This window comes from Pithys albifrons, chromosome 5 (genome assembly GCF_047495875.1).
Source record: "Pithys albifrons albifrons isolate INPA30051 chromosome 5, PitAlb_v1, whole genome shotgun sequence".
Classification (NCBI taxonomy): Eukaryota; Metazoa; Chordata; class Aves; order Passeriformes; family Thamnophilidae; genus Pithys; species Pithys albifrons.
In genome coordinates this window covers 47,358,755-47,502,933 of record NC_092462.1, presented here as the reverse complement: position 1 = coordinate 47,502,933, position 144,179 = coordinate 47,358,755, and the positions used below count along the sequence as shown (strand labels likewise).

The 144,179-nt window shown below is 40.0% G+C and overlaps 4 protein-coding genes across 12 annotated transcripts; 2 read left to right on the top strand and 2 right to left on the bottom strand.

Annotated features, from left to right (window-relative positions):
• Positions 1-29,135: 29,135 nt before the first annotated feature.
• SRD5A3 (steroid 5 alpha-reductase 3) lies at positions 29,136-36,219 on the top strand. The gene is made up of 5 exons (XM_071556474.1): positions 29,136-29,388; positions 32,239-32,390; positions 32,790-32,984; positions 34,223-34,345; positions 34,858-36,219. The coding sequence occupies exons 1-5, from the start codon at positions 29,183-29,185 to the stop codon at positions 35,115-35,117; spliced, it is 936 nt and encodes a 311-aa protein (XP_071412575.1). The 5' UTR covers positions 29,136-29,182; the 3' UTR covers positions 35,118-36,219.
• Positions 36,220-37,371: 1,152 nt separating this feature from the next.
• On the top strand, positions 37,372-48,281 carry TMEM165 (transmembrane protein 165). The gene is made up of 6 exons (XM_071556473.1): positions 37,372-37,656; positions 39,195-39,420; positions 42,262-42,437; positions 43,033-43,215; positions 46,035-46,140; positions 47,367-48,281. Exons 1-6 carry the CDS (start codon positions 37,456-37,458, stop codon positions 47,441-47,443), a joined length of 969 nt encoding a protein of 322 aa, XP_071412574.1. The 5' UTR covers positions 37,372-37,455; the 3' UTR covers positions 47,444-48,281.
• Positions 48,282-51,862: 3,581 nt separating this feature from the next.
• On the bottom strand, positions 51,863-119,684 carry CLOCK (clock circadian regulator). Of its 9 annotated transcripts, XM_071556467.1 has the most exons (26): positions 119,486-119,684; positions 108,873-108,974; positions 105,527-105,613; positions 91,187-91,264; positions 90,196-90,266; positions 87,016-87,126; positions 84,617-84,707; positions 82,849-82,908; positions 82,297-82,445; positions 77,320-77,411; positions 76,118-76,207; positions 74,021-74,141; positions 72,846-72,959; positions 71,798-71,916; positions 68,175-68,257; positions 67,836-67,942; positions 67,091-67,238; positions 66,796-66,871; positions 65,763-65,904; positions 65,311-65,411; positions 64,409-64,498; positions 63,535-63,693; positions 61,989-62,195; positions 60,870-61,078; positions 60,311-60,575; positions 51,864-58,254 (listed from the first exon to the last, which is right to left on the bottom strand). In XM_071556467.1, exons 7-26 carry the CDS (start codon positions 84,661-84,663, stop codon positions 58,078-58,080), a joined length of 2,556 nt encoding a protein of 851 aa, XP_071412568.1. In that variant the 5' UTR covers positions 84,664-84,707; positions 87,016-87,126; positions 90,196-90,266; positions 91,187-91,264; positions 105,527-105,613; positions 108,873-108,974; positions 119,486-119,684; the 3' UTR covers positions 51,864-58,077. The 9 variants fall into 9 exon arrangements, with proteins under 9 accessions (XP_071412573.1, XP_071412568.1, XP_071412564.1 ...); XM_071556472.1 differs by lacking the exons at positions 90,196-90,266; positions 91,187-91,264 and having other exon boundaries at positions 51,863-58,254; positions 63,535-63,681; XM_071556463.1 differs by lacking the exons at positions 90,196-90,266; positions 91,187-91,264.
• Positions 119,685-130,443: 10,759 nt separating this feature from the next.
• Positions 130,444-143,855, bottom strand: NMU (neuromedin U). The gene is made up of 10 exons (XM_071555192.1): positions 143,714-143,855; positions 140,490-140,548; positions 136,787-136,834; positions 136,634-136,693; positions 136,073-136,102; positions 135,916-135,966; positions 133,904-133,978; positions 131,722-131,775; positions 131,063-131,102; positions 130,444-130,498 (listed from the first exon to the last, which is right to left on the bottom strand). The coding sequence occupies exons 1-9, from the start codon at positions 143,853-143,855 to the stop codon at positions 131,067-131,069; spliced, it is 555 nt and encodes a 184-aa protein (XP_071411293.1). The 3' UTR covers positions 130,444-130,498; positions 131,063-131,066.
• Positions 143,856-144,179: the final 324 nt, after the last annotated feature.

Below are 144,179 nucleotides of genomic sequence, written 5' to 3'. Positions count from 1 at the left end.
ATGAGGTCACATCCACTTCAAAGTGACCTCACTAGGAGGTTAAAGATCATCTTTCACACCATGTTGTAGTTTAAACAGTGCTTTATCACCCTTTTGGAGCTATTTTTACTTGCATGACTCTAGCACTCTGCTTTTCATATACCAAAATATAAGTTAGACCTCCAAGCTGCTTACAAGTTTTGGAGTTTTCTAGGAGAGAATTAGGTCTTTCCTTCCTAAGATGTGGAGCATGGTACAGCTGAACAGGATCAGAGAATCTTATCTCCATTGTTATGACAAAATAAACAGTCATTACTAGCTGCATAGAAAATAAGCTCTTCAGTAAGCAGAAAAGATCCTTAGTCTACCAATTCACAAATATAAAAATGATGCTTTAGGAAGGTAAAGTGTCATGAAAACCAATTGATTAGTAATTATTAATTTCTAAGGAAAGAAAAATTCTTGCCTAGCAGAGACAGGTTAAAGACTGCTGATGGACCAGTACCACTGTTCACACAAGGTCAGTTTTAATTTATTTCTAAAGTTCAGTATTGCAGAAGCAAATCCCTGATTGGCACACAAATGTCCGTGGTGTAGGGGACACTGGAGCAATAGGCAATGGCACACTGCCTGCAGCTGTCAGCAGAGAACACTCAGCCCCATGCTTTGTGCTCAGCACGGTGTACACTGCTGGGTGGAGAAGCAGTTGACCTTGGCATTGCCATACTTTGTCAGAAAGTACACATGCTAATTAAATACAGACTTAATAGATGTAGTTAATAATACTGAACAATGTCTGACAATTTGCACAGATAAGAACAAGTTCAGGCTGAGTAAGCAATTGAACTACTACTTCTAATGTGCATAAAGGAGGTCCAAGCAGGGATTAAATCCTCCTTCAGCTAGGTACTGTACAAACAAATAGCAGAAAGAGAATCCCTCTGCTGAGTTCACCACATTGAGCAGTGCATTGCCAAGAGTAGTATCATTTACAGCTGAAACTTGGCCACATTGTCTGGGTTAATAAGTGGGGAAGCAGTAATTGGTATTAGACAAATTCTGAAAGAAATCTGGAAGCTGGCACTTAAGACAGAAGTACTGGCAAGCAAAACGTAAAGGAACAGCTCATAATTTAGAATCCAGACATCACTTAAAGAGGACCAAAAAATCATGACTTAGATTATAGTATGACCAACCAATAGACCCAAGGGAACAAATATTGCAATACAAATACTAATACTAATACTAATACTAATAATAAAACCCCACAAACTGCCACACAGTACCACTTAAAAGTACAAAAAAAGAGACTGGAGACAGTGTAGGGGTTTTTTTCCGAATAAAGAAAGTACAATTAAGTTTTTTCTTCCATTAAACCCTTAGATATTACTGCAGAAAGGTGTGAGGAGAAGGACTGAAACAGAAGTCTCTTTCAGGAGACACCTGCCTGAAAAGGGAGAAGAAGGAAGGAACCCAGTATCACCCAGCCCCCTCCCAGCATGACAGGGGCCTTGCTCCTTGCTCACTCCTTGCTCATTTCTGCTCACTCCTCACCCCTCTGACTCCATAGGCCCTGCAGGCCTTTCCCTTCTTTTCAGGACATGCTCCCATCTGGCATGTCCCTTTGCCTGAACTAGAGCTGCTGGGGCCTCTCCCAGAGAAAAGTCACTGCAACTATGGCCTGTGTTGCAAGCGATGCCACATCTTGAGTGAAAAGCTGTAGTGGAGCTAAAATGAAACTAGAGGATTAAAATTTTAGTAAATGGCAATACATTTGCTTTGTTTTCCTTGCATCCTGTTACCCTTGTCCAGATCTTGTGCTCCATTGACTTTTCTCTGTCTCATTTTAATGAGGCACCACACAGATCCCAAAGTCAATACTGTTGACCCCTAAAGTAGCTTTTCCGTTGGACCCACACAACTCATGTTGGTTGGATCCCCAGCTCTCTTGCCACAGAGAGCTGTCCTAGCCATTGAACACCCAGCTCCATGCTCCATATTCAGTATGGTATTTGCTGCTAAATGGAGGCAGTTTGTCTTAGCATTACTGCTATCAAGTCATACAGCAGATTCCAATAGAGGCAAGCTAGGGTATTGGTGTTTAAGTTCAATCAGAAAAAGCACATGAGGGATCTCTCTCTTAATCATGGTAAAAAATATAAGTAAAGCCCCAAGAAATTAAGGCATTTTAAATGCATCTTTATCCTAAACAGCAGATTTGCTCTTTCTTTATTCACATTCAGTGTTCTAGCTCTCATCATTTAATATTTTTAGAAAATATCTTCTGGAATGCAAGCACACAAGTATGGTTAGGCAGAGCATTACCCTCCAGCACCCACAAATTCCTTCAGCTGACATAGAGCCACAGAGGTTCATCAGGCAGAGACTCTGCCTTGTAGCCCAGACATACAGGTTGCGTTTCCAGGGAGGTTATATGGGGAAGATTATATTACAAAAGTACCATGTGAAAACAGTTAAGTGTCACAGGTTGTTTGGAGAGTGATTTTTACACTTATCAGCTTAAAGGCAAACAAAGACCATTAGATGGACTCTAAAAATTCCTCCCCGCTATTTGCAGGTCCCCACAGCGTGCTGTAGACACGCGCCAAAGACTCACCACGTCGTGAAATCCTGACATTCTCAGAAGGTGGAATCAATTAGCATGTAAGATGTATGCTTAGAGAGAATGAGCCTTGTTGCAAACACTCGACAAGAGGTATCAGCTGGGCTGTTTGCTCACATGGAGCCTGTTAGTTACACAAACACAAGGAAAGAAGATAGTATTACAGGTGAAATCCTGCAGTTCTCCTAATGAAAGTGAATTTGTTTCCCTTCCTGTTTTTCCTACTTACCCCTACTATTTGACCGTTGTTAGACTGGCTTGTATGCTGGTTGAATGCCAGTTTTTTTCCTCCCATTTGGCGTTTTTATTCTCTCTCACTGATTTTAACTTAAAGAAATCACAAAAGAAATACTTTGACTTTTTGGGGGGAGCAACACCAAGGAAACCATCTCTGATACAGAAGAAGGCTTGTTTCAAAATACAGCTGGGAAAAGGAAACCCTGAGAAATAGATCAAAAGTGGTAACTTCAGATAGAAAAGCATGTTTTTCAATTTTCATGTTCCAACAATCTTGGAACTTCCCCTTTATATTTATCTTCTTGAGTTCAAGAAGGAAGTTGTGTTACCAATACGAAAACGTAAAGCCCCAGGAACAGTAACATCTGGGAAGGGAAGACTTGGTTTATCAGAAATAGCATTGCCTGCACAATGAACACTCATCCTAATGCAAAGCTGAGGAATGAAATTCTCTTTTCTATCAGAGGATATTGGGATGAATAAATGTTAATTCCTGCTCTCTGATCTGCTGACACCCCTAACCACTACTTAATCCATATGAATAGTGAGACATCAAGTCAGTGTTAAATTCCTTTTCTTATTCTGAAAGATGGAGTCCATAGGCAAGGAGACATAATCTCAGCCTTAATGGGGAACAGCAGTTTTTCACTTCCTCCAGCTGTTGTCTTACTCCCTAAAACTTGGGGACTGACAGTCAGAACACTGGGTGCAACCTGCCCTGGCTTCCATTATCAGGTAACACAGGTGCTTCATGGAGGTGGTGTATGGCAAGAGCTGAAGCAGAGGAGGTTCAGCGAGCAAAGACTCTTCTGAGATCTTGGCAATAAATTTTAGATCAAATTTTAGACCATGGCTACTTTTCAAATGTTTCATAATTTGGGGGGAAACAAAGCAAAACAAAACAAAACCAAACAAACAAAACCCTCAAAACCACAAACAAACAAAAAACAAAAAGCAAAAGCAGATTCTTTTCAGGACCACTGCACATCTTACATTTAATTCTTTTAGAAGTCATAGTATTCCAAACAAATCCCATCATTTTAATATTGGAAAGTAGATTATGATGATGATCATTGTTGTTGTTATTATTATTATTCAAAACAACTAAGCTGTTTATAGCCATGCCATTTTTTTAAATGTACCCTGAAGCAGATCACCATCATGAGCAATATTAATTCAAAGGTCTGATATCTGCAACAAGTAATAACATGTAACTTTAGTAATAGCTAATACTACCAAGCAAATAAAACTGCATTGCTCTAACTTGTAAAAGTCTAAGAGCGAGTATGGTGGAGAATCCTGAAATGCTTCTCTGACCACAGAAATACAAAACCCAGTGCTTTTCTTGCATTTTTTCCTGAAGAACTTTGCGAAGCCTGTCATAATTTGAAAAATCCTTGGGAATTTTCTCTCTGACTTATCAGCATAAGTGACGTTGACCTTAATATCACTGTGTTTAAGCTTCAGCCTCTCAGGCAGCAAGAGGAAAGAATGGAGTCTCTTGAACAGAAAGGAATAATTGAAAATTTCAATGCAAAATACAAATACATTAAAGAATACATTAAACTGGGAATTTATAACACAAGGTCTTTTTATCCCTTTAGCTCTGTAACACACAGATATGCTGAGACTTGGGTGAAACAATCTGAAGATTGGGGGCATAGAATCCACTGTCATTCATGCAGGGTAAAGGCATAAAATATTGAAGAAATAGGATAGGTTAGAAATAGAAAACAGCTCTTAAAATATGAGTTACCTGTTAGGACTGGGCTTGAGCGGGTTGTTTACAAGACCTGACTGAGAGCTGAAAATTAAGCAGTAAATGCTGAGATTTTTTTTGTTCCATTTTGTTTGGGACAGTGGGAACAAGCTGCTTACATTTAAAAAAGTGACAGAAAGGAGGCACTGACCAAAAGCACAACACACACCAACAATTGACTCAGAGGAGGTCATTGTATATGCTTGTTTTCCCTGCAATGAACAGCATCATCTGTGTCTGAAACCTCTTATCGCTCTGCAAGGTAGAAGAAACTACCTGCAAGCAACCAAATGTGCATGTCTCTTCAGTAAATAAAATTTCAATTTCTCTACTATAATCATATTTGCTTTTAGTGACAGATCACAGGTTTGGAGGAGTTTGGAAGAAAGCCTTCCCCTTTCTCCCAGACCTTTGAATTTGTATTGTCCATTTGATGAAAATATGAAGTCATGTTCTGCATATGACAATGCAGGAGGAAAGAAAAGGGAAATGAAAAAAATAATATCAACTCAGCACCATCATTTCAGAACATTTTGGCATATTTTATTGTTTCCTCTTAACTGCCCCCTCCTTCTTATCTCATGTACAGGCCCATCTACAGCAATGTTTTAAATGAAAAGCCTTTCAGTGAGCCAACTGCACCTTTCTCCAGGGAGTTCCCACAGAAATTCCTGATAACACCAAACAATGGAACTTTTTTGAAAAAGTTACAAAGTGTAATGAAAGTGACATAAATTATAATTTAGAAATTTCATCCTTTTGGACACATTTTTCTGTCATTATTCAAAGTGTTTTTTCTAGAAAAACAAGCCATGATATACCTTTCCACAGAATAACTTAATTGAGCCAGAATAGCACAAGGAGAAGTGGGGTCCTTCCATTATTACCATTCTGTATTTCTATTTTAAATGGCTTTTTATAAAACAAGTAGTTAGAGAGCTAGAGGACTCAGGAGCTGAAGCTTTCCAAGTATTTAGAGTTACCAATCAAAACCATAGCAGAGGGGAGACAGATTAATATGGTGCAGGCTTGACTCAGTTGTGCATATAGACATTGCATATAGTACCTCTGAAGATGTTCTGGGTATGCAACTTACTAGTTTCCTCCAGGAAGGGGTAAGTCTTTTGAAGACCATTTGCCGTAGCTGTGCACCCATGGAGATGATCTGGGTACACCAGGGCATTTCAAATGGCACCTTATATCTGAACATTCCAGATATATATTCCTTATGTATAGGAAACACAGTCAAGCCTCTAGTGTTCACTTCAAGAGCATTATATTATGCAGACAAAGTCAAAGAGAAGGAATATGTTTTACTCTGGAGCCTAATTTTTAAGACCTGAAAAATGTTAGACTTTATCATTATAAATATGGAAGACTAAACTGAGATGGAAACTGGTGCTGAAGAATGATAGTGATACTCCTGCTCTATGCAGGTGTGGATTTCTGGATACATGGAAATGTATATGAATAACAAACTGACTGCCAAAACAAAAATCCTGAGCCCATCCATGCAGGTAAATCAATGTGTTGAACAAACTCATGCTACTTTTCCATATAGATAGATACGAGATGGAGGGGTTCCTAATCTTCTCTTAAAGCCATGTAGAAGGGGTGTAGGGAAAAATTTGAACTTAGAGGCTTGTATGCCCAACCCAGTCTATGCAGAAAGTAGCAAAGCCTGTGTCTTTGAGATAAAAGAGAACAGACTTGCAATAACAGCAGCAGGCAAAACCCAATCAGGTCGTGTTGTAAGGCATGGACACTATCTATTAGCCAATAATGTGCTTGTATTATTCACATGCTTTTAGAAGTATGAGGTATAAGGTTGTGTGTAATAAACAATAAATAAGAGCATTGATCATTACTTCTGTGAAGAGAAATCTTTGACTCTGCGCTGTAACCTTGGTAGCTCCTTACTTTAAAGGGGCTCCTTCAGACTAGGGCAAACATGGACTTCATTTTTGAGGATGTCTGTAGGAGTTTGATTATTGCCTATATGTGGGTGTGGGTTGCTAGCACTATGCTTATAATTTCTGGCTTCAGTACAGAGAGTATCCAGGCCAAGAAAGTAGGGTCAGTGTGGGGTTTAGGCAGACCAAATCCTATTCCAGGTTTTATGCTAGTTTGGTTTCTTTAGTCTCCTGCCAGACCAATACACAGACCTGCAGGAATCCCTCTTCTTTCAGCTTCATGCAGGCTTACAAATGCCAAAATTAACAAATCAAGATTGTGTTTAATTCCAGATAAGCACGTCTGAATTTCTCCATCTTACGATAATATTTTGCATCTTATCCAGAAGAAATCCTTGAATACATAAATAACTAAGAAAACATTTTAAAATCAGCTTCTAGCTCACATCTCTCTTCCTGAAACCCAGACTGTGTATGAGAGCTCCCACTCTGCCCAGTCAGTGTTGTCTGGTGCAAGAGGGAATTAAGGAATTGGGCTCTAGCAGTGTCAGGCAATGGAAGACAGTGACAGCAGACCACTTATGGGTGTCACACAGGCATGGTGGTGCCACCAAGACTGCCAGGACTGGGACCTTTTGTGACAGTTTTGGCTTTAGGCCTCAATTCAGCAGGCCCAAAGGATGTGACATAGTTCAGAAGGGGCAAGCATCACCTGACTTAAGCAACTAAACTTGTATTTCATATCATCTGACATCATCAAGGAGTGCCAAGACGAATAAAAAGAGAAAGAGAAGGAGCTGCTGTCTCTTTTGGTTTTTTCCTCAGCCCCATGAGGACACAGTGCCCTGCTCTGCTGAGATCAGACCTTTCCACCATCCCCGCTGTGTTATCTAGGGAGGTGAACATTTTCTTGTTAATTTCTCTCCTCTCTTGCTGGAAGTTTTCTTTGGAAGAGTTGGGAGGTTTTGTGGGGTTTGGGTGGTTGGAATCTGTATTATATGGTTGGGTGACTCGGTAGTTATTGTTGTTGGTCTGGTTTTCTTTTCTCACATTTGTATATATATGTATTATATCATATTCTGTTTTTAATTGTCTTTCTTTTGTATAAGAAGCTTGCTACTTCAGGTTTTGGTTTGGGTTTTTTTTTTCTCTCCATCCTTTTCCCTTGTTTGGGGGCAGGGGGGACCTTTTCTCTTTGTGTTGAGCAGTTGGCATTTTGCCAGCTCAAAACAAGATACCCTTTCAAACACTTCCACCTGTAGGAGCCAGTTTCCAGCTGTAGGAGCCAGTTTCCAGCTGTGGGAACTGGTGGAAGTGCAGTGGTGAAAGCTGGGGTACTAGGGGATGCTCAACATCTCACTCCTGAGTGTTAGGGCTGGTGATCCCATTAAGTCATAGGGTGTCCTGTCGTTTATGGACTGCAGTCCCAGGGGCCCAGCCACAGCTGCACAGGAAGATGCAGCAGAGAAGGTTATTGCGCAAGCCGAGGCTGTGCTCAAGGGTCATTTCCTAACCATCGCAAGTTCCTTCTTTGCTTTCGATGAGTCTTCACCATGCAGATCTTCTATTTGCAAAGGCAGGTGCAGCATTGTAGGGTCTCCCTAGGGCTAACACAGGACAACTCGTGCTGAAGCTCAGACCTGATCCATACCAGCTCTAAACCATTTCAGATGGATCTAAGAGGAGGACCTGGCAGTAATTCAAGAAGTTTGAGTTCTGGGTTGTGAAGTCCACTGAGTCTATAAAACCACCCCTGAACATTTTCTTTACACTGCAGAGTTTCTTAAAAACAGCTCCTTTGTATGGGGAACTATGAGAAATACTGGGCAAATCACCAAGCGATGAAGACCTAAATCCCTAAGAGCTTATACATATGCATTAAAAAGAGTGGTTTGAATGTCAAAATAAATAAATATAAAGCTGATTTTACACTACAGGATTATGCTTCGGAGAGAAGGTTTTCTTTTCATCTTACACAACCAAACTTCAAAAGAAAACTCCCCATGAAACACTACTGGGTTTCTGCAGTACTGTGGATGACTTAGTTGGGTAGGACAAAGCTTTTTTCTCTTTGAGGGAAAAGCTTCATTTGGAAGGTTTGGAAGCAATTTCTGTTCTCAGTTTGCAAAGTGCAAATCAGGACAGTTTGTAACAACACAGAGCTATTGAGATGCAGGGAACTATTTACATAAGTAAGGTAAGCAGGATTTGACCCAGCTCCGTGAGCTCTGCAGATAGCATTGTCCTGTCAATTTTCACTCCCTACAGCAATGAAGCCAGATAAATGGCTTCCTGCCATATGGCATCACCTTTTTGCAAGAGATCATGTGGACATTGCCACTAACCTCTAGGTGCTTTGGACAGAAGATCCCACTTTGCTTCACAAAATAAATTCCAGAATATTTTCCAAATCTGCCATGGACTATGAGTTCTCTGTTGAAATATATAAAGATTTCCCAGGTAGAGGCACCAGGAGAAATAATACTCGGGTGTGCTAGCTGTGAGGTTCAGTCTGCAGCCCTCATCACTTGGCAGGTTGGAGGTCTGCGTGTGATTTATTTGATCACTCAGGGTCACCACTGTCCCTTTTCGCTGGGCATGATTTTGTATTTTGAGTCATTTGTGATGCCTTCAGTGAGAGCAGATACCAGCCTGAGCTTTGAACAGCACCTTTCATCAGAAGGCTTAGACTGTCACATGAACAAAGTTTAACAGCAGAGTTCAGGCTGTTAGTTGGAGAAGATCTTCCTCAGTATTTCCAGGCTATGCTTTATCCATAGATGCTTCCTATCATCCTCTACTGCCCATCAACTATAGACTAGCTAGTTGTGATATGTTTCATGATCAGGTTACACCAAAGAAGGTCAGAGAAAAAAAACAACGTTATTCAAACTTGACTCCAGAAAAGAGCAAATGTCTTAGGAAAGCACTCCTCCCATTTTATTTATGATATAAAACTCTAGAGTCTCATGCCTGAGGGAAGGGTTGCTTTATACTCTCACCATGTAAAATGTACCCTGCCAAGAAGCAGTTGATAAACTCAAATCTCTCCTCACAGCATGAGTTTCTTAATGCCTCTGCCTCATTTGTTCATCAGCACTTTATGAGAAAATAAACAAAAACATTGTCTGTTTGCCCATTGTCATCAAGGGCATCCAAACACTTCCTGCTGGGAGAGGTGGTTGTACCACCCTTGGAGCAGAGGGGTTCACATCTTTCTTCTGCCTCTGCATTTACAATGGCCAATCTACAAAGCTGGAATCTCAGGGAGCTTAATCAAAAGCCAGAAGACACCCCAGGGTACGTGTTATTGTCTAATAAGAATAAGCAGTACACACTGTTAGCACCAGCATCAGGCTAGCGTCAGCATCTTTGCATACTTGGGCATCCCTTGGAGGAATCCTACTGATCTTGTGGAGCAGAAATTGTTACAGATGTAAAAATCAATCATACAATGGCAGTCATACAACGATTTTTAACAAGGTAAAAAATAAAAATAAGTCCTCAGTGTTCCCCTCTGGAAACAGTTTTCTCTCTCACATCAGTTTGGAAAGGACATAGTCTTTTTTTTTTAAGTTCAGCCTATCAGCTACCATGGCAAACCAGTGCATAATTGCCCCAAAATATCCCAGGATCACAGGTTTGGGTTAAAACCCACAGATTTCATCATAAACCCACTAGCCAACATTTTAATATATTTTTAAGCACAGCTCTGTGAAAGGCTAAATGCAGCTCCTACCATCCATCCTCAAACTAAGCAGCAGCCACTGTACAATTGCTAAATGATTAGCACAGTGGATTTTTCTCGAAGAGACTTCTTTTCTTCTTTTTTTCTATTTTGTGGCCTTGCTTTTTTTTTTTTTTTTGCAGCCATTCCCCCTCACATTAGTACTTCTCTCCCCCACAATCCTATCTAATAATACTTTTCTTCCTTGTTTTTAGCTTATCTGGCTAGTTGTGGATTATTTGACCCCACTTCCGAGCCCACATGCACACGTGTCTGAGAAGTGACATGCAGTTGGGAGGCACATCGTGCGTGCATGCTTTGCCCATCCAGTGTCTCTCTGAAGACATGAAGGGAACTGATTTATAAGGAAGACAGCTAATAGCACTCATCTTCCTTCAACCTTCATGTGAGGTGCAGCATAGAAAAGGTACTGGGGAGGGGATTTACAGTCCACAGAGGGGCTCCTGTGCCCAGAGACAGAGACAAAGCAAGGACCTTCTTCCAGCCCTGCTCACTGTACCCTGAAAGTGAGAGAAGGTACATGTGCTATAACCAGGAGAGATACTCTGTTAAGTTCTATTTATACTATTCATAGACAAAGAGATACTTAAAGATCTTTGCATCTTCTGTTTTCATCAATTAAAGGGTTAACATGGGGAAGAGAGGCCAAAGCAGAGGTGCCCTGGACAGAGCTATAGCAATGCTGCCATTGGCAAGAGCAGAGTGCCAAGATCTTTGTTCAGTTAACTGTGTCATCCCAGGACACTGACACCACACTGCTCCATCTCCTCCACAGCCATAGCCTGGGAGGGTGTATCTGCAGCCTATGCACTGGCCTGCACCACCATGCCTATATACTGTATATGTGTGCAGCGAGCAGGCTAAGGTGTGACAGCCTCTCAGAACTGGTTGAAAACCTGAACCAGAGAGCACTCTTCCCAGTAGAAGTACCTCCTGTAGACAAGGTCTTTTTGTTTCAAGTCAGTTCTAAAGTGATTTTTTCAAGGGTTTTGCAGTCTGCTTCAGTGGGGAAATGAGACTCCTAGACAGGTTTCAAATCTCCCTCTTTTAAAGTATTTATAATCTGGTTCCAAGTGTTTTTCACATGAGATTTTTGCATTTTAACATTAAAAATTTGCATAAATATACCCAGACACAGAAGGATACATAAAATAAAATAGAGCACTAAGAAAACTAACAAAAGCCAGGAATATCTCGGCAATTCTTGCTGACTTGGTTTCTTGTACTCCAGAGACGATTTTAAAAGGCAAATTCTCATCAGATACTGGGGAGGGAGGGAAGGGAAGGAAATTCGTGACAGATTGTGCTGTGAATTCCTAAGCCTGGAGTTTTGTTTGTGATTTATCATTGCTAAGCCTTATCAACCCCTGATTGAGTCTTTCCTCTCTCAGCCCTTGAGGGTGCAGTCTCTGGTCTCCCGTGGTTCCCTCCCAGATGACCAGCTTTTCTAAATGCTAATCAGATGATACGGACCCTTCTGTGATCTTGTGAAGGGCTCTATCAGCAGTTTGGTAGAAACACCGTTATGTAAAAATGATACTCCCTTGTCATCTCTGAGAGGTGTCTGCCAGGAAACAGGGTAGAAACACAACATCAGGTGGCTTGTATATTGTCAGCTCCTCTGTGATGTGTCGAAGCGTGGACAAATACTTCCCTGACATGACTTGTTACAGAACTCGGGCTTTTGCAAAGAAAATACTTATTTTGTAACTCATTAATTTTGTTTCTTTATTTGCTAAACTGAATTAACTCAGACAAGAAAACTACATTGTTTCCAAATAGGATAAACTTGGGGCCTAGGTCCCATCACCTTTAGTTTTCTCCTGGAATATATTGTAAACATCTACAGGCAACAGGGCCAGCAATCACCTAGCACATAAGAAAGCAAGGAAGTAGTGTCTCCCAACATATAAGCAAGACAGCCACATAACCAAACAGCTATTCCTCATTTCAAACTGCCACGCTAAGGGCAGAGGAGGAATTTTGCTTTCCTCCTGAGGGCGAAGCTCCTTGTGATAGATATCTGGCTGGTACAAAAGGTATAAATGTCATTATTCTATCACCAGCTGCTGGTTGAGCGGTCCATGGATCAGAGGGTGGCCAAAGGCTCTGTGCCTGCCCAGCACTTCCAGTGTATCACATCCTCTGTAGTGTGCCATGGATAGACTTGTTTAGGTATTACCTGGCATGCAAACTCTCCATGGACTTCTACAGAACCTGTGGGGCACTTCTCAGGTGCTCCCTCAAGCTCAGAGGGTTGTAGCTTCCAGTCATGGGCAAGTGCTCTGATGATATGAATGTAACCCCTAATAACCAAAATGTAATATAATATAGTATATAAGGTAATACAAATGCTGGGCACTGCCTGCCCTTCGTGTTCTGTTGGTCTTCCCTATTCCACAAGGTGCCCAGCCTCAGCAGAGGGGTCAATGATCTACTCCTCTCCACCTCAGAGGAGGGTCTGGATTGCCCTCTGGGGGCAATTAGGTTCCTGGGACAGTTCAGGAAGAGAGGAAGGCACCTTTTCAGGACTGGATCTCCCTTCAAAAACATGTAGAGGTACCTACATACAATTTGCCTGAGGGGTCTCCAGCTATGCAACATTATTCTATTATCCAAATACAAAAACAATGCAAAATTTAATTAATTTTCCCTTTGCTACTACCATTCAGATTAAAGCTAGCTTGGCTTGTGTTATTGAATACGTCTGAAAGTTTCAACCTGGGATCAGTCAAAAATCATTTATTGGTTTCAGTTTGCTCAGTTAGCAAACAAAAATTATTGCACCCTGCACCAAAAGCACCATGATGGCCTTTGAGGAAAAAGCCAACTTCCTGTGGGACAATGTGCCAGAAATACCTATCAACCAAGTCTACTGAATTTAAGCAATCCAAAGAGACACTGTCTTCTATTAAAATGTGTCTTAGGAACACAGAGGCAGCCTCCAACCACAGGCCATGAGGAACCCATTCTGCAGCCCAAGAATTGCTCATGTGACAATTTTTGGAGCAGATCTGCTGCCCGGCTCTCAGCATACACTGCCCACCTGAAGACCTCAAGCATATCCACAGTTCATTTCTTCTCTTTCAGCTGTCTGCCCCAAAGCATCTCTCCAGCAGACTGATGGACCTACAGTCTCTAGGTGAGAAAAATGCCCAGGGGCTTCAGGGCCAGCACAGTTACCCCAAGCTACCCATGATCACCAACATTACTGGAATGGGGGGTTAAACTCACTGTTTTGCTTCCTTAGGGGCAAAGCATTTTCAGATATTAATTACTGCTGGCACTGCAGGGCCAAGTTCAGTTCCCCAAGCTTTATCCAGAAGTGTAGGAGACTATGGAGATACAACCTGATATGTTTATCTTTGCGAAGCACGCTCTCTGCCTCAGTCGTGTGCCAGATGTATCCACAGCTGCAGGAAGTTGTTTATCTGCCCTCATGACCTTGCAGAAGTGTTGGGTGATGGTAAAATCATGTTTCTATTAAGCATCTCTTCAATTGGGAATGCTTCATCAGTTAAAATGTATTTTAAATTCTATAAGGAAGCCAAGTACTGATAGCCCAGAGCTCTGTAAACCAAATATATCCTTCGCTGTGTGCTCACTGAAAGAATTCACTTTGGTGAGGCAGCTTGAAAATGTTCACTTTAGTGAAAAAAAATTGACTGTTTGAACACCTGTGGTAGCTACTGTTACTAGCACACTTTCTAAATCTCATAAGTCTGTATATTTATTGCTTTTTACATCTCCATATTTTATAGAACTTAATCTTTCATATTAGCTGCACTGTGACATTATTCTGGAGCATAAGAAATATCCTATGAGAACTACTGGAGCACACAGGCACTTGGTGCCCCTAGGATTGCACTAAGGGATGGACACCAAATTGTACAAGGTCCCTCTAAAAATTTCAGTCTTTACAGTTCTTCAAAGGAAAGAAAGGATACCATGTGTCAGATAATTCTGTCAAAATAAATTTACAGCTGCAAATGACAGAGCAAGAGCATTTGTCAGCAGAGCTAGATACTAATATACATTGATTGATCAACACTACGGTGTAAGTGATAGTCCTGAGCATGAGAGAAAAAGGATTAAGCAAAATACAAATGGTATGTATCCATCAACCTTATCACTCAGGAGAAAAAATAACAGTGTCATTAGCTAAGTTTCCAAAATAGCCCAGTTTCCTGCTTGAAAGTCAATCCTTCAGAAACAGGTTAAGCCTTCACTTTGTTATGACATGCTGGTAAAGTCACAAGGGTGCCTTTGGTCTTTCTCTGTCAACATTAACGTGCTAAGTGAAAATAATTGTTGCAATGGAAAATACTCACTTGGCTCATAATACATTACAATTATCAATATTTCTTTTCAGTTGAACAAAAAGATCTTGTTTACCAAAATAAGTGAGTAAAAGGATTTGGTAATGCTTTGTTTTCATTTTTCATCCTACTTTTAATCACTTCATTTGAGACAAATTAACATACAAATTTTAGTAATGGTTTATCTTTTGCATTTTTAGAAGAAGCAAAGCAATTAATACTAATGTAATCACTTGAATATTAAATCTTCCACATAACATTAAAATCAAGGCACATTTATTATGCCTTCTGGTGCTGTATTCAATTAGCTGCTTCTGCCTTAGCTGGTAACTTCCAGACATTCACAGTAGCTATGTTTAGACACATTTACTATGTGCTCATGACAAAACCACAGAGCCATAGCTGCTTTAAAGCTTGGAGTAGATCCCCATAAAGATGATGTTGCTCTTGAAGGTTTGCATTGACTGAAGGTCAAACTTGAGAATTACATAATTCTTCACTGCAATCTCATTTGTTAGGGTCCAGAGATCATCTGTTTACATTTGGATACAGACATGACTTTTTTAAAAGTTAGTTTAGTGTTCTTGGAAGAGTTGAGAGAAAATACCTTATTTAGCCACAGGGAAACGACAACTCAGGCAGGAGCAGCATAAATACCCAACCTGTTCCTATTGAGGTGCCTCATTTCTTTTTCTGAGAGGCATCCTGATGAGACTGAATGGGTAGGTTTGACTCTACAGTCATTTTGGCATTTTAACACCGACCTAGTCTTTGGAAAATATGCTTGCTAAGAACAGCCATGGTGGCAGTATCATGGTGTGGCTGCTTATGGTTATAAGACTCAATAATTCCTTTCACATTGGACACCCAGTGACCATTAAAGGTCAGTAACTCTCACCAGTGATATGAGGACAGACTAAACCTACAATTATGTTCCTCATCCAAGATCTTCTAATTTACCAGTGGAAAATAAATCTTTTTTTGTTTATTATGACTGAAATAAATACAGCACCCATTTTTAAAAAAATGTTATCTTGAGTCTATGCCTTATATAAATTTTTACTTCCTGAAATTCCCTTTTCCAAAGGCAAAGAGCCCCACTCTAGGCAAAATCACCCTCAAGAAACCCCTACAATATAATAGTTATTTGTGAACACAGTACAAACCCACTGATTTCAGAAAGTTCTCACACATTTTCAGTGCTATATGATGTCAACATGCAAAATCTTTGAGGTTTCAAAACAGACAATTAGGTGGACCAAATGAACACACTGTCTTATTCCAACTAAACTCTATTTCAGGTATTATTAAAGTATACTGGTTGATAATCATTTAAATGTTAACTCCTATTACAATGGGATGGCTTGTGGTCATATAATACAAACTGAGTAGGAAGGTTAGATATCTTGTTTTATGTGGCATGGATGAAATTGCTGCCAGAGCAGTGGGATTCACTCCGCTGCTTGCAATCAAAGAGTGACTCTGCTTGATGGAAGGAGGTTCAAAGAACAGCCACAAAGGACATATGTATTTCATGGATAGACACCAGAGATGGTCTTCATCTAAATTCAGAACACAGATGATTTGGTCATAGGTGCATGCACTTGTGTTGAGTCTACATGCTGGTTATTTTAATCTATAGAAGACCAAGGTATAATAAGCCCATAGAGTGAGAAGGTAAAGCTACACAATTTCAGATTAGAAATAAAGTGCGAGCTCTTTGGCTGTGAGGATAACTAATCACTGGAACAATTTACCAAAGGTTGTAAGAATACTCCACCACTGAAAATTTGTAAGTTCAGAGTAAAGGTCCTTTTTTTTCCCTAAAAGATATTCTAGGTCAAACTTTCATGGAGGTCTTATATCTTTGCTAGGGAGAAAGGGGGACAATGTCCACAGAGGCTTCAGGGTATATGGCACTCTTAAAACTGAAGTCACAAAGACTAATTTTTATTAGAATTATTTACACTATCATATCAAGAAAAATAGAAACAGAAATTATATATTTATACTTTTCTCAATTAAATATCATAGTAATATAGACATTTTCAGAAAACATTCCATCTGAAATTAATCAAAAAAAAAGGGCTCCTAAATACACCATTGGAGAATTTTGGCCAGCTCTGGTTTCAAAATACAGCAGGAGTTCTCTGTGCTTGATGGTCCTTTTTCTGTACAAACCTCCATTTGAGAGTAATGCAAACTGTGATGCTACAAGAAACTCAGAGCTATATTCTATAGGCAATTTCAACTCAGGCATAAAACAATTGAGGTGATATTTTATATGCAGCATCACTAATGTTCAACAGCTTCTTTAAACATGAACATTTTAAGAGATGAGTGTTCTGATCTTTTTTGTTATTCTGATACATTAAGAAACAGTTTAAAAGTTGAATGAACCCTTTCATGTCTCCTCCTGAGATTTATCTTTTCATGTCTCTATGGTCTATATTTCTTTTGTTTACATCATAAATCTAGGTTCCAAGCCAGATATTTGTAATAAGTCTATAAAGAAAACAGAAAGAGGTGTGGTAAGTTTATCAGCTTGAACCACACATTTAAGTTTCTGGTGTACATAAAAATTCCAGACTTAAGTCTCTTGACTCTCCCTTCCAAAACATTTCCTGAAGAGTTTGACCAAAAAAAAAAAACCAAAGAAAAACCAAAAAAACCCCAAACCAACAAAAAAAAACAGACAAAAAAAAAAAAGACAGAAGATTTTTGCACAGGGAGGACACAAAATACAGAGTTGGTGTTTTTTTTTTTTTAATAAGCTATGATAGCAGAATTATTGAACTCAGCAGTGGCATGTTCAGGCAATACCCACTGTCCTCCCATGTAGGCCAGGCTGGCTGCTGGACCCACCAACCACATTTGATTACCAAAGCAGAGAATGGAGGTAAGTAAGAATCAGTGGTATTTTTCCCTGAGGTTTATGTCTGTTCTTTGTTTCCAATGACAAATGAAGAAAGAATCCTCCTATGTTTTTCTGGGAGCATACAGGGATTTTGGTACAGACGAGACTGGAGCTGCTGCAAGGTAAGAGCCAGCCTCCTCCATGTGCAAGGGCTCCAGGCTGTTGGGGGGCAGCAGTGGGATAGCTCCATGTCAGCCCCACAAACAGGAATCCAGAACTCCAGGGTGGAAAACTTAATGCTACATAGAAACTCCTTTGTTTTTTCCTTCTCTGGCATCTCAAAAATCCTGTATCATAACAGTTTAGTTCTAGTCACAGAAAAACTCAAGGAAGCAACAGAGGGCTGCAAAGAATTACTTTCATTTCCTCCTAATAAGTCTCTTTTAATTAATCAGATCGATTTCATGTCTCTTTAGATGTAAGTAAAAACAATTGCTGCATGCAGATAAAAGCAAGAACTGTCCTGAGAAAAACATCCACTGTCATTGCATTTTGAGGTGTTACGAACCCTGGAGCTGCCTCCCCAGCACATCACTCCAGCACGGGTTGCCAGAAGTTAATCTGCACTTTTCTTGAAGTCCTCAAACAAGATGGAAGCTGTTAATTCCATTAGGAGGTGAACTAGGAAATTCAGAAGGCTAAAACTGTCTGGATCGGGGTGAAATGAAAAACTACATGTTAGATACATGATTCTTCAGCCAGGATTTTCAGCAGAACTCATGAGCAGGTCAGGAGTTGAATTTAACCAAAGAGGTGACCTTGGCAGTAAATGCTTAATCCAAGTTTCCAACTGACCCTCTGATCACTTAGAACTGGGAAACAGATGAGATACTGCTAAAACTGATTCTGCAGAAGGGAGGAGGAAGCAAATGCTGTTGTCCCCCAGACAACACTAGGCCAGGCAGGGGCTGAGGGCAAGCAGAGGGACTCTGCATGATTGTTGCACTGAGGGTCCTGAGAAAATACAGGAGTGATGGGAGCAGGTTGGGCATTCAGTGAATGTTCACAGTTCTTACATACACTATACATGACAGTCAGACCTCTGACATCATGTAATAAATATGAGGAAGGCCCTGAGCTTAACTCTATCCCTGTTCATCAAAGCCACTGAAATTTTGGTTTAATCCCTTAATGAATAGGGAGGGGATCCTGAAATGAGACCTAAATCAGCTGCAAGATAACTGAATTTAAAGGACTATGGAGAATCCCTCTGGCCCAGTCAGAGGTGTGACATGCCACAGTCTGTCCTCTTGGCCAGCAACATTCATGCACCTTGCCTGGCCAGCCCATCAAGCACAGATCCATCATGCAGGATGCCCACTGCTTCCAATCCTATGTCCCTGTCAATGACAGCAGGAGACATGTCCAGTTACACCCCTCTGACATGGTGTAAATGACTGGCAGTGAAGGAGATGTCTTTATCACTTATTGCCCTGTGCCCTGTCTTCCCTGAGCACTGGCTCAGACAAGCCAGCGTAGAAGGTTTAGTGATCCTACATTGGCTGTATTACTCCCACCTACGGGCTGCTTGGTTGGAAAGACAAACCTAAATTGTATACATACTGGTCCAAATTGCTGTGGTTTTCACCTTGCTCTCTTTTCTTCAGATTGCTTCAGGACTGGGAGTGATTTCAGTAGGAATAGTATTCTGCATGTAAAGCACAGCAGAGCTATGGGCGTTCCTGGCACAAAGAGCAACGGCACATGCAAATAATACATCCCTATTGCTCTGACAGTCTTCTTGTTGCTCTCATTCCATGGGTTTTGAAGCCTGTCAGGGTAAGATTTCATTAAAACAGCCAAGAAAACAGCAATCTGGAGAGCACAGTGCCAGCTCCATGTGACCTTAACCCATGTGACTTATCACCAGAGACCCCATGTGCCTCAGTCATATCTATCTGCTCATAACTGTTTATTTTGCTAGCCCTAGTTCAGAGAGCAAAGGAGCAGCATATGTCAATGCAAATCTTTAGGTAAGGCACTACAAGTATTTAACTTGTGGATGACCTTTTATTTGTTTTTACCACTTACAGGCTTCTTTTTTAAATTATTTTGCCCAGCCATACACACAGATGTGAATGAAGCAGACACCAGCATGCTCATCTACCTGTATCACAAGAAGCCCCTCTGGCTTCTCATGTCTAGCAAACCTAGAAGACTATTTCCACTGGGAGAAGATGCAGCATATCTTCAAAAGTGCTTTAAACCCAGTGTCAGTCCCACAGCTCCCCTGGTCTGGCTGCTGCCATTTTAAAAGTTTTGTCTCTTAATTCTGTGCCCCCAATTCAGGAGCTAATCCTGTGCCATCATGTGTCTGACAGACCTGATAAGGAAAGCTCAGCTCTTCTACCTAAAAATCACCAGAGATTTATCACTGATTAGCTGCATCTGAATGTGCTTGCAGCATGCAGTGCTCTTCAGGCAGTGTTTCTTTCCTGGCTGAAGCCAGTATTTATCACAATTCTGCTGGCATTTGTAATGCTAAGTCTCTAACAAATATTTATTGAGAAAATTACTAATATAAGAGTTTCTTGATGAATATTTACTAGAGACTTTCAGTCAGGAAGCACACCTGCCAAAAAAAAATTCCTTCAAAAATCTGTTACTAGAAAAATGAATTTGAAAAGCAAGACAAGACAAAAATTAATCAAACATCTGGGAAAAAGGAGTACAAAAAAATTAAGTGCATGCCAGCAAGGGAAGAAGTACGTAGCAAAGTGTTTGACAAAAAGAAGATGAGTGAGCTAAAGTGTAGCTGATTCTCACTCCGGGGTTCATTCACGACTAGACTGGGATTTGTAACCAAAAGCCATGGACAAAATTAATTTTCTTTGAAAAAAATCATATTCTCTTGTACCTTCACTTGGAAATACTGCAAAGACAAGTTTGTCTCATTTACATCAGACTGAAAGCTTGAGCTCAGATGTATTTAGGATCAAGTCCTGCTTAGATAATTTAGCAATTTGAAGTACAAACCATATAGTATTAGCACAGACCTTACACCTTTTTTGCCCTTTGTTGCAATCTTGTATTAATAAGAAAGCAAAACTGTTAAATTGTCTTTCCAATATTACACCGAGTTTGTTAATCAAGAAGAGTTAATTTGCCCAAATTATGTTTATACAATAACGATAAATGAAAAAAATGAATATTCATAAACAGCTTTCATTTCCCTTGTGACATGTTTAAGTTTAGCAACACAAATTATTTTCTACAGTTGTTTTTACAGCTGTTAACTGTACTTAGTAGTTGAAGACCTGAATTTCTTTCTAGTCACAAGTTATAGACAATAAGGGTTCACTGAGTCACTGCATCTTTTCCAAGGCAGGATCACTGGTAAGTATTAGCAGATATATGAATTTAGCCCATGTTTTCATGTTATGGTAGAACACTGATAACATATGGAAAAAATACGCATCTGCATTCTGGAAGAGGGCAATAGCCTGGCATTTTCAAACCTAGCCTTTGCCTTTTTGAAGCAGGCAGTATCTGTGAGACACGGGCACTTTCTTTAGCCTTCCATACAGAGGGAGAGGTACCCAGCTATGGATGATGCCCAGTAGAGAAGGTGCTTCTGCTACTTAGTCATGTCACTCTCAGAGCGATGGCAAATGTCAATCACATTCTTAAAATATCCTAGTACATGATTCCATGTATAGACTGAGTATCTAAAACAAACTCAGATGGATTCACAATTCTTTATGTTCACAACATTCAAAACAAAATGGGGAATATCTTCTTTCCAAATGGGGCCATATGAATATTTGAGATTTGACCACAGTCACCTCCTGAACCTGCCTCTCTATCTAGGACCACCAAGGAATAAGGTTTGGGGTTTTTTTCCATTTTTTTCCCCTGTGGCAGATGAAATTTCAGAGACAGAAAACAAGTTCTGCATTGTAAAGACCAAATTAAAAGGCTGAGGGAGCTGTTCCTCTAGAAGAGAAGACTGAGAGGAGACTTCATCCATATTTATAAGTATCTGAAGGGAGGGTGTCAAGAGGATGGAGCCAGGCTCTTCTCAGTAGTGCCTAAAAATGGAAAAGCAAAGGGCAGAAACCAATGCACAAGACATTCCACTTAAATACCAGGAAGAACTTCTTTGCTGTGTGGCTGACCATGAACTGGAACAAATTGACCTGAGAGGTTGTGGAGTCTCCCTCACTGGAGATATTCAGGAACCGTCCAGATACAATTCTGTGTAATGTGCTCCAGGACAACCCTGCTTGCATGAGCAGGTTGGACCAGATAACCCACTGTGGTCCCTTGTCCAGACTTAGCCTTCACAGCACATTACCAGCCTGAGATCAATACCGTATCAAATAGCCTGAATAAAGCTATTCCCAGGGTGAAACTCCAGTCTATGTCAGATTCCAAGTTGACTGTGTTGGCAAGATACCGGATAGCTGTGATCAGTGAAAACTCAGCAAATAATATAGCTAAATAGTGAATAAATCATGTATCTTTGTATCATGGCTCTAAGAGATGCAGAAGTCACACCTTGAAGCCTACAGATTCATGTACATGCATTATGCATTAAGATCTATGCAAATACAACAGTGTTTATCCCAGGAGCATGGCACCAATCCTGCACAGGCGCTCTCCTCTTATCAGAGACTAATTCCTGCTTTCTGTCAGCTAGTGAAAACACTCACATTTTATAATTCAAAAGCCAAGGGCACATAGTAATCCTTGGATGGTGGGAAGTGCGTTTCAGTGCAAGTTTCTCACATCTCTAAGCACTTTTTTTTTGTGCTATATGATTTATGTTTTCTTGGCCCCAGTATCTCCGTATTATCTTCTAGTGATTAAAACCAGTTGAGCACAGGCTAGCATTCAAAATGCAGTGATTTGATGCCTTTCTTGGTCTACTTTCCCACAAATCACAGAGAGGTATGACTTCACCCCATTATGTCGATTAGTTAAATGAAAGAACATTTTTACATTTAAAGTTTCTAGACCCACTAGTACTGACCAATTTAAAACAGATTATTATATCCCATAACCAAGTATCTAGATTTTAAAATCCTCACCTGTACTGGCTTTAAGCATCTTCATAAAGGTCTGAAAGACTGTGGCCTCTATTTTTATTTTCAGAGTTTTCCTTGTGCTGAACTCACATTGAATCGTGTCTCACACAGATTACCAAGAAACCCACCTGCAGATATTTTGCTCACAAAGCTTTTTGGGCTTCATTAGCAAATTAAAATATTAGTTGGAAAAAACAGTTTGAACAAAGCAATGAGCAAAAAGCATCTGAGTAACTGAATGATTTCCCTTTTCTCCCTAATAAATAATAAAGAAAAAAATCCCTACATAAAAAGTGGGGTAAATCTATTAAATCTGGAGTTGCAGCAAAATCTGCTGTGGGCTGGCCAGTAAGTGATGCTGATTTTTGTCCCTCATGCAGACAAATTCCTTTGAATAAAATGATGGTTTGAGTTGAAAATATCCAAAGCAGACCTTTGCTCTCCCATCTCCTACAGGCATTCCATGAAGCTCTATCGGACATTATGGTCCACAGAGGCCCACACAAGTCCAGATTTGTGAGACATAAATTTGAGCTATGACCTCTCCAGCTGTTCCTATATGGTTCAGCCAAGCCTTGACGTTCCTTCTCACCTTTTGCACAGCATCTTTCAAGGCTCTCTCTCCATTCTCCATATACTAAAAACTAACAAGTTCTGTTATAAGTGATGTCTCACAGAAGCCTATAAACTGTCTGGGTAGGTCTCCTTTAACAGGCAAGAAACACAAACCAGTTACATTTGCAGATAACTGTGTTGCATGGTCCAGGCCTTTGAGGAAAATGTGCTTTTTTTTAATCTTAGTGAAAGCCTGTTTGCATGACACTCATCAAACCAACCATAGATCCGAGAGCATAAGTAATTTATATGCTTTTTATTCTGGATCCTTTAACATTCTCTTTCCCTCAGGTGGATCTTCACCGGGCAGGATAATTCAGCTAAACAGCTCAGACATCCCTGCTTAAGAAGAAAAAAATTGGCACTCTGGAGGTACCTGTCTCCATCAGAAAAAGAAACCCATCCAACTAGTTTCATCTAGATACCTAGATTTTCAAATGGGTAAAGTTAGGTTAAGTTAAACTCCACCTACCAATGTGGAATAAATGTCACTGAGCTGAGAGCAAATATTTGCCAAAAAAAAAGTCAACATGCAACCGTAAACGTCTGCAATTGCCGAAGTACAAACCCCACAAATGCAAAAATCTGCTGTTACAAACAGGTAACGCCAGGAGGGGCTGCGAGGTGGGAGCCCCGCAGAGTTGCTGCTGGGAGGATGCTCGGAGGATGCTGGAAGAATCCTTGGGCCCCTCCCTGGCAGCAGGAGCCGAAGCCCAGAGCAGAGCGGGCAGGCTTCGGGGGAACCGAAGAGTGCTGGTGCCACCTAGAGGGAGCTATTCCCCTAAAAAGTGGGAAAATCGTTCCCGCACATGGGATCACACAATGTGCCACAGGTGTAGAGCACGGGGGAAAAAAATCCTAGAAAGAAGGGCACTTACTGCTATTGAGGAGTAGTAACGTACAACTTACATCTTCTCCTCCACATAACTTGCAATTATAAATACAGAAAGTATATTTAAGACAACCAACTGCTGATTATTCCTCTCCCCTTCAAATAATTTCCCAGCCCCACAGCTGTACTTCTTCCCTTCTTTCTGCAATTATCTCAACTCTGAGGAAATAGCCAAAAACTGACCACATCTGGAGGTTGGATCCTGCTTTCCTGTGCTGCTTTAGCAACAGCCATGGCTGGAGCCAGCTGGTGTGGGGGTTGCCTTGGGTGTCCAGGAAGCACCAACTGTGCAGTCAAGAAAGTCTCAAGAGATGCTACTCCACCGCCTGCTGCTGGCTCCACCTGGAGTCTAGCATTTTCCAGTGTAACTCACATCTGCTCTGCACTATAGCAGGGAAAGAACCAGCATCCACAAGCAAAGGAAGGATTCAAGCATAAACATAAGTCATAGTATTTCTCTCATCATAAGATCTGCTACATATAGCCTATGGTTCACCGTGATTTCAGTGGTGATGATAACTTGCAGGGAGCCTTTGGAGCTTGGGAGAACGTTGCTGATTATATGATGCAGAGTTGAGACTCTGCAACTCATTCATAGTAGGTTGAAGTAATTTCTGAGCAAGTGTTGACCAAAACATTGTGGCCCACAGCACTTTGCTTATGCTGCTGCTGCACATGGTCACTGCCATGTGTTGGTTTGTAGGCACAGTATTCATGCTGTGGCTCTTACTTGCCCCATGTGACAGCAGTGTTGGAACCAATGAATAAGATATTAAAAGAGATCTGTTTTATCAGTTACAGCTGTAGTTTTTCTCAAACACTAATTCCTCTCCCTTCTTGCCTATATGTCCTTGGACAGTGCAGAACAAGCCCATGCCTACTAGATCCCTCTTTACCTGGCTTTGCTGCTGGTAACACTGCAGTCAATACATCCCGGCTGGCAACACAGGGTGCCATGTAGAATCAGTGCCTTGTACACTAAAGACCCAGACACAGAGGATTCCCAGCCTCCATTCATTACATAAAGCTTAACTCATAAAAGAGTATTTGATATTAAATATCTGGTAGTTCACTGATCTCCGTGAGAGCTGTACCTCTGAGGCTCTGGGTTAGTTAAATTTAGCTTACTGAAGTGCCAAAAATTGCATACATGTCACCCTAAATGGGACCATGGCGAGATGCTCTGCATGTCTTTGGGTATGTAGGACTGGCCTGCTGCAGTACCACTGTCATTCACCAGATCTATCTCCCAACAGCATGCCTGTAGGCCCTCTGGCCTCCACTGTCTCATGGGCACTGTAACAGCCACATTCCTTATCCTTTAGTTTGCAAACATCTCCAAAGCCCAAACTCTACAATACATCTTGAGTACAGTGGAAGACAAGGAGCCTCTTGGAATGACACAGGGCCATACCATACACCCAGCCAGGAGTCTTTAGATCATGATTTCATGAAAATGACATCTGCACTGACCACCAACATTGCTGAGCAAAGCTATTTTAAATATTAAAAGTTTGCTGCTCGGGCCAAGGAAGGACCCTCTTTATGGGCCAGGCCATTACTCCTCCTTGCCCACCTGCCTGGTATCTTCATCTCTTGCTAATTACCCAAACCAATTGGCCATGAAATCCCTCAACCAGATTCTGGATTCAGTTACACTGAATTGACAAGAGAATTAGACTGAGCTCCAAACACTGAGATAAATTATATTGATTTTAATGTCTTTATTATAACATATTTATTACTATTATTATGTATGCAGATATAACAGAGGCATACCTACACGTATTTTAGCAGAAAATGTGAACTCCAATGATTTTTTTCCCAAAGGAGTGTTACTGATGTCATGAGTGCTTCAGCTGAGCATGTGCTGCTTTGCAGAATTCACTGATAGGATGAATTAATGCAGTCAAATATGTCAAAATAATCTAGGGAGGCCTTACACCTCTGCTTTATAAAGTTCATTGGTAAAAGACAACATTTGCTTTAAAGCAAGCCCGATTTACACAAAAAAAAAAGATACTGTTGGGTTTGGCAAGTGGTAGTTTGTAGGGATGCAATTAAAGCACTTATGACATAATTCTATCTCAGGTAGGGAAAAGTCATCAATACCCTGGGAGGTACCACCATAACGGCAGCCACACCAGCACTGTGGAAGCAACTTGTATCAAGAGCTCTTCCTGAAGTCAAAGGAACACCCTTCGGGCCTGAATCTCAGTGAGCTGCAAGGTGGTGCCCATCGCTTTATTCTCTTAATCTACTGATTTCATGATGGTCTGAAGTAGCGCTAAATACTAACGAAATTATGTTGTTCTATATTTGAAGACTTGGAAATACAGTCCAACTATTTTTTTCTGAGAATCCTGACTTTAAAATCTTATTTTACTCTAGAACATTAATAACTTAAACAAGCCCAGACTAAGCACCACTAATTTTCTCATACGTATAATGAAAAGTTTGGAATATCCTTCAGTATCTCATTGGAGGCAGTGAGGCAGATAATTGATTCAGTGATATTTGGTTGGATAAAGCAACAACTGAACAGAGATGGAGGAGCTGGTGACATGGAATATCCCAGAATCGCTCATGCCAGCTCCTAGGTGGGCAGAGAGTGATGCCACAGCATGGGAAAATCCCCCCTTTCTGCTAGTTTTCTCCCAAAAATCCTCTAAGGTGGGATTAGAGGGTGGTACCCAGATGGACATGGACCTTCATCCAATGGGGATCAGAGTGGCAAGGTCAGAGGATGCTGGAGGGCAGTCCAGCTGCTGGGATGAGCAGTAGGGTGAGGACTGGGATGACTGAGAGGGAGACTGGGGACCTGAGGGGGTGCTGGGGACCCCAAAGTCTCCAGGATCCCAATGATGGGTCTTGCAGGTAAACCAACCCCAGCTGAGCATTGGGAACACCAGGGAGAATGGGAATAGGATGGAGTCTGTGGCCATAGGTTGGAGAAGCTGCCTCATCCCCTAATTAATGACATCATTAATTAATCACTAAGACTGAACAGCTCTGAACAAGCCCCCAGTGATGGGCCTTTCAGGTCAACCAAATCCAGTTGGGCATTGGGAGCACAGGGGAGGGTGGGAGGCTGGTGGAATCATGGCATAAGGAGGAGTTTCCCATCCCATAGCTAATTAGCCCCTAATTAATGAGACCATTAAGTGATGCCTGATAAATAACACTTGAGTTTCTCTTGTGAAGGGAAATTTGACCCACATCCCTATGTGCCGGCAAAAGGGCTGTGAGCAGGACATACTTCACTGGGCGTCAGAGGGAACCATCTCCCTTTGGTGCCAAGCTGTTTTGGCTTCTTGGTGCTCTGGACAAAAGAAAGGCAAAGAAAGGCTTTCCTTTTGGACATGACAAAACTGAACATTATTAGAATAAAATGCTGAAACTGGGACCCCACATACATGTAACATGAAGGCTGTGGCTGACTGGTAGGCGAGCAGTTGAGACAAACACACCCACCTGCACCCAGACACCCAGATTCATAGAATCAATTAGGTTGGAAAAGACCCCTGAGAACTTCAAGTCCCACCTCTGACCAAACACTGCCATGTCAGTAAGATCATGCCACATCCAATCTTTCCTTAAGGACCTCCAGGAATGGTGACCCCACCACATCCCTAGATGGCCTATTTCAGTGTACAATTACCCTTTCTGTGAAGAAATTCTTCCTAATGCTCAGCCTATACCTCCCACGGCCCAGTTTAAGACTATGTCCTCTTGTCCTATCAGTAGTTGCCTGGGAGAAGAGATCAACCCCTACCTGGCTACAACCTCCGTTCAGGTAGCTGTAGAGTGATAAGGTCACCCTCGAGACTCTTTTTCTCCAGGCTAATCAACCCCAGCTCCCTTATCTGATCCTCACAGGACATGCGCTCCAGACCCTTCACCAGCTCCATTGCCCTTCTCTGGATGTGCTTCAGCAACTCATTGTCTTTGTTGTATTGAGAGGCCCAGACCTGGACACAGAATTTGAGGTGCAGCTTCACCAGTGCTGAGTGCAGGGGGACAATCACTGCCCTGGTCCTGCTGGGCACACTATTCTTGATAGAGGCCAGGATGCCACTGGCCTTCTTGGCCACCAGGACACACTGCTGGCTCAGGTTCACCACCTGTCAACCAGCATCCCCAGGTCCTTTCCAGCCACTCTTTCCCCAGCCTGTAGTGCTGTAGGGGGTGTTGAGATGCCAGTGCAAGACCTGGCAACCAGCCTTGTTAAACCTCATGCAATTGGCCTTGGCCCATTGATCCATCCTGCCCAGATCCCTCTGTAGAGCCTTCCTGCCCTCCAGCAGATCAACACTCCTGCACACCTTGGTGTCGTTTGCCATTTTACTAAGAGTAGACTTGATCCCCTCATCCAGATCATCAATGTTAGAAACAGAATTAGGGGTTTGCTGAAGCTAAAGAAACTGTAAGAGAATAGGAGGTGGGGTAATTAGTTTCTAACGTTTTTCCCCACCTTTGGAGGGGGTGGGGGGGTCTTGGACAGGCAGGTGAACCAGGCCAGACTGTGAGTCCCCAATTCCCAGCCAATAGGAAGATGGGACAGGGACCTTTCGGCCGGGAAAGGGTATAAAAAATTCTGTTTCTTTTTGTTCTGGATCTGTCTCTTGGGCCAGAGAGAGACACACGCAGTTCGGTCGAATCTGTTAAATAAAAGTTTAGTTTTGCTTTGACGCCTTTGTCCCCTCTAAATTTTATTGGTAAAATGTGAGCATTTCTCACTATCAAGAAATATAATAAACAGGACTGAGCCACCACTGGTAGGGGAACACCACTGGTGACTGGCCACCACCTGGATGCAGCACCATTTACCACTCTCTAGCCGTCCAGACAGTTTCTGACCCGGCAGAGAGTGCACCTGTCCAAGGTGGGCTGCAGCTTTTCCAGGAGACGGTGTCAAAGGCTTTGTTGAAGAACAGGCAGACAACAAGCACCGGCGCAGCTGCAGGGACAGCGCGCAGCCACCTCGCCGCTGCCAACCTGCCCCAGAGCCGCCCCAGCCGCGTCTGACCCCGCTTGTCCCAGCAGGGGGAAGCGGAAGGGGCTCCGCTGCGGTGGGCGGGCCGGGGCTGGGACTGGGGAGGAGCGGGAGCGAGGCCGGGGCCGGCACGGATCGGAGCGGAGGGCGGGCGATGCTGGCGGCGCTGGCTGCCGCCTGGTCCCTGCTGGCCGCCCCATTCCTGGCGGCGCTGCTGCTGCTCCGGCGGGGCCCGGCGCCGTGGCCCGATGGCGGCGGCGCCGTCTCCGGCCTCTTCCAGGACCTCATTCGCTACGGGAAGACGAAGCGCGGGTGCGGGCAGCGCGCGGGCTGGCTGCGGCTCCTGCAGGTGCCCAAGAGGTGAGGGGCGGCCCCACCGGCGGTCCCGGTTGCCGCAGCCGCGGGCGGGACAGTGTCCCGGGCCGCAGGGAGGGCGGCCGAGTCACGAAGCTGGGCACAGCATCGATGCACAAGTGTTCCTCTGATTTTACAGATGGGGAACCGGGCAGCATAAAGACTGCCGGCGATCATACAGAATCCATGTTCCAAATGGGAACAAAAGCCTAATTCCTTGATTCCCAGTCCCATGCGACATCTGCAAAACAAACCCTCCTACAAGACTCAGGTCAGGCACCTGGGAATGTGGAATCCTGAGTGTAACTATGACTCTGCAAATACGCTGCAGGTTTACTGTCTTACACCCATTCTGAGTAGTTGCCTTCTCTCTTAAAGGTTTCTTTTTAAAATGTGAGTTAGCATAGTAATAACAGCATGGGAATAAGCGATCTTGAGCCTGCATGAACAGCCGCTGATAAGGCAAAAGAACCACTGTGTTATCCAAACACATCTTAATAGATGTTTGATGAAATTAAATATATGTATATGATGTCTAAATGAAATGAAATAATGAAATTAAGTGGATGTTTAATGAAATTATGAAAGAGGGTGAAACCCCACATTTACAGCTTTTTATGTTTCTTGCTTTATATATTACGGGATTCCTTAGTACTTGATCAGCTGAGATGCATGACCAGGACTAGTCTTTGACTTGAATGTGGGCGAGACAGGATCTTGCAAAGCCAGCAGGACAAGACTGGGAGGCTGCTTAGAAGATCTGATCACCTATAATGTAACAATACTGTAATGTCTGGCACATCTTATAAACATAGCTTTCAAACCAAATGTTAAAAAAAAATTGTGACACAGCATGTTATTGATGGAAGGTTTGTAATGCAATTTCTTGTTTATCAGGCTTCTGGATACAGAAAATACCCAGGGATGTGTTTAAACTCTGTGATATCTTCAGCAAAATAAGGGTTCATGAAGGCCCTGTCTTAATTGCAGTATGCACATTCTTTAGGGAGGTTCTTGTTTGAGTTGACCTTTCCCCAACAGAAGTTTCCCAACAGCCTTTCTTAGGGAGGAGGGTGTGTGAAGAACATGCTTTTTCTGGGAATTGGTCGCAAGCCCTCAACACCTACAAAGCAATTCTGTTAATTGCTTAGTGAATCCATAACACTTCTAGCTGAAAGAATAGAGAAGGTCCTGAAGGTAGCCACTGAGACATTTTCTGTTCTGTTCATCTGTGTCTTTCTTCCAAACAAGCATTATATTTTCACTAGCCTAGGCTTATTTTTAACTTTGGCATTCTATCTTATTCTTTTCAGGTTGCTTTGGCAAATAGTGAAAATTCCTCTCCTTGAGGGATGGCATGTGTACTTAACTGCAGTGCTGGTTTGCTCTGTAGGTCAGATATATCCCCAGTATAATTGAGATTGCTGAAAGCTCTCAGGGCCTGTCTCTGCGAAGCTGCCAGGGCTTTTTTGTGTGCTGGTAGCAATAAGCAGTGCGTATGGAGAAAGTTCCCTGGCGAGTGACAGGATACGAGTCTACTGAGTAATAGGACAACAGGGAAAGACCTTGAAACTTGGAGATGGTGATGAGTGTTTATCAATAGATAAATTCTGTTTGTCTTATAAACAGAAAACAAGGGAGAGGGGTTAAATTTTACTTCGGCTATTGCAAATCAGCAGGGCAAATATTTGCTGGTTTTGCTTGGTAGAAGGAACTGAGGAAAAGTGATTGTGTGTAAGGGCTCTCAGCTGCTAATGAGCAAGGCGCTCTGGAGCGTGCAGGGATGCTCACTACCCCTGTGGTTCTGACTGGACCTCTGTTGTGCTTTTGGGAGATACCTGAGCTGCTCTGGGAGGGGGTCACTTTAATTGGTTTCACTAAGCAAGGGCATTGTACCCCTACACTTGCCCCAAGAGAAAAGTTTGCATGTTCAACAGAAATACAGTTTTCTCTTGACTATACAGTTATATTCTGGTTTTGTACTTAGAGCTGCATTGTCAAGTCTAAGCCATCAGCATCTTCCCATGGTACATATTTTATCTATTTGCAGGTGTTTCCAGAGGTCCTGATTTTTATTCATAGCCAGAAGGACTTTTAAAAGCAAAATGAAATACTGGATCACCTAGTTTGAGCTGCATATTGTAGGCTGTTTAACTCAGTCCACTTACCTGCCTTGACTGTCGCATTATGCATTTCAGTAAGGCACAGTGTGCTTTTATAAGTCCATTACAGGGTTGGGAGATTCTTTGTTTTCTTCAAAAAACCCCATGTGGTCTTGCCCTATAATCATCAGTGGTGCTGATGGTCACTGTTTTTTTCCTATATGATTGTTGCAGACTTTGAATTTGCAGAAGGACAAGATATTTTAATGTAGATCAGAGCAATTACTTCTGGGTGCCTTTTACCATCTGCATTTGTAATTTATGAACTTGATAATACACTGTGTAGTGCACCCACTGGAACTGAGCAAAGTGGGAGTGCTGCGAAGTGCAGCAGCTTGGAAACTCCCAGAAAATAAATTTGGATGTGCTTTTAGTGGTGTAAATTGTAAAGAAAAAGTTGTGTTCATCATGATTAGTTGTGTCTTGAGGAATACCTTTGCAATGTGTGGTTTACACTTTCTCCTGTTTAGTGCAGATATGGTTAGTAAGGTAAGCTAAGTTAGAGGCTATTCCAGGCAGCATTTTACTGGGGAAAAATGCGTTAGGGTTATTACTGTGTGGTTCCTGAGTTCTCTATTATTGACGTGGGCACCAAAAGGGAATGTACTCACCATCAGGCAAGCATGTCCTGCAGCTACATTTCCAACTAAGGAACAATGACAACATTAATGATTAAGCCTTTTTGTTCCCACAGGTGGTTCACTCACTTTTATGTGGTTTCTGTGCTCTGGAATGGCTTTCTGCTGATCTGCCTCTTTCGAGCTGATTTCCTTGGAGAGCCACTCCCATCATGGATTCAGCACATGCACCATGCTCTTGGCAGAGATTCTCAGAGTGGGGACATGGGCAAGTATTCCAGCTATTATGATGCAGCCATGTCAATATTAGAAAACTGTATTACCAACACCGTGCTGAATTTGTATCCAAGTGCTACTTCATCAGTTGCTTTTAAACTGACTTTCCTGGAATACCAAGCCTTTGTCATTATTCAAGATGTAAATCATTCTAATCTATAGGTAGATGGCCTTCAGCAGTCCTTTTAACAGAAAGGGCCATTAGTATCTTCTGGAAGCAATCTTGCCATGGTCAGGAGTGCCTCAACTGTACAAATATTTTCCCCAGTTAATTTAAAATGAGAGTAAAATTTTGCTCTGGGGGGAGGAAGCAATATCGTTTTTGAAGTGTTTTGTTAGGGTTAAATTGTTCATATGTGTCTCAAAGTTGCTATTTTTTATCTGCAAGCAGATTGTGAGCACTTCTCTGCTGTCCTGGTTCTCCTGCTCCTTTGGCTGCACAGCTGTCGAAGGCTTGCGGAATGTCTCTGGACCAGCGTGTTTTCCAATGGTGTCATTCATATCGTGCAGTATTGCTTTGGACTTGGTTACTACATTGCTGTTGGCTCAACTGTGCTATGTCAAGTGCCTACTAATGTCAGGAATGGTAAGTGCCTGCTCAGTTATTACCAAAGTTGCAGTTTTGCTCCCATTTGTTTCCATCTAGAGGGCTGCTTCTTTGAGAAGTGTGTTAACTGATGAGACATAAAAATACTGGCATAGTTCAAAGTACCTACATTTCAGTATATCATGTAATCAGCCAGCATTATACACAAACACAGACAGTGACACACACTTTCATGTTAACTATCTGAAAGACATCTCACGTAGATGCTTTCAGGATCATTATCAATCGGTTTCGTATTGAGATACTTACGCTTTATGAAGGACATTAATTGGTACCAGTTGTCAAGTGCTACTATGCAACTTCAGTTCTCAAACTGGAGTTTGTTTTTTTAAGCTGTCCTGTAAGGTGAGTCTGCAAGGCTGTCTTGGCCACCTCCTTTGTTTTCCATTAAGATCTTGCCACTGCTCTGCTTGATTTAGCCAGCCACTTCTTTCTCTCAGTACTGTAATGTCTCCATTAATAAAGCAGAAATTTGTAGTATATGACTTGTTTCTGCCAGCACATTCCACTGAGCTGCATAGATGAACCACAAGTTGGTTGTAGCACTCATCCCATGACTAATTTTTGTAAAGCAGTCATTACTAAGTATGTAAGTTTAGTGAATTTTTTAACCATTTCCAAGCACATCAACTCTAGTTTAATCCACTGATTTTTAAAAAAATTCTTCAGATCTCCTGTGTGTAAATAAAGCCTTTTTCTTTCTGGAGGTATATTCTACTTTTCAGATCTTGTAGATTCTTAGAGATGGTGCATTGGCTTGTACTTTGGAAATCATCCTTCAGATAGTTACCATTTTTTGAAGGCCTAAATATTTCACAGTGTATGTGTGTGTGTAAATGTATCTCACTGTGAACAAGACCAACAACTGTGTACTTACATGTTGACCAGAGCGATGCAACACGTTTAACTAGGATGATAATGGTTACAGTGTTGAATATTGAGGTCTTGGACTATCAGTTATGTATCATTGTACATCATGGTGTACTTTAGACTAGTGGATTAATAACTATGTATTTTAGTATAGAGCAGTTAAGGGAATTGAACTATCAGCTGGGAACTTAAATGATGCAGGATTTAAATGCATCTTTCAAGGGATTAAAGCCTTACTACTAGAGTTCTGTAAGACAGTAACATCTGAAAAAATGTATATAGTGTTTTTGGATGATGTTTGGGAAATTACTTCCTGGCTGTGTATTAATAAAACATGTTTAATTCAGGAAAAGAGCTTTCTGTGCAGATCTGCTGGTATCACATTGTAGGAGTTATGATGTACATTTGGGCCTCTCATCACCAGCACAGATGTCTTGAAATTCTAGCCAGTCTTAGAAAAAGCAAATCAGGTAAGATGTTTCATTCCTGTCAACTGTTCACTTAGAAAAATTTTCCTGGTTGTATCAGAGGCTTCTATAGCTTCTAATACTTTAAAAATGAATGTTTTTCTGTTCCTCTAGTGTGCTGTTCCCTATATGAACACACATGAAATGAGGCTGTTTGGAAACAGGAGCAGATGGCTGAACCAAAGGGGAAGGGGTGTGATGTGTCTGTGTCTACAGTTCAGTAGAACTTAAAATGAACATCTAACATCCTAAGGACGGACACATTCTAGTGGTTACAGCTTGTGCTGTTCCCTGGGGACCTTACTGCTGTTTCCGTGTGGGCTGAAAATAGGTTTCCTTGCTCTTTATTTGCACAGCCAGAGGTGGCATTTTATTTCATTAAGCACAAAGCTGCCAGATCAGATGGAGGTGAATGATGATGATGATAACTTTAGTAAGCACATTGTTCTGTAATTGTGAGAAGAAAAGTTTGCTTAATGCATGTTCTCAATTAATTTCTTTCTGTTTGCTTGCAGGAAAGGTGGTAAGTCTGAGCCACAGTGTACCTTTTGGAGACTGGTTTGAGAGCGTTTCTTGCCCTCATTATTTTGCAGAGCTCCTCATATATGTTTCTATGGCCATCATGCTTGGATTTCAAAATGTGACATGGTGGTGTGTAGTGATGTATGTTGTTTTTAACCAGGCACTGGCTGCTGTTTTGTGTCATGAGTTCTATCAGAAAAACTTCAGCTCCTACCCAAAGCATAGAAAAGCATTTATACCACATGTTTTTTAGAATATTTTTTGTGAAGTACCTTTAGTGCAAACTGGGAAATGTTTTCTAGAAGGAAATAAGAGATTTATGGTTTATTAAAACCTAGGTAAAATGACGTATTTTCTCCAAATCTACCTTAAAGGCTTGTAATTTTTTAATGATAATCTCACCCATGTCACCAATTTTATGTAGGGAAATGTAAGGTCTCTGCATGTCATCAAGCTAAAAGTGGTTTACTGAAGGCTTCAATTCAAAGTGAAGAGATGCTAATTGGCCCTTTTTTCTAATTATATCTTATGCATAAAACACTTGCTTTTGTGCAGCAAGTCCAAATATTTGTGAAAATTAATGAAAAGAGGGTGCAAGGAATCATTTGAACTACTGTATTTCATGTCTTGACTAATTAAGCGTATTTCTTTCCTAGTCTCTTTTCTTTCAATCACTTCAGAGGGAAGCACATTTTGTATCTTTCTGTGCTTCCTTGTTGACAATTAAAACCAGCCACTGCTTTATAACTGTAAGCACAAAAACCAGTAGAGGAATCTGCCGTGGAGGAATGACTCATGCTCAGCAGTGGAGATAGACAGACCATTCTCTGCATTACTTCTTCTGCACCAAAGTGTTTTCATCCATCGATGAAAATTCCTTTACCTCTAAACTGGGTAAATCGTGGAATGTTCTCTCTCTAGAGAGTAGAAGAGAATTTGCAGAAAATTAACATTCTTGGTTATGGTTCTGTTGCTCTCATTGCAATCTGCTGTGTGTTAGAAAGGACAGTTGTGCAGAATGGCCATAACCATGACTATGACTACACAACTTTTTAAACAAATGTAATGAATTGCCCAGGCAGAGAACACGCAGAAACCAGTACCTGACAAGTATTGCAAAGAAATTCTTTACTGGGGAGATGGTGTCACTCAGCACCAGGCTTTTTTTTTTGCACTTAACTGTAGAATATTTTGATCCTTCTGATGATACTGGAGTGAATGATCAGTTTGTGTGATGTAGCATATGGACGCTGGTGTTTCAGCATGTTGTCTACTTACATTATTTTGTATATAAGAATTTTTATACACTGAAGTATATCCTGTGAATTTCCTAATTAAAAGTTTATTACACTTTCTATTTCCTTTTTGTGTGATTTTTCAAAATTGAGCTTACATATTTGCCAAACACAAACAATTGCTGCACAAATGTTGTGCCTCCTCTTGGCTGTTGCATTCCTTTCTCCATCAACACCACCATGGAACATCATCAGCCCTGTCTTGAGACTGCATCTTTCCATATTATTTTTAAGTGGTTCTCAAGAAGCTCCTTGAGCCTATCTCTAAACATCTCCTGTTTAACTGGTGCTTTTGTCCTGTTCACTAAATTGCTTCTCAGGAAGCACATTCCTGACCTTGCGCAGGAGAGAGAGCATTGGGATGCATGGCCCTCCTGGGGGTCCCTGCAGAGAGCATCATCTGGACTACTGTGTCAAGTTCTGGGCTCCTCAGTACAGGAGAGATATGGAGCTCCTGGAGCAAGTCCAGTGGAGGGCAACAAAGATGACTGAAGGCTGAAGCATCTCTATTATGAGGAAATGCTGAGGGAGCTGGGCCTGTTCAGCCTTAATAGGGAATCTCATCAATACGTATGTAAGTATCTAAAAGGCGAAGTGCTGAGAGGATGGAGCCAGGCTCTTCCCAGTAGTGCCAAAAATTTGGACTAGACGGCACAGGAAGTTCCACCTAAATATGAGGAAAAATTTCATTACTGTGCAGTGGAACAGGTTGTGTCCAGAAGGGTTGTGGAGTCCTCCCTGGAGATAGTCTAGAACTGTAGTGCAATCCTGTGCAATGTGCTCTGGGATGGCCCTGCTCGAGCAGGGTGGATCAGATGACTCCTCGTGGTCCCTTCCAACCTGCCCGATTCTGTGCTCGGGTCCTGTGGCCATGCTGGGGTCACACACACCCAAAGCGCTGCTGTGCACTTGGCCATTAACGAAACCTGGACTTGCCGGGGCCGTTTCCATGCGGGATTTTTGCCGCCTTACGCAGCCGCTTCTTTGCCTCCCGTCCCGCAGGGCCCTTTTCCTCCCGTAGGCAACTCCGAACGGGGGAGGGACGCGCTTGGGCTCGCCGCTCCCCCGGGAACGCTGCACAGCCGCCCCCGCCCGTTCCCTCGGGAGCCGCGGGTGGAACCCCAAGCCCGCGGCTGCGCCCAACCGCTGCGGGGCAGCCCTGGGGCCCGGGTCACGGGCCCGGCGGTGCCGGTGGGGCGGGGCAGGGCGGGGCGGGACGTCCGTGCGCGGCAGGAAGCGGCTGTGGCGGCCGCGGGGCCGCGGCGCGGGCGGTGACGCGGCGCCCTGAGCCGGGGCATGGCCGCGCCCCCGGCACCGCGCTCGGCCGACATGGGCGCCGCGCCGCCGCTCCCGCGGGCCGCCGCGCTGCTGCTGACGGCCCTGCTGCTACTGGCGGCCCCGGCGCGGCTCGGCGCCGCTCCCGATGAGGAGCCCAGCAGGAAGAAGGAGCCGCCGCCGCCACCGCTGGCGGCGCAGGGAGCGGAACCGCGGGCTGAGGTGAGGCGGGGAGGGGCCGTGCCGTGCCCCCCGCGCTCTGCCGTGGTGTGCTGTGACCCGCGCGCTCTTGCTCTGCCCCGTGCCCCCCACGCGCTCTCCTGTGTCCCCCGCCCTCTGCTGTGCCCCCCGCGCTGTGTCTGCCGTGCCGTGCCCCCCGTACCTCCCGCCCCGCCCCGTGCCGTGCCCCCCGCGTCGCCCGGACCCCCCCCCACGAGCAGCTCGTCCGGCAGCGCCGTGCCGAGGCCATGGGGCACTGAAATCCCCGCTTTCGTCAGGAAAAGGGAGGGTTGCAGGGCCACCGCATCCTTGTGTTTTTCTGCTAAGAGGGACATCTGGGGCCGACATGGAAAAGGGGTCAGCGCTCTCTTTTCCCCACAGAAGCAGCAGAAAGCAAGCAGGATTTTTTGCTACTCCAAACCTTCCCAGTTATTTTCCCTCAGCATTTAGTGTCAGTTCTTTTGCGTTACAACTTCTTAAACAGCGTTCTCAGTGAGAGGATTCTAGTGCCAGCTGATCACACAGAGAGATGGGATAATTACTGACATATGGTTTGGTGTAGCACGTAGAGCACACCAGGTGTCACGTACCCAAACCAAAAACTTACAGGGCTTCAAAAGGTGGAGGAGCTCTGGGAAGTCAGTGTGTCACACAGAGTATGGGAGGTTGTAAATACCAACACCAAAAAACTTGGAGCACTGCTGGAAGTGGAATACTGGGAAGCTGCTGTGTCAAAACACGCTGCAGTCTGTCTCTGCTGGTGGATGTGCCAGAACACGCTTTCTCAGCCATCCCTGGGCAAGGATGTGATGAACATTGACTTACAGATCTTGGGCCTTGCTTTTGATCATAGGTATCTTTGTGTACAAGTAAACACTTGGTAAGTGAGTGGGAGCCACAGTGTGCTGATCTGGTTTCACCAATGGAAGGTCTTCAAGTTAATTTCCAACAAACATAGAGCAAGTGAGGAAAAAGCTGATGAAAACTTGCACAAAATTTGGCTTAGGTTCAAACTGAAAGAGGGGAAATGTAAGTTACATAATTAGGAAGAAAGTCATTCATACGAGAGTCACGAGGCACTGGAAAAAGTTACCCAGAGAAATTGTGGCTGCCCAATTCCTGGAAGTGTTCAAGGCCAGGTTGGATGGTGCTCTGAGCAACCTGGCCTAGCAAAAGGTGTCCCTGCTCATGGCAGGGGGTTTGGAAGGGACCTTAAAGATCATCCCTGAACTAAAGCAGCTTTCCCCATGTTTTCTTGTAGTGGTGGTTCTCATGTTCTGGTAATAGTGTGCATGGTGAAGTCCTGTTTTAATAATCAGAGCACAATCTGATTCTGTTGCTAACTGGCAATTTGAGATAGGTGGCATCCAGGAACTAGTTAACAATCATTAATGAGCATGAGAGGTGTGTATACCTAAAATGTCACTCTACACAGTACGGTATGACAGGAGAACCACAAGGTGTGGTACTTCTTCATGCTTACTGTTCAAGCCTAAATAACTAGAGTTTGGTTGTTTTTTTCTCTCCCCTCCTTCTTACAGAAAGGGTCCTCACCAGTTGCTCCAGTTCACATTGTCAGTGAAGAGTCAGCTGACAAGACTAATTTGGGCTTTATTCATGCGTTTGTGGCTGCCATATCTGTCATCATTGTATCAGAACTGGGAGATAAGACCTTCTTCATTGCAGCCATCATGGCAATGCGGTACAACCGTCTGACGGTACTGGCTGGTGCTATGCTTGCCTTGGGACTGATGACATGTTTATCAGGTTAGCACTGTTTTCTCTTTTGTTTTACCTCTTCAAATGTGCTGGGTACATATTTACCAAAAAATCCTAGTTGAATTGGAATACAGGTAGTACATATATTCACTTTTCTGTTTTGGGGAGAGTGTGAAGCTTTTTCTGGGGACCATGGCTCGGACCGAATATTGAGGCTCTTGCCTTTAATGAGGTCTCTGCACTTCCTGGGCCTCAATATGAGTTCAAGGAAGAGGAATAGGATTGAGAGCCTAAGCACTTTCTTTGATTTTTTGGGCCACTGATTTCCTTTTTAGCTCTTGTTGAATTAGTGTGCCTAAAGGGAACGTGGGAGTGACTTCTGTTTTTCCTCCTAAGACAAAAGATTCTTTATATGATGACAGATTTCCCTCATCTGACTTGTATTCCTGTACATGTGTAGCTGTCTGGATTTGTGCTGGAAGCTGCATAAGTGGAAGATGGAGTGGGGGAGGGCTGGCAGTGAGATAGCAGGTGGCACTTGAGGAACCTGTAGCTGTGGGCACTTACGTAGCTGTGATTGTAAAATGGAGCAGCCTTCAGGTATGTCAGATGCAGCATAAAGTTTGTGTGCTTGTTTCTAACCATGCCTATTTCAGAAATACTTGGAATAGTGTTGGTTGGTTTATACACACTGGAAAGAGCTGATTCACTGGCTTCAGGCTGTTTGGCAGTGTTTCTGTGAATGATTTTGGGGTGGGTAGCTATTGCTGTGTATGCTGATGCAATTATTGCAATCTTAGAGTAGTTTCTATTTCGATTGTGTGCAATTTCTGTCCATTATGGCTCTCTCTTTTTTATACACTAAGTGTTTCTTCAAATCTTTCTTAATGCTTTTTCATAAAAGTTCTCTTTTCTGGTTCTATTCTGCAATGTAGAGGTTCCCAACTATTTATTTTCAGAAAGCAGCCTGTTTTGTTGCTGGCTTCCACCTCCCCTGCCCTGCTTCCTTCTCCACTCTCTCCACTGCCCTTGTTTTATACAAGCTGAGTTTGGGAATTCCTGGGGAGTTTGCCCACCTTGATTTTGTTGCCTAAATTCCTGTGAAAATAGACACTTGAAAACAGTTTAATGGAGAAAGATATACAGGTTACCTTTATTAGAAGCTTCTTAGGTGCACATCAGAAGGTCTGCACACATGTGACCAGGGATGTTACAATTTTATAATCTCTCTAGCAATTTACATATGGGATATCGATAACCAACCATGATTCTCATTTCCCTCTGTGCCCCACCCATAGGGGTCTTCAGAACTGCCCCTTGGAGAAGTTCCAGGACCTCCAGGCCTCCTTCTTATGTTTTGTCTTCATGCTATCTACAGGTGGTTTCTCACAAACACCATGGCCTTTGCAGGGCATGAGAAAGCTCACAAATCTGTGAGAAAGAGCTTTAGTAGCTCACTTAAGATGTGAACAGCTTAGGAGAATCCATGTAACTTATGTGATTCTAAAAACCTACAAAAACACACTGAAATCCTTAGGCATCAATTTCATGAAGATATGCTCTCTTAAACTCACTAGCTCTGAGTAATAACTACTTGGGATATTTTTTCAAGGTGTGCTTGACAAAATAAACTGCCTTATTGTTCTGTTTATTTAATTATGTTTATGCTTACATATGTAAGTAATGCTAAAAAATGATAGCTTTTTGTATAGTTTCCTGCATTACTTTGCTGTAGTATTTTCAGTCTTAAAAAAAAAGTTTATTTTAGTTCCTTCTGGTTTATTTAGCTGTGCAACTAATACTGCTACTCATGTGCATATGTGCTGTGCTTCCTAGTAATAAGCCTGATTAATTTTGGTCTTGTATTCTTACTTTTGGTAGTGGCAGTGCAGATTAATTTCCAGATCAGGTGGTAACATCAGGGTACCTTTTTCAACTAAGAAAGTGTGTACAAGAAAGCACACATGGTAGTATGCTTCCTTTTAGCTAACTGCCTGGGGAGTAGAGCAACAGGAACAGTTGTGACTGCATGGTCCAAGCCACCTTGAATCTTTGGTATGGAGTTTTAATTTCTTCTCATTTATACAGTCCTTTTTTGGTCAAAAAAAAAGTGCTAAGTGATCTTACTTTGTGAAGAAGTAAATACTTTGTCCTGGATACAGGTTTCTTCTTGCTTAAGAACTAGTTTTGTCTCAGTTTGGTCACCTTTAATACTCACAAGAGATGTGCCATTGAGGTCACTTTTTGGTCTGTGATTGGCATCAGTGTCTTTGAAATAAAGATCAAAGTTGGTCATGTGTGTCTGTGGGGAGTGTGGGAGGCAGGAACAGTAACGTGCAGGTATTTGCACTTGGTAAAGGAAGACAGACATAGATTAACCCAGATGGATGATTTGTAGATATGCCTGGTAGATTTAAGTTGTAGAAAATCTTAATTCTAACTTTATTTGATAAATGATTGGAAAGAGATGCTATCCAACATGTAAACAGAATTAACTGGTATATGGTATGACTAAACTAACATGATTACAGATGATAGTTTCACAGCATGCTTGGAGAAAGGCAGGACTTGCATAGACCTTAATGGGAAAGATGATGTAGTTTGGACTGGCTCTTGGGAATAGCAGCACCTCAACTTTGGCTGGTGTGCACTGTCTGTGTGCTGGTGGACTTCAGTCTCTGGCATGACCACTAATGGTTGTGGTTTCTAGAGTGTTGTTATCTTGCAAAAAACTTTAGAAAATTATACAAAACTAACAAAAGATACAATACTTGTTTATCTGTGGATACTTGGATTGCAGACTTTGCTAGTAAGCATTTCTTAAAAGTGAGAAAACAATTTTGATCTTCATGTTTATTTTTTTAAATGATGCGTTTGTTTTCTTTTCAGTTTTGTTTGGCTATGCCACCACAGTTATTCCTCGTGTGTACACATACTATGTGTCAACGGCATTGTTTGCAATTTTTGGCATCCGAATGCTTCGGGAAGGCTTGAAAATGAGTCCAGATGAGGGTCAGGAAGAGCTGGAGGAAGTTCAAGCAGAAATTAAAAAAAAAGACGAAGAAGTAAGCCATAAACTTTCTGTACATTACAGCTGGTGCAATACAGCCGTGAAGCTGTGCAACAGCACTGTCACGTTTGGGGTGTTCAGCAGTGTCTTGATAGTCTGACACAGAAAACATGTGGTAAATGGGACGGAAGTGGCCCCTGGAGGATCTTCCAGCGGGTGATTCCAGTTCTGTGGCAAGCCTTGTTCCTTAGGAGAGAAGGGACTTTATACACAGAGCAGGTGTTTCTAATGCATTTCTAGCAGAGAGGACATCAACAGTTTACTCTTGGCTCTACTTTTATTTCTTTTTATGGTCAGGCACTTTATTTGCAAGCAGTACAAGATGGACGATAACCAGAGGTCAGAGCTGATTACAGCTATATATATATATTTGTGTATTTACACACTTGTATGTGTCTGCATATACAGAGTTTTTTTTTTAATGGTGATTTTTATAAACCACAGTACATTGATAATGCAGCAGTCAGTGGCTAATAATGTTTTAGAAACGGAATGTCTAGCTTTAGTGTTAAGTGTTTTATTTGGGTTGTTCAGATGATGTTTCTAATCTTATGGTTATTTCTTGGGTTTTTTTCCTTTGTCTTCCACAGCTTCAGAGAACTAAACTGTTAAATGGGCCAGGAGATGTGGAATCAGGGCCAGGCACCACTATACCTCAGAAGAAGTGGCTACATTTTATTTCTCCAATCTTTGTTCAAGCTTTTACTTTAACATTTTTAGCAGAGTGGGGTGATCGTTCACAATTAACAACCATAGTCTTGGCTGCCAGAGAGGTGAGTGTTGCAGAATGCCTGCTGTTCTTTTGCCCTCTTAGGTTACCGATAGAGAGGTGAGAAAAACAAAATACTCTTGTAGAAGGTACCAGATTCAAAGCCCTGCTGTGCTTTACTTAGTGTTACAACTGTGCCAAGCCTTGAAAATAAATGCACTGGAGCTCTGTGTAGTATTAAAAGCATTGTTACCTGATTGGGACTGCACAGGCATTTCTGGGAATAGTTGCTTTAGATCGTGAAGCTGAAATCAATTGATTTTTGTTACAGTGTTGAGAGATGTTACAGGACAGATATTTCTTTGCTCTGTGGTCATACAGCTTCAATTCAGTAATTTTAAAAAGATACTTTCAGTCTATCAAAGTTAAACCTGCCAGAAAGATACTTCTTGTTAAATCTAAATATGGTACAGTGTATAGAAGGAAAATAAATTGCTGTGCAGTAAGTAATATTGTAAATTAAATTTTATTCATCATGATGATTAGAGTGTATATAACTGTATTATATTTAAAGGAAGGTGAAGGCTTATAGTAAACCTTTTAATAAACATAAGTAGCCTGCCTGTGCTCTTTCATGCATTGAGATAATTTACATTTTTTTCCCTAGGACTCACGCTTCTTTCAGGTGCACTTTGAGACATTCCCTAGGGATACATTAGCGCTGTGTAATGAAGGAGGCTGTCATCTGTAGGAGCCTCTTGTCTCTGTTACAATGTAGGGAAGGTGTTTAGAGCTAACAGCAGGAGGGGTGGATCTTATTGTTCAGGCAGTTAGTGCCATCTTGGAGAAAAGGAACCTCTACAGCCTCTGTCCAGTTTGCTAGGCAAGTTGCTTAAGCTGTCTTTTCACAAGGGGTTGTTGACTTCCAGTTTGCATTTTCTGAATGTCCAACTAGGAAATGTACCCTTAGGAAGTGTCTGTCAGACTCTTTGGTCTGGTTTGTGAAGTGCTGAGCATTGCAGTTAAAGACTGTGAGGTGTTGTACCTGTAGAATTTGAAGTGTTCATAGGAGTGCTACCAAAACAAATGCTACAGAAAATGAATTGACAATATCTTGATACTGGCTTTCAAAATTAGTGAATGATTATGATCTGGATCTTTTCTGTTTTATCTGTGGGAATGTTTTATATCCATTTGTTTAATAATATATTTGGATAAATCCTTGTCTGAAGTACTAAGATATATAGCAGGAGCATTACAGAAATGCTTATGAGGAAATAAAAGTATCTTAGTATGGAGATTTGAGCAGTATGGTACTCCAGCTGTGCTCATACATTCTTTAGTAAAAAGAAAACAAAATTGTGTAACTGTTCATTAAGTGAGTAGTGTCCATCCTGTCACAGCAAATAAAAAGGGCTCATTTGGAAGGGGAAAAGAAAGTTATATAATTTGACTCTCTCAGTGCATATACCATGGGAATGAGCGAAGTTTGCCTTCACAAACCTAGTCCTGACAACAATCCCTAAGAACTAGCTTTTACACTGTAATAGCTTACTGTATGAGAATTGTTCATCTGTTTAAGGAAACTGAGAAGAAAACTCTGTATTGTCCCACTAGAATGGCTTTGCCTCAGCTGCTGTGTCTGAGTCCTGCTCCTGGAGACACTATGCTGAGAGAAGCCATTATAAGTTGTTACCTTCTAGGGAACAGAATGAGGGGTGAAACCCACCTTCTGCCAGTGAATGCTGTACAGGTAACTTCTGACTGCAGGGTAACAGAGATTTCCAGGAACTTTGGGCCCTCATCCTGGATGCAGGCACAGCTCTGCTTCTAACCTGCACTTCTTTCTGGTTTCTTAGCTGTCTGCTTGGTGCTTGCCACCTTCTCTTAACTGGCTTGTGGTTTTGGTTCTTTTGCGCAGTCAGTGCTGTCTTTTCTTTAAACCATACAACTTCTTAGACAGTTTTGCTGTTTCCCTGTTTGAGATTCCATGAATTCCTCAGGTTATGGCAGCAGGTTATTTTTCTTCTTGGAGCTGAAAGTGTCACTTAGATGAGCAGGGAACTCAGCTCCGCTTTCCCTCATTCATCTTTGTATAGCAGAAAGTCATGCTTCTAACTTGTCTTAGTTACCAGTTATTAGAAGGTTGGTTTTTATTTCTAGTGCTCAAGTCTTCTGTTTATGAGGTGTTCAATGCATATGCTACCCTTAACTGTGTCATTTCTAAGGAAATCTGAGAAACCTCTTTATGTGATACAGTTGTTCCCATATCGAGTAGCTGCTTGTTATGCAGTGATGTGAAAAGCTGTTGTTGACAGTAAACTTTAAAAACAAGTTTTCTTTGTGGACTTAAGATCTTTCCTGCTTCCCTCTTCGAAGGACAGACAGGGGCAGAGTGTAGAGCGCAGGTATGTGGAGCTGGGCAAAGGACCTGTAATGTTTTAGCTGCTGAAAGCTTTCATTTGCAGTTCAAGGATTTATGTTTCTTTCTTTATAATTAGGTTGGTGTTCTTGCAGCTGATCCATATTGTGTTTTTCAACAGCTGCCACCTTCCTCCTAGAGGTTGCTTAATTGTGTAACTACAGCAGAGTGACTTCCGGATCTGTATTTCATGAGTTGAAGATGCTGCTTCATTGAAACATGTCATATGTTCCTATCTTAGTCAGGTTTAGATTTAAGTCTGGCTCAGTAGCTGATGTTCAGTTACTGGTCTTTAAGGCAGTGCTGGATAGCAGAGCAGAGAACTCACCAGAGAGTATCCTCCATGCCTGGCAGTCTGCAACCAGGGAATCCAAGCACTGCTCCTCCATGGCAGGAGGTTGTCATAGGACTGGTGGGTTTTCAGTGATGCTGATTTACTCCTTGGTGTTTTTTCCCCTCAGGATCCCTATGGTGTGGCAGTAGGAGGAACCGTGGGACATTGCCTATGCACTGGATTAGCAGTTATTGGTGGGAGAATGATAGCACAGAAAATTTCTGTTAGGACTGGTAAGTGAAAATTCACTCCAATCAAAGAAATGTGTTAATGTTTGTGGTGTAAATAACTACATGCTTAGGAATAGTGTTTCTCAAAACTCTTGGAAATCCATAAAAACTAGTGCAGGTTTTGGGTTTTTTTTGGAGTATGTCTTCCATCCCATGCTGTGTTGCTTCACTATTAGCTAGGTTGTAGGAGAACAGAGGAAGGAAATACATTATTTTAAACAGTTGGTTTTTATTGTTTGACAGTGAGTAGTAGAAATTGTGTTGCAATCCAGACCTTCAGGTGAGCAAGAGAACTGCGTACTTAGATGTTATATCAGCCATATGCAAGCCTTAAAAACTACTCTGTGTGTGGCATAAATGTTTTTTTTTTAATCATACCTGCTAACTGTGGCAGGCAGGACCAGTAAGGTTACATTGGATTGTTTGTTTTTCCTTAGCTTAGTTTGCAGCTTTCTTCCACTGTCAGTCCTGTGATATGGTGAGATTTCTTGCTCCCAGGAATAGTTCTGTGAAGCTGCTTCCTCTAAATGCTCATTCAGAAAAATTGCTCTGTAGTTGCAGAGGTGGTAAAAAACCCAGTTTCACTGCTTAAAGTGAAATGTGCATTCTGTTGTGTTTGTTTGCCAAGGAAAGTGGTGACAAAATGCTAATCTCACAATGGCGTAATATATTCCAAGCACAGTGTGGGTATTTAGCTGTAGGAATAGCCTTAGGTTAAGCCAGAGATCTTTTTAGCCTGTTAGTTTGTTTAGAGAAGAGTAGAACACAGTGATGCTTTGCCAGAATACTGTCCCAGCCTCTAGCAGGTCATGGCCATTGGAAGCAGTTAATGTTCTTGATACTGTTTCTTTCAATATAGTTACCTAAAATGCAAAAAATGCTAATTATCACTGATGGCTTGCTCCAGCATGAGAATATTGTATCTCATTTTCTGCCATACAGCCAAATACTCAACAGTAGGTGTTAACATGAATTGTACCCTAACTCAAGTAATAAGAGTAAAACTAGCCTTCCTTCTAAGGGCAAAAATAAATTCTTGGAGGTGCAGTTTGATCATGGGTTGGCATATGGGCATCTTGACACTGAGCTAGGAGCAACATTCACTGTTTACAGCATAAATCTTAAAGTAAGGTTATTTGGGAATCAGGCATTTAAAAAAAAATCTATAATGTGTCATAGAAGATAATTACTTTTTGGTATCTAATTCTTGGTTTGTATTTTCTTTTCAGTGACAATCATAGGAGGCATTGTCTTCTTAGCATTTGCATTTTCTGCACTATTTATAAGTCCAGACTCTGGTTTTTAAATTTCTTCATTGCTGTAAAAGAACAACAAGGATTGGAAGCATCAAGAGCTATCCTTGTGCATTTTTGTATATAATGTACAGAATTTTAGTTAAACAAGAGCTGAAGATGACACTGAATTTTTTATAGCGGATGATTCATGGGACTGACGCATTTGTGGACAGCTTCTGCAGTGGAGATGGGCTTATGGTTTGTTTATGCTGTGGTGCCTGCCCCTGTGGTGGGATTTGAGTGATTTTTCTCACTTGCTGGACCTGGTCCCCTGAGTTTGGGGATCTACTCTCCTAAGCGTTGAGAATTCGTCTTTTCTTCCTCTGTTACACACAACCACCTTTCCTGTTTCTTCAAGAGCTGATTCTTAAGGCCTCTCAAGGCAAGCTGTGTCATGTTCCTTGTTGCTCAACAGAAGGTGTTAAGGAGAAAACTCCGAAGATGATGGTTTCGTGGTGTGCCTGAGGCAGGATTATCAAAGCAACAAGAAACCTGGGAGCAGTTCCTATGCCATTCAGTGGCTGAGCCAACCAACAGAGAATTCTATAAACTTAATTTAGAGGGAAAACTTCTTAATCAGGGATTTTCATCAGGAAATTGATGTGTGATGATTAACAACCTGCTGTGTTCAATATGCAGTTTGGCTGAAGCTAGTATGATTTGACTTTTTTTTCAAGTTTTGAAATATTAAAGGTATATGGAAAGTAATAAAGTGGTCCAGCTTAACAATATTCCATTCCCTAGGCTGAACAGTAATGAAATTCTTAGGTTTAGATGTGTTCCTGTTTTTTTTCTTTTTAGGAATAGAAATGTAATCTGGAAGAGTATTAATAAAACATAATGTCTCCATTTGTGTTATTTTCAGTTATAGTTTTTGGTGCCTCCCTTAATTCCTGCTCAAAGGTTTACCTGGTGATTATGTGCTTAAGGTGAGGAAAGTTTACTAAATTTACTTTGGATACTGATAAATGCCTTTGTTATAAAGACTTTGTTGAGCACTGCGGATAGGTGGGTTGCAGAAATACATGCTTATCTCTGCTCTTCAGCGAAGAGTTGGGTTCTGAGCCTAATGGCTTATATAACCCACTAAGATCTGCTCTGTAGCAATCTTGTAAAATAGAAGACATGGTCTCTAATATTACGAATCTGTATTTTATTGAAGCTGAAGTACTATGGAGCATAACAGATTTGACCGTATCATTTGTAGATGACAAACAGAGCAGCCCCTAATCCTTCTCTTAGGTTCCTGTACCCAGAAAACCCCTTAATGCCACATTTCTCTTAGACTGCAGCAGTGCAATGCTGGGCTTGGTGCTGGGATTTTTTTGAGCTTTGGGGTTTATTTTTGAACCAATCATTTTAGCCTCTTCTTTCCCACAGCCTGAAAACACACTGTCCATGGTGAGTTTCAACTCCTGTGTGATGTGCATTTGTAGCAGAGGTCATGTTAAAACAGGGAAGGAGCAGAAGACCCCAACTTTTAACTGTTTATGGGACAACTGCTTGTTGTATTAATCAGAAGTGTCGTCCCACTGGATGTTCATAGAGGTGTGTCCCAGGTAGAGTGACTGTTGTGCCACCAGCAATCCTGCTGAAAATTCATGCTCAAGATCCAAAAAGCCAAGCCAGTTGGCCATACTCTAATTGTAGAAACTTCCCAAACTTTATATGTACTGCATAATGCCATTTTGATATAAAAACACTTAGGATCAGCAGAAAAATGAAGCTCTAAAAAGTTGGTTGTAGAGGCAAGTGTGAAATGGCAGAGCAAATCTCTGCAACATCCACATTTATATTTTACTATTACAGACTTATACAGATGCCAAGTACTGCTTTTGCCTAGTCAAAACAATGTATTTGACTGCTCTTTAAGGCCAGGTAGGCAGGTAAGAGTTAGTGTGAATACTGGTCTTTGCTTTTTGTGTTTTTTTAAAAGCACAAACATTGACATCACTGGAAATCTACTATAAAATTAGGTAGATCGTGAAATTTTAGTAAACACTTTGAAAGCTGCTTTAGTAGTTGCTACTAGTTACAGTGATTTAATGTTGTCAAGTGCCTGTTGGATTTTTCTCAATTTAAAGAATTTAGTTGGGATGTAATGAAAGCCTGTTGAAGATGATGGAGGGATCCACTGACATGTTCTTAGTGCTTTGTCTGCTGTGCAATTTCCAGCAGAGACAGTGGCCTTGTCCCTCCACAGTGCCTCAAAGCACTTGCACCCCCAGCTTTGTTTTGCCTTTTGTCTGGTTTGGGGGCTGAGATTTTAGTAGCTTTCATCATACTTCTTGTCTTTCTAGCACATTGTCAGCAGGGAGATGTGGTGCTGCACTTTCTCAAAATACCCGGATTCTTGAGATACAGGCAGTATCTTAAGTGTGTACGTGCATATATATATGTATCTATATGCACACACACACAAACACACGCACACACAGAGATATATCTGGGCCAAAAAAGGCTGTCAGGTCAGCTGGAGGAGCTGCTTGCAGAACTGGGAATTGCAAGATGTCAAGGTTCAAGACAGCAGGCTTGATGCTTTACTGGTGGGACAACGTCCCACATGGCTTTTTTTCACTAAAAGGTGGTTAGACTGTGGGACAGGCTGCCCAGCAAAGTGGTGGAACCACCATCCCTGGGAAGTGGGTAAAAAACCAAATGTGTGGATGTGGCAACTGTGAGGGCATGGTTTAGTGCTGGGTTAATGTTGGGTTTAGTGCTGGGTTAATGTTGGGACTCAGTGATCTTAGGGTGTTTTGCAACCTTCATGATTCTATGATTACACATAAGCACTTCCTAGGTGGTTGTATTTTGGGGGAAGGAACTGGTTGGTATCAGAGACAGCAAAGGCCTGGCTTTTTGGGAAGAAAATGGAGAAAATGTTTAACAGTGCTCTCTTGCTTTTGAAGAGAGGTGAGTTTTGGGGGTTGCCTTGCATTTTAGAATATGAGAGAAACACTTAAGGTAACCACCTGAAGTTTTGATTGCCACAGTCCTGTGCAGTTTCTTGCTCTTCTGTAGCTGGAGAATGTGGAATACAGCGGGTGAGAGCTCAAGTGTTGAAGGGAAGGCTCTGCAAACCGTTGCATCTGCAACACGGGCAGCTGTCCACCACAGGTTTCCCACCCATCCTGCAGCTCTCCCTGCTGGGGTAAGATGCAGCCAATTTCAGTTGCTGCCAAAGGAAAGTCGAAAGCAGCATCTAAAGCAGGAATTTACATCTCTGACTATATGTTGCACACAGCAGAGGTTTGCAAGTGTACACTGCCTGCAACTCCTCATTTCCAGGCAACACAAACAAAATGGAGATTATGGTCAGTTCTGCAGGGATGGGAAACATCTCACATTAACTGAGATGTTTAGAATGAAAAAAAGTCTGTGCTTGTTATTTGCAAAGGTGCTTATTCCCAATCCTTAGGTAAAGCCTGTTTCATTACTCTGTATATGGCAAAGTGCAATTAGCAGAGATTAAGGTAAACTTCTGATCTTTGAGCCTGCCAGGACTAAGTTTTTCAGAGGAAACCTGTTGAACCAAAGACAGGCCCAGGTCACAAGCAAGCCTGGTCTTCCCAGGGCACTGCCACCAGGTGTGAGTGCTGGGCTGATGCTTCTGAGATCTGTGAGTCAGACACCAAGTCAGGAAACCTGAAGTGAGGGAGGGGCTGTATTTCCCAAGTGCTCTGAGAGGCAGCCTGCCGCCCTACAGGCTGTCCCTCACCTCAGCTGCCCCTCCAGCTCTGGCTGGCTGCAGGGAGGCTGGAATGCTGCCACTGGAGTCACATGAGCAGTTTTACAACGTATTTCTAGAAAGAGGTTGGTACTTTAGTCTACCTCTGTGTTTGTCCCTGATATTGTGTGTTTAAAAAACCCACAATCAGATCTTGAATTAAGAGGATCAGAGTGTTTCATCCTAATATAACCTGAGTTATCCTTAATTTCCAGAGATGTGGAAATAATGATGTAATGACACTTGCTGTACTGATGGGGCATTTTTCCAGAGCTGACCTCGTATGGCCCCTGAAGTCAGCACCCCTGGCAAGTAATGTCACAGGCTTCTGCTAATGTACATACAGCTTACCTTTAGCCCATAACATTTCCCGTTGACATGTGGCATGTACTACAGCTGTGCATTTCTTCAGGATTACTTAAATTTACTTCCCAAGTGAGAATGTAATTGACAAAGGGTCTGACAGCGATAGACTGTGTGCTGGAGAGACTGCAAGTAAGCCTCTGTTGATACTGTTACCCTTGAACAGCTGCAATTTTCTAGAATTTCTATCACTAATGCCTGAGACTCAGAAGTGCAACTAACCTTTGGATTGCTAATCTTTACAAGTACTCAACAGCTTCATTCTCTATAAACATGAGCTTTGTTTTCAAGTTTGCATGACAGCAATATGTCATTGAACAACATTGCGTCAGGTGTGGCAGCGGTTGTGATTACCACTCTTCTTGGTGATAAGGTTACAGAGAAGTATATTGATATTTCCAAAGTTCAGTTTTAGGAAAACTGAGAGCATGTAGCAAGCAAGATTATCAGTCTTCATGCTGGTGGGTGTTGACAGTTCTTTACTACCGCTACAGCACCAGCACTTCTACAGTTGATTTTGTTTCACTCCTGGGGCACAGGGGCCTTACGGCATATAGAAAAAATATACAACTTACACAAGTATTATTTAATTCCCAAAGGCAAAGATCAGTATCTTCATCTGGGCATCCAGTGTAATATTACAGAAAAAACGGAACTACAGATTGTAAGAACAGCTAAGTGTATTTATCATTTTCTCCAGGCATTCAGCTTCAATTACAGGATTTCCTTCCCTCCCCCTTTTCCTTGAACATTTAATTGGTTTGAGATTATTAATGCTTACACTTTGATCAGTGAAAGAAGGTTAGACCACCCTGACAGGTTACATGATATCACACAGCTTTTCCCAGCAAGAGCTCCATGCTCTCAACAACCTGTGCTTGCAGCTAAATGCAAGTCTCTTCTTCCTTGTTTGGTGGCACAGCCAATGTTTCAGACCATCTCTACTCCTTTAAAAATACTATTCTTTGACACTTTACCAGAAGAAGAAACACCCAGGGATGGGAGTGGAACAGAATTTAGAGAAGGGTGTTTTTTTCCATGACAGGGCTATGCCCACCCAAACACTCTGCGGTGCTGCTCCATCCCTTGGTGACAACAGGGACTGTACACGTAAAGGTACAAAAGTAGTTCTTAAGTTGTGCACATTCAAACAAGTGCCGTATGAGTAAATGCCAAGGCAGTAATGTAAACATACAAATCAGAGGTCTCTAGCCTTTAAGAGTGGAGCATCAGTTTATAAAGAGATACAGAGAGAAGACAAGGAAAAAGTACAGTATGCGTTTTTACTGAAATCTCACAAGTCATTTGTCTGGGTAGGGGAGAGAAGATTAAGTGACATCAAGCAACTTCTCACAAGTCAGTTCTGTGAGTGAGGGAGAGAGAGTGCCTTTGGTACAGTTGTGGGAAGGGTAAGAGCGCTTCACTGTGAAACTTGGATAAAACTGACATCAAGCAACTGAGGAAAAAAACTTCTAGAACCTTAGAAGCTACAGAAAGCAAAATTTTAAATGAGTTACATTTATTCAGTTAAAAAATTGACAGTTAGTAATGGTCACATGAACACCAGGGAACTGTATCTACATTTCCTGACGTCAATATGAACGGCACTAGGGGTTTTCTGTTTGTTTTCTTTTACGTATACAAATCTAATGCCAGTTAAAAAAATACAAAACAAAACTGAAACCCAAGACACTGTGAAATCAACACTGCTTAAAAACTCAAAATTCAATCTGATATATTTGAAAATAAATATTTTTTACCTTTCTTATTAGAAAAAGACAACTCACCAACTGCTTTCAAAGCAGTTACATCTTTAAGACCATTCCCAAAAGTGTTTCATAAATAATTACCCATTGATTGATTGTCTATTAATGCAGCATCTCTCAGTCATAGCTGGGGTCTCTGTATTAGGCCATACAATATTTTTTTCAGACACAGTGTTTTGTTCCCCCTTCCCCTTCCTTTTTATTTAGGTATAGTTTCTTTGAATATAGCATATCATGCTGGCAAAATTCATGCAGATGGCATAGCATGGAAGTATCGTAGAGCTTAAAATCACCTGCTTAAAAAAACAAAACAAAAAAAAGACAAGGAATGTAGTGTTAAAAATCATGATAGTGAAAAAGCAACTATCAGTCTCATGGACAACCAAGACAATTTCAAATGTTCTCTCACAGTTGTCTCACCTACTATGATTTGTTTAAATATGTCTTTTTTAATCCAAATTAATTTAATTCTCTTCAACTTTTTCCAACAGGTATAAGTAAAAAAATAAAAGGTTAATTATTAAAACTAGTCTCTTTTCCCTTTTAATCAAAATAACCATTTTCCAGCCCTTTGACCATATATCTAATTTTAATAATTATTTCTAATAGAGAAGCTTATGAATCTGACATGTTTGACATCTCCCAATGCTGTGACATTTAAAACACTCATAACAATACCTGGGTTAAATCTCTGAAAATATAAACGGTACTTGAATCAACTTTAACATCTGAAAAAGGCCACATCTTTAAACCTTCAGAACATTTTCACATAAATTATAATCCTAAGGGACACTTACAATTATTGAGCAGGCAAATGAGCCTCCAGATGATTCTCTCTCATAGGCAACTGTGCAACTTAAAAAGCCTCCTTTCAAGGAAGCTCTCATCTTCAATCCCTTCCCCTGGCCATATAAAACACAAAGGCAACCGGTTTTAGAAGCCTTTTTAATCCTGCACTTTAAGCCTCAAAGGATCACCATATTAGAGAAACATTTTCCAGAAATGTCTCTCTTGACAGTTCTATGCATTATTCCTCGATGCCCCCCCCTTTTTAACAGTTTCACTGACTAAAGAAATAAACTGTCTTTTCAGTAAAGTGCTTGTTTTACTCAAAAAAAAAGACCAAAAAAAAGAGAAAGTGCAATCTTTGAGCCTTAAGAGAATTTCTTTTTCCTGTGAAAAACTGCCTAATATATCTTTATTCATTTTTACATAAAGCTGAATGTAAGGATAACAGGTTACTAATTTTGGTGTTTGGCAGCAGGCAAGATGCCCACAGAAGGTGGTGACACACTGGAACCGTAGTGCAGAAGGAAAACCTTCTAGATGAAGTGGAAGGCATATGGAGAGCTTCTACTAGAATCCTTTCATATTTATATACAAATATAATATATATTAAATATAATATAAAAATAGCTATATTCTTTTCTCTGAAGTTATCCTAGACACTTTTCTTCAAATCCTCACGTATCACAGGCAAACAATATCTGTCTCCTAAACTCCTTGCAACTGTGTCATCCTTTTCACTCCATTATGTATCACCAGCCCATTTCTTCATAAATACAATTGTCCCCCTAAGAGATTCCCTCCCTTCTGTCACAGTTGTTCTGTAACGTTTCCACTCCAGAAGCTGCAGCATCACAGCATTCATTATCGTGCTACTTATCAGGATGTTGAAAATAAGTCTATGACTGTAGTAAATGAGTTGGGCAGAAGCAAAAGGCTGATTAAGAAAGAGCCAATAGCTTGGTCCTCTTCTTACTAGAAGTCAAGGACAGTTCAGCAATTCATTCAGCAACAGAGGAAGCTGCAGACCCATTAAATATACACTTTGTAGTCACTACCTGTGACACTACACATCTGCATACTTGCACTCAATCTGGACCAAGTTCTACACTGTTGCTTTTATAAAATGTTTGCCTGGTTTGTGTCAGGAATTTTTCAAATGTGTGCTACATTTTACCAGTTTCTTTTAATTTCCCCATCTTCTATCCTTTCTCTACTAGCTGGCAGTTCTGTAATTGAATGGCCTCTCTTCTGAGGTTACAAAAAGCTTCTTGATCAAAGCATACATTTCTATAGTTCTCTTTCAGCAGCCACACTATTCTATCACCTAATTTCTCTCTCTCCTAGTTTAGCCTTTTTACCAACAGACCTATAGCAGCACACCAGAGTATTTGGGAAGGGGAAAATGGGAAGAGAAGTTTAAACAAAGTTTTATATAAAAAGCTGCATCATTAACTGTCTGGCTGGTATCTCTGATTTCTGCAATTTTCAGTATAATAGCTGAATACACCTATTTTACCACTATCCAGTAGTTCTAACAGTACTATTAAAGCTCTCCCAGTTTTCTTTTTTAGTGCTATATTTTTACTGTAATTGGTTAAAAAAATTTGTATCTACCCTATTTTCCATTAGGCAAAGAACTGATAGCACAGACCTCTAGTCAATGCAGCCTCATATAGATACAGGTGGAATGGAGTGGTAGGGATAGCAGAGCAAGGCAGGATTTCTTCACATAGAACTTTACAGAAGCAGGTCTTGGACAATTATCCCAGTCTGGAGAATGACAGAAATCCCTTTAAAGAAGGGGAAGTGTTTCCTGCTATGTTTGGTATTGGCATCTGTTCCTTGCTCCAGGTTGCAATAGGCTTCTTGGAGCAGAGAGCAATCTGATTCTCTTTGGTACTGTGTTTCTCACACTCTCCTTCCTTGTTCACTACTTGGCTTTTGGTGCCAAATGTTTGCTTTATGACCGGGGAATGGCAAAGATCTACTGCTGCAACACGTGCAGAGGCAAAGGTTAGCCCCAAAACATAACCAACGGCATCAAAGGCTTGGCTAAACTGGTATAACTTCCTGCAGGTTTGGTTCATCCAGTAATACAATCAAACTGTTCCACAGTACAAAATGGACCATCACCATTTGGTTACATTCATTCAACTCCTCTTCAGTATTCAAGATTAATCTAGCTTTCTCTCCCTAGTACTAATTTTAACTGCTTTTACTGTTTTTTTTGGTTTTAGTTATCAGATCTATCAGCATTTATTCCTTTTCCTCAGAAGTTTTTGTTTCCACAAACTAGTACCATAAAAACCTACCAACATTTACTTAAATAGCACATCCTATCTGTTGGAACTTTTTATTTTCTTTATAAAGTGAAGTTGCCTTCTGAAGTCTTAGTTCAGTGATATCTCTTAAAATCAATAGCCTGGTAGTGTTAAATGCAGTCATGATCTCCCCCAAGATATACTTTAAATGCTTGAACAATTATTTTTAATAATCAGCTTATTGTTCTTCCTCCTGCAAAAGAAGTCCTGTATTTTTAGGTTGTTTTTGTAAGTATTATTTTTAAGAGTATTACTGTAAAGATCTGAGATTTTTGAGACTCCTCTATTTGTGGCTACTGTCTGAGGGGGAGTACCAGTCAAAAATATTCATGGTCTCGACTCAGAGCATTGTTAAAATTAACAATATACAGAAATATCTACGAAGTAGATACACAAGTTTGGTTGACAATGTACTAAGACTTCAAAATTGAAAATGGTTACAGATTCAAGACATTGTAATTCAAGATGTTCAACATTATCACCTGAATTAAAATCAAGGCACTATGGGTTTTGTTGTTGTTGTTAAAATGACCCTGAATTAGTTCTGACTGATTTTTGAAGGAGAATAAAAAGATTCCAACATGTTTTAACAAGTTACAATTCTCACCACAGAGAAAGTGGTTAAAAAGTGCCCAAAAGGTTATTAAATGTAAATATATTTTTGTGCAAATTACTCCTATAACTGAAACATTCTTGAAAATTACTGTCATTTTTTTAAACCTTTTACATAAATATTTCCAACTATGAACTATATCAAAAGATAGTTTTGGGGAATAAAATTCCAAACCATCTGCAAGAAAGCAGTGCAAATTCCTATTTTTTTTAAAAAAAAGATGAATTCTTTATGAAATGATGGATGATATTCATGAATCTGAATGTCCTGAACCCTGACGCATGATCACCAGTTCAAACAGCTTCATTAATAATTTAACTTCAATAAGTCAACTAACCAACACACTATACCTCACTGAACAAACCCTGACATCACAGACAAAGCACAAACAAGAGACTTGTGCCCACATTAAGGGTGAAAATAATGATGCATCATGTTGTAAACAAAAGGGTAGAACAGAGGAAAACATTAGTCTGAGTATGGCGTGAGAATTTAGGGAAACATTCAAACCTACAAATAACAGATTACATTTTCATGCATCATATAAAATATTTTGCTCTTTCTCCTTTTATGCAGACATATACACAATATTTTACAGCATCTGTACAACAGAGAACTGGATTTCACACAACATTTTCAAAATATTTACTGTCCCATAATCATCTGAAAAAAATTAGATGGTTTTTGGACTATATTCCTGACATTTTTTTCTGGTAATTCAAACAATTGCTCCATGTCCATTTTAATACTTTAAAAACATATAGGATTGATAAAAATATGAATATTTTCAGCATCACTCTCATTCAGTCACATTTGGAGATTTCACCTGGACAAATTAAAACATGGCAGCAAATCCTTTAGAACACAGAAACTGGGGCAACTCTCAAAGTTGGCCATGTCCCCATCATTATCTTGTGGCTTTTCTTAACAGATTCCAGAAGTCAGAAGCAGATCTCAACACCATGATTTTAGAAAGCCTTTGAACTGCTACCTCTGTAGCTTCAGTGCAGCTGTTTGGGAGCAGCCCCTCCTGGCAGTTTGCTTCAAAAAGAGGCAGAATTCTACACTACTGTGGCTGAACTTTGGAAGGATCAGTCATCTTGTCAGTTCTGTGTCGTGACAGTTGCTGCTGTTGAGACTGATGCTGCTGGTGATGGGACTGAGTGAAAGTGCTTTGTTGTAGTGGGAAAGCAGCAGAGAGGATAAGCTGAGCTGACTGATTTCCATGAAGTAACCTGGATGTCTAAAACATGGAAATAGAAAAAGATTATTTTTCCTGCTGCACTGAGAAACACAGGCCTAGCTGCTTTTTAACTTTTCGTAAGAGTTCAATCAAAATAAACTTTGGATTTGGTCAGTTAAGTTGAGCAAACAATGCAAAGATTAGTTTATACTAATGAATTTAATCAGAGCACCTGACCAATTAATAAAGCAGCTGTAACTGCTCTTTATAATTTCCTGTGATGATGGGTAGGATCACATGGCAATTTGTCTCCATTTCAAACCACAAGAACATCGCAGGGCTTAAGGAATCTATTTGAGTAAGGGCAGGTAACTGTCTTTGCAGTCAAATGAAACAAGTGTATGACTTGGCACAGATCACATTTACTCCCCACAGACAAAATACACAGTCAAAAAAAAAAGCCGCATTTGCAGACCCAAACATCCTCTTTGAAGGAAATTTATTACTACTAAGAATGGTACTTAGTTTTAATATTACTCTTAGAAGAAGAAAAAAATTATGGTTACTGAAGAAAAGCAACGGAGTGGTACAAATGCACTACACCATGTCAATTTTGAAACATTATGCAGCAGAAACTCAACTACATCGACTGTTCCACTTACAAAACCACACTATAAGAAGCCTCAGTGAGTAGAAGTATTTGATTATAGTTTGTATTAAAAAATACTAAACTTCTGGCTAGAAAGAAATTCTAGGGATCTTTTTTCACAAATCTGTTTCACCAGAATTAAGTCAAAACTGTACAAACTTTTGAATTTTGAAAGAGATACAGCAACCACCAACCTCTACTAAACAGCACTGTTGTTACAGTATTTATTTGACTTGTCAGAGAACACATTCAGATCTACACTCTGGTTTGATTTAATTCAAAAGTCTCCCACTATGTAAATGAGTGCTGAAGTTCAAATCACTAGGTGTTCTTCAGATCTCTTGTTGAGAGTCAGCTTGCAGCTGAAAAGCATTTGCCTTGATGCATGACTGAAACTGGTATGTTCCCATCAAAGATTTTTTTCAACAAGTTAATATTTTCTGTCAGTGACCTAGTGAAAGAAAATTTCACTCAGTCCTAATCAGAACTGAATTCCTTCCTTGTGCATATAAATGTAGGTAAAGCCTCCAATTACTTACTGTGTTTGTATATATTCCACCTATACACAGGATCCCAAATTTAGTGCAAAGATTTATTAAATACGTATACTCTTAAAGAGTTAAAAGAGAAAAATAATTTGACCTTTCCAGAGTAGTTAAAAGAACATTAATATTGTGCACAAGCTACATTAACATGGACTTTTTCTTTTTGTGGAGGAAGCAAAATCAGAGGCAAAATTAAGATTTTTGAACCGATGTTTTCTTGGAGGCACTTCCCCTTCTAGAGCTTTAGCCACCACATCTCCCTCACCAACACCAGTTACTGGGTAAGCTATGCCAGCACTTAACTTGAATCAACAAATGGCAGCAGATTTCCCCATCAATTCCTTCTATTTTCTTTCGATTACTTTTTGAGATTTCCTAGTTCTAGACTCCTTGGGTTTTGCCTTCTGTCTATTTTGATCCAATCTCTCTTCTCCACTACAACAAGGTTCTTCCACACTCTCTTGCTTACAAGGTTACTTGCTGCTTACCCTCCCCTGTAGCCCAGACAGATGTTCATGCTTCGTGTTACTGCGACATGTCTTGCTTTAGGCTGGGTGATGCTTTCCAGACCATCACCTCTCATACCTTATTGCATTAATACGTGAATGCAAAAAAATACAAGCTGTTTTAAAGGGAAACTTCTGATTTTTGCATCCCATGCTCAATTAAGAGCAGCAGCTCAAAGGCAGAAAGATACAGGATAGGAGGATGCAGGGAGTGAAACTGCAGGAAAGACCACCTCTTCTTTAAGCAACAGGATTTTAGAGAATAACTACAGAATAAACTTACCTCATCCATCAGGCTTATTCACAGGTTGTTACTTTCAGTGCTCTGTTTTCAGGTAAAGCACCCCTAGGATAACTTACCAATGCTAAAAGTGTCAGGATTTGGAAAAATTTCTAGAGAATTCTGTATTCATTACCTGTAGGAACTGCTGGGGGTGCTGGGTCAGCTGCGACTGAGCTGGTTGTTGAACTGTGGTGAGCTGCTGCTGATGGTCCTGCTGACTTTGCTGCTGCTGCTGCTGCTGTGTTATTGACAACGTCTGTGTCTGCTGCTGTTGGGCAGCAAAAGTGGGATAAGCTGTCACTACCTGTCCCATAAACATAGTACTTGGTACCATTACTGCTCCACATGCTACTGGGGCCGTGACAAGTTTTGTTACAAGTTGCTGACCTTGAGAAAATCTGTTAATAGAAAAAGACATTTGGAGTCCCTTTAGGAAAAAAAAAATATGAAGCATGACATACACTTGAGAAAGGCAGATTCTTCAAAGTCACACTTTGCTATAACAACATGGGTTTTGATAAGCCTGCAAACATTATTTTGGGCAAAGTTTAGTTTCAGAGTTGTATCTACATAGTTAAAATACAAATCACAGTATTTTTTAATGCTACTTTAGTTTCTTTTGTGTATGATACAGCTACATAAGCATACATCATTATAGTAAGTCATCTTGAATATTGGTCTTGAAGATGTACCTGATTTGTCTGTCCTGTGTAAAAGTGGTTACTGCAGCAGCATTCTGGTTGTTGTTCTGTGGTAAGCTCGAAGGAACCTGGACCACATTTCCTGTTGTTGGCTGAGAAATCACCATAGTGTTATACAAAGGTGCTGAGACTGTGTTCTGTGACTGACTGGCAACAGAAGACTGTTGATTGTGTCCACTAAGTACATTTTGTTGATTATGCTGGAAAGAAATTTTGGGATAATAAGTTGAAAACAGCCAACTGTCTACTTACTTAGACTCCTTACTAAGATGTCTGTCTTACTATAGCTGTCCTCCTAATTGTCACTGACCATACTTCACAACTGTCAGGGTTTTTTTTCTACTCAAATTAATTCTTAATTTAAAGTTTGTACTGACTGAGGATTTGGAGATAGGACTGGACCTTGGATATCTGAGTGTCTTACATTAACCTCTTGTCTTGTTTTTTCAGGTACTTGCATACTGTTTATTCACAGAATCACAGAATATGCTGAGTTGGAAGGGACCCACAAGGGTCATCAAGTCCAATTCATGGCTTTGCACAGGACCATCAAGATGATCTTTTCACTTCTCTATGTGCCCAATTTAAGACTAAAATGTCAAGCAATTTCTTACTTTGAAGGTTTGGAACTAGTTTGCTGTTGAGATTGTAAAACTGTCCACTAGTCTGTTTCTTCACAAATCTCAAAAACAAAGTATGGAATGTGGATAAGCAACCAGAGATTAGATGTATGAGGAGCCTCCATACACATAATGGTCAAACCCATTACAAGTGTTCAGCACGAAGAACAGGCTTCTCATGTGTTCTGTCACAAAACATTTCACGGACATTCAAAAAATGGCAAGCTAAAAGTTTTCTTGATACTGGTCTTTCAAAAAAACTACTTCTTATTAATTATTTACATGCCTAAATCTTGAAATAAAAACAAGATCTGAAATTGCATTATCAAGAACAGAAATGAATTTCAATTGTAAAGCTTGGGACATGAAGAAATTAATGACTCAACAAACACTGTTCAAAAGACATTTGAGAGGGGAATGTTAGGGTTGTGTTTCAGCTGTGGTTTTGAGCATATATTCTATACAGCAAAATCAATAACAAGAATTTTACCTGTGTTGCAGTACTCTGCAAAGGCTGCTGCTGTATCATGTGTGGGGTACTTATATGGCCTGTGTTCATCCCACTTTGAGTCTGATTAGTCTGAACAACTTGACCTTGCATGTTTATTGGCGCAAGCTGCTGAACAGTTGAAGAATTTCCAGAAGGAAGCTGCACAGAACCCAAGTTGAGTCCAGAGGCTGACTGCTGCAAGAACATCTTAAAAAATTCCACAAGTTATAGGGTCAGTATTCAGAGACTCTAATGGATAAGAATCAGAATCCTGATATCTAGCGTTCTAAATATTAAGGTTCAATATTTGTTCTTAAAGAAAAAGTACTATTTAGAGACTGACTGGTAACGTAGCCTACAACTATCTGAAGACAAAATGTATTGGTGATCACATTTCTAGGACCTTCAGCAGTGACACTAATTCAAATGAAGAAGAAAATCTCTGAATCAATAGATCCAGGCATAGCACCAAGAACATAATCTTCCTTGACAATCAGGAAATCATAATGATTATACTGAACTTTCCAATACATTTGCAATAAATAGAATTCAGCACAAAAATATTTGATTCTTTATAAAAAAGTTAGGCTCAAGACTACAAGACAGAATGTTTAGCAATTAAGTATTTCTCCAGTTTCCACATTCCTGAACAAGGTCCCTCCACACTCTATGGGAAGAGAGCTGTGAATCTCTCCTTCTGAGACATCAGAAAGGCAGTCTACTGCTGGCATGCTACACCTGACATCATAGAACACTGAAAATGGAATATGCCAGAAACTCCTACTCTTTAACAGAATTTAAGCAACATACTTAATACTTCCAGAAAGTATCTTTTTTCTACTCTTTAATCACAATCCACACTGAAAATATTTAGATTATGTCTTTAAAATGTATCTTTGTTTGAGGTAATAGCTTTTTGGTTTGGGTTTTAACTAAGAAAAACCCAATTGGGTCATTCTCTTCTTCCAAACACAGCTGCTGAAAAGAGAATGACAAAATTAGAAAAATATATAATGACTAAAAAAAAAAATCGCAAACCAGGTAGTCAGCTGCTAGACTGAGCAATGAATCCTCTGGACTTCTTGTTTTTCTGCTCAGTAACTACTTCAAGTTTACCATGCAAAGTAGAACAAATCAGCCTGATAGTTAGGCCAGTTTAAGAGACAAAAGGCATGAATTTAACACCCTCAAGCTAAAAGAGGAAATAGATGCTTATCTTGCAGATTTTGGGTTACTATTATAACGGCTGCAAAACTTAGCAAGAATTAACAACTGCACCCTTTTACATTTAGGTTAAGGCATAAGCTAGGCTTGGGCTGCTCAACATTGAAAAGATACACTGCGGTGCTCCAAAATGTATTCAGAAGCAAAATGTCAGGTACTTCTGGAACAAGAGCTTCACATACTATGGATTTTAGGTATATTAGGCCCAGATGCCAGCTAACAGGGTATATGGAGGGTCACATTGTGGAATTAAGTGCCCAAATCTCATTTTAGATGCCTAAATTCTCTACAGATGAAACATGTAAGCGTTGCACTAACTCACCTGGAGTCCTTGACCATGAACAATTTGAAGTTGCTCTTGAATCTTACGCAACTCTTCCTGCTGCCGATGAATATTTGCCTCTATCATGCGTGTTCTTTGCTCTAGCTGGTCCTTTAGATGTTGCATAGCTCCTAATTGAGCTGAAAACTGAAACACAGGCTGTAGTGCAATGAAGAAATTAAAAGCTGAGCAAAAATGACATGCTCCAGCACCTCAATGTCTTTCTTGCAGTGAGGGGCCCAGAACTGAACACAGCACTCGAGGTGCAGCCTCAACAGTGCAGAGTACACTGCCCCAGTCCTGCTGGCCACACTATTTCTGATACAATCCAGGATGTCACTGGCCTTCTTGGCCACCTGCACTCACTGCTGGCTTGTGTTCAGCAGCTGTGGACCAGCACCCCAAGGTCCTTTCCAAGGTCCTCTTCTCTCAGACTGCAGCGCTGCATGGGGTTGTCAAGACCCAGGTACAGGACCTGGCACTTGGTCTTGTTGAACCCTCATACACTGGCCTTGGCCCATTGATCCAGCCTGTCCAGATCCCTCTGCACAGCCTTCCTGTCCTCCAGCAGATCAACACTGGTGTCATCTGCAAACTCATTGATGGTGCCCTCTCATCCAGATCATCAATAAAGATGTTAAACAGGACAGGCCCTAATGCTGAGCCCTGGAGAACAACACTGATGACCGGCTGCCAGCTGGATTTAACTCCATGCATCACCACTTCCTGGGCCTGGCCATCCAGCCATTTTTTTACCCAGTGAACAGTGCATGCATCCAAGCTACAAGCAACCAGTTTCTCCAGGAGAATACTGTTCTCTAGTAGAAGAAGACTGTTTAAAAAATAATAAACAATGAACCAAGTTAATCCATACCTGAGTCATGCCAGACTGGAGATGTAAAGTTGCAGGCTGAGATACCGCTTGCTGTGCTACTGGTTGTCCAAGAGACTGTGAGCTTAAAGACTAGGATTAAAAAAGTTGTTCCATAATCATAAGAGAATGAACTTCTTACTTGACATGAAGTATTTCTTTACATAAAGTGTCAAATCTAAAACCATATGAATATACATAAAAACCAGTAAATTGTTTCCTGAAATATATAACCTTCAATATAAGAGAATTAAGAAGAGCGATTGACTAAATAATATATTTCCGCTGCTAGATGTATATAAAAGAAATAGGCATAAACCAGAAAATACAATTACAAATGTTTTCAAAGTCTTAATTGCAATAAGGGAAAATTTGTTTCAACAAGTTTGGAAGTTGACGTCTTTGAATTACTCTTATATTAACTTTTTTAAAAATACATATTTTAATTAGCATTCTATTTTTGAAGCCAATGTAATAATTCAGCTGGAAAATGAGCACCAAGTACATGAACCAGATTCCAAAAGGTATAGGAAAGTATTCACTAATATTCTTAAGAGTCATAAATTTGTATAAATTCTCTATAGGGACACACACAGCACTATGTTGGACATATGTGTGTGTATTTTAAAATTGCGGAATTGTAGAACAAAGATGTGTGAGTGAAAGCAAAGATTTATATACAATCCTGCAAACCCTAATGCCAAAAACTAAATACATATATTCTTAATTATTGTATTCCCTTAGATCTAGTATACCATAGCTGCATATTGATAATGCAATTCTGAGAGTCACATATTCTAAGTGAAGCTCTGACAGTTTAAAATATGTGCTTTCAGAAGAAATAAAACAAAAGCTTCTAAAGGTGAACTACACTGTTTAAGTACAAAATTTTTCTCTGAATTTACCTGACTGCTCAGAGATGATCTTCTTTGTGCAGTCTTTTCATGACCAGATAAGCTTTGCCTAGGAGGAGTGCTAGTGTCCACTGTCATTTTAGTTGGTGTTGCTGACAAAGTTGAGAGTTAGAATAGAAAGAAACATGTTAATAGTAATCTCAATTCTGTAATGCAACAATCAAATCATATATTTAATGAATACAAAAACCCTTAAGACTTGGCCTCTTTTTTACCCTGACTATCCAACAATAGTGCAACCTGATGGACTGGAATGGGGTGTTCAGTTTGATACTGTACTTTTACACATCTTTTGCAGAGTAGTCTGCAGACCTCTGAACCATCAAAAAGCACATTTTAACTTGCACACTTCTCATAAAGTGATCATTAACTGCTAGTTATGTATTTAATTCGAGAAAGTCTTCACTAGGAAGTCAATTCTATTTTCAACACTTGGTGCTTACATGAATGATCTGATACTGCAGTATGTGAAGATTTTCTTGAACTCCTCGAGGAAGCAGAAGGTGTGGGGCTGGTATCAAATCTTTCCAGTGCTTCTTTGAGACTCACTGTGTTTATGTGATTGTCAGACCCAGAGTCCTGACTCTGAAGAGACACACACAAACAACAATTATTTACTTGATTTGGCACACAATGTATATTTCTAATGGAAAATATCTACGACCATGCTGTTTGAATCAACCTCCTTACACTGGTGACAATGCAGAAGTAGTGGCCTGTTTGATGGCCATAAGCTTACATTCCATTTGTGGCTTTTATCCTTGGAAACCAAAGCCATATAAGCCTAGAAACCCAAATGCATGTAGGCATAGGCCACAGGCTGACTACTGAGCTGACCTCCTTCTTTAGCAACTCAGTTCACTCTGAACGACACTGTAATGAGTGAACTGCTTATTCTTTTGAGAAAGGATGAGTTCATTCCACCAACAGATGAAACTTGTTAAACTGCCAAGGAAAAACACTTCTGAACTGTCAAACATAACAGAGCACCTGCACAAGCTGGCTTATCGAAGACTCACTGAGCTTCCAAGAACATTAATTCCAAAAGAAATTTGTATACTTCTAAGAAGTGGGACAGTCACACAATAGAACAGCTCCTGCTTTCCTCTTGTGAAATCTCTTAAGTCACCTTTGTGTGCTGACCTTGGTTTTTCAGATTACAGGTAGCTCCCGTAACAGAAAACATTTATTTATTAATCTTACTCTACAGAAATCAGATCTTAATAAGAACTTAAGGGTGTGGGCATGTCATAACTACATGCACATTAACCTCTGAAAAGAAGAGGGTAAGTGTGACAGAGTACAGTTAAACAAAGACTTTCTAGACTTCTTTGATCATTTTAAATAGTGTTATTATTTAGAGATCAAATAATTATTTGGGGACAAATGGGACAAAACACTTTCTGCGGCTGTATATTTGCTTACATATTGGTTCTGGTATGAATGAAGTAAAGTAGAATTATATAAAACACTTACTTTATCTGCTGTTATCTCTGGAAGAGACTCCTCAATACCAAGTTCTCGTCGTCTTTCTGCTCTAACTTCTGCATAACTACAAGAACAAACCAAGTATGACTACTATATTGTTGGATGGTTTAAAAAATACACCTCAAAAAACAAACTTCTCAAAGCTATCCTGCTTATAAGTATCTCAGGAAATTTTCCAATGATTCTTTAAACTGCCATGATTTCTCTACCTCCAAAAATACCAGCAATACAGCTTTCATGCCAGTAGAATTTCTCTAATACAGATTTTTAAAAAATAACCTACCTTACAACAGTGTGCGTACAGACAATAAACTCTGGCCTGGAATTCCACTGGTGATACGTGATATAGTAATGCGTTTGCAACCAAATCCACTGCTGTCCCTTTGTAAGGAATCTGTAGTAACATGACTTCCCTTTCCCATATTGCATTACTATAAAAATGAAGAATAAAGTTCACTGTTTTTCCAGGCTGTAAATATTCCAATTACATAAAAAACCCCATTACTTCCCAGGTTCATATGGCCCAAAACCACGTTTAAAATCAGCATAATCACAATGACTAAGAACCAGTTTAAAACTTGCTACCAAAACAAATGTAAGCTGCATTTTTCAGAGAACTGCAGAATTCAAACTTCCATTTTTGTGAGGCTTTTTACATATTGTGAAAAATTTATGTGCAAAGAATTTATATATAGGCTCATGAAGAAAAACACAGCTGAAGCTTATACTATTACATGTTTAAACAATTCTTTTAGTTATTAAACATTACCGAGCCTTTTAAATACTATTGGAAGAACTGAAGAAGTATTAGTTATAGCTGTGAACTTCAATTTACCACAATGGAACCCTGCAATAATAAGTTAAATCTCTCTTGCAGTTCTGCATCAAAAATATCGCTGAAGATAAAGCAGTAGAATAATGTCAAATGAACGGGAATAGACACATCACTCAAATATATCACAAAATTTCACCAGAACAGTTGCACAATTTAACAAACTTGCTCATTTTAGCGACTTAGTTGTACTCACAATGCTCATGACATTTTGCCAGATTATCTAGATCATCCACATGATAATAATCATAGCCTGATGTTCCCAAAACTTCAAATGGAAGATAACCTATTATGGGAGGTGCCCTAATTAAAAAAAAAATTAATGTCATTTTATTTTCATACACATAAAAACCCCAAACTAAAATAAACTACTTAATTATATAAGCGCTCTAGTTTATAGTATGTGCTCTGAAAAAAAATAAAAATTAAACCCAACACAAGCTATGAGTAGTTAATGCTGATTAGTGAACTCTAGATATTTCAGCCACCACTGTGATTCAGCTACTATTGCTGCTATACATAGAAGGAATTGCACCTGTGATCCAAGAATAGGAACTTCCATTCTAAGCTATGTCTAGATGTGAACTCTTCGTTTGGTTCTTCAACAGTGCACATTTCCTAAAAAGTAAAAAAATAAAAATCTCTCTCAAAACTGCTCTATTCTAATTCATAAACTCTTTCAAAATTCAGACTTACCTAAAGTTAGTAAATAACTCCACAACAGTTACATCATTTTAAACAGCTTCATTGTTTTTGCTTAGACGCAAAGTACTGAGGCAGAATCTAATCTCAGTTGTGCCAGCCTGACACTCGGTTGATTTAAATGGACTAACCATGGCATGAGATTAAACTCCAGCTCAGCAGAAATCAATAGTTCCTGCAGTTATGCTTTTAAATTGTAACACACAAAAGAAGAGATGAAACACTCCCACCAGACACTCTGATTACAGTCTACATTTATAATGGCTAAAAACATTAGTAAGATGGTCACGTTATTTTCAGTTTAGGAATAGGATTCTTCCCTTTTCAGTGAATACAGAGTATTCTAAATCTCTTTGCAGGCATAGACAAATAACTACAAATAACACATTACATAAAAAGTAAGAATGGTTGTATTGCCACTATTACAACAAAACCTCAAGGTATTCTGCACATCACTGTAAACATATTCCACTCAAAACATGGCAATGCATGTCAGTCATCCTCCAGTAGTGCCTTACGAAAAGGAAGATGGATGATGGAATACATGCATACATACAAATACACCCCTCAAAGAATTATAATAAAATTAGAGATCAGGAAATCTTTCTTTTTTGGACACTTGCACACATTTGTCATTTGTAGGAGCTTGCAGTGGTATTCCTAGTGCCAGAAACACAGTAGAATCTACTGATGATAAGACATTACTGGAGTTTCCCAAAGACTGGAATATGGAAGCTGCTGCACTGACATAATATCATGGCAGGTGTGGACAGATGAGCACATTGTGCTCTGCAAATATCTGTAACTAAAGTAGTCCTGAGGAAAAACACAGAAGACAACCAACTTGTTTCCGCAAAGGGACCACCTTGCTTTTCATTCTTTCAGGCTGTAATGTAGAGTTTAAGTGGATATGCTGCAGTTTTCTAAATAGCTATCTTTAAGTTTTCCTTCTATGAAACAAAAAAGTGAACACATCTAGGCAATGTTTTGTTTTCACCTTCATCACTGTAAAATCTAAAGACAATGACTTAGAAAGTGATGGAGTGATGGATTAGATGGAGGCAATGAACAAAACTACTGTGGTCACAAATTTATGACTCTTGATGTGAATTCCAGTGAGCAAGACTTTACTTTCAAACCTGAAACCACAACCAAAGCTCAAAGGTCATCTACCTTCCTAAAACTGCAGCATTTAATAAAGCACCACCCACAGTAAAGCAAGAGAAATGACACAGCAAGAGTATATCCTTGAGACATACTTTTAATTTGTTGCTTCTTTTAATCTAATTATTTTGGCACAAGTCAAAACAAAAGTAAAATCACTGAAATGCAAGCAGTAAAACCACAGTTAAAACATCATTGTTAGAGAGGAACTGGCAGCAGGTTAGTATCCAATTACTCAATGCATTTATATTAATAATTTGCAGATATTTCACTCTAAAATATCCCTGGGCAGAGGCCAGCTTGTTCAACAAGGCATCTTGAAGTTGTTAACAAGGCATCTAGAAATAAAGGACTTTCATTTTTAACAAAAAGTATTCTGGTAGAATCCTTCTGGCTGGATTAATCCTGCCTTCTTGGTAGGATTCAATCATCAACCAGACAAAATGCAAGACAAATGTTTTAAAGATGATGTAGAACCAAATGCTTTCACTGGGGAGCAAAATTTGTGGCATATTTCATTACAAAAGAGGTGGGGTCACACACGTAAACTAAAAATGTGAGCTTTAAAGATGAAAAAAATCACTGTATATCCTTGAGAAATTACATTTCAGGGGAAAAAAAAGAATCCAGAACATATACCCTCTGAAATAAAGAGAAAAACTGACATGAGCAGGAAAGTTCTACCTTAAATAAGGCAATCAAGTAGTAAAATACACATCTTATTACTGGCTGCAGCATGCACCTGTTAGTGATGTTACTGGGATGGTAAAGTTTCTGACATGCACTTATTTGCTGGAGTATAACCAATGCTAGCCTCAATGATAACAGAGGGTATCAGAAGAGTATAAACAGGTATTGCCAGATTAAGTCTTCACTCTAACGTTAGTCCTCTTCACAAAAAGATTCCCCAGATGAACAGCACTGAAAGCTTCCTTAGGAAGAAAGGGCTCAGAGGTTCAGGCATAGGAATGAGACTTTGGGCAGAGTATAATTTGTAAGGCTTCAGCCCACAGGAACCTGAGAGACCTTAAATGGATGTTCCTCAACTTCCAGACATAGGACACATGGAAGTTGTACTATAAACCGTCAGACTTTAAAAAACAAAAGTATTGGCAAATGTCGTGTTGGTCTTTTTTCCCCAGTATTTCATGAAGCAAAAATCCCACATTTAACATCTCTAGCAACTGTAGGCATAATGGAAGAACATTATTTAGACCCATATGGAAAGGAATGTGACAGATGAAACATTTCCACAGCTTCAGGAAAAATAAATAATAAACTCTCTCTGGCACAGCATCTGGAGAAACACAATTCCTATTCAGCCTGGTAGAACTAAATAAGTTTGTATGATTTCTCCACAGGCTCCCTACTATGTTTTTGAAGTGCAAAGTATATAAGCCATGTCTTCAGAAGCTACTATGAACAGTTTTCAGCTTAAGACATCACTGCTTTAAACTTCGAGGCAGAATCTTTAAATGCTCAGTTCTTAGATTACAGACAACAGCTGGGCCCAACAATAGGCCACATACATTTCATGGCATTACTTCATTACTGAATTGCAAGAACAAATGTTAGATAATTGACTATCCTGTAGCTTGAATCATGTATTTGTATACAACATATAATCTGAATCAAACACAGACTATACTGTAATGTATCCTGAGTATTTATTCTGACTAATTTTGTTGAGGAACAGGATTATACTTAGTGTTCTAATATGAATAAATTTCATATTCATCCAATTCTAAACTTGGAAAGTACCTTCACATTGTACATTAGTAGCTAAACAAAATGTTCTAACAACCGAGTTACTAAATAACTGCATTAAAACAAAATACTTCTATACCTCATATCCAACTCTTTTTTATTGACAAGTAAACTTTCATTAAGCCCTCCCAGATTTAATTCTGTGTCAAACTGCAGTAAGACCATCAGCAACATAAAATTCACATCCAAGTTTCAACTAAAATTCATAATTTCTCCAGTGAAAGTGGAAGCTCACTATAATCTTTTATTTTGTTTATCTTAAACAATTCCTGTGGACTTTTTCCAAATTTATTTCTTGCATGTTACTATTTTATATTTGGAATTAGTATTCACCATAACAACTTTGCTTGATACGTTGCATAACACTTAGCCTAACTTGAGTAAGAAACAGACACTTTCAGTTTCATATAATAAAATTCCTTATGGTTTTCATTAATATTTTAAATGTTGTGTGCATTCTCTCTGAAGTTTTTCCATTTAGAGTCCATTTAAAATTGATATAAAAGTGATTTCATTTGTACATACCTTGATAAATTGAGGTGTAGCTAGTCTAACTGTGGCTACAAAGCAAACTTTCTCTTCATATAAAGGCCGGTGTGATCTCTGAATAGTTCCCTCAAAACCATTGTGCGCTGAGTTGGGAACTGAGGGAAGGCAGAGGAAAGGAGGTCAACGCAGAACACAATACAAGCACGGAGGAAAACAGCAGTAATAGCACAAGACAAATGGCCCAATATTTATCTAACATGGTTTGCTTGTAACTTAACACGCATTAAGAAAAATGCTACATATCTATACCTGTGTGCACTGTGAATAGCAGTTATTGAATAATAATAGGAACACAACCATCAATTAACTTTCCCAAAGAATTAAAATTACAGTTAATATGATGTTATCTGACAGCATTTTTAAAAAACTAGTAACAGTTCTAATCCTTGGTAACTACTAAAAATGACTGCATTACACTTTCTTCAAAAGTATATTCTAAATTTATCTTAGCTATTAGGTTTTGCTGACATTTTCTTTTGACTCTGAGGTAAGTATTTATTTTCTAGACTTCTATCGCATTTAAGCAACGCATGCTGAAGAAATACTGAGTAACAGAACAATCAAATTAAATGGGTTGGTGGCAAAACCTGTATCTTCCATCCCAGTTGTCTCTGTAATGAGAACTGCAGGTACTCAGTACCACTGATGTTCAGGTTAATCACCTGCTTAAATATGGACTATGCTTAACTAAATTCAGACTCTTTATTTTGAAGCATTTGCTTAAATTTCTTCTAAAAAGTTTTATAAGACACTAGTTTTCTTTAATTGAAAGCATTAAGCATAATTACTACATGGTGCAGTCAAATGCACAGACTTGTAATACCCAATAGATAAAAACTTTAATACCAGTTTTTCTTCTTTTTCATTAAACAAATACAGAAGGACTGTAACTCTGCTTCAAGCTCTCCTTTCAAAACACGAATTTAATGATTTAAATTCATTATTACATTTGGCACAATGGTCCCAAGCTGGTTTAGCTGTGGACCTACCTAAGTATTCAACTCACATCGCTGAAAATACTTACCATGATTCAAACACTTGAAATTTCCTATAAATTTGACATATTCATATGTAGGTTGCTCTTTTGGATCTATTGTTCCTCGCAGCATATGGCAACAGAACTCTAGTTGATTTTTTGCTGAGAAAAAAATAAACAAATTAATAGGCTACATGTTTGATGAAGCACACGGGCAACACGCAATGGAATGCAGGAATAATTAAGCTGTATACATATTGTGATACTCTAAGTGTTGTGATTACAACTGGCTACAGTCTCTGCCTTTAACCAGCATGACATTAACTAACCTAAACAAAAGGACAACTCCTTTAGAATTTGTGCATGTAGGGCCCGAACATTAATGACATTAAAAAAACTGTCCAAACTAGAGCTGTATTAAAGATGAAGATGCCCTTACTTAAGTTCGCTAAAGCATGTGCTTCCAAACCCCTTTGGGCTGCTATATTTACATTCCTACCAAATGCTGCAACTGTCTAAATAGAAGCTCTATAAATAAGATGAACATTTCTAATACACAGGAAAGTTATAGAGTGAAAGGCTGTTCTTCAGGGCTCTGAAGCATTTGCTTCTGCTTAAATAACACCAGAAAAACTGATCACATATATTTCCAAGGAGAAAATTTTTAACACAACTACCATACTGGTTCCATTGGGATAGGGTTTTCTCCACAGCAGCTCACACAGTTCAGTGTTTTGGATTTGTGACTAAAATAGTGTTGATAACACAGGGATGTTTTAGTTGTTGCTGAGCAGCACTTAGTGCAAAGGCATCCTCTTTTTCTCACACCGCCCTGCTAGTGAGGAGCTAGAAGAGCTGACCTAAGGAATATCCCATACTATATGACACTGTGCTCAGCAGTAAAAGCTGGGAAAAGGAAGAATCGGGAGAGATTTGTGCTTGTGGCATTTGTCCTCTCAATTAACCATTACACATAATGGAGCCCTGCTTTCCTGAAGATGGCTGAACAACTGTTTGATTATGTGAAGTAACAAATTAATTCCTTATTTTGCTTTGCTTGTGCACACAGCTTTTGCCTTAACGTATTAATCTGTCTTTATCTCAGCCCACAAGCTGGCTCACTTTTACCCTTCTGATTCTTTGCCCATCCCACTGGGAGGAGTTAGCGAGCAGTTGTGTAGGGCTGAGCTGCCCAGAAGGGTTAACCTGAAATAACTACTTACATTTTAAGTATTCCGGTGTCAATGAATCACTTTCCAGCAGATGAGAAGACAATATTTTATAAATTTCTGAATGTTCCCCCTCTGGGATAAAATTAAATACACTCTGATCCACAAGATCAGACTGAAAGAAAAAGATTTAATAAGCGTTAAACTATTGTAAGACATACAATGTCACAAAGCCTACTATTTTAATGGAAAACAATTCCACTGTTCATTAATGACTCAACAAAGCCACCTGCTGGAATACACACGAATATTTTGTAAGAAAGAAATCTCACTCTGATCTGCCCTAATTTTAACACTGCAAACCATTTGTTGAAAACTAGCATGAACACAGCAGATACATATACTTGTCAAAGAGTAATGGAGCTTGTATGAACCCCCTGGGATGCAACAATTTCAAGTAAAGGAGCATTTAAAGTGGAAAATACGGGGTGTTGTTCTGGGGCTCTGTAATCTATTGATGGCATCCAGTGCATTGAAATGATACCTTGGAACAAAAGGCAACCCTTCATAGATTATACACAGATTATTATGTAACCAAAACCTATATCCAATTACAATTGATTTTATGAATACACTTGTGCTTGGTTTTGACTGGAGTAGAGTTAATTTTCTTCACAGTAGTTGGTATGGGGCTATGTTTTGGACTTGAGATGGATACGGTGCTGATAGTTCTGGAGTGTTTTAGTTATTTCTGAGCAGTGCTTACAGAGAGCCAAGGTCTTTTCTGCTCTTCAGCCCACCCCACCTCAGCCCACCAGTGAGAAGGCTGGGAGAGCACAGTCAGGAAGGGACACAGCCAGGACAGGTGACCCAAACTGACCAAGGGGATATTCCATACCATATGGTATCAAGCCCACCACGTAAAATTGGCTGAAGAAAAAGGAAGAGGAAGGAAATTCAGAATGACAGTGTTTGTTTTCCCTAGTCACCATTATGTATGATGGATCCTGCCCTCCTGGAGATGGCTGAACACCTGCCTGCCCCATGGGGAGTGGTGAATGAATTCCTTGTTTAGCTTTCCTTGCATGTGTGGCTTTTGCTTTATCTATTAAACTGTGTCATTATCCCAACTCACGAGGGTTTTTTTCACTTTTACCCTTCTGACTGCCTCCTCCTGTTCTACTGAGGGACAATGAATGAGCTGCTATGTGGGGATGAGTTGCCAGTTACCTCATTTTATAATCAGTTCCACAACTATGTACACAAAACTGGGAACAACAGAGATGAATGCAGCAAAGCCGAACAACTGATTATATGCATAAACACATTTTGTCAACTATTCAAAGAAGAGTGATCATAAAATGTATGTTTAGAATATATAAATCACACCTAAAAGCAAAGAACAAATGTGCCTCTTAAAACTTGGCAAATTCTACTAAAAAACCAAAAAAATCACAATTACCTGCACATTTTAAAAAATTCTCAGACTGCTATCATACATACCCGTTAGGGGAATTTATTTAATCTCATATCACAGTAAGATGACCAGCCTTTAATAATAACTTGTATTTCTTGTCCAGAAATGAACTCTGTTTCACTCATAAGTTGTTTTTACTTTTAAGAACTAATTCGCCTCAATTCAGAATAAAATTATTCAAAGGTATCTTTAAAAACTAGAGTGTAAATCAGTGAGCAATGCCACTGAGACTAAAATGCATGAATGTGATAAACCCAAAAATACATATCTAACTTAAAAAACAGAACCAGCAGCCATGTATTTCTTATCAGAGTGCTTTGTCAAAAAATAAGTAAAAAAGTAGTTTACAAAAATTCCAATTATACAGATCTTTAGTAGTGTGAACTCTAAAGGGTCTCCTGCAGTCGACTGTGTTACTTCAGTTACACTGAATAGAAACTGATGCCAGTCTAGCACCATAATCTTGCCCAACAAAGTGCAGAATGCATTCTGAATTTCCAAAGAAAATGTTTAATATAGGACACTGATCAGTAGGAAGGAATTGTGCTGAAGAACATTAACACAAAACATGCATCTGTCCTATAATGCTCAAAAGGCCAATGATTAAATAGTACTTATAGCAGAACACCAACCACAGACAAACTGATATGTTACTTAAACCCATTTGTACTTACTGGCAAATGTTCAAGTAAGGGAGTTATACTTTCAGATACATATATTATATTTCCATCTGTCATAATTGCTAAAAAAAAACCATCAAGAGCCTGAAATTAAACATAATGGGTCGTTAAATAAAAAGAAACCGAACATACTAAATTGTTAAGCTATATTCAACACAGAAAATCATGTAGATCGATTTTATTTTAGTTTATAATAGAAATGGGAATATCTTTCCCTGCTACAAATTCTTCATCTTGCTTTGACATTGTGAGCATTAAAATTTCAACACTGTTCTGTTAAATAATCTGTGGTTTCAGAAGCAAGTACATATGTAGCTAGCCACTCTTTTCCCCAACTCCCACTCTGCCTGCTTATTATTTTTAATTCCATCATAACTTTAAACCTCAGAAAACTCATAAAAATGAGCTGGAAACAAAAGCAAGAAGATGTGGAAAAACGAAGAGAAGAATAAGTAAAAGAGCCGGCAAAATTAATGAATTTCATTATTTAAAAACGTCACTATATCCCAATCTCAATGAAAGAAACTTGTAGTAAGATTTTATTGAGACTTGAAACTTGTAAGATACAGTTCTAATTGCCTGATCTTCTACTGAACTCAAACTTCTTTCCTCTGAACATAACGCAATATTTTACATGAACACCACTAAAAAAGGCATGATGGAATTGTATTTTTAAATAGGAAATTTTAAAGATCACATCTACAAAAAAACTTTTTATATTACAGTATTTTTAATATCTTTTACATACAGAAAATCAGAGTCTTTAGCTTTTTATACCTGTGCATCAAAGATAAGATTTAGCTAAGGAATGATAGTTACATGAATCTGTTGAGCCTTTTTCATAATTAGGATTTTAATTTATGCATAATAATTCTTTATTTATTTAGTACCTTCCTTATGTTGGTAATTCAAAATGTCCACTTTGATAGTAAACATGTTCATTTATGGTCTTGGTCAGATATCACATTTTATGCAACTGAAAATGCAGTTAGAAGAAAATCTGATTTGATTTTCTCAAACACTGCAATTTTTTGAACACTGCATATGTGGGAATTTTGACTGGTTATTTTCATGAAAACAAACAGTTACAATTAAAATATGAAAATAAAAAGCTATGTCATCAAACTGAAAATTTCATAATGGAATGACTCCCAGAGAGGAACTATTCTACTCCCAGAAAAACAGAAATTATATACCTCTAACATTAACTGTGTGAACTCTTCATTACTAAGGAATGTTGGTTTCCAGTCCTGTCGAATTTCACTGGCGTCTGATTGTGCAGTAATTTCTACAATCAAACATATACATAGTATAAGGATTCACATTTTCAAAAGCCATTATTTTCCCACTAGGCTACATATACACAGTTAATAAAGAGTAGAAAGTCCTCCAGTCTCCTCTGTTGTTCATTCATTACATATAGATGCTATTCCTTAAAAAGAAAATAAATGTCTTCTCTGACATATCGTAACTACATGTGTCTTCTCTTTCCTTCAACCAGTTTGTGCTACAGTCTTGCCAGACTTCAAGGTAATAGTGAAGTTAATGACAGTAAATAATGGATTTTTTTATAGTGGAAAAACCCTCTTTGAGACTATCAAAATGTTTTATTAAGAGCATTGTTTACAAATATTTAAAAAGCAAAAATTCCTAATCAGTTTAGACCATTAAAATTGCTAATCCTCAAATATCTTGGCCAACCCGTGGAATTCTAACCCTCGCACTAAAAATTGTCCCTGTCCTTTCTTTTCTTCCCACTCTTCTCTCGTTACATTTAAAAAAGAATAGGCTTTCAACAAAGACTGTTAAGAGCTGTATGACAGACTCCACTCCAGCATTCCTGTCTGTGACATATACATAGATGGATTCTGACACAGGTGACTTTTGAGCAGATTCCTGTAGGAGTTGAGAAATATACAGATTAACTTCCCATACATGGGTGAGAGAGGCAACAGCTGCTAAACAAAATCCAACCCCGGCTTCTGAATCTGATGCTTCCTTAACAACTGATAACTGAAACCAGAAGAAGCAAGACCACACAGCGCTTCAGTCTGGATGAGTAACAAGGGCATCACAGAAGTTCTGGCTCTAAGAACAACCTTGAACAAGCAATCAAGTATTTAGACAAATCCAAAGAACCAAAACACGTCCTCAAAGCTTTTGATTTCTAAAGGACAATCTGTGCAAACACCATAAGCTAGAATGTAAGTTCAGATGGCTCGAAGAGCCAGAAAACCTGGAATTGAATTAAATATGCTAAGGGCTGGAATAGTTCATAATTTTGTTTCCCAAGACTGAAGGGGGGAAGCCTTAGACTTAACTCAAAAAACAGTAAACAACAGCAACATCATGCAAGAAATTGACTAAAAGTGGAAAGCTGAAAGAACAGGTGAAGAAAGTATGAACATATAAGACTTTACAATTATCAGATCTAACAGAAGTTATTAATTGATCAGGCTTTTGCTACCTGTTTTGAAATGGTATCAAAAAGCAGGAAGAGTGGGCTGGAGATTAAAGAAAACCTACATATAACCCCAAATCTAACTTTTCAGTCAGAACAAAGATTTCTGAGGGGCAAGTCAAAGGATATGGAAATGAAAAGCTCTGCGACCAAAGTGGAGGTAAAATTCAAGGAACTTAATGCATTCAGCCCACAGGGCACAAATAATCTTCACTTTAGAACCAGGGAAGTCTGATTTATGGGCTCATCCTGGCCCTTATTCATCCTACTTCAGAATTAGAAAAAAAAAAAGTCATGCTGTCTTCTACAGTAGAATAGATCTATGCTACATAAAATTTGCAGTTCAGGCTTTAACAAACCATTCTGAAATATCTTATCACAAGTACAGGTGTTCTTTTACATTTTCCAGAATTAGAACAAGTATGATAGTGGAAAACTAAGCCAAAGTAACACAGAAAGAACTTGTTTCACTTGGTAACTTGAGAGAAACGCTTAAAAATTCTGGCAGAAGGCTGCACCTAAAGATAAATGGCAGTCGCATTCCTGAGCAAGATACCAGACAGAGAAGCATAACCAAGCCTGCACATTAAACTCCAGTTTTCAAGTCCTGTGTCTGAAGTAACTCTGCATCAGCACTGAAAACTCTCAAAACAAACTGCCAGCTGGGCCTCGATCTGTATCACTTATTTGTGGGTTGTCAAGTATCAGTCTACTACTTGCAATTAGAAGCAGTTGAAATCTTTGATCTTTACTAATTTTCAAAATTTCTTGTTTACAAATTCAGAAAAAGATGATTGGCAGTATCAGTTAAGGAGAAGCTCCCAGTAATATAAATGCAGTGTGTTTAGCCTGCTATATTTTCCCAGTGAGAAACAGAATCCATGCTGGTGTTGTAGTTTGGGATTATTATGTAAATTCTCTCCCCTGCCACTTAACTGCCCAGGCCAGCGGTTAACAAAAGAAGCAGTTAACTGTGATCGCTGGGGTGGGGGCAGGTTTGTCTCTTTTGGTTTTTTTTTTTTGTTTTTTTTTTTTTTTTTGGATATTCTCCTCAGTCTTGGCTCGGCGGAACGGGGGAGTGGGGGCTCCAAGGAGGCAGGCTGCCCTGCTGGTTACTGCTGGGGTTTTCCCTGGCTGTCTTGCCGCTGCCTACTTCGGACGGCTGTTTTCCTGCCGTGCTGCTGCCTGCCTTGGATTTGCTGCTGGTTGCTCGTACCTTTCTGCTTCTCGGACGGGGAACACAGGGGGAAGAGACTGAGTCCATCTGAAAGCCCACTGCTCGTCTGTTTCGCTCGAGAGGGACTGAAACTCACTCTGCAGCCAGCCGGGTTGTGACAAGGACACTTAAGTATAACCTTTTCTCCCGGAGGAAAACCTGCTGGGTTTTGTTGTTGTTTTTTTTTTTTTCTCTTATGGTGTTGGGGAAGTGGGTTGCACTAGTCTGTTTACATATATATATATATATATATAGCAGTTATCCTTCTTGTATTAAAATTCCTTTTCTTAAATTTGATAGAGTGGTGTGATTATTGTGGAGGAGGCCCCTCCCCTGCTTGTGGGTAAAACATTTTTGTTTTTCCCCTCAAACCGAGACAGCTGGCCAATAACCAGCTGAGATAGTTCATCTGGAGCTGCAGTCACAGTACTAAGCTTGGCCCATGTGGAAATGGTCCAGAAAGAACCAGAAGCAACACAGTTAATCAAAACCTGGTGGCTGAACACAGTAGGATTTCAACAAGAAATCAGATAGTGCTGAACAATTAATTTATTGCTAGTCACTCTATTTTATTGTAACATATCCAAGCACCTCAGGAGGCAAAATGTTCTTCTGAACTTTGCCAACATTTTGTCCAAAACATTTTAATGTAAACCAGTGTAGAGCAATACTAGTAAGCACTGGCAGCCAGAGCTTTTTAGGGACCTTAATCTGATATGTGCAATCACACAGAGCTGCACTCAGTCACAAGAAGTGAAGGACAAAAGCACCATGCCCTAAAATGCATCCATCTCCAGAGCTGCTTTTTCATTCTTTATCCTAAAAAACAAAGATTAAAAAAATAATCTCAGAAAGCACTTTGAAGAAAAAAGTATGACTGGTGCTCCCAACTGGCTGACACACATGGTCAGTCTTGGATTCTATTGTTTATGTCAGGAATCCTCAATACAAGAAGTGATTTGAAACAACCAATTTTCACAAAGGTGTTAGAACCCAAGGAACTGACTTTTAGCAAAAAGGAGCCTTCATACTGCTTTTCTTCTTCTTATGAGATGAATGCATGTCAGAAAATTAAAAAATAAGCATAATCAATATTTAATTGGCAAAAAAATGCCCAAACCTATGAATTCTAACACAATTATACCCTCCCTCCATTTTCACTGAAATGGTTATGTTTCCAATTTTCATGGTAATATTCAGTACCTATCTGGTGCTACTAGAACCATAACACTAAGGGAAAAGACATGCTAGAACATGGAAAAACACTTCTCATACTTACATTGACACACATACTGTTGATAAATACGTAACTATTCATTAATAGCTTTAGCTATTTTATGTTGTAACTTTATAGTTACTTCTTTTGACCCTACTGCTTTCTAGTTAGTATGCATACTCAGAAATTACCCAAGGAAATAGGTTAAGTGGCAAGAGAGTTCATTTTCTTAAATTTTTAATCTTGTTTTTCCCAGTGTGAATCACAAGGTGCCATATTAAGAACGAGTGTAGGAGCAGGAACAGGACTTTTTTCTATATACATAATATCTAACAGCAATAAGTAAGTGTACGCTTGGTGGAAGAATTTTTTTCATGACAAAAATAACTAACTGCAACAAGCTTCAGTATGGCATATCTGGGTATATCCCACCATTAGCTGATGCAAACAACCAGAGGAACAAAGCATAGCAAGGATGTTCAAATATATTGGTAATTGTGACATTTCACACAACCTTTAAAGAACAACACACACACACTTACGGGTTTATATATCAAAGCATGTATCTTGAAACTTACAGTTTCAAATAAAAAGCTAGAAGTATTTATAAATTTTCTGGGTTTTTTCCCAGCTAAAAAGAAAAAAAGTGCTCCTGGGCTTAATGCCCACCACATTTCACTCTCTCATCAAACAACCTACACAGGAACACTCATTGGAGACCACAATACCTTATTGCCTTATCATCTCGGTTTAACCACCCAGTCTTGTAGGCATCTGACATGAAGAGAGGGGGTATTAATTTCTTTTGGACTAGCTTTTTCAGTAATTTATCATGCTCTATACAGAGTTTGGAGAGACGGACCAACCATTCAAACCAGGCTTATCTAAATATTGAAATAAGTATTTCCAACAAGTACTTCCACTGAAATGGATCAGCAGTTTTCCTGTTAAGCAAAACTTTGACAACTTGTGCCAGGATCTGTTCAGAACAAAAAACTTTGAGGTTATTTCAAAAGTAAATGCTTCTCCTTATGAAACAGATTTCTTTGACAACTATGGGACAAAAAATACTACTGGCTCGTACAAAATAATAGCAAAAACACAGTTACATTTCTGCTACCTGCATTATGATCTTAAGAATATCTTTCTTCAGGAACTCTGGACATTTTTTTACAAATTCCTTAGGAAAGATGAAGAATTGTTAACATTTTATGTACTAATTCAACAGCATTTAAAAATTTAAGGATTTAAAAACAATTTTTATGGTTACAAATAATCACCTTTGTGCTTCCGTAAAAAGTCAATGCTCTTCTGCAGCACAGTGGACTTATCCATCTTCCGAGCGTTCCCTGGAAGCATGGAACCCAGCTCTTTGATAAGGACATTAAACTGATCTCGACGTTTCTTTTCAGACTTGTTTCTAGACACTCTGAAAAACAAAACAGAAAATGTTTTATAACAAATATAAAACTTGCTTATAAGCTGCGTTCTACCGCCAGACTCCTAATGCAAACAGCAACTTAAGGATTTCTGCTGTGAGAGCTGTCACAAAAACACCCACTCCTTATCTCAGACACCACTGCTAAAGAACAGCTTCCTCCTCATGGAAGGGTGCAGTCAACCTTTTGGAATAAAGGACTTTTTACAAAACTCAAATAATTGAACCACAGTTATAAATACACAATGTATCTGAAAACTAACAGTAGAAAAATGCTGTTGAGTAGTATGGTTACTTACACAAGAATCACATTTTTATTGTTCAGAAATCACACTGGTAATTACAGAGTACAAATATAGGACATTTCTTAGCTTCAAATAACTTTAAAACTTACCTTTTTGCTTTATCTTTGTCATCTTCTTCCACCAGGCCATCAAAAATGCTTCCATCATTTCTGAAAGAAGCAAAATGAAACAAATGTTGAGGTGAAAATTCCCCCTTTTTGAAGTCCAAACACAATGAAGGGGGTGGGGGAAGAGCTCATTATTCATCACCTCCATTACATCAAGAAACCAAGGCACTGTTTTACTGTGACATCTCACAAGGATCATCATCAATAGCCCGAAGCTAAATCTGCTATGTTCTGTATGCAGGACCTTACATTTCTGACACAAACCCATTACATTTCTGACACAACTCAAAGGGTTTTCAAACTGTTTCTAATGAGAACTTACAACCCCATGCAAACACTTAACTGAACACAGCTTCATTTTGGTTTTCTATCTTGATTATTTGCATTACTTTACCACTTAGAAAACATGAGAGAGGACATTTTTACTTACTGGCAACTTCTACTCCCATTATTGAAAATACTTATAGTAAGAAAGTGTATTTTTCTTAAATTCTGAAGTATAATTAGTGGAATAGAGTTAAGGAATATGCTGTACTTCATCCACATATGTATTTTCATAAATATACAATTAATATCAATGTTAAACAGTAATATTAATTACATTTGCTTACTCAACAAGCATCACATAACTTTTCCTCAGCTTGACAACTGTCCATCTAATCTACTGCTAAAGAGGTGTTAAAAGAGCAAAATAAGAAGATGTTTTCCTTTAAAGATGCCTTAGTGTCCTTCATACAAAATCTTTGTTTCATTTCCTTTTGCTTTCAAAGTCAAGTTAAAACCATCCTTCTGTTTTCCAAAACTGCTGGACAATGGAATTTTGTATTTTATTTCTCTAATTTCTTCTGCCTGCTTTCAGTCTACTTAGTGCTGTCCACACTGACCTCTGTGTGTCCATCCTGAAATTTCTTATCCCAATGATTCCTTCCCTTAAGGCAAGTACACTTCTTTCTAAAATGTTTACCTCATCCCTCTGATTTATAAATCATCTGGCAATTGTACAATACATTATAATAAGCAGTGGTGTAAGGAAGTAATTATTTTGTACACTACTCCATAATGATCAAGCTTTTAGAAGCAATTCATATATTCAAAAGGCTGAAGTTTCAGTGAGATGGCACAAAACTTCACTAAAAGAACTGACAAGTCAGACAAGCATTTAAAAAGCTCTACTCATTGCTTTTACTGTTCTTTATTTCAGTCATCTTTAACTTGTCATAAATTTGGTGCAAGTTTCATTTCCTGAAGTCTCTAAAATGCTAATATTAAGAGAATATTAAGGACAGATGTTCATCTGAGCTGCTAAAAAAGTCCAGCTCAAGGAATCAAGTAGAAAACATGCCTCAGCTATTACTTTTCTCTTGAAATAGGTTAGCAGGTCACTTTACTATCATCTACAGCAACACTAATCATTTAAATGTATTTTCTTTCCTCAATCAAATACTCCAGTACTACAAAAAATTAAAAATCCTAGTAAACATTAAAAATCAGCTCAACTTGCACAGATGTTGTTCCATGACTGAAAATAAGAAAACGTTCTAAGATTAACCTCAAACAACTGAAATTACTATTTCCAATGACTACAAAATGACACACCTAACAACTACCAAAATTTGTCAAAAATAGCCCAAACCCCACTCTTTTTTTTTTTCATAAATTAGAATCTAAATATATTAACCATAAGAAAAAGACTATAAAAGAAAGCATTGAACAATAATTCTCCCAAAATTCTCTGCATCTATTAACATACCTGTCTGCAATGGAGCTCATTTTATGGGTGCTTATGGTAAAAAACATAACACATCACACTTTAGTCTTATGGTAGACATTTGTACGTTTGCCTATAAGAGAAATAAAAATATCAAAATGTGACTGGGGGAACAAATGTGTTCTTTATTAGAGCATGCTGAAGTTTTCATTGGCTCCTCAATCTTCCCCTACCTTCCCCTTCAGCTCTGCCCTCCCACCTTCTCTAGTGCAGTCTCCATTGCCATCATAACCTGGACTTTAATATCTGCTCTCACATGACAGTGTTCAAGAAACATTATCAAATGTCACAATAAATAAATCTGGACCAAACCAATACAAACCTTTTTATGACTGAATTCAGATACAACTTATCATTTTTATTTTAACTTTTACCTAAAAGACCCTCATAATTTTGAAGGCTGAACTGATGTAAATCACACTTAGTAATACATTCGATTTAGAAATTGTGCAAACAGAAAAACATTTGGAACATAGTATTTTGCAGCTATAACTTATTCCTTTCTGTATTTTTTTCTTGAGCACATTCCTGTAATAGACATGTGAAATGATAAGAATGAAATACCACTTAGAATGTGATATCCATACTGTGAGAAAGTTAGTTAGTATGACCATTTCTTAAAGCAGTCTTATTAATTACAGAGTTACAGCAGAAAGTTTTTAGCTTCTTGATATGTATAAGATTTTGAATAAAGAATGTGAATGAAATATTAATAGTGAGGGAAGGAATATAAAATTTTAAGAAGTATTTAATTCAACAAGTTTTGGGTACTCAAAATTTACAAAATTACACAGGTTATGAAAAGGTTGAAGTCAAACATAAACCAATACAATTAAACCTTCTTCTTTTGTATGGAAAAGTCAGAGGATGCTCAAAAGGAGCAGTAAGATTGTAACATTGGCAGTGATGAGGGAACAACTGTGTGCAGAAAGTTTTATAAGAGCTGAACTTGCAGATCTTCAGGAATTTTTAGCAGGCTACAAACTTAGTAAAAAGGCACTGCATTTATTTCAAACAAGAGAATTTTAGTCCCTTTAGTGACTCGCATTTTCTGAGAATAAAGGTTTTGTTTGCTTCTGAAAGTACCAAAGCCAGTGAAACTTGCAGTGTTAGTATCACAAGAAATACAGCAGCAAAAGCAAGACAAGGCAAACTGAGGAAGAAAGCTTAGGATTCAACCAAACTGTCCCAGAGTCTGCAACAGCCACACACCCTGCAGGTTTGCTTCACAAGACTAGTATTTTTCTCCACAAAGTGTCATAATTTGAGTGCAGCAGAACAGAAAATGGGAGAGCAGTGCTGCAGCACAATCCCTTTCACGGCACATCACGTGACTCGCTGGTGTTTTTGCCCAAATGCCCCAGTTTTCCAGCTGGTAGGGCCCAACTTTCTCTTGCCTTTTACTCTCCATAATCTCATGCTGTGAAGACACATTGGTAGCAAACCATTTCTTTACTCCACTTCTTCAAAATAACAACTGCATCAGCCATACTGACAAATCGAATTCCTCAAATGGAGTTGTGCCATTTGAAAAACAGTCAGAAATGCCATGAGGAAAGTAAATTATGAAGAAGGGTTTGAATTTTTGTCAGAAGCACACAACAGGCAGGTTGCTCAGCAGTAAAAGCTAACTACCACGACTGGCAGAAATGTAAGTTTAAAATGAAGATAAAAACTATAAACTTATTTTCTTTTAGCTTACATAGTAAGCACTAATACAGCTATGCATTAATTATACTTTCAGTCTTGTGTTTACTTTTATACAAAACCGGTACATCAAATTATAAGGATGAAGAGTCACACAAAATTCTGTAGGACAAATGATATACTTCCCTTCATCTGCAAAATAAAAATACCTGTACAGCTAAATGAAGAAAACTTTCATCTATGACATAACAGACATCTTCATTATGCAGAATTAGAATTTAAAAGCAGCGTTTTCACTTTTAACAAAGTACTCAATTTCTAGAATTCAACAAATTCATTTGTTACAGTATAGAGGACCCTAATTCAGAACTGGCAACTTAGACCTGGCATCCAAGACAAATACAGTACTGAAAGACTACAAGAAATGCATCAGTAGGACACTTGTTTCTCACTTTTTAAGGGCTGACTCTTCTGTCTTTCAACCAAATTTGCAAGACACTGAACATTCTCAGTGCTTATGCCTGCCAATGGATAAGTATGCAGAGATAATTCCAACAAAACCAGTCAAGTTGAAAGCAAACTCTACATAAATAAAGGACTATGTCTATTTCTAAAATTCAAATTCAGTCATTTTCTGGAGAACAAAAGATACTACTTAGCAATGCTACCCAGGCCTTCAGTGTCAATAACCAAAAGTCACAGGAACCTTATTATTTATAAAAACACAGTTTTACCTTTTACACTTTGGGACCTCTTAAAATGTGATGTTTAGGAACAAAACCTGGTTCCCACAACGAACAACGTGGAGTTAGATGTGTCCTCTTCTGCAGAAATTAAATTTTGAACTGTCAAAAAATAACAAGGGAGAGATTTAAAATCAGTGTTTTAAAATTATCACTATTTTATTTTAAAAAAGACAAATAATTGTTTTAACAAGAGTAATCTATAAATGCAATATTCTGCTTATTAAAAATATCTCAAGCATTTCACCATCTGAATTGATCTTGCTTTAAAGTTCTTTGATACGCAGGATATTTTGGCACAGTTTCATCTCAGCTTTAAGCTATCACTTTATGCCTGTTTTTGGTCTTGGTGTCCTTTTCACTTCTGAATTTGGAATCACACATATCATCTACATATTCACTTCCACTTGCTACCATCAAAGTATATCTTTATATCATTATTTAAACACCTTTCCACTGAAGTTCTTATTAGGGCCTCTTATAGCCTTCTCAGGTACGTCTTCTCTCCAAGTCTCCAAAATTGTCACTCTCAGGACTCCAGAATTGTTTAGTGCTGCTGTGACAACCAGTAAGTTGCCCGACTGCATTATTGCTACTCCCTCAATCACAGCCATAAACTCTTTCTTTCAAAACCCACTTCAAAATCAATTCCAAGAATGTATCCCAAACTTATTTCACAAATGCACTTTTTCCATATAAGAACTCAGTACCAACATAAGAGATCGCCTACTTCTCGTCTCTTTATACCAGTACATCTCATTTATAGCTACTTCCCTTGAATCATGCTACTTCACACATTTTTAAGCTACAGGAAATCAGGTTTTTTCTCTCATCTTTATCCTATCTGCCTTGCTTACTGGTCTTAAAATAAAATGAATTCACTATACAATGTGCTTGTTACACTTCTGGAAAATTTTATTTTAAAGCATATTTAATTCTAATTCTAAAGTCTTCTAAATTCCTAAAAAGGAAGGTGGGATCTAAAAACCAAGGTTATGCTACTTTAAATTCATTGATGACTTTTATGGAAAACACCAGAATTATCACATATTTCACTTGAAAAGTGAAATTTCTTCACCTGCACCTACCAGAGGCTCTTAAGTGGTTAAAATACAGATGCAAATATTAACATAGGAAGTTAAAAGCACAGCAGAACAATCTGCCAACAGGAGAAAAACAATTACAGCATGATTCAGTGAAGCCACTCGTTCTTGTCTGGCCAAATAACCTGCTGGCCCATTGACCTACTTTTTTAGGTGCCTACAGCCTCCTCTGTTTTGTTCCGTTTGACAAGTGCAAACATTAATAATGACAAAGAGTCCCATGACGTCTGCAACATGAAACCCATGTTTTTAAACTGCTTGGAGTAGAACTCTGACAACTCTCACCCAGCCCTAACAGAGTTCTAGTGAGGAAAATTTTGGACATTGTCTGTGCAGTATGTAGAGATGTATTTTTTTCAAATCAAAATGAAACACTTACGATGAACACCACAGGACTCAAGCACAGAGCCACATTTGATAATGTCTAAAAAAAGGAAGCTTTTATCGATATTGCAAAAAGCGATTTTCAGATGAGGAGGAAAGGAATATGTTTATGTCATAAATGAACATAAGCAAGCTTAAACCAGACCAAAAGAGAAGCTAATCATGGTGGAGAAGCTTTTGTAGCCAAAACCACTAAGAGTTGTCTAACTCAGTAGAAATGGCATGTGTGTGAAAGCCAGCAGAAAGGTTAAGATGCCTACACGCCAGCATTGGCAGCCCCAAGTGTTCAAAGGTCACAGTTCTGTCTCCACAACTCATACGGTTTTTTTTAAAAATGAACTATGTGTATTTGTCTCTTGATACTGTGTCTTTTGTACACATTCAGTGCATGTTTTCAAACTTTTCTGCTAACCAGAACGCTAGAAACTACTATCTTAAAGGAAGCTGAGGTCCTCAATCACAAATCTTAGCTGTTGAAATGGATATGCAAACTATTACTACACAAAATTGCTCAATCTGTAGCAAAATCACAAAAAATAGTAATACTGCAACTTCTGCACTATGCTGACTAATCACTCATAGAGAAGCAATAAGTTACTGGGGCCCAAGTCACTGCTTGTCCAAAGAAAAAGTTAGAGGGTAAAAAGTCACAATCTAACTCAAGGTAATAGTGAAAAGTTCACACCATTTGATAAAAAAATTCAATTTTTTAGACTGAAAGAATTTCAGTACCTTCAGTACAATTTTATTGTCAGCATTGGCATACACGCTGATATTAAATCTTGGAAAGAAATTCAAAGATTGAACAAACTGTGAAAATACAGCACAGTTGTGCTCATGGCAGATGTTCGGTCAGGACTGGACTGAAAAATGGATGGGACAATGGTAAATGCATTGCCTGTACTGAATTTTGTATACAGCCAGTGACTGAAACCCCTGGGTCTCTAGCACTTCACCTGATCAGTAACATCACTAAGTATTTTTGAGGAAGAATCAGGACTGTCCTTATACTGCAAAAATATTTTTACAGAAAAGTCTTGATTTATATGGAGATTTATATCAAGACATATAAGTAATACTTACATGGTTTTGCAGATTACAGCCCTTAGAATTAATGCAAGGTGGTTTGTATTTTTAAGATAAATAAGTTCACACAGGGAATATGACACAAAAAATATATGAAACAATACAGTTTTCCAATGCTACAGTTTCTTCAAAGAGAAATAGATGAATATCTTTAATATAATCTGAACTCTGGGACATAATCCTATTTTGTCAGGGGAGCAAACTAGTTATAATCATTGAGGATTAGCTTTAGGGAAGAACTTGTTTAAAGAACCAAAAGCACAGCACACCAGTCTGTGCTCCCACAGAACCTTATGCCTTGCAGAGCTCTAACACTGGTTACACACCAGCATAAGAAAGACCACGAGCAGAAACATCCCAGTGAGCGAACAGCTGGTCCAGAGCCTGACTCCCACAGCAAACATAGCACCAAAAGTCCAATTCATGATAGAGATTGAGGATAATTCTAAACCTTCTAGATACTCCTTTCCACGAGCTTCTGATAATTTGGATTATGAACTTCTGGGGTTTTACTCTACTAGGACATTACACCATAATTAGGGCAAGCAGAGATCCAGCCATTATCTAATACCCTAAATAGCACATCATTATCACTCACGTTTTCCATGTTGCTCTTTGCTTCACTGGTTTACCTCCAGCCCAGTCATTTCTTTCTTCAGCAATTTTTTCCTTGGAGGTGGGGTAGAGGCAGGGGGAAGGGGAAGAATTTGTTCTGATTTAGTTCCTCTCCAGTAACCACATTGTTTTGTAGAGAGCAAGAGATCTTTAGACAGGTAAACCATAAACTGCTCTCTACTCAGATATAGTTTGATCTAATAGGACAAGATAGCACGTTTCCAGATACTTGCTCCTTTGCTTGCAATGGTATACACACTAACAGAAAGCAATTTAGGGTAATGACTGATTAATCCCTTCTTGCTAATCAAAGGCTATCTGTGCAAATATTATGTTTTAAAACAGACATATGTCTCCTTTTTCACCTTAAAAAAAAGGCAAACCAAAGAAAAATACCAGAAGATAGAGCTGAAAGGAATTTCAAGAAATGTTCTTCAAACTTTGCAGCTGAACAGGTTATTCTAGCAGCTGGAAATAGTCATATTGCAATCTCTCCTCTATCACATCAACAAATCAGTTTTCTGTCAGTACTTGTGCAGCAGATGACATATGCCAGGAATGTAATTTTCGATAGATAAATACACTGTAACAGCAGGTGTACATCTTCTGCTGCTTCACAGGACAACAGAGGAGAGGGTTGCTTATTGCACAGATGGATCCCAGATGGCTATTAATAGGAAAATTTTTGAGTGGCCATGAGTAGTCTGCTCTGGCAGAGCAGCTTGCTTAGGTCTACCACCTTTGCAGGGAGTAGAAAAGGACACACCTGTGTACAATAGTGCGATACAATGAAGAAAAGGCAGTAAGACAGAAGACTGGTGGTGCAGGTTACCAGTACCAAAATAATTGATCAAGTCCTAAGTCCGTTCCCAAGGGACTTTTGGGAAGAGGGGAAATCCCAAGTAGTCTACAGGAGAGATGAAATGCCTGTTAGGAGGCTGATGCAGTAGTGGTCAGAGATATCACAGATTTACCTGAGTTATAAAAGATTCCATACCATTTGTCCACATTTGTACACAGTCCAAACATCAGCTAGAAGAGCCTACGGATCACTGTGAGCGGCAAAAAAAGGAAAAACAGAACAGACGTAAAAGGAGGGTAAGTTTTTAGAAATGATTTGTCACACAAACACAATGAACCTAAGCAAGCTGCCCAGACAAGTCTGGTCAAAAGTCACTGCAAATAGTATCTTCACAGAAATGTGGATTATGAGGATTACAGGAAAAAGCAATTCTCTCCTGCACACTTCATGTATTAGACCATGCTGCCATCAGGAGAGAGCTTTGCTCTGTGACTTGAGACCGAACAGTTCGCAATTTTCATCTCTAGTTCCCAGTTAAATAAAACACTCCTGCCCACCATTCCTCTGTTCCAGATCATTTGGGCTGATCTCTGCTTGTCCAGTTGTTCTGCTGCCACTCTTCCACCCTTCTCTGGAGTCTGCATCTCCTTCCCCTTATCGCAGAGATGAGCTCACATCTTCCACACCAACGTAGTGCAGCTCTCTGATCTTGGTTCAGACTGCAGTGAAGATGCATGCAAGAGAGCTGTGAGAAGCCTCAGACCCTTCAGCTGAGCTACAGTGATTACACAGTGGTGGTCTGCAGTCCTGAGGCATATGAGTCAGGTGAGGAGTAAAGTTAGGCCTCCAAACTTTATAAAAGCAAACCCTGAGCTCTTCAAGGAGCTAGTCAATACAACCCCCTTGCAAACCACCTTTATGAACAGGGGAGAGGAACAGAGCTGGCAGATTTGTATGGATGTCTTCCATAAAACACAAGAGATAGCGGTCCCCAGGCACAAGAAATCAGACAAGGAAGGCAAAATACCAACATGGCTGAGTAGGGAACTAAAGGGCAAGACACACATGCACAGGCAGGGAAAGCAAAGACAGGTATCCTGAGAAAAGGGATGGTTGTGTAGGGATGGGGCAGGGAAGGCCACAGCAAAGCTGGAGCTGAACTTGGCAAGGGATGTAAAGAATAACATGAACAACATCTACAAGTATATTATCCAGAAAAGGCAGGTCAAAGAAGGTGTACCACTTTCAACAGACAAGACCCCTTTAGCTCTGGCCAGGTATCCCAGTTAGAGCAGCCAGGACCAGCTTATTACTGTGGGGGTGTAACTAAAACTGTGTATTCTACACCCTTGATGTCATTTCTAAGAAACTGTTAACAATGGACCATTTGGAGAAGCTGCTCAGGGCACACTTGACCCCTCAGGCTACAAGCTGGGTGTTGGAGAATGTTGTGAGACAGGGTCTTCACACCAATGACTCAGGTGTGATAGCTCCCCTCCAGGGAGGCATTAGCACCTTCACACCCAGCCTGAAGAGCCATGTCTGCTAATGGGCCATCAAGGAGTCCAAAAATAAACCATGATTCACAGAGTCCATGGTTAAACTCCTGCTCCTGGGGGAGGTACTGGGCATTCTCATATGAACCTAAGCATATATAATGTTGGGGTTTCAGACTTCTGGTACCACTCATGGGATCCAGAAGAGGACCAGAACCCCTACAGGACTCTCCACCAGACTGTGACCGCTATCTGCACTGACAGGTTTTCTCCTTTCCTTTTACTTTGGCCTCTGGGGGACCATGTGGGGCTCAGCACAGGGGCTAATGAATACCATTCTAATTGTGCCCCAGGGTGCTGGGTTATACTTCTGGGTTTTGTGCGTTAAAACCAATTTCTCTTTGTATGATTGTATTGTATTTTTATTAAATTGTAACTTTGACTTATAATCTCTTTTTGAATTGAGTTCACTTCTCCTGCATGTTTACCTTTAAACCAGCACACCAGGCACTGAAGCAGATTTCTGAAATGAGGTGTTTAAAAGAACCCACATAACACACAGTTTTAAAAAGAACATATTAAAGATGGTATTTAAATAGTGTGGCTCCTTTCAAAATTGGCACACCTAAGGAAAGGTAACCTTCTACAAAGAGGAGTGGGAATCTCTTAACTACACCTGCCACTGCTGGATCTGTAACAAGGAACCATGGGTTAGTCTAAGAACATACGTTGTGTCTGCACGTCTAAAACACAATATACCGCCGATAATCAAGTCTGGCTTAAAAATACACCCACTGCCTCTTTAAATGGTGCTTAACACAAAATCAGTAGCTCACAACTGGCCTTTGGGCCAAGAAAAGCTAATCGCTAACTCATTAGTGTTGCAATTCAAAACTGAAAACCTTCCCGTCTGTAAATCTCCATTTTCTTTAATGGGATTTGGGAACACATAACGGCAAGTCAGCCACACAGCTCAAGAACAGATCCTAAATTAATGCTTACTGTGCTGAGGAAAGGAGTGCAATAGATGGTGTAACATCTGCAGAGCCTGCTATTCTCTCTCACAGGACACATGAAACTTGGTACATTTTACAATGAACAAATAAAATGTCAGCTTCCTTCTTCCAGCCTCTTAAACGGAACTGAGAAAGTAGACAATTTACAGGTTTTTTTCTGAAGTTCAAAAGGAGAAAAAATACCACATAGGTATTCAAAAGTTTAAATTCTCACTGAATATTATAATTATCCCTTAAAATTATCTACTACACACAAGTCAATTATTTTCTACAGAATAAAGTTACCAGACAAGTTTTAAAAAAATCTTCACTTGGTGATTTCTCAATAACAGAAATTTAAAGAAAGAACTTTAAAATAAGGTACCAAGATATCAATCCTGGAGTCAACAACACTTTGAAATGATTCATCTGATTAAAATGTGTGTATTTATGAAACTGAGCATTAACAATTTTAGATGTTTTGTATCAGATACAAATGTTAGCTTAAACAACAATTTTTCTACAATGGTTTGTCACATTTTCATCAGAGGATAAATACTACCAAAAATACTAATAAATCCAATCAGAGAGGAAAAATTTATTAAATCCTTTATTCCTATACTGAAAAATATACAAGTAAACTCCCCAAGAAATGAGACAGATCAAAGAGTAAAACACTCTTTTTCCTCTACCCCAATGATAAGAGGGGAAAAATTACTAGAGAGAGAAAGAAAACTGCCCCAGAGAAAATCCATTATCAAATTCAACAGACATAATTATTACACATTCAAAGCAAGATAACACCAAGGAAATTCTTCTTCCATTTCATGTAAAATTTCTGTTTGGTGTTGATATAAATGCATGTTTAAATTTAGAAAATGAGACTTTACACTTCTGATTACTGCAACAACACTCAGCTATCCACCTCAATCTCACAGAAAAACATGAACCTACATGGTAGCTGAGCACTTCAGCTGCCAGACTTTCAGTGTGCATGTGTGTCTTGTGAGGTGGGAAAAGTAGGTAAAAAGCAGGTTTTGAAATTCACACAAATCAATCTTTTCAAAATTCTATCCTAGAGCAGAAAAAAGCATTGAGGTCCCTTCTCAGTTATCTCTTCTCAAGGCTGAACAGGCCCAGCTCCCTCAGGCTTTCTTCATAAGAGTTGCTCCATCCAGTCCCTTTAATCATCTTTGTTGCCCTCTGCTGGACCTGCTACAGCAGCTCCATCTTTTGTCCTGAGGAGCTTAGAATTGGACACAGCACTCTGGATGCACATCACTAGGGCTGAGTAGAGGTGCAGGATCACCTCCTTTGACCTGCTGGCAATGCTCTTCCTAATGCACCCCTGGATACCACTGGCCTTCTGGGCCACAAGGTCACACTGCTGGCTCATGAGAAGCTTCTTGTCCTCCAGGACACTCAGACCCTTCTCCACAGAGCTGCTTTCCAGCAGGTCAGCCCCCAGCCTCTACTGGTGCACAGGATTATTCCTCCTCAGGTGCAGGACCTTGCATTTGCCTTTGTTGAATTTCAAAAGGCTCTTCTCTGCCCATCTCTCCAACCTGTCAAGGTCCTTTTGAAGGGCTGCACAGCCCTCTGGGGGATCAGCCACCACCCCCAACTTTGTGTCATCAGAAAACTTGCTGAGTTGGCACCTGCCCCTTCATCCAAGTCATTGATGGATAAGTTAAACAATCCTGGGCCCAGTATTGAACCTTGAGGGGACACCACAAGTGACAGGCCTGCCAGTAGACCCTGTGTCACTGATAACAGCCGAGATCTGCTGTTCAGTCAGTTCTTAATCCACCTCACTGTCCACTCATCCAGTCCACACTTTCTGAGTTTACCTATGAAGACATTGTGAGAGACAGTGTCGAAAGCCTTGCTGAAGTCAAGGGAGACAATATCCACTGCTCTCTCCTCAACTATACAGGTAGCTGTTTCATCTTAAAAGGCAATGGGGTTGGTCAAGCATGATTTACCTTTAGTGAATCCATGCTCCTGACCACATCCTTGTCATCCATGTGGATAGAAATGGCCTCTAGAACAAGATGTTCCATCACGTTTCCAGGGACTGAGGTGAGGCTGAACTGGCCAGTAATTCCTTGGGTCCTCTTTCTTGCCCTTTTGGAAGCCTGGGGTGACATTTGCTTTTTTCCAGTCCTCAGGCACCTCTTCTGATTGCCCTCTCAAAGATGATCATGAGAGGCCTCAACATGGTGTCCACCAGCTCTCTCAGCACCCATGAATGCAGCCCATTAGGGCCCTTGGGACTTGTGGATGTCAAGTTTATCTAGGTGTTCTCTAACCCAATCCTCCTTGACCAAGGGAAAGTCTTCCTTCCAACATTCCTTTATCCTGGTCTCTGGAGTCAGAGAGTCCAGCAGACTGGTCTTGTCAGCATAGACTGATGCAAAGAAGGCATTCATTGTCTCCACCTTCTCTGTGTCCTCTGTTACCAGGGTCCCCCTTCCATTCAGTAACAGACCCTCATTATCCTAAGTTTTACTTTTACTATTGATGTATCTGAAGAAGCCCTTCTTGTTGTCCTTGACATCCTTGGTCAGATTTAATTCCAGATAGGCACTAGCCTTCCTTATCTCATTTCTACTTTGACAAACTCTCTATATTCACTCCAAGTGGTTTGACAGTGCTTCCATCTCCTGTGTATTTCCTGCTTACACTTGAAGAATGACAAGAGTTCTTCATTCAGGTCTCTTGCCCTCTTTGCCCAGTTTCTTGCTCATTGGGATGGCATCATTCTTGATCCTTGAGGAAGTCATGCTTGAATATCAAACAGCTCTCTTAGACCCCTGTTCCCATAGGATTCTCTCAAGATCCCTGGAGAGGCAAAAGTTAGCTCTCCCTAAGTCCATCGATCATCAGTCCAGCAATCTTACTTGCTGCCCTGCTTTGCCCTCTCCCTTTATAGTCTGTATAGGATGTAGCTTACAAGAGTTAAATCAGTTCTTCTTGATTTATGATTCACCTTACCTTTTAAGGAACAACCAATTATTTTATATCATCAACTTATTCCTTTAAGATACCATTATCTGCATATCCAGAAACATCTTAACACTTTTCAGTTCTGCCCTCATGACAAAGTGGTGGAGGAGTCAGAAGGAAAATGGCGGAGGGATCGATCAGAAGGGAAAAGGCACACCATGACAGACACTCAATGAAATGAACTCAAGGGGGTTTCGGGTTGTGTTTTTTTTTGTTTGTGGGGTTTTTTTTAAAATAGGAGACAAAGACTTACCCTTAAATTGTAGTCACTGTACTCACCTACAGTATAGAAATACACTTAGTACTTTCTCTGAATTAGTCCATAGATGAAGAATTACCACATGAAGGACAGCAAGAGCAAAACATACAAAGACCACACAGGTATCAGATGGCTACAGATACCAGGCACTTCATGTTCTAACAGTTACTTATATTTGTAAGCACTTTTATTAAACTCCTTGGTCAAGACAAAAGTTTTCATAATGTTAGCCTTTGATCATTACTCTGACTGCCCATTTCCATGCCCATATTCAACACCATCTCATTCTACCATTAGTATTTGTAATGAGGCAACACAGCCTAAAATTGGTCCAGCCCAAAACTAACCCAAATGTTGTTTCATTCAGCTAAATCAACTACATTTGTTTCACCATATGGCTGCTCAAAAGCTGTTTTGGCACAGGGCAAGGGGAAGCAGTGAATCACCAGGTTAGACATCTTTTGGCAACAGTGCCATTTCATGCTGACCTACACCATGTGTTTAAATTACAACCAGGGAACAAAATTAGGAAAAATGAGATTCAAGTTTGTGCTCAAAGAAGGGAGCATTGTAGCTACTACTTGAGAAGTCTGCTTCATTCTTAATGAAACATCTTTACTATCCCATGCACTGCTGCACCTCATGTGGCAATCCATGATAAATTATACTTCTGAACAGAATGAGGCTGATTTTTACACACTGATCCAGCATCATGGATCAGCCTCTGCATTGAAAAACAAGTCCAGAACTCAGTCTCAGAGTCAATGGGAATCTCAAGCAAAACATGAAGCACAGAAGCACATGTACCTGACAGGTTACTTAGTTTTCAACTTATCTATCAAATAGCCTATTAATTAAGAGGAACTGATACTGTTTTAGGATGATCCTCAGTACGGACACTTACATAAATGTATTCACCTAAATTAATAATATGAAAATAAGAAAATTTGATGAATGATTTATACCAGCAACAACTATTTGTAACACTTAGAATTGTACAGGTCTACCAAATGGACACATTTAAAAATAATTAAGACAATTGCTAACAGCAACACCAAAAAACAGGTGACAGGTGTTTCAGAAAGATAGTATTTGATTTGGAACTTAATTATTATCTCACGTAGAAATGCATACACTAAATAAAATACTTAGAATACTTAGTTGTGGTCATCTTTTTTTTTTCTCCAAGTTGATTGCACAACTCTTGATTTGCACAGCTGTGGAAGTGCTTCTGCTCCCTAAATTTCCCAGCATGGGTGACTCACACACAGATAAATTATTCTGTAGGGCTTTTGTGAAGAGTGGACTGCTTGTGAGCCTGAAGAATGGAGTAGGCAGTGCACTTCACTGGAAAGACTTCTTCACATTTCCATAAAATGAGAAAGTAGGAAAATTTCAAGCTACAACACTGAAGTGCAGTGCAAGTCAAAAACTACTAAACAAGAAGCTCCTCCTCCCTTCCTCCACTTACCACTTTCCCCAGAAGTCCTGCATGTTATTTTGGAAGGCTCAAAGCAGTAACAAGAGAAAAAAGAATGAGATAGCTGAAAAAGAACAAAACAAAACAAGTGAAACACTAAGGGATGTTAATTTCAGCATATTCCCATTCTAAGAGAAGAGCAGGTTCAGGACCACTTGGCAAAACTGAATAGCCAGAAGTCTATGGGATGTGGTAAGATGCATACAAGATGCATACCGGGGTCCCAAGGAAACTGACTGATGTTGTTCTCTGCCACACTCCATCATATTTGAAAAGCCATGGTGGTCAGGCAAAACCCCAGGTGACTGGAAAAACAGAAACTTCACCTCTATTTTTATAAAAGTAGAGTGACAGCATGATGGTAGACAAAGTATGAACGACCAACGTCATCAACCTTTTGACATGATCCCACACTACATCCTTTTCTCTAAACTAGAAAGACACAGGTTTGAATGGTGGACTATTGGATGGATAAGGAACTGGATGGATGGACTGATGCAGCCAGAGAGTCATGGTTAATGGGTCTATGTCCAGGCAGAGGCCGGTGACAAGTGGTGCTCCTCCAGGACAGGGCTCTGTCTTGGAACCAGTGCTCTTCATTATCTTCACCAATGACACAGAGTGAGATCCAGTGCACCCTCAGCAAGTTTGCAGGCAATGTGAAGTAGGAGGTGCAGGTGACACAACAGAAGCAAGGAATGTCATTGAGGGAGACCTGGATAAACTTGTGAAATGGGCCCACTATGAACCTCATGAGGTTCAACAAGGACAAGTACAAAGTGCTGCACTTGGGTCAGGACCAACACCAGTATCAATATAGGTCAGGAGATGAGCAGACCCAGAGCAGACCCTGCCCAAATGTATTGGGGTGCTTGTGGATGAAAAGTTGCCCATGAGCCTACAGTGTCCACTCACAGTCCAGAAAGCCAATTGTATTTGGGCTGCATCAAAAAGAGCATCAGGTCAAGGGAGGTGATTCTACCCTCTGCTGTGCTCTTGTGAGATCCATCTGGAGCACTGCATCCAAATCCGAGGTTCTCAACACAACAAAGACATGGACTTGTCAGAGCAGGTCCAGAGGAGGCCACAAAGATGGTCCAACAGATGAAGCACCTCTCCTACACAGACAGGCTGAGGGAGCTGGTATTGCTCAACATGGAGAAGAGAAGGATTCAGGGACATCTCACTGAGGACTTTCAGTACTTGAAGGGGTTTTATGAAATAGAGGGAGAGCAACTTTTTACATGGGCAAATAATTATAGGACAAAGGGGAATGGCTTAAAACTGAAAGAACAGAGATTAGATGTTAGGAAGAAATTCTTTTATTCACGGGGTGGTGTGGCACTGCAACAGGTTTCCCAGAGAAGTTGTGGATGCTCCACTCCTGGAAGTGTTCAGGGCCAGGTTGGATGTGACCTGAGAAACCTGATCTAGTGAATAGCATTCCCTACTCATGGTAGGGGGGCGGGAACTAGGTGATATTTAAGGTCTCTTCCAACTCAAGCCTTTCCATGACTATTCAAAAACTATGTGGCAAAATACACTTTTGTATTAGCATGCTTATTGGTTTGTCCATAAGAATAATAAGATTTGAGAAGACTTAATAATTTTCTAGAATTCCAGTGTCTGCCAGATCGTTCAGTTTTACCCTCAATACAACTACTTTTTACTGAAAAAACAAGTTTATACAGTAAATAAAACTCAATACATATAGTATATAGTTTCAGAATTCCGAAAGCCTAACATTGCACTACTCCTCAATTTCATTAAACAAAACACTAGTGTTACTCTTTTGTCAGAACTTTTAACATAACAGTCCAAGCTCAACTGAAATTACGGTAACTGCAAAACCTGAAGTAAAGGATAATACTTCATATTACAAAGGCAAGATGTGCCTTAACAGGAAAACAGAAAAACAAGGAAAATTTTTGCAATTGGTACAGAGAGGAAATGTCTCAACGGTTTTCTTGGCTAAAGAATGGACAAAATCAAGGCAGAAAAAGTTTACTTTTCTTGCCCCTGGAAACTTTTTGCAAAAAACTTTGTAACCACTTTGGGTATAGATGCTGGGTATCCTTTTGCCCACCTGCTATAACCATGAATCCAAAGGAAATGGAAGAGTAGCCAACACTTAGTCTGTAATTGGACTTGTTCAGGCAAGAAAGATGGTGCAGTATTTTAAAAGAAGAGATAGTAGTGCACGAACTAAGCAGAAACAGCAATGCAGCAATAGAAAAAAAGCATATAAAACAACTCTAAATTTAATTTCATTTTACTGTAATCATTCTGCATATATTCTTATATGTATGGAAATAAAAAGGAACATCATCTTTACTTAAGAATTCAAACATTAGAGTACTGAACACAACTGAATTTCTGAGTGTTCAGGAAACAAAGCTCAAAGAAGAACTGCAACACTTAACCAGGTTTATTTTAGCATTCTGCATTTCTAAATCATTATCAATTTATGTAGATAACAAACTTGCTCACAGTCTTTCTTCATTCTCCTGAGCAGCAGCAGCATGAAACTCTTCCTTTGTGGCTAACTATTAACATAAGCAGAGACTTTCAGTGACTGAGTTCCCAAACCTACTGAAATCACTTTCTGAGGGTCACCAGAGAAGCAGCAAAAGACAACCAACAGATTCCTTGTTCCCACAGAACAGTATCATCTTCAAAACGTTGGGTCTAGTCAATTTAATTGTAAATTAAGTTGATCAATTACAATGACAATATTACTCATTGGGAATTTTTATAATGAAAGCATTCACTGTCTTGCAGATTAATTCAAGGCTCCTAGCAAAACCTCTGCCAACTATCTCCCATTCTTTCAAAAATATTTTAAGATCATGTTATTAACTGAAAGACAAAATATAACTATGGAAGTTCTACACCAAACTTTTTTTAAGCTTTGCTGCCACAATATTTAAGGTAAGAATTTTCAAGATTAGGTTATGGGGGAGGGGGGGGGGTGTAAGGTCACAAATCCAAATCCTTTCTGTATTTTTGGAAATTCAGATACTGTCCTGATAACCCCACATAAACATTACAAAGTTTCAAATATGTCTTCAAAAATTTGAGCTATCCCTTTTTACCATCTAAAATATTCATCTATCAGTCCTTTGCACCACCTGTAATATCCAACACAAATCATAACACCTACTTGGGACTGTACTACACCTGCGTGACTTTAAACTCTCTTCCTTGGCCTTTTCTTTTCCTCTTTGACCACTTCTCTCAAGTTTTCTTTCACAGAATGATCAGACCACACATATCTACCAAAACACATGTCTCGGAATGCTTCCTTCTTGACCCTCAAAGCCTTCTCTGTGCCCTTGAGTTCTCACAGTTAAGGAAACTTCCCTGTCTGGCAATCTGGGAGCCATTCTGGCAGTCGCTACTACCATCACTGGGACCAACGTCCCCTTGCAGGAGGCAGCTCCACCCCTCACAGATTTTGAGTATGGTTTCAAAGATCTCATCAGTGGCCTGTTTAACACTTGAGGAATGGGATATCAAAAGCTATGAATATTCACAGGAAATACTGAAATTAACATGAATTACATGTTCAGGCCACAGGCTAAAGAAACAGCTGTATTGTATTTAAGCACACATTAAAGCTTGAAACAATTTCCTTATGCCAAACACATTTAAAAATATGCAAATAGAGCAATTCAACATAACAGTGCAATATTCATAAGACAAGATAACTTAAAATAGTGAGGGCTCTTCATAACTCACTGGCTTATAACTCTCACATTTTGACTGTCAACATTTTTCTTCATTTTAGATTGAGGTTTGTACCTGCCTCAATGAGGTCTACCCTCTAAGCTGCTATATTGAAGCAGCTAAGTACCAAATTTGATTTTTACCCAATGCACTGCTTTTTCAGAACAGAATGGAATCATTCAGGTTTGAAAATACCTTTAAAATCATTGAGTTCAACCATTAACCCAGCACTGCCAAGTTCACCATTAAACCATATCCCTCAAGAGTCACAGCTACATGAATTTTAAAGACCTCCACACATGGGGACTCCACCACTTCCCTGGGATCAAGGGCTAAATACGATTGTGGCTGTAATAATAACTCTTTTAGGAAGGATTATACAAATAACACTGAAAATAACTTTATTTTTTGTATTAAAGTCAGTGATTTTTTTCAAACAAAGTTTTCCAAAATGCTGCTGATACTTGTGCTACTATGACCTTATCAGTTTGGGGGGTTTTATTATATTAAAAGCCTGTTCGTTTAAATGTCCCCATCAATGGAAATCTTAAATCTTGGAAATTTTCTGGCAAAAATACTGAAAGACAAGGCCTAAATTCTGCAAGGATCTAATAAACAAGAAATATAGCTGAGTTTAGTCCTAATTGCTGGCTTAAACATGTGGGATATTACACTACGTTAAGCACACAAAATGCTTGAGAATCTCTGAAATTAAAACTACACAGGGAAGATAGAGAGAACTCTGAACTGGAACTTCAAGATAAAATTATTTAACACTGGCAACTAAATATTACTACAACCTCAAACTCAGGAATTCAATCCAGATGGGAAAGAGGAAAGGAGGAGGAAAGGAGGAGGAAAGGAGGAGGAAAGGAGGAGGAAAGGAGGAGGAAAGGAGGAGGAAAGGAGGAGGAAAGGAGGAGGAAAGGAGGAGGAAAGGAGGAGGAAAGGAGGAGGAAAGGAGGAGGAAAGGAGGAGGAAAGGAGGAGGAAAGGAGGAGGAAAGGAGGAGGAAAGGAGGAGGAAAGGAGGAGGAAAGGAGGAGGAAAGGAGGAGGAAAGGAGGAGGAAAGGAGGAGGAAAGGAGGAGGAAAGGAGGAGGAAAGGAGGAGGAAAGGAGGAGGAAAGGAGGAGGAAAGGAGGAGGAAAGGAGGAGGAAAGGAGGAGGAAAGGAGGAGGAAAGGAGGAGGAAAGGAGGAGGAAAGGAGGAGGAAAGGAGGAGGAAAGGAGGAGGAAAGGAGGAGGAAAGGAGGAGGAAAGGAGGAGGAAAGGAGGAGGAAAGGAGGAGGAAAGGAGGAGGAAAGGAGGAGGAAAGGAGGAGGAAAGGAGGAGGAAAGGAGGAGGAAAGGAGGAGGAAAGGAGGAGGAAAGGAGGAGGAAAGGAGGAGGAAAGGAGGAGGAAAGGAGGAGGAAAGGAGGAGGAAAGGAGGAGGAAAGGAGGAGGAAAGGAGGAGGAAAGGAGGAGGAAAGGAGGAGGAAAGGAGGAGGAAAGGAGGAGGAAAGGAGGAGGAAAGGAGGAGGAAAGGAGGAGGAAAGGAGGAGGAAAGGAGGAGGAAAGGAGGAGGAAAGGAGGAGGAAAGGAGGAGGAAAGGAGGAGGAAAGGAGGAGGAAAGGAGGAGGAAAGGAGGAGGAAAGGAGGAGGAAAGGAGGAGGAAAGGAGGAGGAAAGGAGGAGGAAAGGAGGAGGAAAGGAGGAGGAAAGGAGGAAAACCAAAACAAAAAACCTATCCTGACTCATGACAGCTCAAGGCACAAAAAACATTAATACCTGCAAACACCATCTCTTTTTCATTTTTTGCCTTGCTCCTACTTTATGACTGCCATAAACTCTGGTCTTGTTGGGGTTTTTTCAAGGCAAATAAGCAGCTCAAGAAAAATATTTGGAGGGGGTTGCATACAAATTTTAGAATTCTATATCAAGATTATGAAAGAAAACAGAAGACTTCTGTTTTTAACAATTCTAAAATATAAGTGTGGAAAAAGAACAAACTAAATTATCAGAATTGCAAAAGGCAGTTACAATTTATTCATTTGATTCATTGTCACTTATAGTATTTATTTCTTTCATTGACAGTTTGTATTCACAGAATTGCAAAAAAAAAATCCTGGCACTTTGAAATTTGTCAGTATTAGCACTGAAACTTACACCTGGATTTGTAGACTGATACTTGAAAATAGGTGTTACCTGCCCTCGTCTACTGACCTATAACCAAAGGGAACAATTTTGGCCATGTCTCCAGTAGAAAGTAATCTGAAACAGTAGAAATGGATCAGCAGATAAAGCAGCTGGTGCTGACACTCTGTGCTGGCTGTTCAAGAGGGTTTATTTTGGATTAGATTTCATCTGGTCTCCAGTAAGAAAATCACACAGACCATTCGCATTTTTCCAGCAATTTCATGACTGATGAAGACTTGTATTTCCCCAGCAGAGACAGAAGAGTACTTTGCACCTGCAGCAAAACTTCCAGACTAGTTTTCTGAGAAAGGAATGATGTTTCTACAGCTTGAGCAACTAAGTGGTATGGGGAGACAAGAGAGATTTTCTCCAAAGCAGTTTTAATGATCCAAATCACAATGGTAATGCACACGGCAGAGTTATATCCTACCTTTTCAAACCAGAATAACCGACACAGGTGTCAGGTCACAAGACAGAATACTTGAGGGGCATTGAAAGATCATGATCTACTGGCTTCCACAAAAAGAATTCATTTCCCTTATTCCAGAATTCAGAAGATGACATAAATCCGGATATCCCTATTGCTAAGGCTTCATTTCTCTTTTCTTTGTTTATTTACTTTATCTTTTATGTCCTGTTTTTTCACTTCAAATATTTTACTTCTTGTTTCTCCCTTATTTCTTTCATACTTTTCTCATTTATTTCCTCCATTTCCCTGTGCTATTAAATACAGTAAGAGAAAACTGAATATTTTCACATATCTGAACTTTCAGACAGAGGTCTCAGTATTGGTTTTTATCTGGAAATTTGGATAGAACAGTTTCAGACAGGCATGTAAGCACTACCCCTGTGATTTAACCTGCCCTAACTCAAACAAAATTTAAAAGGGATAAACATGATCATGTATTTACTACAAACATTCAAATTGATCCCTAAATCCTGTACTAAGCAACTACGTGAATCGAGAAAAATCAGATTAATGACACAGGAATATTAGTCTCCTGTAAGACTGAAATTACCTGGTTCCAAATACCATCTCAGAGAACAGCCTCAGGAGCACAGAAATAAAATATTATGGGAAACTAATCAAGTAACTCATGGAATGGAAGAACTTTATTATAAAAACACTAGATGAAATATACTTGATGTATACACAGCTATTTACCTTAGGAGTAAAGCCAGGAATATCCTGCTTAATTAATGTTTGGCTGCACTTTTTTTTCTGAGCTATGTAATTTGTTTATGTAGTAATTTAATCTTCTAGATTTTAAGTTAAATACAAATTTCTCTTAGCACTCTAAGTTACAAACAGTATTTTGTCACATACAAATATCTCAGTTGCTTAAAATAACCAAAATATTCAGAGACTCACCTAGTTTCAGTGACATTCAGCATAAAACATCCAAATAAATTTCCAGAGGATTTTGCAAATGAAAGAATGGGCTTCTCTCTACATTGGCTAAATGTAGATGAAAAAAAAAGTCAGACCTCCTTAAAGCAATTCCTAAAGAAAAATTTTCTTTTAAGAAAACCCACCACAAAACAACACAATACATGTGTCCACATGTACATATATTGCAAGTTTCAAGTATATTGACAGTCCTTTTCATTTCAGAAGCCTCCTTCTGTGTGGACCTGGGCTTCAAAGCAAATCCCACAGCTTGTAAGTAATTCTGGGTTTAGTAACAAAAAAGTCAATTAGCAGCAATTTCATTAACATTAAATACAACTTATTCCATTGGGGGTTTTAAACCCTTTAAGTAATTACAGAATTTTAAAAATGTAGTATTGAACTCAATACATAAAAATTTAAGTAGCAATAAATCATTCCATATACTCCTACACTGAACACAGATTCAGTGCAATAACCAAAAGGGAGGGGTGGTAACACTGAAATCATCTTCTAGTTTCAGCAAAAGAAAGTGGAACTAGAAGTCTCCAGCCTGTCCTTGTAATACAGTCTTCCTTTGTTTGATAATTTGAATCTTCAGACAAACAGGGTGGTGATTTCTACCACACAGCACCTCTCTCATCTCTCTGCCTGCCCAGGGCACATCTTTGCTTTGGCCGGCAACTCCAGGACTTTATTTCATTAAGTCAACTCCCCTGATTCAAATGTAAAACCTGGGATAAACACTCAGCTTGCTCAGAAACAATCTGGTTTTCCTTTAAATCTCAGGAACCAAGATACCATTTTTTTTCAGATCATTCCCATACCCTATGAAACAAATTTTGATTTTATGAGTTGCAATTTTTCTTACTGTGAAAAGTAGAGCAGACTCAGTGATTACAACCAAGATAACCAACTGCCCTACAATGCTATTTCCTCCAATCTTTGTGGATGGGCTCTGACTGTGCTGCTTCCACCTCTTACTCACTGCACTCCCACAGCAGGTGTGTAAGAACAAATACGAAAAAGAAGGTGGTTTGACCTCACTGCTCTCCTGTAGTGACACAGGCACATTTCCAGAGGAGCACAGAGGCACTTCTGAAATCATTCACACATGCACACGAGTGAGAGAGCATAACACTTTCAGATTTTTTTTATTTCTACAAATCCATGTCTAAAGTATTTTCTCTGTTTAGTTATTTGATTTTCATGTTTCTATGAAAAAACATTGGGAAAAAATGTATTTATAAGTAAAAGTTCTGTAATGTAAGGGCAGTTTTAAACTGAGGATTTCCAGTATAAGTTAAAAAAATGTTCTGAGGAAGAAACACAAGTAAAAGCACTAGTGAAAATGTAAAGATGAAGGAAGACAACACAAGGAGACACGAGCAGTACGTAAAGCTGAAGTATGCACTGGAAAACACAAATATAAAATAGAATAAAACCAAGCAGATCCTCATGGTCTAAAAATGTTACTTGGAAAGCAATACCAAACATGCTTAGCATGCAGAAGTTTACAGGATAATCAAAAAGAAGTATTTCATAACTTTTAACCACAGATATTGTTCAAAACTATAAATTTTATTATAATCTGTTCTGAACACGAGCATCAATTAAAAAAATCAAATAATATAGAAAAGTTGAAAAAGATTCATGACAATTATGTAAACATACTGCTAAAACAGCATTTGAAGGACAAAAACAACAGTAGATGTGTGCAAGGTTCAGCAAAAGCACAAGGAGTACAGAAGACAATCTTCTTACTCAGTTGTTTGTACCTGACATTAGAATGGAGTGGAGGAGATTAGGCCTGTTTACTTCTCACAGTCCAGCCAGACCATGCTCAGTAGCTCTGTCTGGTTATGACTAAAAGGATTTGGAATATATCTACCTCATCTAATTGGACAGATGAAATGGATTTAGGCAAATCATCGAACGGGTACGAAACATTTTCAGAAATCTATCATGCTGCCTAATGTAAGAGTTCAGGCTGGCACAAAAAATAGTCTGATACTGCAGCATAATGGTTTGTTTTCTCCTTGAGTCCCTGCTCTAACATATGCAGGTGCTTTATTTTTCCAGTGGCAAGATTTTAATTGCATTTTGAATCAAGAAAGCAGTATGTTCTTCCTCCTCAACTCATTGTTAGACACAAGTTGACATTTGGTAAAATTTTAGCTGAAGCAGATATATAACTCAAAGAATTACTGCTAAACCATTTAAGTCTTACTAAATCGTAAGCAACTAAAACCAGGGCCTTGGAACAGCAAGTGTCAAGCATCATGAACTGCAAACACTGCTGCTACCTGTAATTCCACTCATGACCAAACTTTATGCATGACCAAACACCTTCAATTCATTATATGCCATTAGGAATACAGAAAAGGTTTCTGTCAGCAAGACAAAATATTCCTGTTTTCAGCAACATTGGCCGTGTCTGATCTATATAAATAGGTCCATTTCTTGGGGAATTTTTGATCCACTATAATAAGATCTGACAAGCAGTACCTACTTAGAAAGAAAAAGCACATGAACACATACAAGAGTTACAGAGGTCTACATCCATGATCCTCATGATACACTAAATCGAAACCCCTTTGTTGCTCTAAGATGGATTGTTAACAAACTACCCTGTCTGTTCTGTGCTTCTCTTCATGTGATGTACAAGGCAATTGGTAACGCTTCTCCTAGATAAGACATGGACAAATCTTGCAAAGATGAAAATCTGCATGTCCTGGCACATCCTCAGCTGGACAGTACAGAGCGTCCAGTCAAGGAAGTGGGGGAGATGCAGCTCCTTTCACAAATAAGATGACATGTGAACAGAGATATTGCCACCAGAACCTATTAAGATGCCTCCTTTTGCTTTTTATATACATGAACGGGCTATTAAACCCATTTCAACTTTAATAAGAGCATCTGAAAAAACAAAACAAAACAACAAAAACCCAACCAAAACCCACTCAGAAAAGCAGTGAGTATGGCAGTACATATACTCATCCACTTCCACATCCCTGGTAGTCTCCAGAAATCACAGGACTAGCTCACTTCATTGCTGGGAACAGTTCCACCATGAGGTTTAGTTGTGGGGTTTTTCTTTTTTTCCTTCTACTTTCCAAGGTAGATCAGGTACAGTTCAGCTGTTTCATCTCATGCTCCAATATACAGGATAAAAGCTTATTGAAAGCTTATTTGAAGTTTATTCTTGCCCACACACCCCATTAATTTGAATCTCAGATTGAAGTGGAACGTCTACCTTGCCTGAGGTTTAAAAAGAGATGTTTCTGTTTAAAGCATTACTATTCTAGTAGCAATAAAATCTACTTACTTAAATTACCAGGAAATGCACTGTGCTTTGTAGAGTGGGTGGGTAGCATTAGTAGTCCAAATGTGATGTCATCGGAGCGAAAGCCTCCTTTGGCACAGCCTTCTGAAAAACAAGAAAAAATTTCACAGTTCTACAAAGATTAATCCAATCAAAGCAACTTTTAGAGGTGAGCCCTTGATTATTTCTCTCTGTTTTCTCTCCTGCCATTTCAGTTGCTTTATTTGCATGCCTAAACTGTCCACAATTTCACTTTCCAAATTCTTCTAGTCAACATAATGAAATAAATACCCACGAAGGAGAACTTCAGCTTTGCATACACCTTTTACATAGGCTTGGTACTGTCCGAAATCCAAATCCATGAGACAAATGCAATGGGCCCGTTGGTAACACAAAATTTAGAATAACACTGCCTACAAAACATTAATTTATAATTATTATATTACAATTGCTTTGGGTTATATTATGACCTTGCAGAACATCAATAACACACCACGCAAATTCCTGGAAAGAAAGTGCATCAGTACAACCTTAACTGTGTGTCCTGTGGTTCAAACAGGACACATTAACCACCTCAGAACACACCTTGAAATTCTCAAAGAATATGGAACACTTACAGCACAAGAAAGACTCAAACTCCCCTCACTAATGAAAAAGTAATTTCAGTAAGTTGTGCTGAGCAAAAGCTAACGATACAGTAGAGATTTCTACATACAAACATTCCATTTATTCAAGAAAGAAATAGCTCCCTGCCTACTACAGATCACAAATTTTGTATTTCTATACACAGTGCTGTGTTTAAAACACACACACAACTTGGTAATATCATCTCACTGCTGACAACACAAAGTTTGACATAACTCAATATAAATCAACTATAAATTTATTTGTCCATACAAAGGTAGTACCAATTTAACTAAAATAATTTGAAAAAGCTATTTCAGTTATTTTAATGAAAAAAGTCTGTGATCCTTTTGACTTAAAGGGGTAGTACCACAATTACCTTTGATGTTAAAAACTTCTATAGTCCCAGCTCAATTGTACTGAAATTCATACAAAGTCCTTCAGTTTACAGAAAAACTGGGTGTAATAAGAGGTAGCAACAGAGCTCAAGATCAAAATTCAGGCACAGATGCCTGTTGTTTTGCCACTCACTTTAAAAGCAACTTCAATTGACAGATACATTTCTTATGGGGTTAAAAAAAGAAAAATCTTAGTACTGTAATTTGTGTTCAAACTTCCCTCCAAACTGATCAAAACAGCATATTCTCAAATTCTTTTCCTCTCTCATTTTTTTTCTTCCTAAGAGCCAAAACCATCAATATAATCTCTAAGTTTCTACATATCTTTCTCCTGCCCCAGTTCCTAAAACCTTCTGGGTACTCTTCCTCTTGATTCAGACTTAGCTTTCCAATTTCATTATGCTTTCCAGATACAGCAAAATAAACCATTCTGCCTCTTTTCCTTCAAATCCCTGTACTATTTGGACTTGCTTTATGCTGTCTTTTGCTTCTACATTCTCATCTTCCTCATTACTGATCTACTTTATTGTGTTCTTAAGACATGACAACTTGTTTAATTCACTCACTATGACTCACTTATTAATTTGAATCCTTGCCCCCATTTCTGAGGTCATTCTCCCCATTTTCTATGTTAGTGAAATTCAGATCACAAGCTCTTCAAGGCCAGAACTGGATCTTATTATCTATGAAACATCATGCAAAGCTTTAGCATAGCACAAAATGTTTAACTAAAGCTTCTGGGCTGAAAAAAAAAAAAACTATGAAAAAAATGAAGTACAGAAAAATGTTTCCAGAAAAATATCTAGTGTGTAAAATTGCTGAGATGTTACAGAGTTATCCCTGGAATTACCATACCAGCCACAAACTGCAGTTTCATTCTCCAAGACTCAGCTGCCAGGAGTAGTGTGATTACATATAATGGGTGTTGCTGCCGTGGATGGTTAGAAAAATTTTATTAAATCACATTACTACATTTAAACTGACAGAGAGGAAAGTGTGTGTGTGAGAGACAGACTCTGCATTCCTATTCTGACAGTTCTTGGAAGCTGTGATTCATACTGCTACTTGCTTTTCTACTCACAGTCAGAGGAAAACCCAGTTTCCTTTAGAGTATTTGTTGTTACTATGAAAACTACTTTAAAATAAACACAAATCAGAACCACCTATTTTGCAGTGCATTGTGATATTTTAAAAATGAACTATTTTAATAATTAAAATGAATTATTTGTGAATATCATAAAATTTGTAAAGATGATGTTTGTTAGTGAAGGTTTGAAAAGTATATACAATATTACAGAGCAGAGAATTCTCTAGAAACAAAAGTAGCACAAGGCAGTAAAGTTTTCTGCACTTTTACCATGAGAAGTTCTCTCTAAACCTATCAGCAGGACACACTACAATCTCCACTGAGACTTGATAAATGTCTTCAAGTTGAACCTAAGGAGGTAGATTTCAATCTGCTGTTTATCATGATCAATAGATATTGCAAATATAGGCCAGACAGAAAAGAACCAGAGAAATGTCATTCTAGACACAGGTTGAGCTCCTGTTTTTCAACCAGTAACTCCATGTTACAAGACAAGTGAGCTTACTGGAAGTCCAATTAGGGAGGTAACGTCTTTTGCTCTTATGCTAAGAGAAAAATATTATTATTTTGCTATGATGGATAGATATCATTCAGTAACTGGTATGAACTATGTATCTTTAGATGGAACCCTTTCCAGTTTCATCTCTCCACTCTTAAAAGAAATCCTATTTTTTAGGCTCAAGTTGCACTTTCTCTTCCTTTTTACTACCGAAAACAAAGTTCTGGTCTTTTAAAAGATATACACCAAACACATTTTTTCCCAAAAAGCAATGACAAAATACTCACTTAATCACAGCTTAAAGCTATTGTTCTAATTACAGAAAGATTTATTTTTACATACTAAATCAAACAAAGTGTCAGGCAATCCTGCAGTCAGTGAAGTACAATTACTGACTTACTATATAATTCGTATAATCTAATTCTTATCAGGACAATAATTCCCTGACTGTTGGCCAAAATAACTTTTATCAGGTTATCATTAAGGGGGAGTCTTATCATTAAGTGAGGGGTAAAGCACAGTTCTGGTGGCTCTAATTTCCCCCTACATGAGAAGCCATTTCCCTTCCTGTTGCCCTTCAGACATGGCATGATATTCTCACTTCCAATCCTTTCCAAAACAGCCCCTTGTACCGCCTGAATCCCCCACCCCATTGGCACAGACAACCATCTCCTGTTCTCCTTTCCAACACAGACCCAGCACATGCTGAAACAAACAGGCCAGTGCCAAAATTGCGTTGCATTGTCTCTCTCTCAGGAGAAGGCAGTGACAAAACTCACTCTACCCAGCTTGTTCATTCTCCCAAAACCTGTAGGAACATTAGTTTGCAATTTCTATCCCTCCTACAAACATGGCTGCGACTGGTCAACGATTTCAAAAGCTACTGGCAAATATCTAAGGAAAGAATGAGAGGAAACAAGGGAAAAAGCACAAATCACGTTTTCTTAGGAACACAGGCTTAAAAAAAGGCAACTCCCTACAGCTTTTAATGAAGAAAATTTCCTGGTTGTTTACTGAGCCAAGCGAAATAAACAGATTTTGGCAAAATATTTCCTGATTTCTCTTTTTATGTCACAGTTAGGTTTCAAATAAAGCTTCAGAGAACTAAGGACTGGGAAAGTTACTCCATGTAACAAGATAGTTTTTTCCCCCTAATACATGTTAAGGCTTTCGAATGACTGATGAAAATCCAAACCTTTGAATTTCTCTAGCAAGAGTAACTTGAAAAATTACAAACCCCCTGCCTTATCGCACCAGCAGGAATCTACTTTCTCTGTATTCAAAATCACCAAACTCATGGAATATTATTCTGTCAGGGTGCATGTCAGTAATAGCCACAACTCAACAGGTAGTCTCTAACACTGCATCAAACATGCAATGAAATAGTCACCAAACACTTCAAACAACTTTAAATGCCAGAGATCATTATTTACTATATTAAAAACTAAATTCAAATGTAAAAATTGAGACAGTAGCACTCAGAATTTGAAATACTAGATTAGCCATAATAATACATTTTGAAGTATTTTTTTAATCAGGCAGCTCAATATCTCATATTCTCATTGTTTTAAGATCATCATTTAAGATGTAAAAATATGTATTTCCTCAAGATTTCTAATGTATATTAGGAAATTCACATATTAAGTTCCCTCCCTCCTAGAAGAGCCACTTCTTACTTAATGCCAGCCTGTCTCCTCTCTGTTCACCAATACTTGCCCAAATGAAGAAAATGCTGGAACTTTCTGCATATCCACCAGTTCAGCAGATAATGACATGGTTATGGGATCTGGGATCAATTCTTCTGCAAGGAATTGAGACACACTCACAAACTTGCAGAGTTGCAAGGAAAAATTCTTGCAGATGATGTTGTTTGCAACACTATTCCCTACTACAAAGCATTTAAAATTCTGACATTATGCTGGATGATCAGCCCATTCCCAGGTATTTCTTCTCTTGTAAGTGTCCCACAGCAACACTACCACACAACGAGTTGGTAATTAAGTTCTGCCTGCTCTGACTGTAATAGGCAATACAACTCTACCCTATAGTCTTTACTGAAAAGGGGCACAAGGGGATTCCATACAACACTACCCCCAATTCTAGAGAACCAAAGCCAGGGGGAAATGCACCGCCCAGCAAGGCTTTGGAAAAAGTTAATACAGATGCACACTATAAAAGTAACCAGTAGCCACACTATTATGCGTCATGTTCACCTGTTTCTTAAGACCCAGGACACAGGTAAGGTTGGTACTCACGATCTTGGTCCCTCTCCTTGACAGACACACAGCTAAGCTTTTCCATCAAAACAGGAATACTTTACTCTTTTAACATGTCAGCAGGGGCAAAAAGACGTGCTCTCATTCCGTCCAGCAGCACAGGGTTACAGCACAGTAAGCTGAAACACAGAAATCGGAAAGCCAATCTCTACTCTGCCAAAGGGGTTCAAACCACAAGCTCTCAGCAGGGTCCACAGGACACCGGGAAGATGGATCAAATTACAACTTCTCATTTCAGTCGCAATCTTCAGAGCATGGAAGCAAAAATAAAAAGTAAGCTCTGCTGGACAGAGCAGAACCAGCAGTGTGTGCATGCCTCTCTAGGGAGAAGGGCACCCAAATCAAAGTTCTGGTTTCCAGTTCCTAAAGGCACTTACAATTTTAAATGGAAGAAAAGAGAAAACAGTTTTCAGAACACAGGCCAGAACACAGGTAACACCTCCTTTTTCTATAACAAAATAACTGGCCTAGTATCCCTCTTTGGCCCAATTACACTTTAACCATCTTGTATTCTAGGAAAAGTGGTCTTTTAGAGGCTGGAGGTTTTTTGGGTTTGCTTTGTTTTTTTTAAGGAGACATCAACAAAACTTCCTCTTCACCTCTTTTTGCTTCTGAACAAAAGGGAGAGTCACCACAGGGTTTTGGTCCAAGTCCAATCCCATAGGTGTGCCTCAGGTGTAGTTTGAACATGTCTTTGAACAAGTGAAGGCCTAATTTACAGATTGCCTAATTTATGAATAATAAACAGATAGAGATGCCAAGATGCTCAGTTGTGACAAGATTCTGGAAGACCTGAGTGAGAACAAAACTTCAATGCATTTGCAGAACTTTACTAGGGAAAACTCAGGAATCTGAAAAATTTAGCCAGCACATGGCTACAATTTTATTTGGGGCTGGAGACACAGAATGCACCTAAATCACAGTTTCGACTCCTCTGTATTATTTTATGGATCTGGCCATATACAAAAAATAATATACAGCAAAATCTTTCTCAGAGATACCTGCTAACAACCTTTTTAATGGACGGACCCCTACAGAAGAACAAGGCCAAAGATATTTATTTTAAAATTCCACTTAATTTGGATCTGCCTTACTCCAAGTGTTTTCTTCTGTTTTAACATAAGACTGATAGTCTAGGCCCATTTATCTTGTGGTACCAGGCTGCAGTTATAGGTAAAATGACATTACCTTCAAAACTGAAGCTTTCTCACACAGTCTAAAATAATTAAACACACAGTTTTAATGACATTTAAGTGGCCACATTTATTCCTAATTTGAATACATGTTTATCATGAAGATGAGGAATGCCCACAGTATTGCCCATATAGTATTTACTAAGCTTCATAAGCATCATGCTCTAAATATAAATCTTTCAGTCTTGAATCTCATTTGTATGACTATTTAAGGATCTATATTTAATAAAATATTTATCTACTAATGATGATGTTATAATATACTCCTCAGAACATCAGTACAGAACAAGAAAACAATTTCACTGCTTTTAATGACAAAAAGTAACAGCTGTATGGAGCCCAAAGTGTTCAACACTAAACTGCTGAAAAAATCTGAGAATCCTTTTGCATCCACAGAACACTGGATATATGATAACCACAGAGCACCAAAACTTACGTACCTGATTACATATTCTAAAAGCAGCTATAATTAAGAATTTATATTGTACACAAAAAGTATGGTAAGAGAATATTAAGACTTCAAAATTCAACACTCAGGCATGAGGTATGCCAAAATTGAAGTGGTTTTTATACTACAAAAGGAATTTTGTGGCAGCAGTACGGATTGAGAATTCAATCCTTCAGGGCAGCAAACAGCTGCATTAACCACGAGTCTTCTTCCTCTTCCATGATTTTGCATTTCACATCTTTAACTCCTACAACAAACAAACCCACTAATGTTTGACAGTTTCATATTATTACACACTCCCATTAACTGAGTCAACAAAATAACCAACTACACTAATAAGTTACTTTCCCCAGGTGGACCACCCACAGAAGTGAATGAGGTACCTTCCCAATGGACACAGCTAAATTTGCCTGTGCCAGAGCTACACAGAGACTTTGGCATCTTTTGTTTCAGACTCTGCTTTGGGACTGAAGATGCACTTCCTACATCTCTTTGTATTCTGAAGACCATGAGTTAGGCTGAGCTGGCAAACTGCCAACTGCCCCACACAGAGAGTTCTCCTTGCCCTACTGAGACAAGGGAGGAAAAAAACTGGAAACTTGAACTTAACTAGTTATGTATATACACAAAAAAGGGAAAATTAGACTACAGTATAACACAGACCTACAGAAGTTGGATGCAACAACAATCCTCTACCTCCCACCAAAACCAGATCCCATCACTCCAAATCCAGAAAGCACCCCAAAAGACACCAAGCAAGAGAGAAGAAAAAACCAATAATAAGATGTTTACTTCCATGAACTAAAACAAAATATGAAGTAGCAGCAGGGCAGCAGCAAGGCCCACCTCAGTGGGACAGCGGCAGCGTGTCCTGTCTCTGTCTCAGCCATGATGGGAACTGAGAGAACTCCTCCTGTTCTCCTGTATTTATACTCGAGGTGATGTCAGAGTATGGCATGGACACCACTGGCCAGTAGCAGTCAGTGTCAGCTGCCTAAACCAGCTCCAGTCACTTGATAATCCAAGGCCTAGTCTAAAATCAAACCCTAATTTTAGGCCTAGCTAAACCCATAACAGACAACTAAATCCAAAATAGTAACACCAATGCTACTACTACTAATAATGCAGTATTAGCTGAAGGTAAGAGAAACAGTGGAATACTTTGGCCACTATTTGTCTGTAGTCTCACAGATCTCTTTTCCCCCTGCAGAGATAAAGGTACCACAAACAGCTGCTGTTCTCCCAGAGCCTGGAGACTTCTGTTCCTGTGCCACCCCTTCAGTGGTGCCAGTGCAGCCTTCTACAGCAGAAACCAGTTCATTAACACAGAAAGGTTAGAAATACTTTGCAAAGTAAATAAACAGAAGGCAAAAACAGGAGAACAACCACGACTGTCTTTGCTATGCAATACCTACTAATACCACCTATCCTCAGAAACATTTCTATATCTGCTTTATTATTTGGCCTTCACAGTTTCCAGCATTCATATGGAAACTTGTACTTTAAAAAAGCACTTTTCTTTACTTCAAAGTCTTTGCCTGAAGAAAAGCTATCTCATTGCAACGTGATGAAAAGCAAGGCTCCTTAGCTGTAACTCCACTTTGTCTGAATTATATTTTGTGTTTTGTATTAAAAACTGTATTAGGGTACTAATTTTCTATTCTAAGAGGAGAACTATCCATTTTCTTTATCTAAAAATTGGGCTGAAGCCATGGAGCTTTAAGGAATGCATAGCTAACAGAGGAGCCGTTTTGAAAATTACGAAGTTACCTACAGAGGAAAATTGCATTTTTGATTCTCAATTATTTTCAACACAAATTTATTATTTTTAACAAAAAATTCACAACTTTCCAAGTTGATAAAAACAGTTCATATAAAGAACATGTGGAGAGGGTGGGGGGCAAGGTCTCTACTCCTGGTTTGTATCTTCAACTTGTTGCAGAAATTCAGAATAAGGAGAAAAAAAGAGCAAAAGCTCAAAGTTCTTGAAAGCAGCAATTTCCTCAGTAAGACCAATCCAGCCATGAAGATTCATGAGTTCTGTGAAATTCTATACTAACAAGATAATTAACCAACACTACAAATTAAATTTAAAGTAATTACCACTCAGTTTTTGAATTGGTTAGTACAAAGAGAGTAAAATTAGCTACAGCAGAGTTTATGGGTCCTTAGAGCATTAGAAAACCACTCTGCTTTCCTTGCATTCTTTTATTTTATCTATGTCTGTTAAAACTTTTCCATGTACGAACATGAAGCGGAAGAAATAAAAAACAAGGCATGGCTGATGGGTACCTTAAACTATTAAATATCAACCCGGAAGTTTAGCCTTTTTTTCTCCTGTTTGAATTGTTTCTTAAGGAGTGGTAACCCTTGCATTGCCAACAAAACTCTCCGACAAGTAGGCATATTCCAAAAACAAAAACTAACCCAAACATAATGTTTGGTAATCTGAAAGCAGAGTCTGTAACATTGAAGAAGTATCTTAAACAGATACATAGAATCCCGATTGCAACAATCAAAAGATGTCCAATTTCAAACAACAGGCTCAAACCCCACAAATAATTATAAACTAGGTCAATTTTATTCCTGCTAGTCTGAATGGTGTGAAACAACTGCAACTGCTTATACTGAACTTCGTTGAGATCTATTTCTCAAGTACTTCTTTCAATAGAGTAACTGCTTAAACAATCTTCTTGCCTCCTGGCACACCTGTTACCCAAGGCAAGTATGTAAGCTAAAAATAATCACATTATAAAGAAAAAACCCCAGGTAGGTAATTTTAACCCGGATCATTTCCCCAAGCCAGTTACAGGGCACAGTTCCACGAACCATTGCGCTTGTGTAGCTGAGGCGGGGCAGCAAAGGAGAGTGGAGAACAAGGAAGAGGAAGGCCTGGTTAAGTCCACGCTACCACCAAAAGCTCTACTTGTCAGACTGTGTCATTTAAAAAAAAAATACTTACTTTAAGGACGCAGAGAGTCTGGATCAATGACCAATCACTCGGCCACTCCATGCCACTTTATATCCCAGCTAAAACCCTATCTGACTTTCCCTCTGCTTCTTGGTAGGTCAACTCTTAACCAGCACATAAAAACAACCTTACAAAAATTGCACTACAAATCTGTTTTATTACTTCACAAGCACTCGTCCGCATGAAAAAACAAACAAGTTCCAAATGTATATCGAAGCCTAAAGTATCAGGAATTTGAAAGTGAAACCAATCTGAAATACGGATCCACCTTAACACAAACCCAAAACTGAAGGGCCACGGATATCCTCCTTGGTGGTACTGCACACCTGCATGCCCAGAGTATTTGACACACTGACTCTAAGGCCGCAATCAGTCGGGCGAGGACCGGGGGCTGCTGAGAAGCCCTCAGTTGTCGGAGAGCGAACACGCTGCAGGCTCGGCAATAAAGTTATTCGAAGGAGAAAAGGAAAAGCAAGCCTGCAAAGCGCGTACGCACCCGCAGCTCCAGCCCACCTGCGGCGGGGCGAGTGCCGGGCACGCTCCCACCGCCTCCCACCGCCCGCGGCCCCGCAGGGCTGTCCCGCCGCGGGGAGGGCCCAGGGCACAACCCCGCCCGCCCGCCGCGGAAACACCGCTGTCGCCGCGGGAACCTGCCCCGGACGTGGGGCGGCGAGGGCGAGCGGGTCCTCCTCACCCCGCGGGACGAGGCACCCCGGGCAGCGGCGGCGGACGGGCCGCGGGGGACGCGGCGCCCGCGGCGCTGCTCGGCCCGGCCTGGCCCGGCCCGGGGGATGCCGAGGAGCCCGAGCCCGCCCTGCCCGGTGCGCGGGCGCGGGGCCAGGCGGGCAGCGCTCCCGACGCGCCCGGAGTTGTGACAGGAGCAAAGTGGGTCACCGGGCCTAGCGGGTGCCCCGCGAGCGCCCCCCGCCCCCGGCCGCGGCCGTGCCCGCCCAAGGGCAGCCGCTGCCCTCCCGCCCCGCCGCTCCGCGCAGGGGCACCCGCCGCCGCTGTCAAACTTCCACCGCTCCTCTCCGAGCCACCCCTCTGCCTTCCCCTCGCAGCTGCACGCCGGGGCCCGGCGCCGCCGCCCGCACCGCCCGGTGCCGCGCTCGCTGCTCACCTGTCCCCGCGCTGCCGCTGCCCGCCCGAGCTGTCCCGGCGAGCGCCGCTCCCCGCGCGCAGCCCCGCGCCCGCCGGCACTGACCGCCTGAGCCGCCTCCTCTCGCCGCCCTCCTCCTCCTCCTTCTCCTCCTCCTCCTGCTGCTGCTGCTCCCGCTGCTGCTCCGGCGGCGGAACCAGCACCACCCGGGCCCGGGAGTCCCCACGACGCCACTGCGCCTGCGCGGCCGAGCCCCCACGGCCGCCGGCCGCCTCGCGCCCCCGCGCGTGCGCCGGAGCGCACTGCACCCGGCACCCGGGGCCTCGCGCGGGGCAGCCGCGCGTGCGCACAGCCGGGTCACCGGGGAGGTGATCCCCGCTCTGCGCGCGCCTCGCCGCGCCTGCGCATGGAGGGGTGGCGGAGGAGGGAGCGCAGCGCAGGCGCGGTGGGTGCGCGACTCCGTGACCTCACCTGACCTCGCCTCACATCACCCCGCGCCGCCGGCACGGGGGGCACGGCACGGCTCGGGGGAGCACGACACGGGGGGCACGGCACGGGCCGACGGGGCACGGCACAGGGGGCACGGCACGGCTCGGGCGGAGGGGACACGGCACGGGGGACACGGCGCGGCACCGACAGATCCGGCAGCGCCGCCCATCCGGCTCCGCTGCCGCCCGGGGAGCGGGGACGCTGCTGCGGGGGCTGCCCCGCAGGAGGGCCCCGAGCCCCGGCAGCGGCGCCGCCCAACGCTGGCGCTTCCCCAGAGACACCGTGAGCGCGGCGCGAAATGCTGCCAGAGTCGAACACGCGGCATCCCGGACGCTCTCCGGGAACAGACGTGCTTCCCGCGTACTCCGGGGTTCAGGGAACCCCTCCCGGCGGTAGTCCGTGGTTTCTTCTCTGGGTGTGCATAAACTGGTATAATGAATGGAGCGGCAGAGAACAGACGTGACCGTCTCAGCTCTTTTGTCCGTGTACAAGGCTGTTAATACCACCCAAGAAATGTGCACCACTTAGTTAACATAAAACTCGTGTATGCAGCAGAACATTACATTAACTGTTTTCTGTAAAATAAAATGTTGCTCGGCGGTAATGTTTAAATCCCAGTTTTCTCTCTTCAGTCGCAAGGATTTTATTTTTCAGTTCATCACCTGAGGAGCAACGTGTCTGAAAGTGTAATTACAAATGTGTATCTACAGAAGCTTAATTCTTCTGTGTGTCTGGACTGGCATAAGGAATTTGGCTGCTAAATCTCATGGAATTTCCTTTCAAGTTTACTTTCCAGGTAGATCAGTTTCCCCGTTTGGTTCACCTTATGGCCAAAGTCATACAAAGGCAGGAGCCTCTTTGGCAGGAAAGCTGCCAAAGAGCTAACCATGAGCTCAGTTTTTCCACTGAAAGAGTTCTAAAAAGTATTAGTAAAACTTCTCATTTTTATTAGTAATTCATAATACTCCATTTCTAACTTTCAATAAAGGAAAATGTGATATAAACAAAACTAATAATATCATTATTCATTAAAAGGATAATGCTCCTATGATGAAATACAGTGGAGATATTAGGGTACAGCAGAAATGGAACATCCAGCAGAAAATGCAGGAATTTTTTCAACAAAAATGCATACTGACCAGAACTAGAATATGGCAAAAAAACAGGAAGCTAAAAATAGCATCAAGTTTTATATCAAATTTGCCAAAATATCTCTAGTAACCAGTAGTAATTCTTCAGAAAAAGAAAGACGAGTTTGTACGACATGGAGAATCCAGACTCTCCATGTCAATGACAGCCATCTATAGGAATCTAAAGGTAAGTATGGCTTTCATTTCCTGTATCAGTTTTCTTCCACAAATCAAAAACAAAAAATACATTAGTGAAACAGAAATGCAGGGGTTTCTCCTGTTTTTAATAGTTTCAGTCTTAGCAAAGGAGTAAAAAACTGTATGTGAACTACCTTATGTCAGAACAGATGATCTACATTAAAAGTCTCTCAAGCACTACATGGTTTCATCACATCACAGGTTTTTGTATTGGCATTTTCGTGAGCAGAAGTACTTCACACTGGCAGTGCTATCATACTTACAATATCCTTTCGGAGGTTTTCTTCTAAGTCAGTTTCCACTGCTTCAACTTCTGCTAGTTTCCATTTGAGCTCTTGTAAAAACAAGTTACAATTTATTCTGATAGTTGAAATAAATGCTTGCTTAAGAGTAGAAGGAATCAACTTAATAAAGACCAAGACACATCACAACAACACAAAAAGTAGAGCCAACCCAACTTTATCTCAGTAAAACTTCTAAGTGTGAAATTGCAAAATATCTGTGCTTAGCAATGTTCTTGATACAGAATAACATAGTTCTTTGCTTTTTGCAGAATTTTTTCCCCTACAAAAACAATCAACCTGTAAGCAGTGACCTTTAGATCTGATGATTACAAACTGTAACATTTTCCATAATGTGAGTTATTTAAAAATGTTTGTCATACCTTCTGCTTTGAAATATATTCCCCCAAATTCAGCTACTCCAATGAACCTGCTTTTTATTTCACTAGTTTATATACAAGTATTGTGGGTAAACATCTATCATGGTAACTCTGAATGCTGCAATTTACAATGCCTTTGAGAAACTTGGCTTCTGGAAACTCAGGCCAGTTGGTTGAGGTGTTAACTTGTAACCACATTGGGATACTAGAAAAGAATAAGAAAGTATGCTGACACTTTTGGTGTAAATGATTTGTAAAATAACTAAAGTTATTAAAGTATTTGAAGAATATTATAATCTGCTTCTAGTTTAATTTGTTACAAGAATTGCACCACAAATTTTATTTAGCTTTTTCATTGTGATTCAAAGAGTTGTCCAAGTAAAATTACATATGAGGCTCAGTCTATGAAATATGTCAGTAAAGTTACCAGACATTTCAAGTACTGTCCCTCAGTTTCGCTCTCTACCAAGATACTACAGCTCATTCTGTACATTTGTATGTATGTATGGCTCACCTTCGCGAACAAAGATTTGGGCAGGGCTCTCCCCACGTGGGTGTGTCCTTACAGCCTGCGCAGTGGATTTTTTAAGTGAGGCACAGCGTGCGCAGAACTGGCCCCACCCTTTAACTCCTCAGATCCATCTGTCACGGCTGAGTGAGTTTGGACGGTGACAGTGAAGTCCTCAGGATTAGAACCTACAGCCCTTGGTATTGCCAGGAGGTCTCTCATCCAAGTACTAACCGGGGCTGACCTTGCTTAGCTTGCGAGATCTGATGGAACCGGATGACAGGGAGGCATTTAACTGCCTATTCTGTACATTTATTGTAGAGTCTAAATGAGATATTTGAATCTGTAACCTACGTTTTACTTCAATTTATTTAGACTAACTTTCAGTTTAACATTTGATTTCTTCATTCTTCTAGTAAAATCTTAGTAATGTCAGGGAAACCTTTGTATAGTCATCACTATAGACCTGTTCATCACCAGAGACCTGTTAATTCCATAGTTACTATTTGCAATACAATCAGTACGTAACCTCAGTAAAAACAAACAAACAAAACAGACACAAACCCACCCCTTTTTCTTGTTCCACTTCAGCACATTAACCTAGGATCTTTGTTGTACCTGACTGGAGTCAAAGCAGCCTATGGACTCTGGAGGCCAAAGGTGGGTGAGGCTGTTTCATTACTAGCAATGAAAGACTTCGGGGATACTCATATTCATTCCCAAAGAAATACCAGTTTCCTCACAGACTCGTATTTGTGCAATGGTAAATTGGTTCTCCACTATACAAATCCAATGAAAAACAAGAAGGGCTGCTATTTTCTTTTTTCAGATCTGTAAACTTCAACTACCATAATCTTGACAAAATCTGGTCTAGTCTAAGAAGTAATTAAATATTCCATACTAATTCTCAGTGCTTTTCAAAACCATCTAATAGAGTTTGCTAACATATATGGTACTGATCATGGGAGTCCTTTGACTTTTCTGCAGGATCCTGTCACAACTTCTGCTACAGAATTCACTGCGAAGCCAGTAAACTAACAAGTCGCCTTGCTTTCCTCAGTTTCCATAGCTGAACTTTTCCTGAGGGGCTTTTGATTTGTTTGAGTCAAGGAGAAATAAAGACAGAATAATCCTGTTAGAGCACTCCTGCTGGGAAAAGAATCCGCAAGCAAACAATGGGCACCACTTTCTCAGTGAAATGCAGAGATCTCAGTGAGGTTACATACATGGTGAGAAGTGCACATAGCAAAATTGAAACAAAATTGAAGTGATTAACTCACACATAGTGATTTATCAAATCAAGGAGATCAGATGATGCTCTATGATTCTGGTGCCTTCAAACAATTGCTATTTCTGTAGTCTCTCATTTAATTTTTCCTGGTAATGCTTTTTAATTACAAGTTCAATTCTAAGTGGAGGGGTGGCTTTATATGTTAGAGAGTCTCTTGACTCTGTTGAAGTTGAGGTCAGCAGTGACAAGGTTGAGTGCCTTGTCAGCAGTGACAAGGTTGAGTGGGCCAGAATCAGGGGCAAGGCCAACAAGGCTGACACCCTTGTGGGTGTCTGTTACAGACCACCCAACCAGGATGATGAAGGGGATGAATTATTCTACAAGCAGCTGGCAGATGTCTCAAAATCTCCAGCCCTTGTTCTTGTGGGTGACTTTAACCTGCCAGATATCTGCTGGGAGCTTCATACTGCAGAGAAGAGGCAGTCAAGGAGGTTCCTGGAGTGTACAGAGGACAATTTCCTTCATCAACTGGTAAATGAGCCTACCAAGGGGAAGGCCCTGCTAGACCTACTATTTACAAACAAAGAGGGGCTGGTAGATGATGTAGTGGTTGGAGGCTGCCTGAGGCATAGTGACCATGAAATAATAGAATTTTCAGTCCTCAGGGATGTAAGGAGAGTCACCATTAAAACCTCTACCTTGGACTTTCGGAGAGCAGATTTTGGCCTATTCAAAGAATTGATTCAGAGCATACCCTGGGAAACAACCCTTAAAGGTAAGGGGGTCCAGGAGGGATGGACATGTTTTAAGAGGGAGATTTTGAATGCACAGCAACAGGCTGTCCCAGTGTGCCGAAAGGCCAGCCAGAGGGGAAGACAGCCAGCTTGGTTAAATAGGGAGATTCTGCAAGAAATCAGGGATAAAAAGAAAGTTTACAGACTATGGAAAAAAGGGCTGGCTACTTATGAAGAATTTACAGATAGAGCTAGGTCATGCAGGAAAAAAATTAGGGAGAGAAAAGTGGAATTTGAAGTAAATTTGGCTATTTCAGTTAGGGATAACAAAAAGTCCTTTTATAAATACATTAATAACAAAAAGAGGGGCAAGGAAAACCTCCATTCTCTGTTGGACTTGGAGGGAAATATAGTTAAGGAAGATGAGGAGAAGGCTGAGGTACTTAACACCTACTTTGCCTCAGTTTTCACCAGTAAGACAGGTGGCCCTCAAGACAACTGGCCTCTGGAGCTGGTGGACAGGGAGAGGGAGCTGAATACCCCTCCTGTATTCCAGGAGGAAATAGTGACCGACTTACTGAGCCAGCTGGATCCTAACAAGTCTATGGGACCAGATGGGATCCATCCCAGGGTGATGAAGGAGCTGGCAGAAGAGCTTGCCAAACCGCTCTCCATCATCTTCCAACAGTCCTGGCTCTCTGGGGAGGTCCCAGATGATTGGAGGTTGGCGAATGTCACCCCAATCCGCAAAAAGGGCTGCAAGCAGGACCCTGGCAACTACAGGCCTGTCAGCCTGACCTCCGTGCCTGGCAGGGTTATGGAGCAGTTCATCCTGAGTGCAATCACACAGCACCTTCAGGGTGGACAAGGGATTAGACCCAGCCAGCATGGGTTTAGGAGGGGCAGGTCCTGTCTGACCAACCTGATCTCTTTCTACGATCAGGTGACCCACCTGGTGGATGAGGGGAAGGCTGTGCATGTGGTCTATCTGGACTTCAGCAAGGCCTTTGATACTGTCTCCCATAATATACTCCTGAAAAAGCTGCTAGCCCATGGCTTGGACAAGTGTACCCTCTCCTGGATTAAGAGCTGGCTGGAGGGTCGGGCCCAGAGAGTGCTGGTGAACGGAGCTGCATCCAGCTGGCGGCCAGTCACCAGTGGTGTTCCCCAGGGGTCTGTATTGGGTCCAGTCCTGTTTAACATCTTTATTGATGATTTAGATGTGGGGATTGAGTCCATCATCAGCATATTTGCTGATGACACCAAGTTGGGAGGGAGTGTCGACCTGCTGGAAGGCAGGAGGGCTCTGCAGAGGGATCTGGATAGACTTGAGAGATGGGCTGATTCCAATGGGATGAAGTTCAACAAGGCCAAGTGCCGGGTCCTGCACTTTGGCCACAACAACCCCCTGCAGCGCTACAGGCTGGGCACAGAGTGGCTGGAGAGCAGCCAGGCAGAAAGGGACCTTGGAGTACTAATTGACATGAAGCTCAACATGAGTCAACAGTGTGCCCAGGTGGCCAAGAAGGCCAATGGGATCCTGTCCTGTATCAAAAATAGCGTGACCAGCAGGACCAGGGAAGTGATCCTTCCCCTGTACTCTGCATTGGTGAGGCCACACCTTGAGTACTGTGTTCAGTTCTGGGCCCCTCAGTTCAGAAAGGATATTGAGATGCTGGAGCGGGTCCAGAGAAGAGCAACAAGGCTGGTGAAGGGACTGGAGCACAAGCCCTATGGGGAGAGGCTGAGGGAGCTGGGGTTGTTTAGCCTGGAGAAGAGGAGGCTCAGAGGTGACCTCATCACTGTCTATAACTACTTGAAGGGAAGTTATAGCCAGGTGAGGGCTGGTCTCTTCTCCCAGGCACTCAGCAATAGAACAAGGGGGCACGGGCTTAAGCTCTGCCAGGGGAAATTTAAGTTGGATATCAGAAAAAAATTTTTTACAGAGAGAGTAATCAGGCATTGGAATGGGCTGCCCGGAGAGGTGGTGGATTCACCATCCCTAGAGATCTTTAAATGCAGATTGGACGTGGCACTGAGTGCCATGATCTAGTAAATGGACTAGAGTTGGACCAAGGGTTGGACTCGATGATCTTGGAGGTCTTTTCCAACCCAATTGATTCTATGATTCTATGATTCTATGATTCTAAGTATTGAAGTATTTGACATCTTACACAAGAATATAATTACCTTGACCGATAAAGATGAGGTATAACCCAAATATCCTCTGGAGCATTTGTAACTTCTTTTACATACTGCTCTCTACAACTTTTTTTTAGTTCCCCATACTTTTGCCACCTCTGAAGACATTTCCTATCTTGCAAGCATAACTACCTTATTAAAAACAAAAAATAAAAATAAGCATTTTTGGAACATTTTAAATGCATTTTAAAATAATATCTAGTGCATCTCAATAGCTTAAGGTCTTCTAACAGAATTTCAGAGCTAGAATGGCTTCTATGCCAATCTTTATTCAATCACATAACATTAAAATACATTTTCTGAATTCATTAGTATCAGATTTGGGAAACCTGAGTACCAAGTTACACAAGCATTTATCATTTGTGAAAAAGCCAAAAAATATTAAAGCAGGTACTAATTGTTTGTGTGATTCTGAAAATGAGATTACTTTAAGGAGGAATTACAGTATTTATACTAATATTTACCAATTTTAAAATAATTCATGAAAACTGAAATGTAAAAACAGCAGGTGGCAGTCTTCATCTATAAAAATACTTGCAAGGTAGAAAAGAAAAATACCTGACTGAGATCTAAAAGCAGCTCTTAATTTTGCTAGCTGAAAGCCACTGCAGAAGATTAAAGAATATATGTACAATGTTATTATACTCTAGCAACAATACAAGATAGTTTAGGTTCACAGCTTCCACATAACTGTGTGAATTATTATTTTCTTGTGAGAATACAGTGCTGGATACACAGTGTTAGCACTAGAATTATTCTAGTCATTTTAACAGTTCAAAACCAGTAACTACAGGTAGAATCTAAACAGAGGAAATTTTTTGATGGAGTTAGCATTTTTATTCTGTGTGAACTGTTTGTCACTAACTCTGTCGTATGTATAATTCAGAATCTTTTTTGAAAAATACAAGTGAAAAAAATTAAAACATAATTATTGTGCAGTATTTAGGTTATAAGAAGTGTTACTGAAAACATTCCCACTTTTCAAAATTTCTTATACTAATGGCATGCATATTTAATTTTACTTGTCCTGTGCTTTTTCTGAAACTGTAAAACCATTTCAATTTAATCTTTCAGTTTTTCTTCTGGAGGAAGAATTCCAAAATCTCTCAGTATGTCATTCCATTCAGTATCTTCATCTGGATTCTGTTTTATTAGTATATAGTAAAATTAAATCAACAAATTATTCGTGTGTGCCTTTTTTAAAATTAAAACCAGTCATTTTCACTTTGACATGTATTGAGATGGAACAAGAGGAAACTACTTTGAGGATGCAATACCTTCATGGACCATTCTCTATCATGAATTTTCATTTGTCATTTTTCACTTAAGAACTGAAAACAGTGAGAAAGTAAGAAAGAGAGAAAGCTCAAAATACAAGCATATGTAAAATAATTAGTCTCCAAAATATCAGCTAAAAAGTATAAATTATATATGGAAACCTACTTCAGAAACCCACAGGAGCTGCTCTGCCCTCTCAGAACCTGCCAGGGCTGGGAAGGTTCTGCCAGGGCAGGGCAGGGCAGGGCAGGGCCATTGATATCCAGTCCCTGAGGTTCTTCTATGGGTATGGAGGGCGCTCCCTGGCCCTGCTTCCTGGATGTGACACACAGGAGACACAAACGAGCAAAGGCAGCAGGAATCAAAGAGGATTTATTAGAGGCAAAAGTCTCCTTAAATAGGGTTTGGGGGTGGAATATGCCAGAAATGGGAGCGGTACCTGGATCCTCACTGGGTTAGAAGAGGACCAGGATACACACCAATAACATGAGAGAATAAAACATAGAACAACTAATGGGGAACTGAATGCAACAGCCAATAGCAGTACAGCAGGTGAAAAAGGAGGGAAAGGAGCCCTAAAGGGATTATGGGAAGAAGAACGTGGATGGGGAATGACTAAGGGGAAAATACAACTAGGATGCCACGATGACTTTAATGACGCACTGATGTTTCTAAACCATAGTAATGTCCTTTTCCTGGCCCTCTTCTGGAGCTGAAGCCTCCAGCCGATCATCATCACTGTAAATCCATCTTTTGTAGTACTGTTTCCATAATTGTTATGTAAGGTCTTCTGACACAGGGCAGGGCAGGGCAGGGCTCTCTGTGCCATGTGGGGCTCCTGGCAGGCTAGACAGTGCTGAGGGAGCCACCCCTGCCCAGCAGCCGACTTTGCCCCCAGCTTGCTCTCTGGCTGCTCCAGCAGCACGACGTGGCTCTGCCAGGGCCCAGCATCACTCTCCACCACCCACCTGAACTCTCCCCATTTCCATGAGGCCCCGGATCCAGCTTCCTGATTGCTCTCACCCTGGGCTGAGCCTCTCCTGGGCTGCTGGGGCCGGGGTGATACCCTGTGCCCCACTCAGCACTGCCTTCCTCACCCCGCGGGGGCAGCACAGACCATAGGGCAGCCCTGTCCATCTGGCCATCCTTCCTGGGTTACTGCTGCGAAAACTGATCCCACCTAAAACCATTCCAAAGGAAGGGAACAAAATCAAAGGGTGGCACTCTCAGCCTGGACGTTCCAGGAGTGCCCAAAGGCAGCGACCCCACTCTGCCCTGCCTGACAGCTGGGGCTGCCTGCTGGAGCTGGAGCTGTCAGCCCAGGGGTGTAAGGCTCTTGGAGGAGAAACTTCAATAAACCAGTCTAAGACAACAGGGTATAAAAGGCATTTTGTGGCAATCCCCACATCAGTTCTGAGCAGGGGTCAGAGGTAACTAGATCCTAAGTTGACAAATACTCGTGCTAGTTCAACTGGAGGCACAGCAAACTGCAGTGCTAAAATGAGCGGGCAAGAAGAAGAAAAGGTCTTCTCAATTTGGCTTCCACCTCTGAGGTCATCATTTTCCCAGCTACCTTCTGAAGTTTCGTTGCTCATCCAAAATGGCAGAAGCAGCAGTAATAATGCCGAGGTCAGTTCAAAACATGACCAGTCAATAAAGACTTTAGTTGTTTCTACACTAAATCATAGAATCACAGAATGGTTTGTGTCGGAAGGGACCACGAAGACCATCACATTCTGAATGGTTAGTTACTTTCAACAAAATTACAACCTCAGCATCTATTTTAACACAACTCTGGTGTGAAAATAAACTCGGAAACTGGGAAGATTACGAGACTAACTTGTTCTTCTTTAAGTCTGCATCCAAAGCAGTTAAGTTTTCAAGTGAATCAGTCAAATTAAAGTCAAGATATTTCTTCAAAACATGTTACTTGTTCTTTTATTAAGGGAATAGAGATTCTCATTTTTTTCCAGCCAGTGAAATACTATTAACCTTAAATCTTATTGAGGGCTACCAAACTCCTTTATCATCAATACAGCTGTGTAAGTCACTTGCAGAGTACTTAGCTTGACCCTGCAGACTGCCACAAGTCCACAGGCTACAGCAAAGCAAGAACACAGGGAGAGAACATCATCTTGAATACCAAACTACACTTTGTTTTGCCTGCCAAGTTAAGCTGTGATTTTTAAAGACTGCAAAAATCACTTACAATATATTCTGAAAAAAATGCAAGAGTCTACAATGCAAACATTCTCATTAAAACAACTCTGTAGCTGAGCACTTTTTCTTAGAAAGGAAAAATAATTTACTTAACAGTGTTCTTAGAGGCAGTGTCTGTTGCATGCACACACTGACCTTTTACAGCTGAATTACACGTGGTTGTAAACATCATAACACCAGGAAACAAATAACCTTTATATGCTTTTAATAAAACCAAGAAAGTAAAGAAACTTCTGAATCCTTAACAGAATCTAGTTGAAGAACACTTACATTCAAATGGTTTTTAATTGTACATTAGTAACAAATAATTTTTGTAAGGAAAATGGCACGTCCATGTACTCAGCATTTCTGCAGTATTAGTTCTAGGTGAGGAATCTAAAATCCTGCAAAATAAGAAAAGGCATTAGCTGTTGATTTAACACTAAGTACTTAAAATATGATAGAGGTATAAAATACATTAGAAAACAGGGCATTGGTAGACTTTTTATGTCTCTCCAAATAGTTGAATACTTTGAAATTAAACCCTGCAGTTTGTATTTAATTTCAGTGTGAGTTTTAGATCTTTGTAAAATTAGGGAATTACCTCCAGGGTCTCAGTTTACTTCTCGGTATGTATTTGACAGGTAGTTGGATCAGTCCTGTCTTACATATACTTACCATCATTACCTTTCTGAACTGTTTGCAAATCTAGGATATTTTCCATTTCTTGTTGACTGAAACACCTCTATGTTCTCTGTTCTAGGAACTGAGTACCTACAGCTTCTGTTCACTTCATCTGAAGATAAGTGTATTGAACACATCTGAGAAAAGTTTGTGGGTGGAAATCTAAGTTGACTACACAGTTAAAGGTTTTCTTAATCTACTTGTCAACATAAATATTGTGGTCTGGATGTATAAAAGCAAACTAATTCACATATAAGTCATGATTCAAAATATTAAATAAATACCTCCTTAGCGAAAATCCACTGATCTCCTTCCATTACGTGGCTGAAAGACAAATATCCAGTAAGTGCTCTATAAAGCTGCAGGATTTAGTAACAAAGTTCCAGACAACTTGGTGTGTAGAGAAATTGGTAAACTTCTCAGCTCTGTTAATGTGATTAACGTCAAAGTCATATCTGAGACAAGTTATTGTTTAAGCTAGATCTACCTCTGGCAGAGTAAAATTTGCTGAATATAGATTGAAGAATGAATTATGTCTATCATGTATGATTTTATAAGGGGGAGAAAGCCACGAGAAGTCACTCTAAGAGATAATTATTCCACCTTATAATTTTTTGCATTTTCTTAGAATGTGCTGATTGTCGCCATTATTACAAACAACTATATGTCACTCTCAATGATTTTGGTTTTAGACTGTGTTCTTTAGCATAGGCAAAGACTTCTCCATTTTCACTGTGGTCATTTTCAGAAATATTGAGGGACTTAATACAATTTCTACTCAAGCTGATAAAAACTTCCTTGCTGAGCTTAATAAGGATTTGCCTTTTACAGTGGAAGCATGAATGCATCAATGTTAGTATTACCCAGAACTTTGACCTATCTTAACTGGTTTTTTGTTAACTCTCCTCATAAAACAAAAAGAAAAAAGTTAAACAAACCATACCCGGTAGAAAAAGTAGCCTCTGCTTTTAATTCCTCCAGGTCCTTGAAGTTCTTCCTGCAAAAAAGAAAGTATTTTAAATTATATCTACTGCTGTACATTAATAGATATAGACAGGTTGTTTATGTGTATATTGAAAGTATTTCTTCAGTACTACCATACAGTCTTCCTCCTTAAGGAACTCTTTATGTGCATTTTTCCATGTCAATAACAGGAAGTTCACGTTGTCATGTAGAAATAGCAGAAAACATATGAATGGGGGTCAAATTCCACCTGAAGTTTTAGCTCAGCTCAGTTTGCTTTAGAATGGTACTAGAAATGATGATGAGCCTTTGCCTTTGACTTTCCAGGTTTAATTATCCACACACAACTACAGTGTCTTCATGGTAGTAAAGTCTCTACAGATAAAGTAGAGTTGGCTTTTGCATCTTGCAGAAGGACAAAAATGCAAAGCTTAAATATCAGAAATAGTTGGGCTTCTCCCAGGAACGAGACTCCAGACTGTTCCCAGAGGTGTACCATAACCATCCCTCTCACATTAACTCCCAAAGACCAGTGCTTAGGGTATTGTATCCTGTCCGTGCTGCACACATGGAGAAACAACTGTCTATACAGCAAGGAGGTTAACAAATGATGAACGAAAACAGAAATTCCATTTAAATGTAACAAGTACAAAGCATAAAGTATACAGTTGCTTTAATGAGATTAGAGAACACATAAACTTAATCACAGTATTTTATTTGCTTCTGGTATCAGATGTAAGAGATGTGCCTGTCCTGCAGGTGGGGAGGCAGGCCAGCTGAGAAAAAAAATAGTTCAACTCTTATGCTTACCAGAACACAAAATTTAGATGGTATGTATTTAGCAATGGTGGTATTTATCAATTAAAAACTGGAATCATACGATCTTTTGGGTAAATATCATACCCTGAGTTGTCATAGAAAGGAAGCACTCCATGTTCTCTTTTAATGTTGTGAGAAATGAGTAAAACAGGATGACTCTCATCATTTCCAAACACAGAAGTAAATTCAGTCCAGGGAAGCTTTCAAAGGAAGTAGGGCTTAAGCCATAGGTAATTTTTGAGTCTTGATTTTAATTCTGACTTCAGTTCATCAGCTATAGCATTGCACTCAGTTTCTTGCTGTATGTAGAACATCTATATGATTTTTATTTATATTGTCCATCTTATTCTAGCATTAACTGAAATACCCACCCTAGATTTATAATCTGTTCACTACTATTGTTTTTTTATATTTCAAAAGGATAAATTTTTTTTTCTGTTAATGGAGCCTTGCACATTGCCATTGGAATGTCTGATGGTGTTTATAGATCATTATTTTTCTACTTTTTCTATTCAAAATTGAAAACAGAAACAAAATAGACAGCTCTTGTAAGTTTAGGAAATTATCTAGAACATAAAATGAATGAAGAGTACAATTACTAAAGAGGAATTGTGATTTATGTTAATATATCATTCTCTTATTACAGCCAGACACCTCTTAAACAAGATTACAGAGTGTTCTTGTTTGATTTCATGTCAGAAGTTTGGTATTATAAAAAAACTGAAGCTAAAAATCTGTCATTGTTGTCACACTCACCTTCTAAACTTCCAAGGGTTTGGAGGTGTTAAAAATAAATACATGCTGTAGTATATAAGCATGTTTATTCACAAACCTGCATGGATATATGTACACAGACACATATGTATCCATAAAGACACAAGATTATTTACGGTTTTATCTTAATGCCTGCCCTCTAGAAGGTGTCTTAGATTGATCTGCCAACAAAATGCTCAAGTCTTCTTTCATAGATCATATTCTATTAGGCCAGAGGTAGCTCAAGAGAAATCAAATCCGTGCCAAAATCTGGTGTTGGTCCAAACTGAGAAGAAAGAATGAATTTAATAAAGCATGTTTCCTCTTTCACCCATCCACCTTTTCAATTCCTTATCCAGTCAGGGAAAGAGGTGGAATGTATTTACGTACAGTATATTCTGGTTTTCTTCCCAATATGAGGAAAAAAAATAAAAAAGTCAGCAGCAAGATAACCTTTCCTGAAACACATTCCATAACATCAGAGTCAGGTAGTCCAACTAAAAGCAGAAAGGTCTACAAGAATATTTTTAGAAAAGCTAATGAATAACAAAGAGTAATAAAACCAGCATGCAGAGTTTAAGTTTACATACGTCCTCTTTGTATCTCTTCAGTCTCCTCTCATTAAGCTGAGGAACGAGTTGCAGTAAAGGATGCAGGACAGACGACTGAGAGGACATGAACACAGACACATGAACAGTGAAATTTGGACCTTATGATGCAAAAAAGTCTCTTCCCACAGTATTGGCTTATGGACCAAACATGCACCAAAAAAGGACAGAAGATGTTAACTGAGAAACTTTTTAAACATTTTGACTTTACAATGAACAGGTACAAACATTTATATTTACACTATGAATGTGACTCACAGCGTGATGGAGGGAAAAGCTGTGCATCCTTAACTTTACAAATTGAAAGTTCAAAACCATTTACAGACTACTGCAATTATTCACACTTTGATCAGTCTCTGGGAGTGGTACAGAGAACATTTCCATACAGTATTACTACTAACACTTCTTATCTAACACAGAAGCTAGGAGCTTCAACTTAGTTGGCAGCAAGAAAAAAAAAATTTTTTTTGCTAGAGAACAGTGTACAGCAGGGATCCCTTCTCAAGTGACATTTTTAACCATGAAACTGGTCACTCTGTCCAAGCTCCAATCATGATATTCCTTGTGTGTTCACAAGACTTAAAGCTTGCCTGGTTAAGCACAGTGTATAGTCTAAGTGCCCACCCTGGCTAAACACAACCATGTGGGCTTCTGGAGAGAAGTCCACAGTGAGAAATAAAGTAGAAAAACCTGTGTTCCTTTAACCAATTTAAGCCTTCAACTCATATAAACATAATTTTAAAAATAATACATTTTTGATACAATACATAGAAAAGTAATGCAATACAGAGAATTGTAATATTTGGAATAACCAGTTACCACAGTGTTACTGTATATAACAGATAAAAAAACCTTGCCTATTTGGAGCCCAATTTTGCACTGTCTGCCTGAAGTAGAAAATATGGCGTCATAATATCTAAAAAAGTAGAAGTCTGACATGAATGAAGGACTTAAAGAACATCCTAGCCGGCCACTTCAGCTCTGTCTTGCAGCCAGTGGAGAGAGCTTATAAAGCTGAGGAATGATGGATCTCACCTAAGTTAGAATCTCTGAGAAGTGGGCTAGAAAATAGTCAACTGAACAGCTAAACCAAAAGTGAGAAAGCAGTAATCTCTGGTGGCAGTGGCAAAGGTATCAGGATGGTGATGAAATGGGATGCAGTAACCTTCTAAGCAGGAGCAGCAGCAGAACTAGATCATTTCACTGTGCCTTGATTGCCATTAAAGCCTCCAAAGCATCTCTATCATGAAAATGTTGACCACAATATCAGCAATATCACTTTCTAGGAAATGCACCACATATTTCTGAAGAAATGTGAAGAACAAAGCAAAAATGGACATTAACATGTAAGAATGATTGCCAAGAAACCATAAAACATGAATATGTTTAACTTTGTCAAAATCCTATGGTGTATAGATGCAGGGGAAAAGTATGTTTGCACTTTAAAAACAAGAATGGATCACACATAGTTGAATTGCTGGTTTATGAGAATACTTTTATTGCAACAATGCCTGACTATGTTTTAAATAATATTTTTCCTTCAAAACATAATCCGAAGTTTGAGTGAGAGTTAAATACTGTTTTGCCTGCCACATATTTATGACATGTGCAAATGAATTCATACAGTTTAATTAATAATTAATAAAAATGCAGTAAGAGTTCTTAATAGTTACAGTTGTGTTCTCAGCTCCTTTAAGTCCGCATTGTGTCACTGCATATGCTATGTTCCGATACCAGAAAAAAGCATTTCATCTTGTTCTTAAAATTTGAAATGACAAGATTAACATTCTATTGGGATTTCATTAATGTTTGGTCAGGTTTGCTAGGGTTTTTTTTCCACACCCGTACAGTATTGATGATCCTCTTCCACATTATTTAAACACTTTCTGTATCTTAAACATCCAACTCCCAGTCCTGAGCTTGCAGAAAGGAACATAGCTTTGCTTTTATATACAAGCACACCTGTACTCACAAGGAGGTGCTATGCCACTTACCACGATGTCTGAGTTCCCCGAGTCATGAGTCTTAGAATAATGAAATAAGAACTGTTTGAAAAAATTAAAAGTGGGGATTTACTACAAAACCGGGCAAGAGTGTTATGATTTTCTTGCCAATTTTAGCGTAATCATAAAACATACATAGACATCTTACCCGTTTGGTGTTGTCTTTTTCATCTAAACCCTGTGGGAATAATTGGTAGAGAGGCTTTTATTTGTTAAAATAAAAATAGTAATGGACAATTTTGATCACAGTATAAACTTTTCAGTACTGGATTGGAACATCATTTTTCCCTGACAGATGTATTATATGTCCTTGCTTATCAATATAACTAATTGTTTCAAATTCTGTATAGAGCATTGATCACTCTGCCCTAGAAGAGATAGATGGGTTTAGCAGATGCTCATTTGAACATTCCTAGACCCTAAGTAAATTTCTTTTTCCATTGAGAGCTCATCATTTTTCTAATCTAAAGCAATATAACACGTAAAACCTTGTATCCAACCTGGAGATTATTTTCCAAACACTGATGTCTCCCTATTATCTTCAATAAGTGTTGGATTCTCACACACAGCATTTCAGAGTTAAAACTGATAGCATTATTTCCAATGCTGAATGACATTTCAGATACTGGGTCCTCAGAATTCATTGTAGACAAGAGCAGAGTGAGAGATCAGGCTTCAGAACTGCTAAGTAATCTTTTGTGTGTGTTACCTGTGGTTTTGGAAGAAATCCCATGACCAAAAAACAAAGTTCTTCCAGTGTACTGGACACCTAGTACAAAGAAAACATGAACTTAGGTATCATACTCCCAGTTCTACTATGTATAACAAATAGTAACATGAGAATAAAAAACCTCTGACTTACCTGAGGCTTAGAATCTGTGGACAGGTAGGCAGAGCATGCATCATCTATCTGTAAAAGTTCATACAGCTTTTTTTTAAGAAGTGAGATTAATAAAAAGAAGTGAAATACATATATTTTTAGGAACAGTTCAGTGCAGCTAAAGGCATGGCAAGCTTGCCTATTGTAAGACATCCTTATAGGTCCATTCATTAAATACTTGGCATTCAAAGGGAGGAAAAAGGCCTTAACCACATAAAAAAACCTTCAACTTACACTTGAATGATCTGAATAAACATAACTATCTGTGACCTTTTTTTTCCTGACAGTAAACTTCTCAGATTAAGCCATATTTTAAATTATTATTGTAAATATCTGGGGTATGGACTATGAATTTAAATCTCTTCTGCAGTATCTTTGGATTATACAAAACTGTGAAGAAGACGACAAAACTAAAACAAGTGATGCAATGATCAGTCCCCAAACACAACTCTTTCAATTGGATTCGAGTAGGTGTATGACACATGCATCCCTTGAGTGATTATGATATGAGCCAACACATCTTATGCATGCCAGTCAGTTTGTGTGAGCCACCAAACAGCCAATATCTGAGGTTTGCACTGACTTCTACGGCAAATGAGGAGCACTTCTATCCCTGGAAGCATTCAAGTCCAGCCTGTATGTGGCTTTGAGCAACCTTGTCTAGTGAAAGGTGTCCCCGCCCACGGTAGAGCAGTGGGAACGAGAGGATCTTTAAGATCCCTTCCAACCCAAACTATTGTGTGTTTCTATAATTTTGTGTAAAGGAGATGGTTCCCAAATCACAGTACTAGTAGAAGATATATTCAATGTATTTCAAGGGATTTAAACTCTAAGAGCACTGTGGAAGGAATCATTGCTGATAAACTTAGGCATGTCAGTGCAGACTAGAATGTCACACACACACACACACACACACACACACACACACAAAACCCAAACAAATAAATCCACAAACCAAACCAAAAAGTCCCAATTCCCATTTCATTGGGTTCAAAACAAATGTCCATACCCGGGAAGAGCCCAAGACAAGACCAGTGGTGAAGAAAAGCCTATGTTCTCCAACCACCAGCAATCTGTAGTGCAAACACTTTGAACTTGAAGGAGGTCTTTGCAGTAAACCTCCATGAACCTCCATGCTGTGAATTTCACTAATGTCCCTCTGATCTACACTATACTTTTAGCATTCACAATGTCCTGTGCCAACAGCTTCCTAAACACTGTGTGAAATACAACTACTGTTTGTCTTCATCACTGTTTTCAAAGCTATCTTCATTCAGTGATGCCGTGATCTTGTCTTGAAAAAAGTAGTAAGTGATTCCTAGCCATCCTCTCCCTACTGTTCATAACCTCCCTTCTTATAGTCTCTTTTCCAAGATTAAAGAATCCCATAATGCTGAATAATTTCTAGTGGAGTTACTAAGAGAAGAGATAAGAAATGGAATAAAGGGCATTGTGCTATTTTTTTTCCCATTTAATATTTGATAATGTTAGATGCCAGTAATCTTTGCCATCATCTTGTTCACAGACTGCATAAAAAACAAAAGGTTTGTTTGGGGTTTTTTTAAGTAGAGTAGGCAATGATATTTTTCTTACAATTTTATTATTGGTAAAAAGCCCTAAACGGCACTCTTTAGCAATGAAAACACTAAATGAAAAAAGCAATTAAAAAATAATGCATATCTGAGTACTTCAAGATTAGATGATTCATTTCTCTAGAGACAATCTACAAGAAACCATTAGCAGACATAGTGGGAAAACTAATAGTTCACAGAATTCTCTTTTCAAACAGGTTTTCTTGGTAACACATCCTCTCCATTTTCTTATCCCTTCATCTTACCTATGTCTGTCTTTGGGTGTGTTAGTTCAGCTTCACTACTTTCAGAGGAAGAAAACAGAGGGAGAAATCAACAGTGAATGCCATAAAACCAAGCTGAAGTAATTTTGGAAGCCTTTGTTTAAAAAAAGTCTGTTTCTTGGAAAGAGATTGTATTTTGTTTTTTATTTGTTTATTTACTTGAATCAGAGAACTACCCTAATTCAACAGCAGAACAAGCCAGAGAACTTGTTCAATGCAATGTAAGTTAAAGCCTTAATGGACAAAGCAGGGGTTGAAGAAAAGCCAGAGTTTCTGTTAATTTCTTTTTAAAAAATCTTTGATGCATCTTCTCCCTCATTTTCTCACCAGTCTCAGAAATGTGACCTTAGGGTAGGAGATTGCAAGTTGTTTGGGGTTGGTTAAATAACATAAATAAACCAAAGGAAGTGAGAAACAAGTAAAGAAACAAAATACTTAGTTATAAAGTTCTCATATTTATAAACTCAGTCATTCCTGGAAAATACTGTTTATTTAGAGGCAGGGCTTCTCCTGAATGATCCACTAGTAAAATCACACAGAGTAGAATTATTATTTTCAATTCAGGAAACTCCAGTGAACTAGTATGAGTGTGCAATCAGGTTGATTAAGGGTATATACCTATATATCTAATTCTCTTTCCTTAGGCCCTTACCAGTCCTGAAAAATTCTTTCTATAATCATAACTTTACAAATGTTATGTATACCATTTCCTTCACTGAAATCAACAGGAACTTTGCCTTTGTTTCCAGTCACCACAGGGACAAATCTTGTGTTACAACCAGGAAACCTTACCAATAAATGAAGAAATGTATAAACCAGCATTTTCAAACCAGAATGTAAATAATTAATTTTCAAAAACTCCTTATGGTTATCAGGATCTTACTTCTCAAAAGACCATTTTTCTGCAGAGGATAAATATCACTAGGGCTCGTTCAAGTGCCAGTCTGAAAGTATGTTAGCTTTTGAGTCAGTACTTCCAAAATGAACTATGGGGAGATGACAGTAAGGGTAGTGTCTCTTATAATGGTCCAATAGGAAGGAACTTACTCTCTGCATCAGCACCCCTGATGAGTCACTTGCTTTCTAATGTTATCAAAAGCTACTAAATTAAATGTCAACACAGTCATTGAAGGTGACAGCAACACCAGGGCATGGAATTTGCAGGCTAAAGCCTCTCCACATGTTATGCCCTGCCACTCCATCTGTTCCAAAAGGGCAGGGAAGAGTCTTAGTTAACATGTGTCACATCCCAGAGTCAAAACAAATGTTCATTTTGGAGATGAGAGTGAAAGTTAATGATAACCAACCGTTAGTAAAATTGACACAGCATATAATCCTTTGCCTGCTTAACTGAGAGGCTAGGATAGGATTAAATACAGTGCCCCAGCCCTGTGTGCAGAACAGAAGATTCCAGAAGTAAGATCAGATATGTTGAAACAATTCCTGTGTAACATATACAGACTATATGAAACTACCACGCAATACATTCTGTTACTTCCAGGAACAGTTGCTGCCTGGTCACTGACAGTTAAATGACAGCTTTATGTAGCTTTATGACAGTCAAATGTAGTTCTTCATTGAGGCAAGAGAGTCTTTTCTCAGAATAACATTTCAACACTCAGCCCCAAGATCCTCTTGAAGCAACTGTTAAGAAGATCTGGGAAAATCAGATATTTCACCTCTTTGCTGATGTCAGAATAGGAGACACACGGGATTGGAAGAAAATGCACCAGAACTCCATGCAAGAGAAATACCGGATAGTGAGGTGTGATTGTAGCAAGGATGGGCACAGAAGAAATGGGAGGATACCACATGGCAGATGATGCTTACCTCTTTCAACAGCTGCAAATCCTCATCTGATTCAAATGCTTGGGATGGCATCGGTGCACCTGGAAGCACAAACTCTGCTTAGCAATGCTGTACAGCAAAGGTGATTTCTGTAAGTATCCTGTGCCAGAAATTTAAATAAAAAGCATTCCTTTCTGAACATGATAGGATATCTAACATACTAACTGCAAAGTCAGTCTGCTGCCCCAGGTGTTTTGAGGTTTGTCCAGTAGTTTCTGCCTGCTCCACGTTAGCAACACAGCAGGATGTTTCTTCACAAGTTCACAGCAGATACAGACATATCTCTTTGCAATTAACAGTGTGGAAGTTGCCCAGGTCTCACTGTAGGTCAGGCTAGCATTATACCATTCTCAGTGATAAGGAGAAGGCAAGAAAATTTGCATAGCAGCCCTCTCATGTTGACCTGTTCAGGAAAGCACATTCCACTGCCCACAACCTTGAACTTTCCAAGGACTCTGCTCATCTCCAGCACATGGATTGCAAGTTGAGAGTCTGGATCCTACCCCTTGCCTTCTTGTACGCTACAACTAAATAATTAGAAGTGTTATATGTAATATACACTTCCATATGTATAGTGCCCATGATATGAACATGGTGTTTTTGAGAAGGTGATAGACAGTACATATGTAACTGGCCTTGTTTTCCCTATTGGATGTATGTGATGTGGAAAAGCTAATTCCTTTAGAAGATTAAATGTGTTATTAATTGCATAATGCTGCAGTGATGCTGTGCTTGGCTTGGGGCTGCCCCTTTCTCCATGTCTGCCCACCAGGCTGCAGAAGTGGAAGTCACTGTACCAGGGTTCCTTCCAACTCAGTGCCCATAATATCCCCCTTACAACACCATTATTTTATCTGGTAGTGTATTTCTAATAGCAATGTATAGTTAGAGTTCCTGTAAAAACTAGAAATGAGCATCATTTAATTGTGAGTATACTAGACATGACACAAGTGTATCAGTGAGAGGATGTGTTGCAACTCACCTGGGTGGGAGACTGGTACTGGAGAGTCATGCTTTATCTCTACATGCCTAACAACACAAAAACCCCTGTGAAGTCATCTAAGTTATCCCCCTGCTCAAAGTTGCTGCCCATGAGCCATGCTTAACCAGTTTATACAATGTTCTTAAAGATCTATGATCAATGGAGATTTTATAACCTCCCAGGCAGATTTGTATGGTCACATTTTTTTCAAGGAGTTGAACCAAATGAAACAAAAAAAAAAGAGGTAAAGGTAGATTTAGCTAGAATGGCCAGGTGAGGAGGGTGTGAATGCCCATCATCTTCATTTGTTTTGTATGTACTCCTAATAACAATAATCACAACAGTACCTAATTCCAGGCAATAACAGATGGATTTCAAAACCACATGTTGGTACTGGCACTGACTAAGGTGAATAATTATTCTGGATGTTTGCTTTCCCCCCAAAAAAATAATTAGACGGGCTCTTAATTTCACACTGTACAGAAGTGGAACTTTTTTTTTTAATCTCCAAGATGTTCACATAACAAAAAAGTTGCTTTCCAATTATTTGTTTCATTAAAAAAAAAAGCCAACTAAAGGCACTACAGTTATCTTACTTTGTTTTCTACTATCAAATTAGTGTATACACATAGGAGTATTGCCTACGACAGGTATCCTGGTTGCAAAGAGTGTAACCGGGCAACACTTCAAATTAGCACATGTTCCCCATTGGTCCATTGCCTGCCTGTCTCTGAACACTGCTTCTACCATTTCCTGGTTCCCAAGGCTTTTCAGGGGAAGAAGAAGAAATCCATTAGCGCGTAAATCTTAGGGCAGCAGGCAAGAAAGGCTGAATATTATAGCTTGCCTTTTTTTCCCTCCTGGAGCAAAAGCTTTTGGACAGAGAAGGTGAATTATTTCACCAGCTCCCAAGTTTCCTTAACACTTCTCCACTCATTCAAAAACTCATATTTCATGTGCAGTCCCATCTGTTTTGTGCTCACACCTAGGAATATGCTCCTCCAAGGACTGAGTGGTGCCAGTCCACCACCTTGTCCAGAACAGTGTCACAGTGCCTGCAGGACTTCATTCATTTACACACATACACAACAAAACACACAGAGAAACATTAGGGGAAAGGGGAAAAAAACCCAACAAAAAACCCCAACAAAAACCCAACCAACCAAGCAAAAAATAATCCCAAACCCCAAAACCAACAACAACAACAGAAAACCACCAACAACAAAAGACAAACAAGAAAGAAGAGAGCGCCATTGAGAAAAACAATCCTATTCAACAGGAACATGGAGAAAGGAAATTCTACAAAATCTGTTGTCCACAACACATTTGCTCTCTCATCCTTCAGTTCTGCCAACTTTTAAAAACTCCTTCTTTCAAGGCAGTAGAATGCCAGATGCACAAGCTGGGACTCTTCTCATCCCTCCACTGCTCTCCTTAAACAAGCTCCTGGCAATCATTTATGTAAGAATAATGATGAAATACTGTGTGACATTTCCCCTCGTTGCCCTCCTTTTCTTTTCCTCCCCTTTTCCACATCTTCAAAATTTATTTTTAATATAATATTAAGTGTGCTGTACTTAGATTTCTTTGATTGTTGATATTAAAACCCACAACCAATCAGAACAAAACCTCACAATTAAAACATCTACACACATATAATACAAACACAATAGGTACAGTCCTTGCACAGCATTTTGTAACATTAGTTAAACTAGTTAATTAGTTAATCTGTCAGGGGTGGGAAAATAGAGAAGAAAAGAGTATGGTTTGTTAAACAGCCCCTTAGACGTATTCCTTTCACAAGCAATCCCTGCTACAAAAATAGCACCTTCTAGGAATAAATATATTACAGGTTGGACTAAGTAACCGTCAGAGGGCCCTAAATTTTCCTGCAATTCTGTGATACATCTTATTTCTTTCTTTACTCACCTTTAAATCAGAGCAAATGATAGTTAAAATTAAACCGTTTTTTACAAAAGTCAATTCCCCAAGTCGCTGGAGTGCAGTTTTGCCAGGCCAGAGTTATCCGGCCGCGATGTGCCAAGAAACCCCCCCCAAGGAATCCCCGAAACCCCAAGGAATCCCCGATGGAATCCCCCTGCGCATCCTTACCCACAGCCCTGTCCCCGCGGCGCCCGGGCGGCGGCTACAGGCACCCCGCGCTCCCCGGATAACGTGCGGAGCTGGCAGCGCGGGAAGGGCTTGCGAGGGGGATGCTCCTCACCTTGGCAAGCAGACATCGAGGAGGCGAGGAGGAGGAAGAGAAAGAAGAGCGGGGATCCGAGCAGCGCGGCGCCGTCCCCTGCTTTCATCAGGCTGCGCTGGGGAGTGGCTGCGGGGGGCTGATGGTGGCAGAGGTGTCCCATGCCCGCTGTGTCCCCGGCGCCGCAGCTCTGCCAGCCGCTCTTCTGGGCATGTCCTTGCTCCCTGCCCCAACTTTTTAAATCCCCCGACATGTGGACCTGCCTCAGCCCGGCCCGGGGAGGGCTGCCTCGCAACCCCGGGGCCGGCCCCGCTGCCGGGCGTGACTCACCCCGCTCCGCCCCGCCCCGGGAGACGATCTGGCGTGACCTGGTGGGGTGGCGGGTGCCCCTTCGTGGCACGGAAAGGAGGGGCTGGGCAGGCTCCAGGACGACATTAGACCCTCTCCTTAAACCTTCGAGCCCTGGCCGGAGTCGTGGTGGCTTCTC

Coding starts and splice junctions, on each gene's coding strand:
- SRD5A3 (XM_071556474.1), top strand. CDS start 29,183: ATGCTGGCGGCGCTGGCTGCCGCCTGGTCCCTGCTGGCCGCCCCATTC. Junction 32,985..34,222: donor GCCTACTAATGTCAGGAATG/GTAAGTGCCTGC, acceptor TGTTTAATTCAG/GAAAAGAGCTTTCTGTGCAG. Junction 34,346..34,857: donor TCTTAGAAAAAGCAAATCAG/GTAAGATGTTTC, acceptor GTTTGCTTGCAG/GAAAGGTGGTAAGTCTGAGC.
- TMEM165 (XM_071556473.1), top strand. CDS start 37,456: ATGGCCGCGCCCCCGGCACCGCGCTCGGCCGACATGGGCGCCGCGCCG. Junction 37,657..39,194: donor GAGCGGAACCGCGGGCTGAG/GTGAGGCGGGGA, acceptor TCCTTCTTACAG/AAAGGGTCCTCACCAGTTGC. Junction 43,216..46,034: donor TAGTCTTGGCTGCCAGAGAG/GTGAGTGTTGCA, acceptor TTTTCCCCTCAG/GATCCCTATGGTGTGGCAGT.
- CLOCK (XM_071556467.1), bottom strand. CDS start 84,663: ATGTTTTTTACCATAAGCACCCATAAAATGAGCTCCATTGCAGACAG. Junction 72,960..74,020: donor GACACCGGAATACTTAAAAT/GTAAGTAGTTAT, acceptor TTTTTTTCTCAG/CAAAAAATCAACTAGAGTTC. Junction 58,255..60,310: donor ACCCCCAGCAGTTCCTACAG/GTAATGAATACA, acceptor TCCATGTTTTAG/ACATCCAGGTTACTTCATGG.
- NMU (XM_071555192.1), bottom strand. CDS start 143,855: ATGGGACACCTCTGCCACCATCAGCCCCCCGCAGCCACTCCCCAGCGC. Junction 136,103..136,633: donor GATTTCTTCCAAAACCACAG/GTAACACACACA, acceptor TTATTCCCACAG/GGTTTAGATGAAAAAGACAA. Junction 135,967..136,072: donor AAAAAGACAACACCAAACGG/GTAAGATGTCTA, acceptor TTTTTCAAACAG/TTCTTATTTCATTATTCTAA.